Below are 144,179 nucleotides of genomic sequence, written 5' to 3'. Positions count from 1 at the left end.
ATGAATAATAAAAATTTATCATGATATAAGGAAATAAACAATAACTTTATTATTGCCTCTAGGGCATATTTCCTTCAGTCTCCCACTTGCACTAGAGTCAATAATCTAGATTACACAGTAATGATTCTAACACCCATGGGGCCTTGGTGCTGATCGTGTTTTGCTCGTGGAAGAGGCTTAGTCAACGGGTCTGCAACATTCAGATCCGTATGTATCTTGCAAATCTCTATGTCTCCCACCTGGACTTGATCCCGGATGGAGTTGAAGCGTCTCTTGATGTGCTTGGTTCTCTTGTGAAATCTGGATTCTTTTGCCAAGGCAATTGCACCAGTATTGTCACAAAAGATTTTCATTGGACCCGATGCACTAGGTATGACACCTAGATCGGATATGAACTCCTTCATCCAGACTCCTTCATTTGCTGCTTCCGAAGCAGCAATGTACTCTGCTTCACATGTAGATCCCGCCACGACGCTCTGTTTGGAACTGCTCCAACTGACAGCCCCACCGTTCAATATAAACACGTATCCGGTTTGCGATTTAGAATCGTCCGGATCAGTGTCAAAGCTTGCATCAATGTAACCATTTACGATGAGCTCTTTGTCACCTCCATAAATGAGAAGCATATCCTTAGTCCTTTTCAGGTACTTCAGGATGTTCTTGACCGATGTCCAGTTATCCACTCCTGGATTACTTTGGTACCTCCCTGCTAAACTAATAGCAAGGCACACATCAGGTCTGGTACACAACATTGAATACATGATAGAGCCTATAGCTGAAGCATAAGGAACATCTTTCATTTTCTCTCTATCTTCTGCAGTGGTCGGGCATTGAGTCTTACTCAACTTCACACCTTGTAATACAAGCAAGAACCCTTTCTTTGCCTGATCCATTTTGAACTTCTTCAAAACTTTGTCAAGGTATGTGCTTTGTGAAAGTCCAATTAAGCATCTTGATCTATCTCTATAGATCTTGATGCCCAATATGTAAGCAGCTTCACCGAGGTCCTTCATTGAAAAACTCTTATTCAAGTATCCTTTTATGCTATCCAGAAATTCTATATCATTTCCAATCAATAATATGTCATCCACATATAATATTAGAAATGCTACACAGCTCCCACTCACTTTCTTGTAAATACAGGCTTCTCCAAAAGTCTGTATAAAACCATATGCTTTGATCACACTATCAAAGCGTTTATTCCAACTCCGAGAAGTTTGGACCAGTCCATAAATGGATCGCTGGAGCTTGCACACTTTGTTAGTACCTTTTGGATCGATAAAACCTTCAGGTTGCATCATATACAACTCTTCTTCCAGAAATCCATTCAGGAATGCAGTCTTTACATCCATTTGCCAAATTTCATAATCATGAAATGCGGCAATAGCTAACATGATTCGGACGGACTTAAGCATCGCTACGGGTGAGAAGGTCTCATCGTAGTCAACTCCTTGAACTTGTCGAAAACCTTTCGCAACAAGTCGAGCTTTGTAGACAGTAACATTACCATCAGCATCTGTCTTCTTCTTGAAGATCCATTTATTCTCGATGGCTTGCCGATCATCGGGCAAGTCAACCAAAGTCCACACTTTGTTCTCATACATGGATCCCATCTCAGATTTCATGGCCTCAAGCCATTTTGCGGAATCTGGGCTCATCATCGCTTCCTCATAGTTCGTAGGTTCGTCATGGTCTAGCAACATGACCTCCAGAACAGGATTACCGTACCACTCTGGTGCGGATCTTACTCTGGTTAACCTACGAGGTTTGGTAGTAACTTGATCTGAAGTTTCATGATCATCATCATTAGCTTCCCCACTAATTGGTGTAGGTGTCACAGGAACCGGTTTCTGTGATCAGCTACTTTCCAATGAGGGAGCAGGTACAGTTACCTCATCAAGTTCTACTTTCCTCCCACTCACTTCTTTCGAGAGAAACTCCTTCTCTAGAAAGGATCTATTCTTAGCAAAGAATGTCTTGCCTTCGGATCTGTGATAGAAGGTGTACCCAACAGTTTCCTTTGGGTATCCTATGAAGACACATTTCTCCCATTTGGGTTCGAGCTTTCAGGTTGAAGCTTTTTCACATAAGCATCGCAGCCCCAAACTTTAAGAAATGACAACTTTGGTTTCTTGCCAAACCACAGTTCATAAGGAGTCGTCTCAACGGATTTAGATGGTGCCCTATTTAACGTGAATGCAGCCGTCACTAAAGCATAACCCCAAAACGATAGCGGTAAATCAGTAAGAGACATCATAGATTGCACCATATCTAGTAAAGTACGATTACGACGTTCGGACACACCATTACGCTGTGGTGTTCCGGGTGGCGTGAGTTGCGAAACTATTCCGCATTGTTTCAAATATAGACCAAACTCGTAACTCAAATATTCTCCTCCACGATCAGATCATAGAAACTTTATTTTCTTGTTACGATGATTTTCCACTTCACTCTGAAATTCTTTGAACTTTTCAAATGTTTCAGACTTATGTTTCATTAAGTAGATATACCCATATCTGCTCAAATCATCTGTGAAGGAGACAAAATAACGATACCTGCCATGAGCCTCAATATTCATTGGACCACATACATCAGTATGTATGATTTCCAACAAATCCGTTGCTCGCCCCTTTGTTCCGGAGAATGGCATTTTAGTCATCTTGCCCATGAGGCATGGTTCGCAAGTACCAAGTGATTCATAATCAAGTGATTCCAAAAGTCCATCAGTATGGAGTTTCTTCATGCGCTTTACATCAATATGACCCAAACGGCAGTGCCACAAATAAGTTGCACTATCATTATCAACTCTGCATCTTTTGGCTTCAATATTATGAATATGTGTGTCACTACTATCAAGATTTAACACAAATAGACCACTCTTCAAGGGTGCATGACCATAAAAGATATTACTCATATAAATAGAACAACCATTATTCTCAGATTTAAATGAATAACCGTCTCGCATCAAACAAGATCCAGATATAATGTTCATGCTCAACGCTGGCACCAAATAACAATTATTTAGGTCTAAAACTAATCCCGAAGGTAGATGTAGAGGTAACGTGCCGACGGCGATCACATCGACTTTGGAACCATTTCCCACACGCATCATCACCTCTCCTTAGCCAGTCTTCGCTTAATCCGTAGTCCCTTTTTCGAGTTGCAAATATTAGCAACAGAACCAGTATCAAATACTCAGGTGCTACTGCGAGCTCCGGTAACATATACCTTTGTTCACCTTGCCATCCTTCTTATCCGCCAAATACTTGGGGCAGTTCCGCTTCCAGTGACTAGTCCCTTTGTAGTAGAAGCACTCAGTCTCAGGTTTAGGTCCAGATTTGGGTTTCTTCTCTTGAGCAGCAACTTGCTTGCCGTTCTTTTTGAAGTTCCCTTTCTTCTTCCCTTTACCTTTTTTCTTGAAACTGGTGGTTTTGTTAACCATCAGCACTTGATGCTCCTTTTTGATTTCTACCTCCGCAGCCTTTAGCATTGCGAAGAGCTCGGGAATTGTCTTATCCATCCCTTGCATATTATAGTTCATCACAAAGCTCTTGTAGCTTGGTGGCAGTGATTGAAGAATTCTGTCAATAACACTATCATCCAGAAGATTAACTCCCAGTTGAATCAAGTGATTGCAGTACCCGGGCATTCTGAGTATATGCTCACTGACAGAACTATTCTCCTCCATCTTGCAGCTGTAGAACTTATTGGAGACTTCATATCTCTCAATCCGAGCATTTGCTTGAAATATTAACTTCAACTCCTGGAATATCTCATATGCTCCATGACGTTCAAAATGTCGTTGAAGTCCCGGTTCTAAGCCGTAAATCATGGCACATTGAACTATCGAGTAGTCATCAACACGCGACTGCCAGGCATTCACAATGTCTGCAGTTGCCGACGCGGGTGATACACCTAGAGGTGCTTCCAGGACGTAATTCTTCTGTGCAGCAATGAGGATAATCCTCAAGTTACGAACCCAGTCCGTGTAATTGCTACCATCATCTTTCAACTTTGCTTTCTCAAGGAACGCATTAAAATTCAACAGAATAACAACACGGGCCATCTATCTACAATAACATAGACAAGCAAAATACTATTAGGTACTAAGTTCATGATAAATTTAAGTTCAATTAATCATATTACTTAAGAACTCCCACTTAGATAGACATCCCTCTAATCATCTAAGTGATCACGTGATCCATATCAACTAAACCATAACTGATCATCACGTGAAATGGAGTAGTTTTCAATGGTGAACATCACTATGTTGATCATATCTACTATATGATTCACGCTTGACCTTTCGGTCTCCGTGTTCCGAGGCCATATCTGCATATGCTAGGCTCATCAAGTTTAACCCTAGTATTCTGCATGTGTAAAACCGTCTTACACCCGTTGTAGATGAACGTTGAGCTTATCACACCCGATCATCACGTGGTGTCTCGGCACGACGAACTTTGGCAACGGTGCATACTCAGGGAGAACAGTTTTACCTTGAAATTTAGTGAGAGATCATCTTATAATGCTACCGTCAAACAAAGCAGAATAAGATGCATAAAGGATAACCATCACACGCAATCAATATAAGTGATATGATATGGGCATCATCATCTTGTGCCTTTGATCTCCATCTCCAAAGCACCGTCATGATCACCATCGTCACCGGCGCGACACCTTGATCTCCATCGTAGCATCATTGTCATCTCACCAACTATTGCTTCTACGACTATCGCTACCGCTTAGTGATAAAGTAAAGCAATTACAGGGCGATTGCGTTGCATACAATAAAGCGACAACCATATGGCTCCTGCCAGTTGCCGATAACTCCGTTACAAAACATGATCATCTCATACAATAAATATAGCATCAAGTCTTGACCATATCACATCACAACATGTCCTGCAAAAACAAGTTAGACGTCCTCTACTTTGTTGTTGCAAGTTTTACGTGGCTACTGCGGGCTGAGCAAGAACCGTTCGTACCTACGCATCAAAACCACAACGATAGTTCGTCAAGTTAGTGATGTTTTAACCTTCGCAAGGACCGGGCATAGCCACACTTGGTTCAACTAAAGTTGGAGAAACTGACACCCGCCAGCCACCTATGTGCAAAGCACGTCGGTAGAACCAGTCTCGCGTAAGCGTACGCGTAATGTCGGTCCGGGCCGCTTCATCCAACAATACCACCGAACCAAAGTATGACATGTTGGTAAGCAGTATGACTTGTATCGCCCACAACTCACTTGTGTTCTACTCGTGCATATAACATCTACGCAATAACCTGGCTCTGATACCACTGTTGGGGAACGTAGTAATTTCAAAAAAAATCCAACGCACACACATGATCATGGTGATGCACAGCAACAAGAGAGAAGAGTGTGTCCACGTACCCTCGTAGACCAAATGTGGAAGCGTTAGCACAACGCAGTTGATGTAGTCGTACGTCTTCACGATCCGACCGATCCAAGTACCGAATGCACGGCACCTCCGAGTTATGCACACGTTCAACTCGATGACGTCCCGCGAGCTCTGATCCAGCAAAGCTTCACAAGAGAGTTTCGTCAGCACGACGGCATGGTGACGGTGATGATGATGCTACCGACGTAGGGCTTCGCATAAGCACCACTATGATATGATCGACGTGGATTATGGTGGAGGGGGGCACCGCACACGGCTAAAAGATCAATGATCAATTGTTGTGTCTATGGGGTGCCCCCTGCCCCCGTATATAAAGGAGCAAGGGGAGGAGGCGACCGGCCAGGGAGAGGCGCGCCAAGAGGGGGAGTCCTACTCCCAGTAGGAGTAGGACTCCTTGCTATCTCTTGAGCACTGCGTTGGATTTCCCCGAAGAGGAGAGGATGATGCAGCAACGTAGCGTAAGTATTTCCCTCAGTTTTTGAGGACCAAGTTATCAATCCAGTAGGAGCCTACGCGCGAGTCCCTCATACCAACACAAAAACAATAGCTCAACGCAACCAACGCGCTTAGGGGTTGTCAATCCCTTCACGGTCACTTACGAAAGTGAGATCTGATAGAGATGATAAATAATATTTTTGGTATTTTTGGTATAGAGATGCAAAGTAAAAAGTAAAAGCAAAGTAAAAGCAAAGCAATAATAAAGTGATGGATATTGATATAATGAGAAACAGACCCGGGGCCATAGGTTTCACTAGTGGCTTCTCTCAAGAGCATAAGTATTGTACGGTGGGTGAACAAATTATTGTTGAGCAATTGATAGAATTGAGCATAGTTATGAGAATATCTAGGTATGATCATGTATATAGGCATCACGTCCGAGACAAGTAGACCGACTCCTGCTTGCATCTACTACTATTACTCCACTCATCGACCGCTATCCAGCATGCATCTAGAGTATTAAGTTAAAAACAGAGTAACGCCTTAAGCAAGATGACATGATGTAGAGGGATAATTTCATGCAATATGATAAAAACCCCATCTTGTTATCCTCGATGGCAACAATACAATATGTGCCTTGCTGCCCCTTCTGTCACTGAGAAAGGACACCGCAAGATCGAACCCAAAGCTAAGCACTTCTCCCATGGCAAGAACAAACAATCTAGTAGGCCAAACCAAACTGATAATTCGAAGAGACTTGCAAAGATAACCAATCATACATAAAAGAATTCAGAGAAGATTCAAATATTATTCATAGATAGACTTGATCATAAACCCACAATTCATCGGTCTCAACAAACACACCGCAAAAAGAAGATTACATCAAATAGATCTCCACAAGAGAGGGGGAGAACATTGTATTGAGATCCAAAAAGAGAGAAGAAGCCATCTAGCTACTAACTATGGACCCGTAGGTCTGAAGTAAACTACTCACACTTCATCGGAGGGGCTGGGATGATGATGTAGAAGCCCTCCGTGATCGATGCCCCCTCCGGCGGAGCTCCGGAATAGGCCCCAAGATGGGATCTTGTGGATACAGAAAGTTGCGGCAGTGGAATTGGGTTTTTGGCTCCGTCCCCGATCATTTGGGGGTACATAGGTATATATAGGAGGAAGAAGTACGTCGGTGGAGCTTCGAGGGGCCCACGAGGCAGGGGCGCGCCCTAGGGGGGGCGCGCCCTCCACCCTCGTGACCGCCTCATGGCTTTCTTGATGGAGGGTCCAAGTCTCATGGATCTTATCTGATGAGAAAATCACGTTTCCGAAGGTTTCATTCCGTTTGGACTCCGTTGATATTCTGTTTCTCCGAAACACTGAAATAGGCAAAAAATAGCAATTCTAGGCTGGGCCTCCGGTTAATAGGTTAGTCCCAAAAATAATATAAAAGTGGAAAATAAAGCCCAATATAGTCCAAAACAGTAGATAATATAGCATGGAGCAATCAAAAATTATAGATACGTTGGAGACGTATCAAGCATCCCTAAGCTTAATTCCTGCTCGTCCTCGAGTAGGTAAATGATAAAAAGAGAATTTTTGATGCGGAGTGCTACTTGGCATAATTTTAATGTAATTCTTCTTAATTGTGGTATGAATATTCAAATCTGAAAGATTCAAGACAAAAGTTCATATTAACATAAAAATGATAATACTTCAAGCATACTAACTAAGCAATTATGTCTTCTCAAAATAACATGGCCAAAGAAAGTTCATCCCTACAAAATCATATAGTTTAGTCATGTTTCATTTTCGTCACACAAGAATGCTCTCATCATGCACAACCCCGATGACAAGCCAAGCAATTGTTTCATACTTTAGTAATCTCAAACCTATAAACTTTCACGCAATATATGAGCGCGAGCCATGGACATAGCACTATGGGTGGAATAGAATATAATGAGGGGGGTTATGTGGAGAAAACAAAAAAAGAGAAAGTCTCACATCAACGAGACTAATCAATGGGCTATGGAGATGCCCACCGATTGATGTTAATGCAAGGAGTAGGGATTGCCATGCAACAAATGCACTAGAGCTATAAATGTATGAAAGCTCAACAAAAGAAACTAGTGGGTGTGCATCCAACTTGCTTGCTCACGAAGACATAGGGCACTTGAGGAGGCCCATTGTTGGAATATACAAGCCAAGTTCTATAATGAAAAATTCCCACTAGTATATGAAAGTGATAACATGAGAGACTCTCTACTATGAAGATCATGGTGCTACTTTGAACCACAAGTGTGGTAAAAGGATAGTAACATTGTCCCTTCTCTCTTTTTCTCTCATTTTTTTGGGCCTTTCCTTTTTTATGGCCTTTCTCTTTTTTTTGGGCCTTCTCTTTTTTTATGGCCTTTCTCCCTTTTATTTATTTATTACTCACTTGGGACAATGCTCTAATAATGATGATCATCACACTTCTATTTATTTACAACTCAATGTTTACAACTCGATACTAGAACAAAAATGACTCTATATGAATGCCTCCGGTGATGTACCGGGATATGCAATGAACCAAGAGTGACATGTATGAAAGAATTATGAATGGTGGCTTTGCCACAAATACTATGTCAACTACATGATCATGCTAAGCAATATGACAATGATGAATGTGTCATGATGACGGAATGATGGAAAGTTACATGGCAATATATCTCGGAATGGCTATGGAAATGCCATAATAGGTAGGTATGGTGGCTATTTTTAGCAAGATATAAGGAGGTTTATGTGTGAAAGAGCGTATCATATCACGGGGTTTGGATGCACCGGCGAAGTTTGCGCCAACTCTCAATGTGAGAAAGGGCAATGCACGGTACCGAAGAGGCTAGCAAGGATGGAAGGGTGAGAGTGCGTATAATCCATGGACTCAACATTAGTCATAAAGCACTCACATACTTATTGCAAAAATCTACAAGTCATCAAAAACCTTGGCACTACGCGCATGCTCCTAGGGGGATAGATTGGTAGGAAAAGACCATCGCTCGTCCCCGACCGCCACTCATAAGGAAGACAATCAAATAACACCTCATGTTTCAAATTTGTTGCATAACGTTTACCATACGTGCATGCTATGGGACTTGCAAACTTCAACACAAGTATTTCTCAATTTCACAACTACTCAACTAGCATGACTTTGATATTATTACCTCCATATCTCAAAACAATCATCAAGCATCAAACTTTCTCTTAGTATTCAACACACTCATAAGAAAGTTTTATTATTAATCTTGCATACCAAGCATATTAGGATTTTAAGAAAATTACCATGCTATTAAGACTCTCAAAATAATCTAAGTGAAACATGAGAGATCAATAGTTTCTATAAAACAAATGCACCGGCGTGCTCTAAAAGATATAAGTGAAGCACTAGAGCAAAACTATAAAGCTCAAAAGATATAAGTGAAGCACATAGAGTATTCTATCAAATTCCAAATCATGTATGGCTCTATCAAAAGGTGTGTATAGCAACGATGATTGTGGTAGACTAACAAGCAAAGACTCAAATCATAAAAGACGCTCCAAGCAAAACACATATCATGTGGTGAATAAAAATATAGCTCCAAGTAAAGTTACCGATAGAAGTAGACGAAAGAGGGGATGCCTTCCGGGGCATCCCCAAGCTTTGGCTTTTAGGTGTCCTTAGATTATCTTGGGGGTGCCATGGGCATCCCCAATCTTAGGCTCTTGCCACTCCTTGTTCCATAATCCATCAAATCTTTACCCAAAACTTGAAAACTTCACAACACAAAACTTAAAGTAGAAAATCTCGTGAGCTCCGTTAGCGAAAGAAAACAAAAGACCACTTCAAGGTACTGTAATTAACTCATTCTTTATTTATATTGGTGTTAAACCTACTGTATTCCAACTTATCTATGGATTATAAACTATTTTACTAGCCATAGATTCATCAAAATAAACAAACAACACATGAAAAACAGAATCTGTCAAAAACAGAACAGTCTGTAGTAATCTGTAGCTAGCACAAGATATGGAACCCCAAAAATTCTAAAATAAATTGCTGGACGTGAGGAATTTATCTATTAATCATATTCAAAAATAATTAACTAAATATCACTTTCCAAATAAAAATGACAGCAGTTCTCGTGAGCACTAAAGTTTATGTTTTTTACAGCAAGTTCAACAAGACTTTCCCCAAGTCTTCCCAACGGTTCTACTTGGCACAAACACTAATTAAACACAACCAAAACAGAGGGTAAATAATTTATTTATTACTAAACAGGAGCAAAAAGCAAGGAATAAAAATAAAATTGGGTTGCCTCCCAACAAGCGCTATCATTTAACGCCCCTAGCTAGGCATAACAAGCAAGAATAGACCTAGGTATTGCCATAATAGTAAGATAGATTATTAAAACTCATTTCATATTCTCTACATTTGGCAGCAAGTTTTCTTTGAGTCAAGCAAAATTAATCAAAAGGGCTAAATTTAACGGGACAAAAGTCCTCAAGATCAACCTTGGGAGGTATAGGTTCCTCCTTTGGTCCTTCATAATGCACAACCAATTCATCATTATAAGCATTCTTTTGACAGAACTTTGTGAGCCTATATTCAAGAGAATATCCTAGTTCATTATTTCGAATAGCCAAATAATCATTAAGTTTAGAAATTCTATCAACTAAAACATTGGTAGGAACCCTTTTTCTAAGATTTTCATTGAAAGCAACATAGTCTAGAGATTGAAAACGCACTATTTCTTCTTGATCAAAGAGGATAGCCTCTATGGGAGGACGGCAAGCATCCACCCTATAATGCGCAAAGATTTCTTTGGCTTCTTTTGTTATGAATCTAAACTCATGAGCCAAAAAGATAGTAGCGACACACTTAACAGAAGAATGCTCAATATTAGAAAAATCCAGAAAAATCCTTTGTATGGAAGGATGCATGTGCATGAATTGTCTTTCAAGTTCAACTACAAGCATGGCAATAGCGTCCACAAGACTACTAGTTCTGTGAAGGATAGAACTACCCATAGAAGGTAAAGCACCAGCACAAGTAAAGAAATCTTGAATAACTCCTTTTCCAATAATATTACCACTACCAACACGGAATTTTTTTGTATGAAAGATGGTAGGTTCTTTAGCAGGAGCATCGGAATTTTTCATGATATTATTATTGTCCATATCGACAATAATTTCCCCAATTTCAGACATAGAGGCAGAAGGTAAAGGACTTGACATAACGACAAGCTAGCAAACTAACACATGAGCAAACAAAAGGCAAACGGGCAAAAAGAGGCAAATAGAGAAAGAGAGGGAGGAAGGAGAGAGAGAGGGAGAATAAAACGGCAAGGGTGAAGTGGGGGAGAGGAAAACGAGAGGCAAATGGCAAATAATGTAATGCGGGAGATAGGGATTGTGATGGGTACTTGGTATGTTGACTTTTGCGTAGACCTCCCCGGCAACGGCGCCAGAAATTCTTCTTGCTACCTCTTGAGCACTGTGTTGGATTTCTCCGAAGAGGAGAGGATGATGCAGCAAAGTAGCTAAGTATTTCCCTCAGTTTTTAAGAACCAAGGTATCAATCCAGTAGAAGGCTACGCGCAAGTCCCTCATACCAACACAAAAACAATAGCTCAACGCAACCAACGCACTTAGGGGTTGTCAATCCCTTCACGGTCACTTACGAAAGTGAGATATGATAGAGATGATAAATAATATTTTTGGTATTTTTGGTATAGAGATGCAAAGTAAAAAAAGTAAAAGCAAAGCAATAATAAAGTGATGGAGATTGATATGATGAGAAAGAGACCCGGGGCCATAGGTTTCACTAGTGGCTTCTCTCAAGAGAATAAGTATTCTACGGTGGGTGAACAAATTACTGTTGAGCAATTGACAGAATTGAGCATAGTTATGAGAATATCTAGGTATGATCATGTATATAGGCATCACGTCCGAGACAAGTAGACCGACTCCTGCCTGCATTTACTACTACTACTCCACTCATCGACCGCTATCCAGCATGCATCTAGAGTATTAAGTTAAAAACAGAGTAACACCTTAAGCAAGATGTGTTGGAAATATGCCCTAGAGGCAATAATAAAAGATTTATTATTATATTTCCTTGTTCATGATAATTGTCTTTATTCATGCTATAATTGTGTTATCCGGAAATCGTAATACATGTGTGAATAATAGACACCAACATGTCCCTAGTAAGCCTCTAGTTGACTAGCTCGTTGATCAACAGATAGTCATGGTTTCCTGACTATGGACATTGGATGTCATTGATAACGAGATCACATCATTAGGAGAATGATGTGATGGACAAGACCCAATCCTAAACATAGCACAAGATCGTATAGTTCGTTTGCTAGAGTTTTCCAATGTCAAGTATCTTTTCCTTAGACCATGAGATCGTGTAACTCCCGGATACCGTAGGAGTGCTTTGGGTATACCAAACGTCACAACGTAACTGGGTGACTATAAAGGTATACTACGGGTATCTCCGAAAGTGTCTGTTGGGTTGACATGGATCAAGACTGGGATTTGTCACTCCGTATGACGGAGAGGTATCACTGGGCCCACTCGGTAATGCATCATCATAATGAGCTCAAAGTGACCAAGTGTCTAGTCACGGTATCATGCATTATGGTACGAGTAAAGTGACTTGCCGGTAACGAGATTGAACGAGGTATTGGGATACCGACGACCGAATCTCGGGCAAGTAACATACCGATTGACAAAGGGAATTGTATACGGGATTGCTTGAATCCTCGACATCGTGGTTCATCCGATGAGATCATCGAGGAGTATGTGGGAGCCAACATGGGTATCCAGATCCCGCTGTTGGTTATTGGCCGGAGAGCGATCTCGGTCATGTCTACATGTCTCCCGAACCCGTAGGGTCTACACACTTAAGGTTCGGTGACGCTAGGGTTGTAGGGATATGTATATGCAGTAACCCGAATGTTGTTCGGAGTCCCGGATGAGATCCCGGACATCACGAGGAATTCCGGAATGGTCCGGAGGTAAAGATTTATATATGGGAAGTCATGTTTCGGCCATCGGGACAAGTTTCGGGGTCATCGGTATTGTACCGGGACCATCGGAAGGGTCCCGGGGGTCCACCGGCTGGGGCCACCTGTCCTGGGGGGCCACATGGGCTGTAGGGGGTGCGCCTTGGCCTACATGGGCCAAGGGCACCAGCCCCAAGAGGCCCATGCGCCTAGGGTTTCAAGGAGGAAGAGTCCTAGGAGGGGAAGGCACCTCCTAGGTGCCTTGGGGAGGAGGGATTCCTCCCCTTGGCCGCACCACCCTAGGAGATTAGATCTCCTAGGGCCAGCGCCCCCCCCCCTTGGCCCTCCTATATATAGTGGGGAGATGGAGGACTTCTCACCCCTGCCTTTGGTGCCTCCCTCTCCCTCTCCAACACCTCCTCCTCCTCCATAGTGCTTGGCGAAGCCCTGCCGGAGTACTGCAGCTCCATCACCACCACGCCGTCGTGCTGCTGCTGGAGCCATCTTCCTCAACCTCTCCTTCCCTCTTGCTGGATCAAGAAGAAGGAGAAGTCACGCTGACCGTACGTGTGTTGAACGCGGAGGTGCCGTCCGTTCGGTGCTAGGATCTTCGGTGATTCGAATCACGTCGAGTACGACTCCCTCATCCCCGTTCTTTGAACGCTTCCACTCGCGATCTACAAGGTACGTAGATGCATCCAATCACTCATTGGTAGATGAACTCATAGATGAATCTTGGTGAAACCGTAGGAAAATTTTTGTTTTCTGCAACCTTCCCCAACAGTGGCATCATGAGCTAGGTCTATGCGTAGTTCTCTTGCACGAGTAGAACACAATTTGTTGTGGGCGTTGATGTTGTCAACTTTCTTGCCGCTACTAGTCTTATCTTGCTTCAACGGTATTGTGGGATGAAGCGGCCCGGACCAACCTTACACGTACGCTTACGTGAGACCGGTTCCACCGACTAACATGCACAAGTTGCATAAAGGTGGCTGGCGGGTGTCTGTCTCTCCCACTTTAGTTGGAGCGGATTCGATGAAAAGGGTCCTTATGAAGGGTAAATAGAAGTTGACAAATCACGTTGTGGCTTTCACGTAGGTAAGAAAACGTTCTTGCTAGAACCCTACTTCAGCCACGTAAAACTTGCAACAACAATTAGAGGACGTCTAACTTGTTTTTGCGGCAAGTGTTTTGTGATATGATATGGCCAAAGTTGTGATGAATGATGAATGATCTATATGTGATGTATGAGATGTTCATGCTATTGTAATAGGAATCACGACTTGCATGTCGATGAGTATGACAACCGGCAGGAGCCATAGGAGTTGTCTTTATTTTTTTGTATGACCTGCGTGTCATTGAGAAACGCCATGTAAATTACTTTACTGCTAAACGTGTTAGCCATAGTAGTAGAAGTAATAGTTGGCGAGCAACTTCATGGAGACACAATGATGGAGATCATGATGATGGAGATCATGGTGTCATGCCGGTGACAAGATGATCATGGAGCCCCAAGATGGAGATCAAAGGAGCTATGTGATATTGGCCATATCATGTCACTATTATTATTTGATTGCATGTGATGTTTATCATGTTTTTCATCTTGTTTGCTTAGAACGATGGTAGTAAATAAGATGATCCCTCATAATAATTTCAAGAAAGTGTTCCCCCTAACTGTGCACCGTTGCGACAGTTCGTTGTTTCGAAGCACCACGTGATGATCGGGTATGATAGATTCTAACGTTCACATACAACAGGTGTAAGACAGATTTACACATGCAAACACTTAGGTTGACTTGATGAGCCTAGCATGTGTACAGACATGGCCTCAGAACACAGAAGACCGAAAGGTCGAGCATGAGTCGTATAGAAGATACGATCAACATGAAGATGTTCACCGACGTTGACTAGTCCGTCTCACGTGATGATCGGACACGGCCTAGCTAACTCGGATCATGTTATACTTAGATGACTGGAAGAGGGATGTCTATCTAAGTGGGAGTTCATTATAATTTGATTAGATGAACTTATTTATCATGAACTTAGTCTAAAATATTTACAATATGTCTTGTAGATCAAATGGCCAACGTAGTCCTCAACTTCAACGCGTTCCTAGAGAAAACCAAGCTGAAAGACGATGGCAGCAACTATACGGACTGGGTCCGGAACCTGAGGATCATCCTCATAGCTGCCAAGAAAGATTATGTCCTACAAGCACCGCTGGGTGACGCACCTGTTCTCCCTGCAGAACAAGATGTTATGAACGCTTGGCAGGCACGTACCGATGACTACTCCCTCATTCAGTGCGGCATGCTTTACAGCTTAGAGCCGGGGCTCCAAAAGCGTTTTGAGAGACATGGAGCATATGAGATGTTCGAAGAGCTGAAAATGGTTTTTCAAGCTCATGCCCGGGTCGAGAGATATGAAGTCTCCGACAAATTCTTCAGCTGTAAGATGGAGGAAAATAGTTCTGTCAGTGAGCACATACTCACTATGTCTGGGTTACATAACCGCTTGACTCAGCTGGGAGTTAATCTCCCGGATGACGCGGTCATTGAAAGAATCCTTCAGTCGCTTCCACCGAGCTACAAGAGCTTTGTGATGAACTTCAATATGCAGGGGATGGAAAAGACCATTCCTGAAGTATTTGCTATGCTGAAATCAGCAGAGGTAGAAGTCAAGAAGGAACATCAAGTGTTGATGGTCAATAAAACCACTAAGTTCAAGAAGGGCAAGGGTAAAAAGAACTTCAAGAACGACGGCAAGGGAGTTGCCGCGCCCGGCAAGCAAGCTGCCGGGAAGAAGCCAAAGAATGGACCCAAGCCCGAGACTGAGTGCTTTTATTGCAAGGAGAGTGGTCACTGGAAGCGGAACTGCCCCAAATACTTAGCGGACAAGAAGGCCGGCAAAGCAAAAGGTATATGTGATATACATGTAATTGATGTGTACCTTACCAGTACTCGTAGTAGCTCCTGGGTATTTGATACCGGTGCGGTTGCTCACATTTGTAACTCAAAACAGGAGCTGCGGAATAAACGGAGACTGGCGAAGGACGAGGTGACGATGCGCGTCGGGAATGGTTCCAAGGTCGATGTGATCGCCATCGGCACGCTGCCTCTTCATTTACCTACGGGATTAGTTTTAAACTTCAATAATTGTTATTTAGTGCCAAGTTTGAGCATGAACATTGTATCAGGATCTCGTTTAATACGAGATGGCTACTCATTTAAATCCGAGAATAATGGTTGTTCTATTTATATGAGAGATATGTTTTATGGTCATGCTCCGATGGTGAATGGTTTATTCTTAATGAATCTCGAGCGTAATGCTACACATGTTCATAGTGTGAGTACCAAAAGATGCAAGGTTGATAATGATAGTCCCACATACTTGTGGCACTGCCGCCTTGGTCACATAGGTGTCAAACGCATGAAGAAGCTCCATGTTGATGGACTTTTAGAGTCTCTTGATTACGAATCATTTGACACGTGCGAACCATGCCTCATGGGTAAAATGACCAAGACTCCGTTCTCAGGAACAATGGAGCGAGCAACGAACTTATTGGAAATCATACATACTGATGTGTGCGGTCCAATGAGTGTTGAGGCTCGCGGTGGCTATCGTTATGTTCTCACCCTCACTGATGACTTGAGTAGATATGGATATGTCTACTTAATGAAACACAAGTCTGAGACCTTTGAAAAGTTCAAGGAATTTCAGAGTGAGGTTGAGAATCAACGTGACAGGAAAATCAAGTTTCTATGATCAGATCGTGGAGGAGAATACTTGAGTCACGAGTTTGGCACACACTTAAGAAAATGTGGAATAGTTTCACAACTCACGCCGCCTGGAACACCTCAGCGTAATGGTGTGTCCGAACGTCGTAATCGCACTCTATTAGATATGGTGCGATCTATGATGTCTCTTGCCAATTTACCGTTATCTTTTTGGGGGTATGCTTTAGAGACTGCCGCATTCACTTTAAATAGGGCTCCGTCGAAATCCGTTGAGACGACACCGTTTGAATTATGGTTTGGGAAGAAACCTAAGCTGTCGTTTCTAAAAGTTTGGGGATGCGATGCTTATGTCAGGAAACTTCAACCTGAAAAGCTCGAACCCAAGTCGGAAAAATGCGTCTTCATAGGATACCCTAAAGAAACTATTGGGTATACCTTCTACCTCAGATCCGAAGGCAAGATCTTTGTTGCCAAGAATGGGTCCTTTCTAGAGAAAGAGTTTCTCTCGAAAGAAGTAAGTGGGAGGAAAGTAGACCTTGATGAAGTATTACCTCTTGAACCGGAAAATGGCGCAACTCAAGAAAATGTTTCTGAGGTGCCTGCAACGACAAGAGAGGAAGTTAATGATGATGATCAAGATACTTCTGATCAAGCTCCTACTGAAATTCGAAGGTCCACAAGGACACGTTCCGCACCAGAGTGGTACGGCAACCCTGTCTTGGAAATCATGTTGTTAGACAACGGTGAACCTTCGAACTATGAAGAAGCGATGGCGGGCCCGGATTCCGACAAATGGCTAGAAGCCATGAAATCCGAGATAGGATCCATGTATGAAAACGAAGTATGGACTTTGACTGACTTGCCCGTTGAGCGGCGAGCCATAGAAAACAAATGGATCTTTAAGAAGAAGACAGACGCGGATGGTAATGTGACCATCTATAAAGCTCGGCTTGTCGCTAAGGGTTATCGACAAGTTCAAGGGGTTGACTACGATGAGACTTTCTCACCGGTAGCGAAGCTAAAGTCCGTTCGAATCATGTTAGCAATTACCGCATTCTATGATTATGAAATATGGCAAATGGACGTCAAAACGGCATTCCTTAATGGTTTCCTTAAGGAAGAATTGTATATGATGCAGCCGGAAGGTTTTGTCGATCCTAAGAATGCTGACAAGGTGTGCAAGCTCCAACGCTCGATTTATGGGCTGGTGCAAGCATCTCGGAGTTGGAACATTCGCTTCAATGAGATGATCAAAGCGTTTGGGTTTACACAGACTTATGGAGAAGCCTGTGTTTACAAGAAAGTGAGTGGGAGCTCTGTAGCATTTCTCATATTATATGTAGATGACATACTTTTGATGGGAAATGATATAGAACTCTTGGACAGCATTAAGGCCTACTTGAATAAAAGTTTTTCAATGAAGGACCTTGGAGAAGCTGCTTATATATTAGGCATCAAGATCTATAGAGATAGATCGAGACGCCTCATAGGTCTTTCACAAAGCACATACCTAGATAAGATATTGAAGAAATTCAATATGGATCATTCTAAGAAGGGGTTCTTGCCTGTGTTACGAGGTGTGAAATTGAGCTCGGCTCAATGTCCGACCACGGCAGAAGATATAGAAGAGATGAGTGTCATCCCCTATGCCTCAGCCATAGGTTCTATTATGTATGCCATGCTGTGTACCAGACCTGATGTTAACCTTGCCGTAAGTTTGGTAGGAAGGTACCAAAGTAATCCCGGCAAGGAACACTGGACAGCAGTCAAGAATATCCTGAAGTACCTGAAAAGGACTAAGGAAATGTTTCTCGTTTATGGAGGTGACGAAGAGCTCGTCGTAAAGGGTTATGTCGACGCTAGCTTCGACACAGATCTGGATGACTCAAAGTCACAAACCGGATACGTGTATATTTTGAATGGTGGGGCAGTAAGCTGGTGCAGTTGCAAGCAGAGCGTCGTGGCGGGATCTACATGTGAAGCGGAGTACATGGCAGCCTCGGAGGCAGCACATGAAGCAATTTGGGTGAAGGAGTTCATCACCGACCTAGGAGTCATACCCAATGCGTCGGGGCCGATCAAGCTCTTCTGTGACAACACTGGAGCTATTACACTTGCCAAGGAGCCCAGGTTTCACAAGAAGACAAGGCACATCAAGCGTCGCTTCAACTCCATTCGTAAAAATGTTCAAGATGGAGACATAGATATTTGTAAAGTACATACGGACCTGAATGTAGCAGATCCGTTGACTAAACCTCTCCCTAGAGCAAAACATGATCAACACCAGTATTCCATGAGTGTTCGATTTATCACAATGTAACTAGATTATTGACTCTAGTGCAAGTGGGAGACTGTTGGAAATATGCCCTAGAGGCAATAATAAAAGCTTTATTATTATATTTCCTTGTTCATGATAATTGTCTTTATTCATGCTATAATTGTGTTATCCGGAAATCGTAATACATGTGTGAATAATAGACACCAACATGTCCCTAGTAAGCCTCTAGTTGACTAGCTCGTTGATCAACAGATAGTCATGGTTTCCTGACTATGGACATTGGATGTCATTGATAACGAGATCACATCATTAGGAGAATGATGTGATGGACAAGACCCAATCCTAAACATAGCACAAGATCGTATAGTTCGTTTGCTAGAGTTTTCCAATGTCAAGTATCTTTTCCTTAGACCATGAGATCGTGTAACTCCCGGATACCGTAGGAGTGCTTTGGGTATACCAAACGTCACAACGTAACTGGGTGACTATAAAGGTATACTACGGGTATCTCCGAAAGTGTCTGTTGGGTTGACATGGATCAAGACTGGGATTTGTCACTCCGTATGACGGAGAGGTATCACTGGGCCCACTCGGTAATGCATCATCATAATGAGCTCAAAGTGACCAAGTGTCTGGTCATGGGATCATGCATTATGGTACGAGTAAAGTGACTTGCCGGTAACGAGATTGAACGAGGTATTGGGATACCGACGATCGAATCTCGGGCAAGTAACATACCGATTGACAAAGGGAATTGTATACGGGATTGCTTGAATCCTCGACATCGTGGTTCATCCGATGAGATCATCGAGGAGTATGTGGGAGCCAACATGGGTATCCAGATCCCGCTGTTGGTTATTGGCCGGAGAGCGATCTCGGTCATGTCTACATGTCTCCCGAACCCGTAGGGTCTACACACTTAAGGTTCGGTGACGCTAGGGTTGTAGGGATATGTATATGCAGTAACCCGAATGTTGTTCAGAGTCCCGGATGAGATCCCGGACGTCACGAGGAGTTCCGGAATGGTCCGGAGGTAAAGATTTATATATGGGAAGTCATGTTTCGGCCATCGGGACAAGTTTCGGGGTCATCGGTATTGTACCGGGACCACCGGAAGGGTCCCGGGGGTCCACCGGGTGGGCCCACCTGTCCTGGGGGGCCACATGGGCTGTAGGGGGTGCGCCTTGGCCTACATGGGCCAAGGGCACCATCCCCAAGAGGCCCATGTGCCTAGGGTTTCAAGGAGGAAGAGTCCTAGGAGGGGAAGGCACCTCCTAGGTGCCTTTGGGGAGGAGGGATTCCTCCCCTTGGCCGCACCAGCCTAGGAGATTAGATCTCCTAGGGCTGGCGCCCCCCCCCCCTTGGCCCTCCTATATATAGTGGGGAGATGGACGACTTCTCACCCCTGCCTTTGGTGCCTCCCTCTCCCTCTCCAACACCTCCTCCTCCTCCATAGTGCTTGGCGAAGCCCTGCCGGAGTACTGCAGCTCCATCACCACCACGCCGTCGTGCTGCTGCTGGAGCCATCTTCCTCAACCTCTCCTTCCCTCTTGCTGGATCAAGAAGAAGGAGAAGTCACGCTGACTGTACGTGTGTTGAACGCGGAGGTGCCGTCCGTTCGGTGCTAGGATCTTCGGTGATTCGAATCACGTCGAGTACGACTCCCTCATCCCCGTTCTTTGAACGCTTCCGCTCGCGATCTACAAGGTACGTAGATGCATCCAATCACTCGTTGCTACATGAACTCATAGATGAATCTTGGTGAAACCGTAGGAAAATTTTTGTTTTCTGCAACGTTCCCCAACAAGATGACATGATGTAGAGGGATAATTTCATGCAATATGATAAAAAACCATCTTGTTATCCTCGATGGCAACAATACAATATGTGCCTTTCTGCCCCTTCTGTCATTGGGAAAGGACACCGCAAGATCGAACCCAAAGCTAAGCACTTCTCCCATGGCAAGAACAACCAATCTAGTAGGCCAAACCAAACTGATAATTCGAAGATACTTGCAAAGGTAACCAATCATACATAAAAGAATTCAGAGAAGATTCAAATATTATTCATAGATAGACTTGATCATAAACCCACAATTCATCGGTCTCAACAAACACACCGCAAAAAGAAGATTACATCAAATAGATCTCCACAAGAGAGGGGGAGAACATTGTATTGAGATCCAAAAAGAGAGAAGAAGCCATCTAGCTACTAACTATGGACCCGTAGGTCTGAAGTAAACTAATCACACTTCATCGGAGGGGCTTGGATGATGATGTAGAAGCCCTCCGTGATCGATGCCCCCTCCGGCGGAGCTCCGGACAGGCCCCAAGATGGGATCTCGTGGATACAGAAAGTTGCGGCGGTGGAATTAGGTTTTTGGCTCCATCCCCGGTCGTTCGGGGGTACGTAGGTATATATAGGAGGAAGAAGTACGTCGGTGGAGCTTCGAGGGGCCCACGAGGCAGGGGGGCACGCCCTAGGGAGGGCGCGCCCTCCACCCTCGTGACCGCCTCATGGCTTTCTTGACGGAGGGTCCAAGTCTTCTGGATCTTATCTGATGAGAAAATCACGTTTCCGAAGGTTTCATTCCGTTTGGACTCCGTTTGATATTTTGTTTCTCCGAAACACTGAAATAGGCAAAAAAACAGCAATTCTGGGCTGGGCCTCCGGTTAATAGGTTAGTCCCAAAAATAATATAAAAGTGGAAAATAAAGCCCAATATAGTCCAAAACAGTAGATAATATAGCATGGAGCAATCCAAAATTATAGATACGTCGGAGACGTATCACTCCTCCCTTTCCTGGTAGGAGTAGGAGAGGGGGAAGGAAAGAGGGGGCCGGCCCCCCTTGCCCTAAACCAATTCGGTTTGGGTCTTGGGGGGCGCGCCTCACACTTCCCTTGCTGCCCTCTATTTCCACTAAGGCCCGTGTAGGCCCATTAAGCCCCCCGGGGGGTTCCGGTAACCCCCGGTACTCCGGTATATGTCTGAAACCTTCCGGAACCTTTCCGGTGTCCGAACATAGTCATCCAATATATCAATATTTACGTCTTGACCCTTTCGAGACTCCTCGTCATGTTCGTGATCATATCCGGGACTCCTAACTACCTTCGGTACATCAAAACACAAAAACTCATAATACCGATCGTCACTGAACTTTAAGCATGCGGACCCTATGGGTTCGAGAACTATGCAGACATGACCGAGACACGTCTCCGGTCAATAACCAATAGCGGAACCTGGATGCTCATATTGGCTCCCACATATTCTATGAAGATCTTTATCGGTCAAACCGCATAACAACATATGTTGTTCCCTTTGTCATCGGTATGTTACTTGCCCGAGATTCGATCATCGGTATCTCAATACCTAGTTCAATCTCATTACTGGCAAGTCTCTTTACTCATTTCGTAATACATCATCCCGCAACTAACTTATTAGTTACAATGCTTGCAAGGCTTATAGTGATGTGCATTACCGAGTGGGCCCAGAGACACCTCACCGACAATCGGAGTGACTAATCCTAATCTCGAAATACGCCAACTCAACAAGTACCTTCGGAGACACCTATAAAGCACCTTTATAATCACCCAGTTACGTTGTGACGTTTGGTAGCACACAAAGTGCTCCTCCGGTAAACGGGAGTTGCATAATCTCATAGTCATAGGAACATGTATAAGTCATGAAGAAAGCAATAGCAACATACTAAATGATCAAGTGCTAAGCTAATGGAATGGGTCAAGTCAATCACATCATTCTCCTAATGATGTGATCCCGTTAATCAAATGACAACTCATGTCTATGGCTAGGAAACATAACCATCTTTGATCAATGAGCTAGTCAAGTAGAGGCATACTAGTGACACTCTGTTTGTCTATGTATTCACACATGTATCATGTTTCCGGTTAATACAATTCTAGCATGAATAATAAACATTTATCATGATATAAGGAAATAAATAATAACTTTATTATTGCCTCTAGGGCATATTTCCTTCAATTTGTTCTGAGGCGGATTCAGACGGAGCTGACCACTCCTATTTACCCCCCCCCCCCCACCGAGGTGTTTGCTCTAACTTGGCATGATGATGTTGGTCATATCATGCATATGTTGCCTTGCGGTGCCTACTTTTGACATCATATATGTCATTTACTTAGTTTAGACATGTTTTGTAATGCCACTTGTTAGTTTATATATCATATATGTGAATTATGCAATCTCGTCTCTTTTAGCCAGCCATAATATATGTGAAATGTGCAATGTCATCCTGTTTAACCAGGCATCATATATTTGAATGATATCTTGCCAATCCTTTTCTTCATTACATTTCCATTTGTTGACAATGTTTGTACATTCAACTACTCTTCCTGTGAATCAGCCATTTGAGTGGATGATGGAAAAATCTGGAGTGAAAACAAGGTCTTCAGAGCAGACAGTGCTACCTGTCGAAGCAGATCTCTTGCTGGGTCTCGATAGCTCCTCAGAGATGGATTCAGAGGCAGATGACCAGTCCTATTCCCCCACCGAGGTGTATGCTCTAACTTGGCACGGTTATACTGCTCAGATCATGCATATGGTGTCTTGCATTGCATAGTTTAGACATCATATACACAATATTCAACACCATATTCTTAGTTCAGACATCATATATGCAAAGGCCCTCTGCTTAGTATATAAATCACATATGTGAATTAAATCATGTGATCCTGATTACTTAGATAACATGTATGTGAATTATGTCATGCGAACATGTTTACTAAAGACATCATATAATTATCTCATGCCATCATATTTAGTTAGTCATCATATCTTTGAATTATGTCATGCTATGCTATCCAGTTTAGATAAACATCATATATGTGAAATTATGTCATGTTATCCTTTTTAGTTAAATAATATACATATAAACTATTTCATGCCCTCTCTTTTTTCCACACTATCTATTGCATCTGTCTCTCATACAAGCTCTCTATATTCAACTATGTTTCCTGTTTATCAGCCATTTGAATTGGAGTGGGTGATGGCAGTATCTAGCAGAGTAAAACCACGGTCTTCAAATAAAACAGTGCTACCTCTTGGTGGAGATAGAACCCCGGTTGTACATGCACGAGAACCATCCCTACCACACATAACTCAGACTCTCACAGATTGTACCCCTACTGCGATGGACAGAGAACCAGCTTCAACAAATCTAACCCCAACCCCGGTAGATAGTAACCCAGTTCCAGTTGACACAGCACCATCTCCACCACAGAGCTTCCAAACAAGAGCGGTTAGTAAGGCAGCTCCAGTGCCCAAAGTGCCAGTACTACCACGGCGAACCCCAAATCCACCAGTTAGTACACCTATTCTTGTGGGCAAAGCACAACCAGCCATTCGTAGTTTAGCATCTATCGCATTTGATGTTGTTAAATCCTATGTGCGTACATATCTTCCCATCATGGAAATATTATACTGAAGATGAAGGAAAATTCCAGTTGTAGGTGTTCGTCCAGGAGTTATGTGTAAGTAATGTTATTCATGGTAATTACTTTGCTTTGTCACATACATTCTACCTCCATGTTGGTTATAATACAGCAAATGTTCCCATTTTTCTCTATAGAGAAGGACCGATTTGGAAACTCAGGATGAGGTAACATGTGCTAATACATTTGCTATCTTTAAGAATGCTTGGTGGCAGTATCAAAATTACCTAAAGAAAATGTACTTCACTGGCAAAGAAACTCATCAAACTCACCTCAGCGTTACACTGTTCATTATGGGCCAGTTTCACCACGGGCCTTTAATGGGCTCAGAATTACAAAGGGCCTTGTATGGGCCGAAAGACGTCATGGGCCATACATGCGCCGAAAGTTACAATGGGCTGGAATCATATTGGACGGCCCAGATGACGCTACTGGGCCTGATTCAGATAGGCCATAACGGGTCATGAGTTAGCGGGCTGTAAATGTGCTATATGTGAACATGCCGTTAATAGGATTTCCGTGGGCCGGCCCGCTACCTTTTGACAAGTCAAACGGGTCGGGCTTCTCACCTGAATGGGACTTTGTTGGGCCGTGCCACGTGTTGACGTATCATAGGTGCCTCCTGTCCAATGAGTGGATGACATCTGTCCCAACGCTGAGCCGACACATGGTTCCTCTGGCCATTGAGAATTTTACATGTGGAAAATCCCCATTAGTCCGGGTTGTTAACGGGTTATCGAATCCAAACCGGAACCCGGTAGCTTAACGGTGACCCGTTATGGTGGATGCCACGTGTCAGTTACCCTTGATGAAAGCACTTCATGATGCGCCATTTATCGTCATGGAAGTGGACACTTCCGTGATGATAATTTTGGTATTGTCATGGAACACTTCTACGACAGCACATGTATGACTATCTTGATTCTGTCATAAAATCGTTATGGATGTATATGCATGATAGAAAACGTGACCTACTATGACAAACACGTATCATCACAGAAGTGGTATTTTTTAGTGAAAAGGATTAATTCGAAGAACGGGGTGTGGAGAAAAGAGTCAATATTTGGGTTGATCCTTGGTTTCTAAGATAAATATACAAATAGATCTCAAACAACAAGACAACAAACAAAACAAATAATTATACAGATTGCACAAATGTATCCAGGGCCGACCCTAGCATTATGGAGGCTCTAGTACGAAAGTTATGAGCCTAACAACTATAATAGAGTAATATAAATACTTTCATTGGAAAATATCGCATCATGAAAATCATTATAAAGGCATAAAACATCAAACATAAAGTCTTAATACAACATGTATATGTGATTGTATGATACAAATGATGATTACAAGTTACTTGGGTGGGGGGGCAAATGCCCCCTGCACCTTCTGTCATGGCCTAGGGCCCTCAGTGTGGTAGTGAGCTGGTATGAGTGCAAGATAACAATTAATGAAATCCATGATGGAAAATTTGGAGAGCCATGAGATAACCATCAAGTCATGATTGATAGAAATACGAACAATTTTGTAGGTCTGAACATAAGCGGGTGATCGGTCAAACGATGGCTAATCCAACTCACAAACCACAACAAATATTTGCACAAATGTCAGTATATTCAAAAGAAGATCAGCATAGTAAGAAACTTATTATCTAGGACACATTGAGTTTTAGAGATAAAAATGTACCTTGACAAAGCCAACGGCAACAATTACCACAACCCACGAAAGCAAGTAGATTTGAAAAAAATCATCATATGCATAAGTGCCATATACAACTGCATACTTACTGATATACAAAGAAAGTGTAAAGAGAGAAATGCTTCAATAATTCTAGAACTCGACGCCGAGTGACATAGATATACATTCTCAACAATCCACCACGTTCTCAGCTCTTTTCTGGCTGCACTTCTATGCCCCCTTGGTTCATCATCTGCTTATTCCATTTTGCCTAATCATCAACATTTTTTGGCCAACTGAAACCGGAGTGACTAAAAAATGAAGGAACAAACATCCAAGTCGTCGCCATAAACCATGTTGAAGCAACCATCAAATGTAGAGCCAAAATTTTAAATTTGGGTGTATATAGCTCCAATTTTATTTTATTTTTCAAGTCACCAACGCGCCTATCGACTGCTGTTGGAAATATGCCCTAGAGGCAATAATAAATTAGTTATTATTATATTTCCTTGTTCATGATAATCGTTTATTATCCATGCTAGAATTGTATTGATAGAAAACTCAGATATATGTGTGGATACATAGACAACACCATGTCCCTAGTAAGCCTCTAGTTGACTAGCTTGTTGATCAATAGATGGTTACGGTTTCCTGACCATGGACATTGGATGTCGTTGATAACGGGATCACATCATTAGGAGAATGATGTGATGGACAAGATCCAATCCTAAGCCTAGCACAAGATCGTGTAGTTCGTATGCTAAAGCTTTTCTAATGTCAAGTATCATTTCCTTAGACCATAAGATTGTGCAACTCCCGGATACCGTAGGAATGCTTTGGGTGTACCAAACGTCACAACGTAACTGGGTGGCTATAAAGGTGCACTGCGGGTATCTCCGAAAGTGTCTGTTGGGTTGGCACGAATCGAGACTGGGATTTGTCACTCCTTGTGACGGAGAGGTATCAGACATCATCATAATGTGCACAATGTGAACAAGGAGTTGATCACGGGGTGATGTGTTACGGAACGAGTAAAGAGACTTTCCGGTAACGAGATTGAACAAGGTATCGGGATACCGACGATCGAATCTCGGGCAAGTACTATACCGGTAGACAAATGGAATTGTATACGGGATTGATTGAATCCTTGACATCGTGGTTCATCCGATGAGATCATCGTGGAACATGTGGGAGCCAACATGGGTATCCAGATCCCGTTGTTGGTTATTGACCAGAGAGATGTCTCGGTCATGTCTGCATGATTCCCGAGCCCGTAGGGTCTACACACTTAAGGTTCGATGACGCTAGGGTTATAGGGAAAGTATGTACGCGGTTACCGAATGTTGTTCGGAGTCCCGGATGAGATCCCGGACGTCGCGAGGAGTTCCGGAATTGTCCGAAGGTCAATATTGATATATATGAAGTGAGGATTTGGCCACCGGAAGTGTTCCGGGCATCACTGGTAATGTACAGGGACCACCGAAAGGGTCCGGGGGTCCACCGGGAGGGGCCACCAGCCCCAGAGGCTTGCGTGGGCCAATAGTGGGAAGGGACCAGCCCCTAGGTGGGCTGGGGCGCCCCCCACCAAGGCCCAAGGCATCTCAAGAGAAGAGGGGGGGCAAACCCTAGGGCAGATGGGCCCTAAGGCCCACCCCAGGTGCGCCACCCCCTCTTCCCCCTTTGGCCGCCACCCTAGATGGGATATAGGGCTGCCGCACCCCTTGGGGTGGGAACCCTAGAGGGGGCGCAGCCCCCCCCCCTATATATAGTTGAGGTCTAGGGGCTGCCCAATAGATGAGTTATTCTCTCCTAGGCGCAGCCATACCTCTCTCCCTCCTCGTCTCTCGTAGTGCTTGGCGAAGCCCTGCTGGAGTTCCGCGCTCCTCCACCACCACCACGCCGTCGTGCTGCTGCTGGACGGAGTCTTCCCCAACCTCTCCCTCTCTCCTTGTTGGATCAAGGCATGGGAGACGTCACCGGGCTGTACGTGTGTTGAACGCGGAGGCGCCGTTGTTCGGCGCTTAGATCGGAATCGACCGCGATCTGAATCGCTGCGTGTACAACACCATCAACCCCGTTCTCTTGAACGCTTCCTCTTAGCGATCTACAAGGGTATGTAGATGCAACTCCCCTTCCCCTCGTTGCTAGTCTCTCCATAGATTGATCTTGGTGACACGTAGGAAAATTTTGAATTTCTGCTAAGATCCCCGACACCTGCTTCTCTTGAAATATACATATTTATACTAAAATTTTATACTTACCATACTACCATGTTAAGAATTATAATTTTCCATTACTTATTTGGCATACTTAACAAGATAACAAAGTTAAATATTAATTGTATTAATTGTATTATTTATTATATATTGTTAATGCATATCATTGGAAAATACTCATACATTGCGCTGAATTCAATTTGTACTTTGTAAAAAATGTTTTTATTATTATTTTATGATACTTGTGTAAATCATATAGTTTATACATATCTATATATGTTAGATATCTCTAAAACATTTAGTTTAACAAATATCGTACTAGTGGTTATGCTCTTTGATTAGGAAAGGATATATGTAGAAAATTCTAGAATACAAGTTTAACCATATGTGAGGGGTTGCCTAGATATACTCGTTCTTGGAACACCCATGTACAAATTTAATCATATATTTGTTAAATCCATATGGTTTAACAAATGTACTACTCTTTTTTAAACAGAAATTATGGGTGTACATCCGTACACCCATGTACTCATCTAGCTCATCCATGTATACTGAGCACTCGTGATCTCATCAAGACATACTAAACTGTCAGAAGAAACACCAACTTAAACCCTTTGACAAAGTGACTTTGAGAGTATAGCTGATAATTATCGATGAAGCTTGCATGAAAAGCAAAAAAACTACGTCCTGTCGACTGATATTTAGAGCCCCTATGAAGAAGGGTTTGTCCATAGGAGTGCACTTTTATTCCAAGCGAGAATGTGAAAAAAAGTAGCTTGCAGTTGCATTAGGACGAACTCACCGATGGTTGCTCGAAAACCTTTTTCAAGGCCGAGTTCTATCACCATAGGAAATATTGTAAGCAATCCAAGTTGAAGAAAAGATTGGGATGCAAGGGATCTTTCTAACAACTTCATATTCTTAGCCGTTGTTTAAGTAGGACAACTTCATGTAGACCACTAAGAACCAAATTAAGCTCACCGCGGAGAAAAATATAAACACATATTGTTCATAATCGTACAAAATATGGACTCGTTAGAATAATATGACTCGTCGTTGGTGATATACTAATCCACATAAAAGATTGGATTTGACTAATGTGGAGTTACAATGCAATGGACAAGAGAAGGAGGGAGGGAGAGAACATACTAGGTTGTTGAAGTTGAACCCCACTATGATGAAATAAAATGAAAGCATCCGGGGAAGGTAAAATCCTTGCCTTAACATCTATATTTCACGGCTAATTGTATGTTCACCATCGCCATGTGCAACTTTGGCTTCAAATATTAATATCTAATTAAGGCCAACATCACGCCCTTTGCCACCTTGAATGCACTCATTATAAGTTATATTTCCGCAACGCGATATGGAATTATAACCTATAAAGTTAATTTGAGGTGCAATTTCTTTTAAAATGGCATGAAGTTATTGTTTTCAACAAATAGATACTTAAATTATATGAGCAAATACATCCTCACTTAAGTTTATTATTTTAGAGGTTTTGCTTATACAACCTTTTGTAAAAAAATACCCAATCAAAAATATCCGGATGATCATAGTGAAATCATACCCTGCAACCATTTTTATTTTTTTGGTACAGAAACATATTGTCGGTTCTTCAGTAATAATATGCATGGTATTTAATATGACACCGTAACATTCATAAAAAGTGAGAACACTAGAGCATAGGAAATTAGCTTGTGTAATCATAGCAAACACTATAAGATGAGGAGCATGATTTCACCTCAAGGGATTAGCGAGGAATCTCTATCCAATTGTAACAAATGATGTTTCTTGGTATGATATGAATCCGACAACTAATGAAATATTGCACATACAATAATGTCATGTTATTCAACTATACAGACAACAATAATTATGAGCACATTCTCGAAACATAACAGACCTTCAAGTGAAGATATGTTCTCCAAGCCCAAGGATTGTTGGAGATTGATCTCTAGGGTGCTTAACAAACTCTTCGAGGATATTTCTCATTTCGTAAGCTCTTTGCAGATAATTTTCTTGATAGCATTGTATGTAAATGAACATAGAGTTTATACAGAAAACATAAACTATAGAAGATGTCTAATTCATTACTTGATCATATTAATGGTTTGAAGGGCCTCTCCTCGGGTAAATCCGACCGCAAGGCTTTGATTTTTAGGCTTCTCTTCTCCAATAATGGATGGGTCAGGCAGATTTATACGGCAAGTCTCCTATATAAACAATTAATAGTACAAGTATTTGAGGAATTCAACATAAAACAGTTCGTAAGTTGTCACAATCAAGTGCATCAATCATAATAACACATTGTATTTAATGTGATATAGTTGCATTAACAAAATAGAGAAGGGGCTCAGAAGAAATTATTCGTAGACTTACGCTAAAGTACAAGATTTTCACTTTAAGCTTCAGCTAAGATCATTATCTGGTCTAAATAATTTTCTGCTTTTATTAAGTCTAAGGAATAAGTTGTATGAATTATGTTTCCTGTTATAATTTCCTTCTCTTCATTGTAGGCAACACACAAAGATGGATACCTTCGTTGAGCACATAACAAGTGAAAATTATTAGCAAAGTTCTAGTGGAATCATTGTAGGAAATATGCCCTAGATGCAATAATAAATGCTATTACTTATCTCCATGTTCATAATTATGTTTATGTTCCATGTTATAACTACTATGGTTCTCAAGTCTGCAATAACACGAGGCTCGGAGGAAGACTCATATGCACGTGTGGAATAATAAACGGTAAGAAGTATTCCTAGTCTGGCCTCTAAGACTAGCTCAAGTGTTGCATGATGATTCTGTTTTCCTGGTCATGGGCATGTCTATGCCAGCAACTTTGAGGGCACAATGTTAAGAGAACATTTGTGTTGAATCGACCCGGGTTGATGTTATGCTATGAGATTCGTTCGTCACAAGTTAATGGTACATAACACAGAGATGGTTAACGTTTGCATAATTCCTTAGACCATGAGAGTATCGAGTTTCTTCATACTTGCTTCATGAACTTTGGGGTTTGTTAAACGACTTGCATCCCCGAATACCCAATAGTTAACGTTTGCATAGTGGACAAGTCGTTGATCCAGGAATAGCACACGGCAACTGGACGTTCACTCGAATATTCATTCGTGTGGGTATAGGGGTCAATATGGGTGTCCATGGTTCCGATGTTGATCATTGATCGGAAGGGGTTCCAGGTCATGTCTATACTTCGCCGAACCTATAAGGTCACATGCTTAAGGGTCATCTATCTTCTGAATACTAGATAGGGAGTCTGAGAGAAAGTCACCGGAAAAGTTTCGGAGACAACAGAAGAGTTCCGGAGAGAGAACATCGAAAGATTTCGGTAAAACCAAAAAGTTGTTTCGGAATATATTATTAGGTCAAAATGGTTTCGGCACTCGCCTGAAAATTCTTAGAGGGCCCCAGAATTGGTCTTGGAACTTTTGAGAATTTTCGGAGAGAACAAACGAAAATGTTCCGGAGCTGCCGTAACCGCCGTTGTTGCTTTTCGCTGATAAAAATCACCACACCAGAAATGTTTCGGATCATGCCCAGAAGAATTTTAGAGGGTGCCGAAAATGTTCTGGGACCTTCCGGAATTTTTCAGAAAAAATGTTTCGCGGAAAACATCTTGTCTCGGCACGAGGGGACAAGATCCCACGAATCGGGGGTTACATGTTTGGTGGCTTTTTGTCTAGGAGCACCCATGTTTCTAGGAGGCATGTTGGTGGCTTGTTGGGGGCCCCCATGGGAGGGGGCAAGGTTGTGGCTGGCCAAGGGGGTGCCTCCATGGTGTCCCCTTGGTGCCCCACTTGAGTTATCATTTCACCCTTCATGCGGGACATGTAGCATGGGTGTTTTTGTATTTCCTCCACCACCCCACCCCTTGCCTTGGCCTATAAAAGGAGAAGGGGCTGCCATTCTCCTCATCCCTTCTCACATGCAAGTGCCATGCAATGATCTGGCTTCTCTCTCCCTCCCCGCGAAATAGTTTCGTAGAGCCGAAAGGCTATCTGGGTTCCGGCAGGAACTAGTTCTGGATGGCAAAGCCCTGCCGGATAGATGACACCGTATGTGTGCAACTCTGTAGAGAGATCGTAGTTTCGGTCTTAGTTCATGAGTGCCTCCCGGAGGGCTGTCCGTGTGACCGTCCGAGTTTCGAAGGTCCTCCCGAAGGGCTGTCCGAGTGACCGTTCGAGTTTCGAAGGTCCTCCTGAAGGGCTGTCCGTGACACCGTCCGGGGGGCTATTCGACCGCCTCCCAAAGGGCTGTCTGAGGAGCAGATGAGGGTATACATCCTCGCGGTTGGGAGGTTGTAAATCCTAGCTGCGGGGATCTGCACCGCCGATCGTCATCGACTCTACTTCCCGCTGCGCTACAAGTCGGTAACGAAAAAGATCAAACCATGTATGCAGTCTCCATAGTGGTCCTGGGCTGGTGCGTAGGTCGGAAATTTTTTGTTTTCTACTGCGTTACCCTACAATCATTATTATGTAGGTCCATATTTTATAAAGCATACCTTGACATCAAATCTATAATGCCTTGAGCACGAGGGTTATCATTAGATTTGTGTTCCCAGACTTTGACATAAGATGACTTATGAAAATTTTATATCTGCAAGCGCGTCTTATTCAGCTGACAATGACTGGTCGTCATTGCTCTTATTTTGTCCTCCATCGATCGCTATAAGTCCTTCATATAATCTCATGTAAGGTTTTCAAAATGAGGTTACTTTACTAGCTTGCGAAAAATATGAAGGTCGGAACTACCAAATCATCATAACGGCAAACTAATGCAATATTTCCGTACAACATAAACTAGTTGGTATATTCAACTTAATATTCAAACCATTTCAGATATGGAAATATTTCCAAATTTCTTGATGAGGAAAGGTAGTACTATGCGCACCTTGGCCATTTGTCCTGTCTAAGAAAGCTTGTAGTCTCAATTCTGTTCTGTAATACATCATTCCGCGAACTAGACATTACATAAGGTAGCCAATCAGATAATTGTTAGTCAGGGGCTTGAATGATATATAGAACTTGCAAGAAATGAAATAATTCCTTATTATCGGTTCGACTTAGCGTTTGACCTCGAAAAGAAGCCCGATATCTGATCTCTTCATTGGTCACCTCAGAACCAAGACGTTCCAAAAAAAGATATTCATCTAATAAAGGAGAGAACAAAGTTTTAGTAATAAAATGAAATCCATGCCAGCATTTGGAATAAAAGAAAATTGAAGTTACGAAACATAACTGACCTACATATATCTTCTGCATGTAAGGGCATCTCCAATGCTGACTCTGAAACTGTCTGCATTCGTTCGGATTAAGCGGACAAATCTGAACGTTCGTTCTTCCACAAACCGTAAGCAAACCGAGGGGAGGGGGAGTGCTTTGCAGCCGCCCGAACCATTACCACGCACGCGTCCGACACTCTGGTCCCACCCAAAACTTTCTCACGCTCGAAGCGGTTGCCGCACATTCATGCCGCTCCAGAGCGTTAGCGCCACATTCATGCCGACTCAGAGCGGCATGTGACCTCTCACTGATGCCGGCATGAAAGTGGCGCGCCGGCTAAGAGCATCGGCCACGTCGCGTCCTGTATCTGCGGACAGATGTCGTGTCCGTTTTAAGAGTCGGCGTTGGAGATGCTCTAAAATAATAGGCCGCTGCTTGAAAATGGAATGCATAGAGATCTTCGCAGCCCCATTGGTGGTACATTCTTTCTTGTTTCGAGGGAAGCACGATGTGACAAGGGTACATTCCCCAGACTAGAAACCTTTGTGTTAGGATTAAATTATTTATGTAATTGAGGTTAATCCTCGCTTGTACATAGCACACGTAGGGTTACCGATTCGGCAGCCGTCACGGCGTTTCCACACATCCCACTCTTGGGCGCGTCCCTTGCATGCGTTTTCTCCCCTTGTATATAAGATGTGACTATTAATGGAATTGATGCGGTTCATTCATTCTTACTTCCGTCTCTAGACACGTTATCAGCACTTCGCTCTCCGCTGAGAGAATAAATTACCGCGGTTACGCACGAAGAACGACTCGGCGGTCCCGGCGGGGAAGCCCTCGGCGGCTCGGCGCCAACGTGGAACGGGACGACGACCATTGCCGTGCCTGGAAACCGCAACGGCCATGGCGCGAGGGCAGCCGATGCGTCACAGGGACGACGCTGGGTGGCGGTGTTGGTGCACGGCCGGCACGCAGCGACATGGCACAGGCAACGGAGAGAATAAAAGAGAAGATCAGCGGCAATTGCGACGACGAGGAAACGCAGGAGAACTGCGATCTCGTCGTTTCAAATTGCGACGACGAGGATGACCACGTCCGGCGCATGGCGGCGTGATACAGCGCGGGGCGGCGCAGTCTCGCTCTTCCCGGTGCCGCCGCGGCGCAGCCATGGGCGGCAACAACGCGAGACGCCTGGCGAGACGCGGCTGCCTGCTGCAGGAAGAGAGGCGCCAGATAAGGCATGCATGTACCAGTACAGGAATTCAATCAGGAGCGAGAATCACTTCATCGAAGATCGAATCCGGCACATGCACCTGAAGAATGGATGAAGCGTACTACAAGTAAGAACTACTACTCACGATTGATTTGTGCTTTCATGTACATGGGACGACAGGAGCCGCAGGATCCATGGTACTTCGGCGTCGACGACCACGACGGTCTCCGTAGCAACGTAGGCGGAGGCAGACCGTGCGCCCTCAACCATGGAGACGGCAGATGACGCGGCCCGGCTCGCATCCTAGTGGTGTGGCAGACTGTGAACGGCGACAGGGCCGGCCGCGGCGTCTCTGCATCAACCAACAGCGACTGCGCACGGTTTCTGGTGTCGAGACGTGGTTCTAAGACAACACAGCACGGCGTGGTCGGCCACCGGAGCGTGGCGGCAAGTTGCGTCGGCGAAGACGATTGGCACACGGCTAAGGCCTTCTGGCCAACGCACGGGCCGGTCCACGCGCAAGGCGAGGATGGGGCCACGAGTCCACGACCTCCTGGTCCGGCTCTCCAGATCGCAGGTGGTGACTGCCAACAGCGGCGCACGCCGCAGCGGTAGTTCTGCCCGGCACAGGGCGGTGCCGTGGTGTAGCACGACGCTACGCGGTGTCGGGAGGGAAAGTGGGCTATAGCCCCATCCCTCGTTTCCGGCAGGAAATAAAGAAAAAAAATAGAAAACAAAGTGGGCTATGCCACTGGTTTGGGCTGTGCAGACTCAGCCCATGGTCTGTTTTTCTTTTCTGTTTAGCTTTTAGCTATGCAGTTTTTCTTTATACTATGTGTGTTTACAATAATTATGGTATGTTACTGTATTATAAAGCACATTCATGCATCCACATGTTTGATTAGGCAATTTTATGATTGCTACATGTTAATGATGCTTAAAAGATAATTTACTACATAGTAAATTAATTATGCATGATGATTTCATGTTGGATATGCTAGAAACATCCAAGAGAGTTTTGCTGAGTTTGCCGTAGATGGCAACAATTATCAAACATCGAACCTGATCGATGTAAAGATTAACTTGGCAACCCGGGATCTCAGTGCACACATAACCACACCTACTCAGGGGCTCCGGCTATAGTCGCTATAGCAAAGTATGTTGCATTGCACTTCACTACACCATGATCTAAAAAAAAGAGAGTATCCGGTACTCTAGAGCTCTTTTGAGGAGCAATATGATCAATATAGGGTGATGATGATGCGTGAAGTGCACAGGAAATGGACACTCGTCCAATTCCGTGACTTGGAGTCTATGGTAGCATGCAACTCTTATGTGCATCAGATCAAATAGTAGTTGAGATTCTGCAATATTGCAGTTCTGGATGTTGATCTCATCGTGTAATGCTCTTTACTTGCAAATCCTTCTATGAGGATTTGCGCTGAATAGTGTCGTCAGCGGTAAAGGAATTTTGAGTTGTGATGAGAGGCAAAATAAGAGTGGATCTGAAAAAGGGCAAAAGTCATTTCAAGGAGAATGACAAGGCCAACAACTCTGATGGTTGCTATAGGTGTGGTTGTATAACTCGGTCAATTGCAAGAAAATGTGATACCTCCAAGCATTTGGTGGATAAATACATGCAATGAATTGCAAGGGCAATTGGCTCATGGAAACCAGTGTGAAGCTTGCTTCACTGGACATAACAATAATTTCCCGATGGTTGAAAGTTCCTAGACGTACCTCGGGATGTGGGAACCAAGAGCATGCTCGGCAAAAGGAAGGTCCACTACTTAGTATCGATGACATGCTAATGGACTTCACTACCAGTGATATACAATGTGTGTATTTCTATATGAGTTCAATCATATCTTGAAATTGGTTTCTTTCTCTATAGAAGCCTAATGGAATAATCCAGTTGAGAAGAAAATGTGTTAGTAGAAACTAGGTCTACTAACATGATACTAAGGGAGATTAAGTATTTCCATACTCTTGAGAAGAGTAGTGGAAGTGTCATGACAATTGCTTGTCATGATGTGGTAATTGTTGGTTTTGGTCAAGTCGCAATTGCACTCCCTATATGGGTACTGCATGGTAATCATGGATGTTATCTAGATTCTACTCGTACCTGGCTGAGTTCTAAGGATATCTGCATTGGTTTCTATGTTGAAACTCGTGAAGTGAGTGAGGTTGGAAGCCTACTCATGGCTCGGCTAAAGGGATCTGAATGAAATCCTAGAGTAAATGCTTCTCTATATTGTGGATTGTATTATACATACATTAAATTGGATACGCATTGGCGTATAAGATAATTCTCTAGAATCTTGAGAAGTTCAAAATATGGCATGATTGCCTGGGTCATCCTATTATTGGAAGGATGAGAAAATTATCGACGATTCAATTGGACGCAGTCTAATGGTGTGAATTTTCCAAATTCATTTAATTGTGTATACACAATGTGTGCAAACTGGAAACTGATCGCAAGGCCATCTTATCTCATGAAAAGAGGATGAGCCACTAGATTTCCTTGGATAGGAGATATATATGTGATCCAATTCAACCGTTATATGGAATATTCACATATTTCATAGTGCTTTTGGATGCATTAGTGAGATGGTCCAATGTGTGTCTTACTCCCATAAGGAACCCTGCTTTTACAAAGCTTATTGCTCAAATCATTAATTTGAGAGCAAATCATCCTGCGCACGGGACAAAATCCATCAGAATGGATAATGCTGTGAAATTTAGTTCATGAGCATTTCATGATTACTGCCTAGACTGGGGCATAACTGGGGAGCATATTGGTACTTTGTGTACATACCCAGATTGGTTTTGTGGAATCACTTGTCAAGACGACAAGTTGATATCAAGATTGCTCCTACAGAATTGTAATCTCCCAACATCTAGTTGGGGACATTGCAGTTTTATGTACTGCATATACAAATTGGATGAACTGCATATTATATGGTCCCCCGTTGCAGTTAGTACGTGGAAATGAGTAAGTATTTCCCATCTGCGATAAATCGGTTGTGTTGGATACATACCGATTTCACCACCACGGCGTACATATATGAGTCCTCATAGAGAAATGGGGATCTATGTGAGGTACAATTCTCCGTCAATCGTAAAGTACCTGAAGTCCTTAGAAGGGGACTTGTTTATGGCCCGATACGCTGGATGTATTTTGATGAGGACATTTTCCCGGCATTAGGGGGAGATAATAACCACATTGAATGCCGGGAAATAGAATGAGATGTGAATAGACATCTTGTCCTTAGTTCCACGTACGAATGAGTCTGGACTGGAGGTTCAGAAGATTATCAATTTGCAAAGTATCGCAAATAATCTGCCAATTGCATTTACTAAGTATATAGGTGTCACAAAGTAAAATGTTCCCATAGTGAATGTGTCAGAGAGAGTGGATGTGACCCATAGGTCCACTCGGCCACCGACGAGGGGGAGGAATCTGGACACAAGAGGACAAGGCTTCATGGAAGCGTCCAAGGGGAATGAGGAATCCTCAAACAGTAAATGTAGGTCAACATCATGTTGATATTCAACCAAGGGTTGAAGGACACCTGAAGGATGTTGGACACATCCAGGACCCAACATGAGTGTGCACACAATTTTTTGTGTTGGGTCATCGGAAGACCTTGACTCAACTGTTGTCGGAAATCACAAAGAGTCAAAAGGTAATGATAAAATCTCCACTATGGATATGGATTCGGGAGAATCATATAATAAAAACTACATTGTGTCGACATTTTTTTATCCTCATGAATTGCAGAAGACCTTGGATTGGATCTAGAATCTAAGTCCATGCATGGCTGAGTGTCTAAAACGCTCTAGTTGATCCAAAGGAAGGCAACAATTGAGGATGCACTCGCTCTCAAGAAGAGGGGGTATTGACCTGATTAGTAATACCCACTCCTCTGAATTTGTTCCCTGGGGGAGCAAATGGGTTTTTGTTCATGTGAGGAACAAAAACAATGAGGTGGTGAGACATGAAGCGAGGCTTGTAGCACATGGGTTCACGTAGAGACCCTTCATCGTTTAAGATGAAACATGTTCTCTTGTTATGAGTGGATTAACGTTCCGATATTTCACATCACTGGTAAATAATGAATTTGTATATCCAACTAATGAATGTTGTGACTGAATAATTGTATGAGTCACTTGATTCAGATATCTCTACGATAATTCCAAAGGAATGAAAATTCTGAATTTAATCGCAACATGTGTTGTGTAAAGCTTCAGAAGTCATTATGACTTGAAGTAGTCGGAAATGATGTGGTAGAACCGACTGAGTGAGTTCCTTTATTAGAAGGTTACTCAAACATTGATGATTGTTCATGTATGTTCATCATGAAATCCAAAGAGGGATTTTGTACTATTTCTGTGTATGTTGATGATCTAGTATCATTGGAGCTACACGAGAGGTACATGATACAATCATATCATCTTAAGACGGAGTGTAAGATGTAAGATTTGGTTGAGACCAAACTTTGCTTGAATTTGGAACTTGAGTGTATTCCTTCGGGAATACTTGTTCACTAGTCTACATATATCCAAAAGATTGTTGAAAGCTCAATATGGATAAGTCATATCCATTAAAGAACTATGGTTTGAGATCTCTGAATTACTAGAGATAAGGACCCATTAAGTCCTAACGACAGTGATGAAGAGATATTTGGACGTGAGTTTCCATATCACGGTGCAATGAGAGCACTGATGTATCTAGCAAACTGCACCAGGCCTGACATGTCATTGGCAGTGAATTTATTGGCTAGATACAATGTATCACTGATTAAAAGGCATTGGGTTGGTGTGAAGAATATTTTTGGATATCTTCTAGACACTAAAATCTTGGTTTGTTTTATGAGAAAACTCAAGATATGACCATGGTTGGATATCGTGATGCTGGGCATATATCATATCCCCATAATCCAAGATCACAAACTGGTTTTGTCTTCTCGAATGGAGGTACGACCTTCTCTTGGAAGTCGAGAAGAAAAACTTTAGTGGCTGCATCCACTAATTATTCTGAATGTATGAAGCAACATCTGAATCTATTTGGCTTCACAGAATGATGAACTTTGTTGAAAGTTCGGGCGAGTTTGATTGATAGGACTCACCCACCATTATCCATGGAGATAATGTTATTTGTATTACATATATGCAGACAGGTTATAAGGAGCAATATTGCAAAGTATATTACTCTGAAAGTATTTTTCTTCCTCGTGAGTTGAAAAGTGGGAAGATAAATATTTTGAAAGCAAAGTCATATGTGATGTGTGATATGTTCACAAAGTCTTTACCAAGTTCTTCATTCCAGAAATATGTTGTTGGAATTGGTATGAGATGACTTTGTTATTTGCAAGTTTCAGGGGGGAGTGTACTCCTGAACAATAACCTGTTCGAGATCTCTGGATTTTTGATATTGCACTCTTTTCCTTTATGAGTTTTTCCTATATGGTTTCTCATAGAAGGTTTTTAATGAGGCAATAGTAATACAAACATTGTAATGTGCCATTTTCTCCTTATTTTCCCACTGGGTTTTTGGAAGGAGTTTTTCATGGCATATTGTATATTTTTTCTTAATTTTTTCTGCAGGGTTTTTGAAGGGGATAATTCCAAGGATGATCAGTCACAAGGACAAACAAGGATTAGGGAAAGTGTTAGGATTAAATTATTTATATAATTGAGGTTAATCCTCGCTTGTACATAGCGCACGTACGGTTACCGATTCGGCAGCCGTCACGGCGTTTCCACACATCCCACTCTCGGGCGCGTCCCTTGCATGCGTCCTCTCCCCTTGTATATAAGATGTGACTATCAATGGAATTGATGCGGTTCATTCATTCTTACTTCTGTCTCTAAACACTTTGCATGTTGATCAATCAATAAAACAATACCCCCAACTTGACAAGTGGTGGTAGTAAACGAAGAACTATTTGATCAACGGTGGCTCCTGATCGTGAGCTTGATCCCATAAACGGCAAAAGGGTATGTGGAAAACCAAAACCCACGTAAACCATTTTGTGCATCAACTAGTAGAGACTACTCCCTCCGTTTCAAAATAAATGATTCAACTTTGTATTAACATAAAGTTGGGTCATCTATTTGAAACGGAGGGAATAGATAGCCCCAAAGTCCAAAGTAAACGCCTCCTTCCCCCTGGTTTCGTTTCGTCTCACTCTCACATGCAGCCATGCAGGATGGATGCAGCGTACCGGCCAAAGCACGCGCCGCGCACGTGACCGCGTCGACGTAATTGGCGCCCTTTTCCCCCCTTCGGACAATAACGGCCTTTATTAGGAGTACTACGTCGGAAAAACAAAGAAAAAATCAAAATCAAATCCCTAGTGCGGCGGCGTCGGCGGCGCCTCCAAATGGCATGGCAATGGCAGGGCCGTAATTAGCGCCCTCCGCCCTGGCCGTTTCCGTTTCCGCGCGTATCCCACTACGCTACGCGCCTCGCGTCGTCGCCGTCGCCCTCACGCGTCCTCCTCCCCGCCTTCCTCACTGCCCCATTCACTTCCCAACCGAGCTCCATTAATGGCGCCTCCCCTCATCTAGCCATATTATATCATATCATGGTACCGGGACGACCAGCTGGGGCACCACTCGGAACCCAGCGCCACTAGTTCGTCCAGGTCGAGGTCCTCGGACCGGGACTTGGACTGCTCGAGCCCCCCGCGCCACATGGGCTACCAACCAAAGCACGGCGGCGCCGCCTCCGGGGCCGCGGGCGGTGGTGGTGGAGCTGCCGGTTCCGGTGACCACCTCCCGCGCCTGCACAGCCCCCGCGTCGCCGGAGGCGGGTACATGACCCGCCGCGCCAACTCCTTCAAGCGCTGCCCCGGCGGCGAGATCGAGCTCCAGATCAGCGGCTCCCCGCGCTCGCCGCGGACCGACGGCCTGGGCAGCCCGCCCAAGGACGCGGCGGAGGCCTCCTCCTCCTCCAGCGCCTCCCCCGGCGGCCTCCACCACCAGCAGCAGCTCCGGTTCCGCCTCTTCAAGCGCCCGGGCGCCGGCGGGGGCGCCGGCGACGTCGTGCTGGGGCTGGGGATCCGGGAGAGGAGGAAGCTCGGCAACCTGCTCTTCTTCGCCTTCTGCGGCGTTTGCCTGCTTCTCGGCGTCGTCAAGATCTGGGCCGGCGGCCGGTCAGCGCTACCAGCTGGCGATGATTTGCAGGTATGTATGGAAGCTACAAATTGCATTCTTGTTTGGACTTCTCGCTGCCACTCGGGAATGTTCCTTCCGTGGGATCAATCAACGGACCTGGTGTTCGAACAAGTCTACATTTTTCTTCTTCTTTTGCACTGAGAATGTGTTTCCTTGCTACTTCTTAGTTCTTATCACGAACACATTTTTTTACGAAGAGTTGCGAAGATATAACGTTTCCCGTCTTGTAGTAATGATCTTGATTATGAAGTATGAACTGAGATGTTACGAGGACTAGCTAGAGTAATGGAAATCATGTTAAATTGTTAACTGTCTAGATTCACCGGTCACTCTTACATAATAACCTTTTTTTTTTCATGATCAATCATTGGCATTCTAAATTTAACATGCAATTTTGCCCAGTTCTCTACCATTTTTGTTGTTGTTCTGGACAAGTCAAACAAGAATTGAAAAAGAAATCTGATGGAATCTGATTCTCATTGTTAAAAGTAGTAAGAATCTGGGCATGTTTTAGCATAATGTAATGTGATGCTTATGCAATTGGTCTGCTTGAAAACTGCTAGGCTGGGTTTATTGTATTCTGTTGGACCTGGACAGCTAGAGTTTAATGTCCGGCCATCTTTCCTCGGCTTAAGTGTTGGATGAACTGGTCGGTGCATGCAATCAATGTGTTCTAGGCTTTGTAGCTCTATTTGGAACTTCTTAAGCAAGGATCTTTTAGCAGAAGCTTAGCATTTTTAGGACGTTTCCTCGTTTGTTGGAGGTTTTTTAGTCCCTTTCCAGTTCGTTTACTATTAAAGCACTTGTTACTTTTGGCGCTTGTAGCTGTTGGCAGTTGGTTGTTATAGGCTTTATGATCTTGTGGTCTATCCAAGTTGGGCAGAATATTCTTTATGTCCATAAGAACTTTGGAAGTATGTCTTACTGTCGTCTTCCATGGAGTATATTGTACTAGTAGGTATCCTTAGTTGGGCTTTTTCAGATCAATAGTCATCTTTAATTCAGGACTTCATTGGTGAAAATAAAATCTTCCGACTTCAACATTTCCTTCTAACAAATAGCCCTTGTTCTATATAGTGAGTGCTTTGGCGATGCAAATTTTAGGAAAACTAGTTTGATAAGTTATCTTTTAGCGTCCGTAACTCCGTACCCTAGACGCCTCGACAAAATTAGCTTCTAACTTGTTATATATAGTATCTATTCAAAGTGCAGATATACTGCATGGATGATTAAGGTGTCACAACATTTAAATATTCCATTACCACTATATAAAGATAGCATTGAAACTAATGCTAATAGCATGAAATTGCGCACAACCACAGCTGGGCAATTTTTTAAATTGGTAGAATCAAGGAATATCGAGTTGAAAATTGCATCAGGTTTCTTAACGCTAATAATCTTCTCATCCAGGTCTCTAACCAACCAGAACTAGATGGACAGATAACTCCTTTATTGTTCATAGAAAAACGTTGTACAGCTGATCTTTTACACTAAATGTCCGTCTTTATGTCAAAAGTTGGCAATTCGTCACCTAGTCTTGATTACATTCATATTAGTAGTACCTGAGATGTTGCAAGCTGATGACAAATTCAGTATGTGCACAAATTGAAAGTACTGATTGTACACTTACATGGCTTCGCTGTAGTTCAAAATCTGCATCATAGTATTAGCTGGGCATAGTTATAGTTATGAATATGATGAGCTTATTTGATTGTCTCAACATCACATGAAGTTTATGTTAATGAACGAAACTCTCTGGTATCCCAAGTTATTGATTTGATCAACAACTCTACGCCATAACATTTAGAGAAGAAAATATTTGGTATTACGATCTAAATTGTCATCATCTGTACATGTTTCTAGGATCTCTCTGTCTCCTTCTCCAGTGATAAAGGGCATCAAGTTAATCACTTTGGATATATGGGAGGGAAAGAGAGTGACAGGATGTTGATGACGGTGGAATCTAGCATTGGTGAAAGACAAAGCAGTGTGGTTGAGGCTAGTAATATATCGCTGCTAAACCTGTTCCTTTGTTCGATACATTAATTAGTGAAAGTAACCTTTTTTTTGCTTGTTTGTGCTTCATATAGGCTTCTGATGTCTGGTCTCAGCCAAGCAATGAAAATTTCAGACAATGCATTGTTTCAAACTCTCATAAAAGTAAGTTGGTTTATATCTCATAAACACATTTTTTTCTCTTCCTTATATGCATTTCTTAACATGATATGGTCACATGTTCTTAATTTGTAGAGCAAGATTCTCGCAGTAATGGCTACATTCTCATAAACGCAAATGGTGGTCTGAATCAAATGCGATTTGGGGTGTGATTACTATCATTTACAATAATTTTTGTGCAGCCATTAGTATTCTTTGCCATGGTATCTGAGTCTCTTTTACATCTCAGATATGTGACATGGTTGCTGTTGCTAAGATTTTGAAGGCAACACTGGTTCTACCTTCACTTGATCATACATCCTACTGGGCAGATGACAGGTTGGCCCCTTTAACCTTAACTGTTCATTCCTAATCGGCTAATCCCCTATATCTTGTTAATCAATGCACTCATATATCCCTTTCATCCATTTTTTAGTGAATTTAAGGATCTTTTCAATTGGAGACACTTCATTGAATCACTGAAAGAAGACATTGATATTGTTGAAACACTACCTCCTGCATACAAGCATATAGAGCCTCTGGCCAAAGCTCCGATATCCTGGTCAAAGGTTAAAAACTAGACTTTTTTTAATCTACATTTACATCGATATATGGTGGAAAGGCTCACTAAGTATTTTATCCTGGCAGGTGAATTATTACAGAGATGAAATACTCCCTCTCTTGAAGAAACACAGAGTCATTTACTTCACACATACAGATTCTCGCTTAGCAAATAACGACCTTCCTAGTTATATTCAGAAGCTAAGATGCCGAGTTAACTACAGATCTTTGAAGTATTCTCATACGATCGAAGATCTTGGTGCTACCTTAGTTTCGAGGATGCGCCAGGATGGAAGCCCATATCTTGCTCTTCATCTAAGGCAAGCTCTATGCTCCTACATTCATCTCAGGATGCTTCTGTCTGCACAATTTTTTTCCTCACTTTGTATACTTACCAACATTCTTCTAGTATTTTGGCATCTTGATTACCGCAATTTGTGTTGTAGCTTTGATTTATCATTTCCATCAGACCATGAAATGAAATCTTGGTTTACCTGTCTCCAAAATATACATGCAGCTGGAATTGGCTTGAACATATTAGTTTTCTGTCGGCATATTATGCAAGTCAACTGTTATGTCCGTGCTAGCACAGGTGAATCTATTAGGGCCTGTCTGTTGATCTTGCCAGTAAAGATAGGTGATTTCATGAACCCTGAATTGAAGTGAGTCTCATTTTAGTGATGTTTTATTGATAAATAGAGTGCCTATGTACATCACTGGTGAATGATCTAGGTGTGCTAGTTGGCACACATTTCACAAAATCATCTTGTGAAGAAGTTCTGGATTGCTTCAAATCATTAGGTTTATTGAGAAGTTCTACTATTGAGTTTTTGGAACTACAGCAGCAAACAATGCCACAGAACTGTGGCGCCAACATTCCAGAAGTTGTTGAGCTATGTTGTAGCCCAGCAGACCCTTTCTTGGAATCTTTTATAACATTTTAATGATTTACTGAACTCTCTCTAGATGCACCAGCTAAAACACTTAGAAGTGAGAAGCCATGTAGTACATACTGTGACATTTACTTCCACGAAAATAAAATGGGCTAACATTTATGTTGTTAGTTGTTCTTTTATGTACTTGAAACATGAGGGGGCTTTCTTTAACAAATTAACAACTATGTTTTGCAGGTATGAGAAGGATATGCTAGCTTTTACTGGTTGCAGCCATGGCTTGACATCGGATGAGGAAGAGGAGTTACGTAAGATGCGTTATGAGGTCAGTCATTGGAAAGAGAAAGACATTAACGGAACCGAGAGAAGAAGTATTGGTGGCTGTCCTTTGACTCCACGGGAAACTTCACTCCTGTTGAAAGGATTGGGTTTCACACAGAACACCAGAATTTACTTAGTTGCAGGAGAAGCCTTTGGCAATGGAAGCATGCAAGCGCTGCTGGACGATTTTCCCTATATCTATTCTCATTCTACCCTTGCAACAGAAGAGGAACTTGAGCCCTTCAAAAATCATCAAAACATGCTTGCTGGTCTTGACTATATTGTAGCTCTCCAGAGTGATGTCTTCATGTACACATACGATGGAAATATGGCTAAAGCTGTGCAAGGCCATAGGCGTTTCGAGGACTTCAGGAAGACAATTAACCCAGATAGGTAACACCTTTCCCTTGTTAGAAGTACTATATGTGTATGGTCATTTTACTTCTACACCCAATGACCCAAGAGGCAGTAACCCAATTTACAAGTACATATGTTCTCCTTTTTCTTTCTGAATGTGAAAGTTCTCCTGCAGGATGGATTTTGTGAACCTGGTAGATGAATTTGATGAAGGAAGGATCCCTTGGGAGGAATTCAGTTCAGAAGTGAAAAGGTTGCACAAAGATAGAACAGGAGCTCCATATTTCAGGGAGCCTGGAGAGTTTCCGAAGCTGGAGGAGTCTTTCTTTGCAAACCCCTTGCCTGGCTGTATATGTGAGAAACATGGTGACCAATGAACAAGTACCCAGCCCAATTGATGCTTCTTTGACAAGCTGTGCTAGCAGAGGATATAGGCCCTCTGCTTTCCTGCCAGCTGCAGCATGCACAGTTTGTTCGTCCCTGATCATTTGTAGTCGAGACACGGGCGTTTGCGCCTACATTTTCAAGGGCATCCCCTGAAGTTCAGTGCAAGAAAATTTTGACAGGCGATCAACATATTCAAGCGATTGGCGGTGGTAAACTAATTTTCATACGACCAAAGCACGTGGGGGTGAGGCATGTCGCAGCGATCTGAAGCAGTATATAAGAAGTAACTACGAGTTGGCGGAGTACGTGTAGGTATCCCTGGTATATGTTCTTTTCTTTGTTGCACTTATATTGTGCCGATTACTGCTGTTGCTGCTAAGTACGAGTAGTATTTTGTGTAGACAACATTGGATGTACGCGGTTGTTCAAAATGTGGGTAACCTTTTGCCCCTACCTGTACAACTGGAAATTTTGCCACTTGTATTTTGTTCAGTATATGAAGAAATATACAATGGAGAGGCTCACATCGAATACTACTTATCCTGTTTCTGTACCGATTCTTCAAGAACTCATGCTCATTAGCAGCTGTACATTATGGATCTCCTGGAGGCTAGAATTGCCTTTATGCAACCGTAATTCACCCCTGAACTTATGCTCCTCGCGCCGATTTCAGTTGCTCACTAACTTCAGCATGATGGGTATTTCTTCACAGAGGCTGTGGAAGAAACATTGAGGTTCCAGAATTATGTGCTGTGAGCTTGTGAAGCGGTCTGCCTAAGTCACATGATGTAAAGCAAATTTACATCAAGTACATATGATGGTCCGCTCCTCTCCCACCTGGTTGGTGTAGTTACCGAGGTGCATAACCTGAGTTGAATTGGAAGGTGCATAACCTGAGTTTATGTTTTGTGACTTCACAGTGTCTACGTGAAAATCTAAATTTCATTCCTCAAAAAGGAAACAAAAAAACATTCATAAAGGCAAAGATCTTCACTCCAACTTGAGTTTTCACATGAGGCATGTTTTGTAATACCTTAGGTGATTCAGATTTGGCTAAACATACACACGTTGGTGACTGTCTGAGAACATGATTAGATTTTGTGGTGATTTTACCTCCTTCATTTTCTAGTGTTCGCAAAGCATAACTAAAACTTGAGAGAGAGAGCTTTACTAATCTATCTTCTCTTAAAGGATTAAGACCTCCCAAGGAAGAACCCTATGGATTTCATGACCTCTATCTATCCTTGAGATTTGAGGACGAATACCACCAAGACCTCCATCACTCCTAGAGATTTGGGCAAGAATTACCTGCTATTTACCTTTATTTCCTTTGTTGTTTTTGGATCTAAGACGCACCTCTTAGATTGAATTGGGTTTTGAGGAGTAATTGGTATGGATCTTGTTCTTGAGTGATTTACTCTTATATTTTCCCTTTGATTGCCCTTGATCCTTGTGTTTCTTCTCAAAACACCTCCAATTCATGAAGATTGGACCACCTTTGCGGCTTGCCCCTTATCAGTGTGCCAACAAGAGAGACTTGGCAGAGGGTTTTCAGTGAACTTCAGATCAATGTTATCTGCACCACACCGATTGACACGCTCGAGAAATGGTGGCTTACTGCTCACAAGAATTTTCAATAAAAGGACAAAAGGAGCTTCAACTCATTGGTGATTCTCATCCCTTGGCACCTTTGGAAATAAAGAAACGATCGAGTCTTCACCGACCACAGGCACTCTACTGAGTGGGCATATTGGAATTAGGCAGATTTGTTATAAGATGGTTATAGTTTAGAGTGTTGGTGGGGTCTGTGTTGTGCTAAACGCGCACATTTCAGCGTAAGGGTGTTGTAAAACTATTTCTGCCTACGGTACACCTTTGGCGTACTCTCTAAAGCTGTGTTCAGTTGACAGGTATTTGAAGGGGGATTGGCCGGGATTGAGTGGATTTAATCCCCTACAACTTACAAATTAATGAAATGGTGCATATTCTCAAGCTAGAAAAACGTGAGTGAACATATAAATATGCTAGTCATTCTCCAAACAAGAAAGAAAAACATGCATATTTTCCATGATTTATTCACGTCTTCACTAACATACATAATCTGACATTACTAATTATTCATTGTAGCTGTGATTGTAGAAGTACAGGTTCTGCTGACCCAATATGGTTGCCTACTACACCTCAGCAGTCTACTTTGACTTTGTTGTCCAATTCAGTGAATTCTTCAAAATATGCCTTGAGGTGTTCATATGAGTAGTTGACGTCGTCAACGGCGCACATCTCCCTGATGCTGTGCATAGACAATTGTGGTGCTCCAATATCCACAGTACGAATACCAACACCGCTGGCGAGTATTGGCCCGATTGTTGACCCACAAGCCATGTCGTTGCGAACAACAAAATCCTGCAAAAATAAAGTCGTTTTCATAGATGAAAAAAGTAAGATGTAATCAGGTACCAAGATCGGCGATTGGCTAATGATCTGGAACCACCCACCAGTCCAAGAGCTTATCTAATAAGTTGTATTTTTACTTCTTTCTCTAGATGTCGATGCAGCCTAATATCTTTGACTATTGCTTATTCTAAATATGCTACAGAAATTATTTGTATAGTCATATGGGATAGAGGTACTTCTAATACACAAATCAAAGTATTATGTAAATTAGGTTAAAGTTTTAAAACATAGACAATATGATTGCTAAAATGATACGTGTCTTCGTGGAGCTGCCCAGGATATATGTTTGGTGGAGCTAAAACGACATGTATCTTGGTGGAGCTGCCTAGTATATATGTTTGGTGGAGCTCAAAGCAATGCTTTACTGGGCAAACTTGTTCATACGAATTGGCTCTCCTAATAAGTAGAAAACATTTTATTATTCCTCCTTTTTTTCCACGTGGTCCACTAGATAGTACTCCCATTGTTCCAAATTAATTGAAATTCTAGCTTTGTCCTAAGTCACATTTCTTTAAGTTTGACCAGGCCTATAGAGAAATATATCAGCATCTACAATGCCAATTAACTTAATTAGACTCATCATAAAATATACTCCTCCCAAAATAAGTGTCTCAACTTTGTACTAACTCTAGTACAAAGTTGTACTAAGTTTGAGACACTTATTTTGGGGCGGAGGAAGTATATTGTTGTTGTTGTTGTCGGCATGAAAACAACATAAGAGTAGGGGGTATCTTGTCGTTAGTACTCTTATTTTGCAATCACAAAATCAAGTATAAGTTGAGAAGGGCAATTATGGCAAGCTAATCCACAATTGTAATAGGGGTTCCTCCTTTTTATATGTACTAACCTGGATAGGTAACTGGTGCCTCTCAGCAATTTCTCGGAAAATAAAAGCTGTCACGGCATTTGTAGCATATCGTTGATTAGCATTGTGCTTAATCACAAGTCCACCATGCAACTTTGGCTGGTGGTTCTCCTCGTGCTTTTCCTGGAAAGATAGATCATTTTCTATCAGAATATTACTGCATACCTGTGAACCCATAAACTGATCCAAAAATACTATTATTACCATATAATTGGGGTGCAAGGCATGAGCCATATCTGCAGATACAAGGAAACTCCTTTGAATAGCCTTTTCTAGCAACTAAAAAAAATGAAAGCAGATAGTCAGAATATGGAACTCAACTTGGAGCAATAAACTACACACAATCTGGCATAAATCATTTAAAGTGAAGTTGAATCATAAAAGAAATGTGTATACCTGAGCAGGGAAGGTACTTTTTTTACGAATGAAGAGTTATGGACAAATTAACTTAAAATTGAATTCCATTAAGGGTGTGCAATAACTGTTATAATAATTTTAAATAAATGAATATTATAGGTCGTGCCATGGATGGTTAGCAGATAAGCAGAAACAAAATGATGACATAAAATCAGGTAATGTGAAAAATCAAATCCAATAGCCAGCTGAAATAAAGTCAGTGGATTGGGTGCTGGGTGAAGGAAATTAGTTTTGTACCTTGGAATTTGAATGGTTAAAGCAGCATGTGATTCTTGTTAAAGCATCCAGCATTGCAGGCGAACCAGCTCCCTGAGCCGAATCAGAACCAACCTCCTCATGATCAAATAGAGCCACCATCCTGACGCCAGATTCATGATCAAGAGAGTGGTCGGTAGAAGTTGACTCCACCAGGGCCTGAAAAAGTATTGGACAACTCGTTATATCGGGACTTTGTTGCAAAATAAGGACAGTAATACGTATTTGTTAGAAACTGAAGTGTGTTAGCTTCATTGACCAACTACACTTTGTATATTATTAGAATCATAGGGATCATACGCATGTCGTGGAACAATTAATATCATAAAGAACAACCAAATTATGATATCAAAATTATAATTAGTAGTAATCAACTCTTATCACAACCAGGATTGCAATTCTTGACAAGGGGGTTTCTGTGTGGTCAAATCAAGAACAAATCAAAGGTGGTATATGAGGGAATGTAGAAGCAATGGGTACAATCATCCATGAGAAAATGAGCTATTGTAGGGAGTACGAGTATCCAAATCCAGCAACACTATAAGCTTCATAAAGTGTTGTTTGGGCCTTTGAGGCGTTTTCCCCATTTTCTCCTAAATTGCAGAATCCACACATTTTTGTGTTGTAACATCCTAGGTTTGGGTGTGTGTGACCATCACCTATAAGCAAGATAAAGACTTGGTGTGTTTCAACATGGATCTTTTGCTTCTTATTTGGATTTTGTTGCCTAAACAAGTAAAATTCTGCAAAGGCAAACTTGGTAACTTAAAAATCTTTAAAAATCACCTGAGTTCATAAAAGGGCATCTTGGACCATGTAATATTTTTTCTGAGATAATTGGTGGCCCAAGACTAACTCAAAATGTTATTAGCACATAAACCCTAAAAACAAGGGTATGTTATTAGCACAAAAATCCTAGAAAATAAATCTTAGCTTAGTTTGGATTCCCCAAAGCCATCTAGGCCAAAAACTCACCAAGTCCCTTCTCAAAAAGTTTGAAATCTGGTCAAACCAGTTTGGCTCGAACTTTGACCAAATCTTCTGAAAAATACCAGTATGAACCAGGAACCTCCTAGACATCAAGTTCAAGCCAGTAACTTAGCCCGCAACCCCCTACACAAGTTCAAACCAGGAAGTTGCCAACCATGCACTTCCCAGATTCATACCTTATGTTTGAATTTGAACTCAAACCCATTCGACCAAACCAGCAACAAATTAGCTTCTAGAAGCTTGGCTCTGGCAAGTATGGGACCCGCATCTAATAGTGAATCGAGCCACAGGGCCACACCAAATGCTCCACGGCGCAGGCGGAGCTCACGCATGCCGAGGCCACGAGCAGGCGCTCGACCCAATTCACGTGCCTGCAGCACCAGAGGAGGCCGTTGAAGCCCCCTGTCCCCATCCTAACACACAGAGGACCAGCCAAACGACGAGGAGCTTTTTCCCCTGGCACCAGCCCATGTGGTAACTGTCCAACCAGAGCGCTCTGTCGCATGTTGCAGTCGGTGCAAAATCGCACCCGCCAGCCGAGAGGATCTCTCCCTCATGTCGTCCTTATTTCCCCCTGCGTCAGCCAAGCCTCAGCTCGCTCCCCTCTCTTCTCTCCCCTACAAACCCACGGAGAGAGCCTTGCCAACGAGCTGGCTGGAATTCATGAGGCCCCGCTCGACAGACTCTCTTTCACTTCTACCTGCACAAGAGCACCCCCTACTCTTATAAAAGCTAACCCCCCCCCCCCCTGCACGCTCGTCTCTCCAGGATCTCCCGTGATGCCGATCTCCTAGCTATCGTGCCCCGTGCCCTCATAGATGTCGTGATCTCTGAAAATCCCTAATGCTTTGATCGTCATAGCTTTCATTGGACTTTTGTATGCCTTTGTTGGCTTTTGGGTTAGGTTTTTTGTTTTGGCATTTGTTTGCCTGATACTACTGGTACCTGTTCTCGCTGTATGGACCTGCTGGCAGGCTTCGTTTCTGAGTAAATGGAGCATGGGAGCTCTTTCCCTGTTGGTCTAAAAATAAGGTAGCCCTGCTCACCCCCCAAACTAGGGCACCCAAATTATAGCCTCCCCGTCGCCCCTCGCACAACAACCAGACATCATCCATGGAGAGCTACCTCCAACCACTCAGAGCGCCACCCAAGCACCCCCCACCACCTTTGCACACCCCCAATTGACTCCCAGCCGAAGGACAACCCCTGGGAGCCCGTCTTCCTTGACTCGGGCAGCACACTCCGTCGCACTGCTGGGAGGTTGCTCCGCCCGATACGGTAAGCCCGCATCTGATTCCTTCCGAGTCCTAGCCCCTTCAACCCTTTCTAAACCAACGTCATACTCTTTTCCAGCAGTCGCGAGGCAGAGCGAGGCCAGCAACTCCACATCTAGGTCAGTCACATGGGCTGGGCCTTATGGGACAAGTGGAGATGGGCCAGGCCCATACCGGTTCAACAGAGAGAGACATGTATGCAAAAATATTTGAAATAGTGTGAGATGAAAAGAATTTTAGTACTTTCAAAACATGTGGAATATGCAAATATGGTCTCCATAGTCTACATGCAAAAACTTAAATGGAGAAACAAACCTTCAGTGAACAAAATGACATGCAAAGGTTGTCAAGCCTTCCCGAAAAGATGAATTCTTTCATGGCACCTGCTACAACGCTTGGTTGGGTGTCACACAGCTGCAGCTCGAAATCACAGATCTCATCAACTTCACAATTAGCCTCTTTAGCAATCAACTGCAAAAAAATGAAAGCAACATACATTAAGTAAAAATTAAAACATACTTTCAAATCCAAGGGCTCTTGATATTTAATAAGTGAGAATGTTTGGCTCCACGTAATGTTAGAAATACATAACCTGCAACAATAGTGGATGGTGCTTTGTGTTTTCGCCACCGGATGACTCCCCTGGAACATTTCCTTCCACTAATTTCTGCATTTCATGCTGCAAAGAAAAAAAAGTTTGAATCAAGATTCGAATTTTCAAAGCAAACAAAAGAAGATAAGCGTTCTATGGTTCTTTTATCGTAATAGTTTAATTCTAAATAATTAAAGGACAATAATGGCATTCTTATGAACATATTAATTTCAAAATTTAACATTTTCTGGATAAACTAGGTGGAGCATTCTAAGATAACGAAAGAGGCCTGAAGTTTTGCACTATTAATCATTTGAAGAAATTGATACTACACAGTTTTGTTCAGAACGTGTGAACATGAAGAAGAGTAGAAGACATGTACACAATGTGCAAGCAAGTGTTGCTTCTTACATAAAGAATACAACATCACAAGGTGTATCAATATCCTAGCGGAACAACTGACATTGATGTTATACAGAGGCTATGCCTCTTCAAACTGAAAATTATGGTGAAATAACAAAAAATTCATGCTAGTTAATTCCTTGGCTCAAAGATATTATGCCCATCATCAAGTACAATAAATAACAAAGAAGCTGACTGAAAACACGAAGATCAGATTCTGATCAATGCAGTCAAATCACCTTAATCAATGTGCCCAGCACTGGGACAAGATGATTCTGATTGTTAATCTTGAGACCTTCCGAGGAGATAGTCCTGCGCAAAATATGAATAAGACACATGAGAAGTATTATTGTAAGTATGTAATAGACTAAGCGTCCAAAACACCAGGGTTAAATCCAAACATAGGTTGCATTATACTCCCCCTGTCCCAAAATAAGTGTCTCAACTTTATACTAACTTTAGTACAAAGTTGTACTAGAGTTGAGACACTTATTTTGGGACGGAGGGAGTAGTGCGTAATTCCATAATGAGGCTACGATTATTTAGTACTGGCACCGTGACATAGCAAATTAAGTACTCCCTCCGATCCAAAATAAGTGTCTATGGTTTTAGCTTAAAGGTAACCACGACACTTATTTTGGATCAGAGGGAGTATATAATATTTTCAGAACTTCCATTCAAGCAATATATGAAAGCTGAATTGGAAGTTTCACATACCCCTTAGGTGAGGCACTAAAAGATAATCTTTAATTCTACATCTAGCACTGCAATCTGTAAACAACTAGTGATAATACTTCACAAATACATAAGTTCAAAAAGTGGAGAACAATGATACCGAATTTACATTGCAGTACGGACCAGATATCAAAACCAATGTTTAGCTATTTCTCTTCGTGCAAAAGAACAGGATGAAACTTCCAGAATAGTGTTCTAAACTATAGGCCCAAAATGCTCTTCTACTATATTGGATAATATGATCCAACTGGATGAACTACCGAGTAACAAGGCACGATAATGAAAGCCCTTCAGTTTAAGGAAACACACGATAACTAGTTTTTCCAAGTTTTATACGAGAGTATGAAACTTATGTGGTTGTACAAAGGATAATTCAAGGTTGTCTTTTAGATGATGCATGAGATACAAGGGTTAACACAAGAAACTGAATGGAGATACAGAAGTGCAATATTTGCAATCTAAAGATCATTTCCTTTGACTGTTTTCATAGGCTTCATTCATTATAACAATCTTAGGATTCATTCATTGCATAATAAAAAGCTCTCAAATGCAAGAACTGCTCCAAAATGAAGGAGTAATTTTCAAAGGCTTCACAATACTGAAATATCTGTACTAAAAAAGAGTTTTTATCACCAACCTGTCTAGGTGAATAGCCAAAGTGGGGATTCTCATGATAGGCTCTTGCACTCTTACAAGCTTATGTCCATAAGAGACCACACCGTCCTTCTTCTCTCGCACAAGCACCCTACCAGCAATGGTAAGATCACGGTCAAACCATGTATACCACAATCCACCTCCATAGGTTTGGACTCCAACCTCAAGATAACCTCCCTTGGTTATCTGTGAAAGAAGAAGCAAGATTCTGTTAGTAAATCATCAAAATCTAGCACCTAATAAGTAAGACTAAACAGCAAACTAGGATATCTGATTGATAAATGAACCGCTGTTCCTGCAAAGCATTGTCAGTCGATGTTTCAGGACACAACTGCTCTGAAATCAATAACTAAGAGCTCACCTTGGTGACAGGCTTGAGCTTCAGGCATGGACTGTCCGTATGTGCGCCAATGATGTGGAACCCATTACCGGCAACGTACCTACCAAACATCGACACCAGATTGTATTGGATTAGATTCATTTTTCCATTTACAAAAGAGTGTGCATTTTGTGTCGGGAAACCGAAGGAGAGGAAGTGGATAGAGCGGGCTCACTTGGCGCCGATAGCGAAGGCGACGATGGCGGAGTGGTTGCGTGTGAAGAAGTACTTCCGGCCGGGCTGAAGCCCCGTCCACTCCTCCCGCTCCGAAAGCTGCTCGAACCCCGCCGCCTTCAGCAGTCGCTTCGCCTCATCTTCTCCCGCCGGAAGCAGCAGCAGGAGATAGATCCAGTCCAGATCAGTTCAGTTCAGTTCACGTCACGTCAGTCACGAACAAGCGAGAAGGAAGCGGGACAGGACGCGTACCGACGGCGTGGAAAGCGGTGGGCGAGGCGTTGAGAAAGTCGACGAGGTCGGAGACGACGGCGGCCATGGGCGGCGGGATGCGCTAGGGGCGGAACCGCGGAGGTGGGAACTGAAGGAAACACGATCGGTCGGAACGTTGCTCCGCCGTATCTCGTATTATTATGTGTAGCACGACTTCGAATACGAGCAATTTGATAAAATGACACATTTTTCCTTGTACTTTGATCCAATGACACGACTTTTTTTTATTAGATTAAATAGCACACTTTTCATTCATAGCTGGATAAAATGGCACAAACTGAGTTTTTTCTCCTTTTCCAAGTCTGAGCCCACACGTCATAATACTTTGGACGAATTTGCCCTTCTGTCTGGTCAACCGGTTCCATTGAAACAGAGGAAAGGAGACTATGCCAAAAAAGATCAGAGGAGACGAATGACCCAGAGAAACGATCAAAACAGAGACGAACGATCCCGAGGAGACTCACAGGTTCCCTCCCATCCCGTCTCTCCCTTCATCTCTCTCTCTATTATATCTCTCTCTCTCCTTCTAATTCGATTCAATAAGCATGTAAATTAAAGCTAAATTTCTTCAGGACCGGGCATCAATACAAGCTGAATTTCTTCACAGGAAAAAGCATCTGTAGCTTTTAGACAGCTGAACGGGCAATCAAAATTAAAAGCTAAATTCAGGCCAGCGGCATGAGTTTCATCAGGTAGACTGCTAAAGCTAGCACTACAGCGGCGAGCAGCTACAGCCAACTACAATTGCAAGCAGCTACGAACACGTGCTACAGTCAGGACTCGAACATGTCCAGCGAGGGACCTGGACTACGACGCGCTGCAGGGAACTTGAAGTGGCGGCACCCTTCTTCTCCTGCATGGGTGAGGGAGCGGCCGGAGCGTGGTGGACGGCGGCGCCCTTCTTCTCCGACACGCCAAGGGAGCGGTCGGAGTGCGGCGGACAGCAGAGCGTCCTCCACAGGAACGGGCGCGGCGCGGTGAGGTGGTGGCGCCGGGGAGTAGCGGCGAGGATTCATAGTTGTGGGGAAGAAGCACACCGAACCAGTAGCGGCGAGGATTCATAGCTGTGCTTGGCTCCGAACCAGTTGACCAAGAAGAAAGGACAAAATAGTCCAAAATATTATGACTTGTGTGCCCAGACTTGAAAAAGGAAAAAAGACTCAGTTTGTGTCATTTTATCCAGCTATGAATCAAAAGTGTGTTGTTTAATCCAATAAAAAAAGATGTGCCATTGGATCAAAGTACGAGGAAAAGTGTGCCATTTTATCAAATTGCTCCTTCAAATACGGAGCGTATTACAATGTGTATCCCCGAGGTCTTCAAAGCGGATACGGACCTGCGAATCAACCTGTGGTTGAGTTGGTTAGGGCATCTCCAGCCGCGCTCCAGGAAGGCCTCATCAGGCGATTTTTTCGTGCCGACGTTAAAAAAACGGCCCAGCCACGCCTCTAGGAGCCCGATTTTCGCCGGCCTGGGCCGAAAATAGCGTCGGCGGATTCAGGCCGAACCCGGCGTGCTGGGGGCGCCCGGGGCGCCGGGGCGAACTGTTTTGGCGCGAAACAGCCGCGGGCCCGCCGCGTCAGCGACATGGCGCCTCGTCTTCCCCCAACGGCCTCGGTTCCCGCGGGGAATCAATGCCAAGGCTGCCGCCGGTCAGCCTTGCCATTGATTCCTCACGGACGGCGCGTCACGGGACGGCGCGCCGACGCCTCCCCTCCCTCGCACGCGTACACACGGATGCCGCGCGGCTATATAGCCGGTGGCCTGCACTCGCCTGTGCCCACACCAGCCTCGCCCCTCGCTGCCGCCCAGCTCCTCCCTCTCCCTACCTCTCTCGAGCGCCGCCGCCCAGCCCCTCCCTTTATCTCTCTACCTCTCCCGAGCCCGTCGCCATGGAGGAACGCTTCCCCGGAGACGAGGCGGCGGCCAACGGCTTCGGCCGCCGTTCGCTCCGCGAACAGGAGTCCTGGCTCCTGTTCCAGGCGAACTTCCCGGCGCCGCCGGACATGCGTGCCGGGCCGACGGGGTGGAGGCTCAGCGCCGGGGGAGTGCCCATTCCCCCGTTGCCCGACGCCGTGGCGAAGCCAAAGTACTTCGCCGAGGAAGTTGAGGTCGTGCGCGCCTCCCTCACCGACGCCCAACTCTCACTTCCCCAGTACGCCGCCGACAACCACGCGGCTTGGGCGGCGTATTTCGAGCGCCGCCAGCAGCAGCGCTTGGCGTCCATCAACGGCGCGCCGGTGGTTGGCGGTCGGCAGAACAGCAAGGGGCGCCACCTGTGGTGGGGCGTCCCCGGCCGCACACTCGAGGGCGTGCTGACGTACCTCGAGGGCGGCAACGACTCGCCGTTGGCGTACCCGGCGAGGGCGGCCGCCCCGGCGCAGCACCGACGCGCCGGGCCATGGGCGCCAAGGAGGTTCGGGTCCTCCTCCTCTTCTTCCTCCCCCCGATCTTCATCGCACTCCTCCGGCACTCCGGCCCTGCTCGGCGTCAAGGCCGAGCCCGCGGCGGAGACGCCGCTCGGCCGGCGCACTCGCAGCGCCGGCATCGTCATCAACGAGGGCGGCTGGCGCGCCTACTCGTCGGCTCCTCCTCCGCGCTTCGTCAAGCCAAAGACGGAGCCGGGGCTCGCGCCGGTGAAGAAGGAGCCGGCCACGCCGGTGACGACGGAGCTCGACGATGACGACGCGGCCCTGGAATGGGCGCGCAGGGACTCCACAGCGATGGAGAAGGAGCGCCTGGAGAAGGCGATGGAGCGCCAGCGCGCCGCCCTGCTTCGCTTCGCGGAGCGTCGACGCGGCCGCAACGAAGGCGGAGTCGTCGTCATCTGCGACAGCGACGACGACGACGACGCGCCGCCACCAGTCCGCCATGGCGACACCGGGCAGGGGTCCAGCAGGGGCGCCCGCGTCAAGGAGGAGAAGGCCGACGACGACGATGGCGGCGACTTCAGCCAGTTTTTTCTTTAGATTAGTTTATGTATATGTGCTATGTAATGAAAATCCGCGAACTTCGCCGAAATGTGCCGAAATTTATCGTGTTTGGCCGAATTTTATCGTGTTTAAGCCGAACTTCACTGAACTTCTTTTATTTTAAAACGTGCCTGGGGCGGCCCTGGGGCCGGCGGCTGGGGACCAACTCGCCCCCAGGCCCAATTTTTGCGCCGGCTCACCCCCAGGCGGCGATTTTAGGCACCCCCTGGGGGGCCAACGGCTGGAGATGCCCTTAGGTGGACAGTGATATCCCCAACCCACCAGGGTTCAAATCCTGGTGCTCGCATTATTCCTAAATTTATTTTAGCATTTCTGGCGATACGCTTTTAGCGGGAGGAGACGTTCCCGTCGACGACGAGGCGCCTACGGTGACTTTGTAAATCTCAAGATGATATGCCGGCTCAGTCTCTCGAAGGTGCTCATAGGGGTAGGATGTGCGTGTGTGCGTTCATAGGGATGAGTGTATGCGCGTGTATATGAGCGCTTGTGTCTGTATTGATGCTAAAAAAGCGGATACGGACCTCAACCCATGTCCGGACGTGTCTATGTGGATAACCAAAGGAGCAAAGGTCTTCCAACCAGTCACCAAAATATTCAAGTCCAGTCCTTCACTGTACGCGACTTTTTTCTATCCTAGCCGTCGCCACCACCAGGCGACTAGGGAGGCGCTCTCTTTCCTCCGATCTCCACCGGCCGAGGCGCTGGCCCCCTTTCCCTTCGGCTGCTCCGACGGCAGAAGGGAGTGGGGACCCCGTTCCTCTACTCTATAGTTAGGTTTTGGATTTGTAGGTCATGGTGCGTCGTTAAAGTGGTGGGAGGGGTGCCCGGACGAATAAATCTGCCTCAACTCTACTCCCACGCTGGCGGTGCCCTTCATGGCGGCGTCTCGGAGTTGATGGCATCGTGTCTCTGTCGATCTCACAGATCGGCAGCGTTGGGGGTTCATGGATGGTGTTGGCGAGGCGGCAGCAGCGACTCCATCAGGCGTGTCTCTCCTTCTGCTTTGTTTCCGTTGCTGTGACGTTGTCTCCGACGTCATGGTGGAGCGGGGAGGTTTTGTCGTTCAGGAGTACGCGTAGGCGGTTGTCTGTGCAAGTGACAACTGGAAGATGGAGTATCTTGTGTTGGGTCTGTGGTCGAAGGCTGGCAGTTCTGGTTTTCTCCTCCGACATAGTCGTCATGCGGGGGTGCCAGTTCTGAAGTTTGATGGCGTGTCTGGGGATGTTGCCCCGGTCTGATTCTTTCAACGGCTATGGTTTTGCTTCTGGAAAACTACTTTGAAGGTCCCTAAAGCTGTTGATCAGCGATGGAGCAGCTTGAGCTTGGCTGAAGAAGTTATCTATCTTTCTACCCTTTGGTGGCCGCTTTGATGGTGTCGAAGGAAAAGGACAGGCGCTGGTATTTTGTATAGGATTTCCTATCTTTTCAGTCATGTATGGTCGGTGCTTACGTGCCTTGTAACATGATCTTTATTCTATATAAATGAGACGTGTATTACCATAAAAAACAGTCACTAAATGCTTATAAAGCAGACATCACATTTTCAATGATTTTTAATTAACTTTTACACATCAGAATAACCTAAAAAACACTGAAAGGGAACCGAAAATTCCTACTCTACTATTCACGTTGGAGGTGAGGTCAAGGAACCCTATGTCGGACGTTCCGGCCTCAGCGTCATTGGCGGCTAGCATGAACGAGGTCGAAGAGCCAAGCGCATTATGCGTCATTGATGCGAAGCTACCACACTCACGGGCGAAGCGTGCGAACGGTCTCCACATACGCCGGGCACCACCTGGTTGATGTTGATGTCCGGGTCCGCCTAAACGATGGGCGTGACGGCAGCGGCGGATGTGCGGTCGACCTCCAATGGCGCCATCGCCGCGAGGTGCTCCTCCCGGAGCTCCAAATTGTACTATTGTTCCGCCTGCAGCAGAGTAAACTCAGACGCCGATGTGACGTCGATGGACATCTCCTCCTCCTCTGATGGTCTAAGATATGTATCTTTTTATGGAACATAATCTGAATAAGGCTTGAAACCTAAAGCTCTTAGTTTGTTTGAGCAAATTTCAAGCCTTAAGATTAATTTTCATAATGGTGAATTGTTCTTGTTTGGAGAAGTTTGTGAGGCGATGGCTGATTATATTGACATGTTTGGTTGTGCGCAAGGTCAATTCCTAATTAAATACATGGCAATTTTGATTCATAATCAATGTCTCAGAAATGCAAAGTGGAAACACGTGAAGGAGCACTTAGAGAAACAGTTGAGCAGTTGAAAAGGCAAGTTGCTTGAAGGGCGTCTAATCTTGGTCAATTATGTCACCACAAATATGGTTTCTATATGCTTAACTACAAAATGTGGTCTTGTAAGGGTTGGATTATTTTCAGGTCTTGACTGTTTTGGCAAGGAGAGTGGAAAAAAATATAGATTGACCAAATGAAGCGCGATGTGTAGGTTAAAAGACCGGGGTGACCTTGGCATTCATGACTGAAAGCACAGGTTTACTCCCAGAGGGAGGGTGAATGAGAGATTTTTAGAAATTCATCAAACTTTGATGATTTTTACGAAAATCAAAGTGAGGAAATAAAAATACGAACGGAACTAAGTCATCATAGAACAGAAAACATGCATACGAGATACATACAAGTGAAGAACATATAGTCATACAAGCATTCAAGCATGATGAACTGAAGAAATGAAAACAGTATGATGAAAGTCTTGAGTTCAAATTCTTTATAAAGTATATCACAAATTTTCAGCAGCGGAATAACTTAAAGTAAGGGGGTGATAAATTTGAAACCAGTTGGGCTCGATGATGACACGATGATTTGGTAGACCAATTTCAGTTATTGTATCAGTTGTACGTCTGGTTGAGGTGGCTGAGTTGAACTCCGAAGACACTTAGTCTTAACCATATTCCTCTTGAACTAAGGTCACAGCAGACCTCGTCCAATCACTCGTGGTAAGTCTTCAAGGTAGAATTTCAAAACCTTCACAGACTTAGTCACCGACACGTCACAATTACTCTTGGGTGCTCAAAACATGACGTCTAACCGTCAGAAGAACGATAGTCTTCAAAAGTAACATGCGTTGGACCACACAGATCAATCTCTTCAGTAATGATCAATCACTTTGGCTCCGGTTGGTTTTTCCTCACTTGGATTTCTCTCGAAGTCGTCTGAGGAAGGGTTGCTCGTAAATGACAAGTGTTAACTTTTCTCTAGAGAAGCAAATCAACAAGTGGTTGTGGGGGCGGCTATTTCTAGCTAGGAGGCAACCCGATATGAATTGGCATAAATGTCCCTTTGTACATGACCGTTGTCAGGATAAGAATCTACTCGACAACTGGCACGCGGCGCAGCAACGGTCGGAAAAATTAAACTCTCAATTTCGTCAGGGCACTTAATTTCCACACGGTAGGCAGATCGTATTGGCGAAATCCTAACTCCTCAGTCTGATCAAATTCGTCAGTGACCGGAAGAACTACGTCTCTGTTGCTAGCAAATTCGTCACTCTTCCGGAGATTTCCAAATGCTTCACTCGAAGCAGCAAGAGTGTGTATAGATTTGAGTATCACTTTGAAAAATATGATATACCTAGACCCCCTTTAATAGTACGATTTTTTCTATGAAAAGAAACTACGAAAACAAAGTCTTCAAGCTTCCAAGTCTTCACATCAATTTCTTCACAGGGCCGCACCAATTTCTTCACTTGAAGAAATACATTTTTAGGGCTCGTCTTCGTCGGTTAAACCAAATCTCCAGGGACTATAATATCTGTGTAAACTCACAAACGCATTAGTCTCTTAACAGATTTGCCTTCAATACTCGAAAACACTAAGGAGACACTTGATGCACTTACAATGACTTGCAAGTCGAATGATGTCTCACTTAGTAAATGGTTGTTTAAAGTACTTAATGATGGTCGTGTTTGAAAAAACCTGCTATGTGATCAATATTTAGGCCAAAAAATTGTGTCTGGGGCCTATTGAAAGCATGTGACTCACATTTTTTGGTTGGTCTAATGACGGCAAAAAGACATCATTTGGATCATTTGTGATAAAAGATGGGTCGGTGATTCGTTTATGGGAGGACATCTGGCCAGGTAATGCTAGCCTTTGAACACATTATTCAGATTTGTATTGCATTATTCGCGATAAGAATGATACTCTTGCGCAAGTGCTATGTTCATCCCCGCCAGATATTTCTTTCAGGCAAAAATTTATTGACCCCATCTTATCATGGCAAAATCTTTTATCACAATTGGGGTTGATTAATCTGACACAAGGAAGAGATGTGTTTCACTGAAACCTCACTACATATGGGTCCTTTACAGTCGACTTCTATGTACCATGCACTCCAGCATTCAGAGGCCCTAATGGATAATAATAAGAAGATTTAAAAGTCAAAATTTCACTAAAAATAAATCTTCATCCGGTATCTATGGAGGGGAGTCGTGCTAAACAAAGGAAACATCGTCCATCGCAATTGGCAAGAACTAAGAAGTTTAGCTTTTGCACTTATTCAATCAAACATCTCTTTTCCCGTGCAAATTTGCGCGTTCTATGTAGTCAGTTATTCAAATAGCATCCAATATGTATCCGTTCATAAGCTTTGCCAATATTTTTTATCATCGGTTGGAAGGTATATTCCAAATAGGTTCAGAACGGTAATAACGGTGGGAGCGTATGTCTTATTATGGTCGCTTTGTCTATAAATGATTTGTTGTTTAATTGCAAAAACTCTTCTCATTTGCAGGTTATTTTCTGCTATACGCACTCGCTTTATATGTAGTCTAAGCTACATCGAACGTAATACCAACATGTTGTTCAAGGTGGTGTGAATGCAGTTGGGGCAGGTGGCCAGAGGGTTTTATCCTACATGTGTGACGACATAATCTCCGGATTGGCCCACCACCTCCTTCGACATAGGCATAGTGTCGGGCATGCATGACTATATTGTTGCCAATATGTCGATTTTTTATTATTTTTTGTCAGACCATCGGTGTTTGGTTATGTGCATCTTAATTATACATAAGGTCGAATGTTGCTCATCATGATTTGTGTGCATTTGTTGCTAGAATTTTAAGTGAATAAAAACGCTCTTTATTAACTAAAGTGAGTTGAAAAAAGTGGTTCACGTCTGAACCCTCAAACTTAACTCCTAAAAATAGTAACACAAATTATTATTTTTGTAGACCATACTACTCAATTACTTCAATTAAACGACATATTGGGCACACACACTTCACCACTTTCTCACTAGGAGTACCGATCAAAAGAAAACGATAAGGAAATTATACTCTTCATTAGAAACATAACTTACTTGACTGCATCTATAAGTCCAATCAATACATTCTCCATCTCCTTATGTTCATTGCCAACATTTTTGCTCTTCCTGTTAACTTCTCTAGATAGTATGCTCGTTTCTTTTCTGCATCATCAAACTTGTACATTCCGTCCTTTGTAATCTTATCTCTAGCAAATAGTGCACCAACATTCAATAGACCTCTCTTGATCAATAGATCAATGTGCTCTTCTTCCCAAAACCAAAAGTTGCAACATTTTCTACATACAATAAGCGAACAATGAGCAAAACTTGCTTTAAACCGAAAAATAATCACACAAAAATGCACTCACTTGGTCCAGTTCACACTGGATGAAAAACCGTACAGGATGTTCTAACATCTTCGAGACCTGACGCAACACCAGCCGCAACAGTCATCACACTTGATGATCGATAGGGGTACGCCGACGAGTTGTTGGACAAGGGTCAAGCCCGACCGACCAGCGGACAAGCATGCGACGGTGATCGGACGACGAGCGAGATGTGAGTAGCGAAAGGAGGAAGGCATGCCGCGATGTGGCGGGGAACGCTCAGGGTGGCTGCGATGTTCGGTTTCCCATGACTCCTAGCAAAATGCAACGGTGCTGGGGCCTAGGTGCATTGATTTCAGTATCGGGGGCCGAATCAATGTCGGAGCAAATGAGCGGCGGGTGGTAGAAGGTGTCTGTGATGGTGTGTATTGGCCAAAGGAGACAAGGACGGTCGCGCTGGAGTGGATGCGGTCGAGCGGGGGAGAGCGGCAGCCGCGGGGATGGGAAAATTATCCTGAGAAGTGCCGCTAATCGAGTAAATACAAGCGATGGCTGACGCGAGGAGTACAATTTCTGAGGAGTTAAAGAGGACAAGGGATAGGATATGTTGAGAAAGCGGCAGGTTTTTTTAATTCCGAATGACCTTATTTTGATAATCAACTAACCGAATATTTCTAACACAGGTGATTCACTGTCTCCCCGTCATGTCTAGAAATACGGCGAAGAGCTCGGCATTTCTCTTTCAAATTCAAAATGATGAATTGAGGTAGAGTAGACCGATGATCCGGTAATCATTTGTCGGCCTTATGAGGAATGGCCCAGCGTAATAGGGACACGTTCGAGCCCTACCAAGACCATTTGACCTGCTTAATTAATGACTCCGGTATGTGATAGCCTACAACCTCTCTTCTAAATGCAAAAGAAGATTCAATCAACGTACCAGGCTAGCCTTCTTGAACTCCTCATAACGAAAATTTTAGGGAGGGATTGGCTAGAGATGCTTTTACGCTTCTCACTTAAATTTCAGTGGCTCACTAAATTTAGCATAATGGGTATTTTGTTAACAAAAGAGAGTGGGATAATACTTCAGCTAGCAGCATGCATTGTTCCATCACGTATATCCTTAGAAATGTAAGTATTCTTCAATCTCTCGATTCCCTCCTACTTTAACTGCTAGCAGCAGTTAGGACGGTTGAGCCGATGGAGTGAAGAACTAAGCGAGGAGCCAGAAGTCCCTGTGGCGCCTGCTGGAGACGAGGTACCCGCCGGAGTTCCGGCGGCGCACGCCCAGCGCCTCGCACGGCGCGTGCTCGATGCAGTACTCCACCAGGCCCCTCTGCCACCGCCGGCCGCACCGACGCTCCGCCGCCGGCCACAGGCCCAGGATCCACCGCGCCGTGGCCGCCCGCCGGCGCTGGCCGAGCACGAGCAGCGACGCGCCGTGCCGCCTCGCGGCGTCCACCACCGCCGGCGCGCGCTCATCCGCCTCCGTCACGCACACCTCCACCTTCACCTGCACAAGCGTTGATGATTCTTTTGTCATCATAGGCCAATCAATCAATCATGGGCGCAAGGCGCAATGTTGATCCACTACCACCATTTACTATTGCGGAATTGCTTTATCGTCTTGGAAAGGCATGGAAGGTGCCAAAAGCAAATAAATTCATTCCTACAGCCTACTGGCAGCTTAGCTCAATTATTGAGCACCTTTACGCGTTCGGCCGAAATTTGGCGCGAAATGCGCTAAATGGGTCGCTGCCTTTTAGAACTAGCTTCCAGTTTGATATTCTCTCGCTTTATACTAGCAGTGAAATAAAGTATGTATATACCTCTGGCCTGGTCGACTCACACAAGCTCCTCATGGCATTAAGGTTTTCATAGCATCTCGTCCTTGACATCTTCACGCAGGATGAATCATCCGCTGTAGCAATCATATCAGAATTATTTTACGTCAATTTCAACAAACTCCCACAACAGAAAATACAGTGCTAGTGTGTAGTAATAAATTTTCGCTCATGTACATCACTGGCTACCGCGGTACGGTGACTCACCATCTGCCGGGGCCGGCTTGACGACGGCGAGGAGGACGACGGCGTCATTGCTCCGGACGGTCTGCGACAGCGCCCACTCGAGCGCGCCCACCGCCTCCGCCCGCCCGTCGGCGACAACCATCACCCGCCGCCCGCCGCCGTCCTTCTTGCCGCCCACGACGTCAACCATGGACGCGCCATTGCCGCCGCCGTAGCAGCGTCCGTTTCCTGCCCCAGCGTCACTCCTCACCTTGCTGGTCACCGAAGGCGGCAGCTTGGAGGAGGAGGACGACGAGGAGGGGGAGCAGTAGCTCACGCGCTGCACTCGCTTCCTGACCCGCGTCGCCGCCCGGCCGCGGCACAACGCCGGCAGCCTCCGCCCCATTAGTAAATCCGCTGCTCAGCTAACTCCGGCCAAAGAATGTGGCCTGCGGGGCAAGGAAAAGCTGTGGAGTATTATACATGGAGGGCTAAGATTAGTGCGCATACGGGGATGCTTATATATACGCATCTTGCGTATCGCCAATCGCTGCGAAACTGGCGGCGAACTTGCGAGACGTGCAGCGCATCACATCAAGGGGCGGGACGTGCACTTGTTTGGTTTGGCCGACTTCGCCTGCAGCCTGCGGTGGAGATGATAATATCTTGGGTGTCTTATGATTCACGTGGTACGTATTGCTGTAATACGATTGGTAGAAACTACTGGTCATCAACCTATGGGAGACAGCTGCATGGACTTTCTCTTCCAGAAGACACATTTGTATTTAAACATTTTACCTTTTGGGCAGTAGCTTTAAGAAGTTGCAAACGTATGTTGTATACAAAATGTTCATGGTAAGTCAGAAAAAGTTCAGTTTGTTACTTGATCAGACACCTAACATTTTTCCTCGTCTTAGAGCAACTCTAACAGACCCCGCATCTCACTGGCCCGTAAAACGCGTTTGCAGTTCGCGCAAAACCGCTTTTGCGGGCCGGCGCGGACGGCAACAGATGTAGATCCCTTAAATAGACCTGCATAAAAGTTTATTCGCGGAATATGTTTTTTTACGCGTTAGCTTCTGCGGGTTCTGCTCGGGCACCACCGTGACGACCCGCAAACAGAAAAACTGCAAATCTCGCATTTGACATAGGGTTTCACAAACAAGTTCAAATTCAAACGACATAACACAGTTTTATGCGCAAATAAAAGCCAAGTTCATTACGGCAAACGCAAAAGAGGACCCTGCAAAAGTTTGCGCCCATGTCCGACATCATCTTGGTCGATCTTTACTCCGCGCCATCGAGTCCATCTTGAAGTTCATCGCCACCACCGAATCCATCTCCTGTGCTTGTTCCAACTCCCGCACCAAAATCATCAACATTGTCACCATATGGAGCGGAGAAAACATCTCCGAAACTGTAGCACGCATCGGTCGACGCAACCATTCTCCTCTTCAAGATTTCTCTCCTTGCCATATCATGCCATGTTTGGTGAGATCATCCATGTCATTGCGGTTCATTGACATGATCTTGTTCTCTTCGGCGAACAGCTTGGACATGGCTTTGTTTTCTGCAGCGCATGCTCTTCTCTCCTCAATGGCAGCTTTGCGCAGGCCCTCTTCTTTGAGCAATTGCCACTTTTCTTGCTTCTCCTTTGCCTTCTTCTCGGTCAACACTTTCTTGATCTTCAACAACATCGACTCGTTTGATTGCACCATGGCATCAATCTTCTCCCTCAAGCTCGATGCTTCTTGCTCTCTCTTCATCTTCTCCTTGGTTTTCTTGTCGCCAATGGGCTTGTGCAAATTTCTTGGGCCATCTTCATCCATGTTTGTAAGTGAGCCTCTCTTTGGTGGGGATTCTTTGTCGATCAACTTCTACTTCTCGCACTTTTGGAGCAACTCCCAACAATGCTCTAGTTTGAAGAATTTGCCTTCCGAAGCTTCCATGTCCTTGTATCTATGTTGAGCAATCTTATCCTACAAAATGTGAACAAAGTGATGCAATCATTTCCCATGATGCAAATATGATGATGCACAACTTGAACAAAGGCAAAACAAACTTACATAGTCGGACTCAACGGTGCCACTTGGAGGTGCATTGCGTACTTGCTCCATGCAAGCTGCCCAACGCTGCACATTGGTTTGATATTCTCCCAACGCCCTTGAAGCGACCGAAATGTGCGTAGAGTCCTATTGGGATGCTTTGCCATAATGCGGAAGTATTGACCTTCGATCCTTTGCCAATATCTCTTGGCGGTTTGAGAAGTTTCCGTGCATGCATCAAGAGACACCACACTCCATACTTTGATCAAAGCTTGATCTTCCAAGATCATGTAGTTCTTCGATCTTATGCTTTTTCCAGTTTTTGTTTGTGATTGCTCATCCGCTTCCGCTTCGATCTCTGCTACCTCTTGAGCACTTGCGTTGGTTTTCCCTTGAAGAGGAAAGGGTGGTGCAACAAAGTAGCGTAAGTATTTCCCTCAGTTTTTGAGAATCAAGGTATCAATCCAGTAGAAGGCTACGCGTGAGTCCCTCGCACCTACACACAACAAATAAACCCTCGCAACCAACGCGATAAGGGGTTGACAATCCCTACACGATCACTTACAAGAGTGAGATCTGATAGATATGATAAGATAATATTTTTGGTATTTTTATGATAAAGATGCAAAGTAAAATAAAAACAAAGTATTGGAAGATTAATATGATGAAGATAGACCCGGAGACCATAGGTTTCACTAGTGGCTTCTCTCAAGAGCATAAGTATTTTACAGTGGGTGAACAAATTACTGTTGAGCAATTGACAGAATTGAACATAGTTATGAGAATATCTAGGTATGATCATGTATATAGGCATCACATCCGAGACAAGTAGACCGACTCCTGCCTGCATCTACTACTATTACTCCACACATCGACCGCTATCCAGCATGCATCTAGAGTATTAAGTTCATAAGAACAGAGTAACACCTTAAGCAAGATGACATGATGTAGATGGATAAACTCATGCAATATGATGAAAACCCCATCTTGATATCCTCGATGGCAACAATACAATATGTGCCTTGCTGCCCCTACTGTCACTGGGAAAGGACACCGCAAGATTGAACCCAAAGCTAAGCACTTCTCCCATTGCAAGAAAGATCAATCTAGTAGGCCAAACCAAACTGATAATTCGAAAAGACTTGCAAAGATAACCAATCATACATAAAAGAATTCAGAGAAGATTCAAATATTGTTCATAGATAAACTTGATCATAAACCCATAATTCATCGGTCTCAACAAACACACCGCAAAAAGAAGATTACATCGAATAGATCTCCACAAGAGAGGGGGAGAACTTTGTATTGAGATCCAAAAAGAGAGAAGAAGCCATCTAGCTAATAACTATGGACCGGAAGGTCTGAGGTAAACTACTCACACTTTATCAGAGAGGCTATGGTGTTGATGTAGAAGCCCTCCGTGATCGATGCCCCCTCTGGCGGAGCTCCGGAACAGGCCCCAAGATGGGATCTTGTGGATACAGAAAGTTACGATGGTGGAATTAGGATTTTGGCTCCGTATCTGATCGTTTGGGGGTACGTAGGTATATATAGGAGGGAGAAGTACGTCGTTGGAGCAACAGGGGGGCACAAGGGTGGAGGGCGCGCCTGGGGGGTAGGCGCGCCCCCTACCTCGTGGCCTCCTGTTGGTTGCTTGACGTAGGGTCCAACTCTCCTGGATCTTGTTCGTTCCAAAAATCACGTTCCCGAAGGTTTCATTCCGTTTGGACTCGGTTTGATATTCCTTTTCTTCGAAACACTAAAATAGGCAAAAAAACAGCAATTCTAGGCTAGGCCTCCGGTTAATAGGTTAGTCCCAAAAATAATATAAAAGTGGATAATAAAGCCCAATAATGTCCAAAACAGAAGATAATATAGCATGGAGCAATCAAAAATTATAGATACGTTGGAGACGTATCAAGCATCCCCAAACTTAATTCCGGCTTGTTCTCGAGTGGGTAAATGATAAAAACAGAATTTTTGATGTGGAATGCTACTTGACATAATTTCAATGTAATTCTTCTTAATTGTGGTGTGAATATTTAGATCTGAAAGATTCAAGACAAAAGTTCAATATTGACATAGAAAATAATAATACTTCAAGCATACTAATTAAGCAATTATGTCTTCTCAAAATAACATGGCCAAAGAAAGTTATACCTATAAAATCATATAGTCTGGCTATGCTCTATCTTCACCACACAAAGTATTTAAATCATGCACAACCCCGATGACAAGCCAAGCAATTGTTGCATACTTTTGACATTCTCAAACTTTTTCAATCTTCACGGAATACATGAGCGTGAGCCATGGACATAGCACTTTAGGTGGAATAGAATGGTGGTTGTGGAGGAGACGAAAGGGAGAAGATAGTCTCACATCAACTAGGCGTATCAACGGGCTATGGAGATGCCCATCAATAGATATCAATGTGAGTGAGTAGGGATTGCCATGCAACGGATGCACTAGAGCTATAAGTATATGAAAGCTCAAAAAGAAACTAAGTGGGTGTGCATCCAACTCGCTTGCTCACGAAGAACTAGAGCATTTTGAGGAAGCCCATCATTGGAATATGCAAGCCAAGTTCTATAACGAAAAATTTCCACTAGTATATGAAAGTGATAACATAGGAGACTCACTAATATGAGGATCACGGTGCTACTTTGAAGCACAAGTGTGGTAAAAGGATAGTAGTATTGTCCCTTCTCTTTTTTTCTTTTTTTTATTTGGGTCTTTTCTCTTTTTTATGGCCTCTTTTTTTATTTTTATTTTTTTTATTTTTCGTCCGGAGTCTCATCCCGACTTGTGGGGGAATCATAGTCTCCATCATCCTTTCCTCACTGGGACAATGCTCTAATAATGATGATCATCACACTTTTATTTTCTTACAACTCAAGAATTACAACTCGATACTTAGAACAAGATATGACTCTATATGAATGCCTCCGGTGGTGTACCAGGATATGCAATGACTCAAGAGTGACATGTATGAAAGAATTATGAATGGTGGCTTTGCCACAAATGCAATGTCAACTACATGATCATGCAAAGCAATATGACAATGATGGAGCGTGTCATAGTAAACGGAACGGTGGAAAGTTGCATGGCAATACATCTCGGAATGGCTATGAAAATGCCATGATAGATAGGTATGGTGGCTATTTTGAGGAAGGTATATGGTGGGTGTATGATACCGGCAAAAGGTGCGCGGTATTAGAGAGGCTAGCAATGGTGGAAGGGTGAGAGTGCGTATAATCCATGGACTCGACATTAGTCATAAAGAACTCATATACTTATTGCAAAAATCTACAAGTTATCAAAGTAAAGTATTATGTGCATGCTCCTAGGGGGATAGATTGGTAGGAAAAGACCATCGCTCGTCCCTGACCGCCACTCATAAGGAAGACGATCAATAAATAAATCATGCTCCGACTTCATCACATAACGGTTCACCATACGTGTATGCTACGAGAATCACAAACTTTAACACAAGTATTTCTCAAATTCACAACTACTCAACTAGCATGACTCTAATATCACCATCTTCATATCGCAAAACAATTATCAAGTATCAAACTTCTCATAGTATTCAACACACTCATAAGAGAATTTTATTATTAATCTTGTATACCTAGCATATTAGGATTATTTAAGCAAATTACCATGCTATTTAAGACTCTCAAAATAATCTAAGTGAAACATGAGAGATCAATAGTTTCTATAAAACAAATCCACCACCGTGCTCTAAAAGATATAAGTGAAGTACTAGAGAAAAACTATATAACTCAAAAGATATAAGTGAAGCACATAGAGTATTCTAATAATTTCCGAATCATGTGTGTCTCTCTCAAAAGATGTGTACAGCAAAGATGATTGTGGTAAACTAAAAATCAAAGACTCAAATCATACAAGACGCTCCAAGCAAAACACATATCATGTGGTGAATAAAAATATAGCTTCAAGTAAAGTTACCGATAGAAGTAGACGAAAGAGGGGATGCCTTCCGGGGCATCCCCAAGCTTAGGCTTTTAGGTGTCCTTAGATTATCTTCAGGGTGCCATGGGCATCCCCAAGCTTAGGCTCTTGCCACTCCTTGTTTCATAATCCATCAAATCTTTACCCAAAACTTGAAAACTTCACAAGATAAAACTTAAAGTAGAAAATCTCGTGAGCTCCATTAGCGAAAGAAAACAAAGGACCACTTCAAGGTACTGTAATGAACTCATTCTCTATTTATATTGATGTTAAACCTACTGTATTCCAACTTCTCTATGGTTTATAAACTATTTTACTAGCCATAGACTCATCAAAATAAGTAAACAACACACGAAAAACATAATCTGTCAAAAACAGAACAGTCTGTAGTAATCTGTAGCTAGCGCAAGATCTGGAACCCCAAAAATTCTAAAATAAATTGCTGCACATGAGGAATTTATCTATTAATCATCTGAAAAAATAATTATCTATTAATCATCTGAAAAAATAATTAAGTAAATAGAACTTTCCAAATAAAAATGGCAGCAGTTCTCGTGAGCGCTAAAGTTTTTGTTTTTTTACAGCAAGATTAACAAGACTTTCCCCAAGTCTTACCAACGGTTCTACTTGGCACAAACATAAATTAAACACAAAAAACACAACCAAAACAGAGGTTAGATAAATTATTTATTACTAAATAGGAGAAAAAAAATCAAGGAATAAAAATAAAATAAGGTTGCCTGCCAACAAGCGCTATCGTTTAACGCCCATAGCTAGGCATAAAAGTAAGGATAGATCTAGGTATTGCCATCTTTGGTAGGCAATCCATAGGTGGCTCTTATAATAGATTCATAAGATAATTTAATTTTCTTTCTAGGAAAGTGTTCCATGCCTTTCCTTAACGGAAATTGGAATCTAATATTTTCTTCCTTCATATCAATAATTGCACCAATCGTTCTAAGGAAAGGTCTATCAAGAATAATAGGACATGAATGATTGCAATCTATATCAAGAACGATAAAATCTACGGGCACATAATTCCTATTTGCAACAATAAGAACATCATTAATTCTTCCCATAGGTTTCTTAATAGTGGAATCCGCAAGGTGCAAGTTTAAAGAGAAATCATCAAAATCACGGAAACCTAACAAAACACACAAAGTCTTTGGAATCGTGGAAACACTAGCACCCAAATCACACAAAGCATAACATTCATGATTTTTAATTTTAATTTTAATAGTTGGTTCCCACCCATCATAAAGTTTTCTAGGGATAGAAACTTCCAACTCAAGTTTTTCTTCATAAGATTGCATCAAAGTATCAACGATATGTTTGGTAAAAGCTTTATTTTGACTATAAGCATGAGGAGAATTTAGCACGGATTGCAACAAGGAAATACAATCTATCAAAGAGCAATTATCATAATTAAATTCTTTGAAATCCAAAATAGTAGGTTCATCAACATCTAGAGTTTTGATCTCTTCAATCCCACTTTTATCAAATTTAGCATCAAGATCTAAAAACTCCGAATTTTTGGAACGCCTTCTAGGTAAAGATGGATCATATTCAGTCCCATCATTATCAAGATTCATATTACAAAACAAAAATTTAATAGGGGAAACATCAATAACTTTTAGATCTTCATCTTTATTATCATGGAAACTAGAAGAACACGCTCTTATAAAGGAGTCTTTCTTAGCACGCATCCTAGCGGTTCTTTCTTTGCACTCATCAATGGAAATTCTCATGGATGTGAGAGACTCATTAATATCATGCTTAGGAGAAATAGATCTAAGTTTCAAAAAATCAACATCAAGAGAAATTCTATCAACGTTCCTAGCCAACTCATCAATCTTAAGCAATTTTTCTTCAATCAAAGCATTGAAATTCTTTTGTGAAGTAATAAATTCTTTAATATCAGATTCAAAATCAGAGGGCATCTTATTAAAATTTTCATAAGAATTGTTGTAGGAATTACCATAATTATTGGAGGAATTACTAGGATAAGGCCTAGGATTAAAGTTTCCTCTATACGTGTTGTTACCAAAATTGTTCCTACCAAAAAAATTCACATCCATAGATTCATTATTATTCTCAATCAAAATAGACAAAGACATATCATTAGGATCAGAATAAACACTTTTATTAGCAAATAATTTCATAAGTTCATCCATCTTTCCACTCAAAACATTAATTTCTTCTATCGCATGCACTTTTTTATTAGTAGATCTTTCAGTGTGCCATTGAGAATAATTAACCATAATATTATCTAGGAGTTTAGTAGCTTCTCCTAAAGTGATTTCCATAAAAATTCCTCCTGCGGCTGAATCTAAAAGATTTCTAGAAGCAAAATTTAATCCAGCATAAAAATTTTGTATAATCATCCACAAATTCAAACCATGTGTTGGGCAATTACATATCATTAATTTCATCCTCTTCCAAGCTTGTGCAACATGTTCATGATCAAGTTGCTTAAAATTCATAATATCGTTTCTAAAAGAGATGATCTTAGTGGGAGGAAAATACTTAGAGATAAAAGCATCTTTGCACTTATTCCACAAATCAATACTATTTTTAGGTAAAGACGAAAACCAAGCTTTAGCACGATCTCTAAGCGAAAAAGGAAATAGCTTTAATTTAACAATATCATTGTCCACATCTTTCTTATTTTGCATATCACACAAATCAACGAAGCTATTTAGATGGGTAGCGGCATCTTCACTAGAAAGGTCGAAAAACGGATCTTTCATGACAAGATTCAGCAAGGCAGCATTAATTTCACAAGATTCAACATCGGTAAGAGGAGCAATCGGAGTGCTAATAAAATCATTATTGTTGGTATTGGTAAAGTCACATAATTTAGTGTTATCTTGAGCCATCATGACAAGCAAGCAATCCAACACACAAGCAAACGAGGAACGAACGAAAAAGAGGCAAATAGAGAAAGAGAAGGAGGATAGAGAGAGAGAGGGCGAATAAAATGGCAAGGGTGAAGTGGGGGAGAGGAAAAGGAGAGCAAATGGCAAATAATGTAATTCGGGAGATAAGGGTTTGTGATGGGTACTTGGTATGTTGGCTTTTGCGTAGACCTCACCGGCAACGGCGCCAAAAATCCTTCTCGCTACCTCTTGAGCACTTGCGTTGGTTTTCCCTTGAAGAGGAAAGGGTGGTGCAGCAAAGTAGCGTAAGTATTTCCCTCAGTTTTTGAGAACCAAGGTATCAATCCAGTAGGAGGCTACGCGCGAGTCCCTCGCACCTACACAAAACAAATAAATCCTCGCAACCAACGCGATAAGGGGTTGTCAATCCCTACACGGTCACTTACGAGAGTGAGATCTGATAGATATGATAAGATAATATTTTTGGTATTTTTATGATAAAGATGCAAAGTAAAATAAAATCAAAGTGTTGGAAGATTAATATGATGAAGATAGACCCGGGGGGCATAGGTTTCACTAGTGGCTTCTCTCAAGAGCATAAGTATTTTACGGTGGGTGAACAAATTACTCTTGAGCAATTGACAGAATTGAGCATAGTTATGAGAATATCTAGCTAGGTATGATCATGTATATAGGCATCACGTCCGAGACAAGTAGACCGACTCCTACCTGCATCTACTACTATTACTCCACACATCGACCGCTATCCAACATGCATCTAGAGTATTAAGTTCATAAGAACAGAGTAACGCCTTAAGCAAGATGACATGATGTAGAAGGATAAACTCATGCAATATGATGAAAACCCCATCTTGTTATCCTCGATGGCAACAATATAATACGTGCCTTGCTGCCCCTATTGTCACTGGGAAAGAACACCGCAAGATTGAACCCAAAGCTAAGCACTTCTCCCATTGCAAGAAAGATCAATCTAGTAGGCCAAACCAAACTGATAATTCGAAGAGACTTGCAAAGATAACTAATCATACATAAAAGAATTCAGAGAAAATTCAAATATTGTTCATAGATAAACTTGATCATAAACCCATAATTCATCGGTCTCAACAAACACACCGCAAAAAGAAGATTACATCGAATAGATCTCCACAAGAGAGGGGGAGAACTTTGTATTGAGATCCAAAAAGAGAGAAGAAGCCATCTAGCTAATAACTATGGACCCGAAGGTCTGAGGTGAACTACTCACACTTCATCGGAGAGGCTATGGTGTTGATGTAGAAGCCCTCCATGATCGATGCCCCCTCCGGCGGAGCTCCGGAACAGGCCCCAAGATGGGATCTCGTGGATACAGAAAGTTACGGCGGTGGAATTAGGGTTTTGGCTCCGTATCTGATCGTTTGGGGGTACGTAGGTATATATAGGAGGAATTAGTACGTCGTTGGAGCAAAGGGGGCCCACGAGGGTGGAGGGCGCGTCCCCTACCTCGTGGCCTCCCTGTTGGTTGCTTGACGTAGGGTCCAAGTCTCTTGGATCTTGTTCGTTCCAAAAATCACGTTCCCGAAGGTTTCATTCCATTTGGACTCCGTTTGATATTCCTTTTCTTTGAAACCCTAAAATAGGCAAAAAAAACAACAATTCTGGGCTGGGCCTCCAGTTAATAGGTTAGTCCCAAAAATAATATAAAAGTGAATAATAAAGCCCAATAATGTCCAAAACAGAAGATAATATAGCATGGAGCAATCAAAAAATATAGATACGTTGGAGACGTATCAATCTCCTTCAATTCATCCTCAGAACCATGATCATCCATGCCGCCCTCCGTTTCATTGTAGTCGAATGCGGCGAACGAGGCTTGATCAATGTCAACCGCGTTCGTGTCCAACAAGTTCACGAACTCGGTTGTTGCATTGTTTGAACCACCGCTATAGCGAACAATAACAAGTCACGAGCTATCGAGGATAATGGCGAAAAATGAAAGGAAATGGCCATGACCGAAGACGCATACCTTCCGGCCATTTCGTCAAACACCTCACTTGCGGGGGAGCGGCACCGTTGAACGGCATCGCCGGAGCACGTCCTTGCGGGGGGGGATGGAGTGAGACGATGAAGAAGGTGGCTTCTTTGTAGCCGGAATCTTCCTCCGCTTTACGCACGCGACCTTGCCGACCTTCTCCACCGCCGGCCAGGATCGCGCTGCCGCGTTGGCGCCCGGAGCGCGGACCATCGCGGTGGGGGCAGCCGGATTCTGGCCCTGCACGACCATGTTGCCCTGCCGCTTGCGGGCAGGCGCGGCGTTTTCTTGGGCGACGGCGGCAGGGCCAACATGGCCGGCAACGAGATCCGCCCCTGGGGAAGGAGCATGCGCGACCTCGACGGGGGACAGCATGGGGTCGTCCATGGCGGCGAGGGACGGTCGGGGAGGAAGCACCGGAGCGTGCGGAGGCGGGGCAATGGTGATGGAGGGTGGGGGTAGCGGGAAAGGGCGCGCGAAAATGTCCCTCCCACCAAATCTCGTTGCGGATAGGGGTTCAGCTCGGGTCGGGCTTCCAACCCATGAAGATAGAGGTTGAGGGAGAAGATTTGCCGCGCCCCGCAAAAATTTTTACGGGCTGGGGCGGGATGCGGGATCTGATCGGGCATGTTTTCCCACCCGACCCGTAATTTGGCGGTTATTTTGCGGGCCGGGACGGGATGCGGGTGTGCTAAAGTTGCTCTTAGTCAATTATGTGGAGAAGGCAGCAAGGCTGAGAAGGGCAGCGTCGCGACCAGCCGTGGCATCCTTCGCAATGCCAAGCCAGGACCTCGCCGAATACTAAGACTGACACGGCTGGTCGTGGTGTCACCGACCCAGGTGAGGCCTAGGGTTTGTAGGCACAAGCGAGAGGCCTTTTCGTTTTGAGTGTCGCTCGGATTAGACACTGCATGGGGACACCATGGACAACCTCAGCGTCACTAGTGAGGGGGATGACGCGGCTCTGCTGGAGGACGAAGAAGGCTACGAGTTGTTGGGTGCATATCGTAAGGTGGTTGGGTGCATATCGTAAGGTGCACAAGAGTAACAAGGGAAAAAACGAATATTCAAATCTGAACCCAGGCTCATCTGCTCCCGGTGAAGAGCAAATTCAAAAACAAATACTCCATGCCAAATTTCATCGTGTTTGAACAAATTTCATCGTGTTTGAACATCTGAGTAGCTCTCGGCAGAAAAAACCTGATCTAGTTGTGCAGTTTGTCGTATGGTAGCCCTCCGCCAACCACCATCTACGCGTATGGCACGCACGATTCCTGGATATCAATGATGGATAGGCGACTTAAAAACTGATATGTACTCTGTGTGAGCGTACACTTATCCACGAATCAACGATTCAGCTGAGCGTAGGTCAACACGGACTATGCTATTCTAGCACACGTACTCTTATCAATTAATTGCCACTCACAAAGTCGCTATGGTGCCGATGAGACATGAGAGCCAACCTCCATGGATCAGCTCATGCCGGGGATTGTTCAATTCCGTGAAGCCACGGTTGGTGCACCTGCCTTCCCGGCAGTGTCATTTCACTTGTGCCCCTGGGAACCATTGTTCTCCTTAACATTAGCTACATTTAAAAGGAACATTAGCTACCTCCCTGCGAGTCCGGAATGCTGGTAACTGAACATGACCCGATATTTCTGTTCTCTTCAAGTGACCCGAATGATGGAGATGAAAATGACAACATCTTAAACAGGCGAAGCAACATGAATGTCGTCTGCACATGCCCAGAAATGCACCCTATTTGCCTGCAAAAGGAGAGCAAACGGTCACTTTGTGGCCTTATCCAAATAATTACAAGATGTAAATCATATGATATCGAATGCAAGGCATCACTACAAAACCACAAAACTATATTAGAAACAATAATAATAACAATGTAGCAGCATGAGTAACACATTTTGTGAAGCATGAAGCATGAAGCTTTAACACTCAATCTGAACTCTAGCCAACCAGATGTTGGATCACTACCAAGTTTTCTTTATTTTTTGTATGCAATACACCCACATGACTTCAGAACAATGCTTTCACTGCCTATCTGTGTGTCTTGTATTCGAAATGCATGTCAAGGCACAAAAACATCACCCCAGCATAAAAGAGAGGCACAGAGACATCTAGTCCACTGTGTTCTCGTGTCATTAACAATTCCAGTTCTCTTGTAAAGAAAAAAAAAGGGAGCATGATCTGCAAAGAAAACCTTGGACAGAATATCCAGAAATCACTACAATTAACATGTAGTTTCCCTTGTTCATATCCCTTCAACTTTCAACCACAATCCTCACACTACTATCCTCATTACCCTGATCTTGTAATCTCTCCCTCCCTCCTAAGTATCAATACCATCCTCTCAGGTATAGAAAAGGGTAGTACTCCCTCCGATACAAAATAAGTGTCGTTGTTTTAGGAAAAAATTGAACTAAAACCACAACACTTATTTTGGATCGGAGGGAGTAGCATCTAATGTAAAGTGCCACAAGGGCTAACTGAAATATGAATTTAGGCCCTGATTGGATTGGCCTTTCACAGCGCCATACCCCTGTAAAATATACATACCTGATACCTCCATCGGTCGTTTCTCTTTCCAGTTGAAAATCAAGTGTGGCCGGTATTATACACCTGTAAAATAAATACAGGTGTATAAAAATACACCGATGCCAAGCGGGGCCTTACTAGGTACTCCCTCCGTAAAGAAATATAAGTAGTGATCTAAACGCTCTTATATTTCTTTACAGAGGGAGTACTCCACAAATTATCCAATAATAATACATGGTACGTACATTTGATAGCTGAAGTTTAAGGCTCCTTGTCGAAGAAAATTTGAGCATGGGGTGAAGCTCTTCTATATGTTATCAGTTCGCGCAGTGCATCCTCACTAGACTTTAAGCTTCCGTAACCAAGAGTAATAGACATCATGCGAAGAGCTGTAGCTTTAGATAAAAGAAGCTGTATAAAACACATTTCATTTGACGAACAGAGAACACCCATCAATCGCACAACTTGAAGGTTGGGACACATGTCGTCGGTCCATTGTGCATTCTGAAACTCCCCATTTGCTTCATTTTCCTCATCCGAAAAAACATCAATCTTGAAAAACAAACCAAACGTATAAATCACACGAGTAGCATGCCAACCTCCAAAACAACATATGTAGGATAAACATACAAGGCAGTGTGTTTAGTTTGTACCATTATATCAAGTTCTTCAAGGTTAGGAGCATTCCTCAACATGCAAAAGGTTGACAAAATGGTAGGCATTTCCTCAAAGTGAGTCCAGAGGGTTAAACTCTTTAAGTTGTCAAAGGTGCATGGAAGTGTTTCCAGGATATGATCCTCTGTGAACTGTACAAAACAAATGTTAAGATACAAAACTTAATGCAAATGCAAATGATAACTATTCCACCATTGATATAATTTATGCATTGCTCGTAATGCTAAAATTGCAAGAACATTTTGAACAAATTGGAAGCACTGAGTATCTCTGTTTAGAACAAAAGAATTCACACCCCTGCGGAAAATGAGCAGGCTACAAATGTTAGAAACGCTACAGTGCCTTAATAATCCGAACGTCACTATTTGATTAGAATATTATTCGGATCGCCACTTAACACGAACAACAACACAATAGAGAGTTTATTTTTACTCATCTCGTTGTGCGGAGCAGAGAAAGCATTTAAAACTATTACAAATGCTTGCTGGAAAAGGCATTTCGCACATAACGTTACAGTATGTTCTGAATGTAAGTGCACAGTCCTAGAAACACTGGGAAACAGTCACACATAAGCCAGATTAATCCCAACTCTACAGGCTCCCTAACCCTAAGAAGTGTAAAACACCACCCAGTACCCAGATTTACATATTCAACTTCTGTTGCCTGATGTTATATAAAGTTTATTTTTTACATTTATTTTTGTGTGGACCAAAATAAACATTTGAAACGGTTACAAATGATTCCCAGAAAAGGCATTTCGTACATAACATTAAAGTACTATCTTATGAATAAGTGCACAGTTATTGAATAAATGAATAGGAAGGGGAACATAGTTGCATATAAGCCAGATTCATCCCAACTCCACAGGATCCCTGCCCCCTTCGATGTGTGAAACAACTTACGAGGCACAAACCCAGGACCCAGATTTACAGATTATACCCCCTATTGCCTAGTATCTATCAGCTCGGTTAGTTATCTATTTCGAGTGACAGCAATTACCGACAATCGATATAAGAGGTAGAAAGAAAAGTACAGATGGGTAGCACTTATTTAGAGTGAGCTTCCGAGCTTGAGCAAGCCCAGCAAGAAGTCCTCCGAAATCACTAAAGTTATCACAGTATTCCAAATTGATGGTGGCTTCGTGGAGATTTGGTAGCTCGGCGACTTGCCAGCCATGATTATCATTGGAAACGATAGTTAGGCTCCGGAGATTGGCCCCCCCCCAATCACCCAACCGGGCAAGGCCTCGCTGCGTGTATCGACATAGGAAAGAGTCAGGGTATCAAGCAAGGGTGACGCGTTGATAATTGCCTCCAGTTGGATCTCCCCATTCGGAGGGAATTTGACGACCATGAGTTTGAGCTGCTTGAGCACGGGGAAGCCAGTGAATTCCACGGGGAGAGGAGGTATCGAGCACAAGTGCAGCTCCAGGCACACGAGACTCGTGCATAAGAAGACAGAAGAATGAATGGCCAAGCCTTGGGCCTGGAGGTCGATGGACCTGACGCCGCGGTTGCACAGGGCGATGAGCCAGTCGTCGACGCGGCGGACGGAGTGCTTGTCGAGGGAATGGATGGAGAAATTCGAGATGTTGCCGGGGTAGCGAAGGAGAACGCTGTCGACGGCCACCGCGGGTATGCCACCCTTGCCGATGAGGCCGAGGGAGAGGCAGGGGAGGTCCACCCAACGGCGGCGCCAGGCGCGAGAGAGCGCGGAGGTGCGGACGGCGTCGCGGAGGCCGAGGCGGGTGAGGATGCTGTCGAGCAGGGGCGGCGGCAGGGAGGTCAGCAGGTCCGCCGCCGGCTCGCTCGACCGCGCGCGGCGGCGCGAGGGCGCCATGTCAGTTTTGGGCTCTGGGGTTATGATTTCCCCTCACACTTCACACGATGGGGGAGAATCTCTACTTCTAATGGAGCAGTGGGTAGTCTTCGCCGGTCAATTTTTGTCCCATCACTTTTGTTTGATTTTTTTCGTAGGTTATTTCTACTTCTAATGGAGCAGTTGGTAGTCTCCGCCGGTCAATTTTCGTCCCATCACTTTCGTCCGGGTTTTTTCGTAGGTTAATCTTGGTAGATTTTTTTCGGTACCGTCCACCAACTCCTCTCCGTTGGTTTTACGAAAATTAGCCAGGCGTTCGCACCCTCGTGCCCTCGATGCAATTGCCCGCACGAGTCGTCGCCGAAAAAAGACGCAGTCGATCCCTTCTCCCACCTTCCTGCCAGGACCTGCCGCCGCCGCCCTGCCCCGCCCCCGCCTCCGATTCCAACCGACGCCATCCGCCCCTCGCGTCGGCCGCCACCAGCGCGGCTCCACCCTGTCTCCCCCATTGATCCCCAGCACCTCCTCGCCGTCCCCCCCTGCGCGCGCCCCTGTGGCTAACCCTAGCCACCAACTCGTGTTGCGGGCACCGAGGATGGGAGAGGGGCGATCGCGTCGTTGATGGGGTGGACCTGCTGGGGCATCGCGGATCCGACCAATCTCTCGATCCTATCCTTCCCCGATCTTTTTCCTAGGTCGTGGCTGTGGGATGACGCCGTCGCCACCGCCACCAACGCGGAACCAGGCTTCCCAGCCTCCAGCATCCAACCTCAGAGGCCGCCATCGCTGAACCACAGGTCAGCGAGTGGTTGTGGGTCGACACCGCCACTGCCGCTGCCGACGCGGAACCCCGGGGCAGGGCGTGGTCGCGTTGTGGGCAGCATGAGCGGCCTTGCCTCTCCCCCGTCAGTATGTCCTCAGCAGCAATTCGTGACCTCCTCCTGACAGATCCAAGGCCGTGGCCTTTGGGGTCCAAGTCACTGTGCGCCATGAGCCCTCAAGCAGCGCGTGTGTGGCCACTGCATCAAGCAACGACCTCCATCACTATCGTAAGTTTGTTTTTTCTTCACGTGCTTAAGTCTGAAAGCATTCTACTATATTTAGGGCATGTACGGTTGTACGAGTAAAGCTATTGTATATATGCCACCATAGAACTATCGGCCTTTTCATGTCAATACGAAAGGGCTTTGCACTATGTGTGTTCTTGTTGTACATCAACGAGAATAGCAAGTATAGCAGCGAAAACAATGGCAAAAATAAGGAGCGACATTCTTCTTATTTCAAAGAAAGGCATCGAGTTGATTCATGTGAGTTTTTGGAACTAAAGCATCATACAATGATAGGTAGCAGTAAGATACTTGACCCATGTGAAGCTGAAAGTGTTTTCTTATATCGAACGTATGATAATCTAATTATATTCACAAGTAATTTCTTTATGACCAGGAAGAATTACTATGAGGATTATGTTTTGAGGTAGTATTTGCTAAGCTTATTCACGTACTTTTGTGCTAAGAAGTTTGCATAATGGCATGTTTTCTTCCAATTGTAGGGAAATCCTCTTGATGAATGAAACAAATGGTGAAGAAAGTTGTAATTTCAATCAAAGGACCAGGTTGTGCTGAGGTAGTGGTGTGGTCCCGATGATGACGGCGAGGTTGACCTAATGATAAGCTTGGGAGTTATTATTCTGTTTAGCGTCTATTGCGGCGTCGGTGAGAATCCATTAGCCTTCCTCCTCTCCTCGCTGCCCCATCTAACTATCATTCTTAGTCCTTTTACAGTTGTTGTCATAAATAAAATTGGTTGGCTCTCTTAGCTGAAAACTGAACCACACTCAATAGATGGATGAATGAATGAAACTGCCCCTTACTATGCTAGCGCTCATTTCTCACGGACGCCAATTTGAGCTTTTCTTTCTCCGCAGCTTGCAACGACCATCCAGGACGTGCACCCTTGAATCCGACGATGAAGCCATATGCGTAAGTTGACTGCATCCATGAATCAAATATCTACAGTGCATGGTACTGCATTATTGTCCCTGGACACCGTATAAGTAATAATTCTCTAGGATTGTTGCCCTGGCCAACAATGGGTGACACTTCTAGGTTAGATGACCTACTCGTGTCTTGAGTTAAGGCCTCATGTATTTAGTTACTATCATGGTTGAACCAACTAAAAGGCCTCCCAAATGCAAAGAGAATGCACCTCCTCTTGATTAGCTCAAGAAAACCTGCATCGACTTCATGTATTTCTTGATGTATTTATATACTTGCCGAATGGGCAAATGCTCCAACGACCAAGTCCCTGGACAGATCAATTTTAATGATTCACATTGGAGATTAGCTTCTTTGTTCCTAAGTTTTGTTTAGGATTTTTTCCTGAATAATTAAAAGCATTTTTAAGACTTCAATTGACTCGCTGAAAATTGTGGTGAATCTAAGATTTCATTCAGAAGTATTATTCTTGCAAGCTTTGCTAATTCTTACTCTGTATATGGCGCCTGAGATTCTTTGTAGCTGGCCATGTAGGAAAAATGTGAAGGCTGTCAAGAAGGTATGTCTCCCCTTCAGAAGACATGGTCCTCTTCAAAAAAATATTGTATTACTATGTAAATGAAGTTATCTTAAACGCTTTGTGTGGAGTAAGGTGCCATTGCACTTCAGAATTTTTAATTTATTTAACATTGTCAGGCAAGTAAATATGTCATGATCACAGGTCGTAGGCTATGTGCTATACATATGCCATTCCTTGAAACTGAAAATTGGATCAGCACAATTTGGAATCTTTTCATAAACTACATTATGCATTTAATTGTTTTCAGGAACAATAAATTTACTCAGTCAATGTGAAAATGAACATTGATTTTTTTTGTCCCTCGAAGGAGATGAGGTTTAATATTTGCTTACATGACCAGGAACATTAGGAGATGTTTAAATGAGTAATTAAATAAGAAGAGTTTATCCGGAAAGATGATACCTATCTTACCTGTATAAAAATGATGGCTATATCCACAGTATTGCTCTTATTCCCTTCTTTTGATGTAGACATCAGCTCATTTTCTTATCAAGATTAGAAGCTTATCAATCAATGAAAATTCTGAATTGTTCCTGAAGCACATGCTTGTTTGGCCAATCAGGAAATTAAGAACTTTGCTTCCTCCCCGTACAAACCCTAGCCCTCTGATCTAATCTGAATGGCCCCTTCTCCGTCGCTGCCACCGGCAAGCAGTGCGTACTGCACGCACCAGTTGTAGCTCACCGGCAGCCAAACGTGCATATAAATCACCTAGCCTCCAGACGTTAACCTTATTTGTTCATGCTTGTAAGTCAGGCCATCAGTGTTCGTGCATATAAATCAGGATCCCAGATTTTCCAGTGACTGCTCTCTCATGTATTGCTATTTCCATATGGCAGAGTAATTAGCATTTCTATCTCCCTCCTTAACTGAGTTTGTGAGTGATTTCAGCTCCATGAAGAACATAAGAACTCATTGGTATATATGGGCCCCCAGTCTACTTATTGTAGATGTCTGATCCTCTGCATTTCCTTCGTTGGCTTTGAATTCTTAATGCAGATGTTTTGCTTCTTCTTCAGTCATACATACCTCAAGTTTGATATTGCTTACTTATTTAACAAATATCTAAGCATGTCCATATCTTCAGACGCAAGCTATATACTCTAATTGCGGAGATTTTCTTTCTTTCTTAATCTCTTAAATAAGTTGGACCAGCTGTATATCTCTTTTTACATCACGATTTGTTTTTCATGTTGGAGTAGATATTGGCCCACTGATAATACTAATATTGGTCCATTGAAGGTACTAATTTCAGAAAGATCATATGGATGCATACCAGTATCAACTATTAAGGGAGCAAAGTAATTACTTGTCATTCCTTATTGTTGTGAAAGTTCATATTTGTTTGCTATATAGATGCTCTTCATAGACTAATTGTGGTTTAAAAATTCAAAATCCTTTGTATCTCTTTGTTATTATTTGGTTCAGTACCTGCTATGTTCCTATGGCTGGCTGCCCTTAAGTAGTTAAAAATAACGATGGCTCTTCTACATTATTGATTGTCTGATGTCTTTGCAGGTGAGAAATAGATGATGGGAGAACGGGGAAGATATAAATGCCTTGATTGAATAAATAAATGGAGCATTCATGGAGCTTCACTAACGGATAACATCACACTGTCGCCTGAAATTGCAGTAGTGTATACACCCAGGGTATGTATATGGAACTAGCTACGTGAGTCATGTACTCATGTTTGAAATATATTATTTCCTGATGAAGGTGCCATAGCTTTGGCTGGACGTAAGAACATGCTTGGAGGTGATTGGTAATTTAAAATTAATCTTTGTTGCAACATAGCTTCTGGCCAGGAATTATTGGGACATTTTTACCAAGTAATTAATTTTTTTTCTTTGAGCTGCAGTTTGTTAACCAACTAGATGCACCATTTTTAACAAACCCCTTACTGACCATTTTCTTTGCATTCTCGTGCGGATTTTTACACGCCCGTTTTCTGTAGCAGGCGCTTACATGCCCATGTCAGAGTTAATGGAGGATGAAGTGTGACCGTACTAACTCCTTGTGTGTACAATGACGTGTGTCAGTACTGTCTCCCTGACCGGCTCCTTTGGCTCTCCCTGTGCGGCAGCGGCTCAATCTCCGCGGTGCCGTCGGGGAGGAGGGGCTGGGGAGGCCGTGTCTGATGCGCTCTCGCTACTCATCGACCTTGCTGTTACTACCTCATCGTTGAAGCCATGGGTGCCCTCTAATTTTCCCTTTGGAGTGTTCAATGCAAACTGCAAAAGTAGAGCTGGTTGGCTGGCTAATCAGCTTAGCTGTTGATTTGATCAGGGGATAGCATATGAAGTGAGTAAACGGAAAGAACGTGAGCGTCCAAGGAGGAACTGCAAATGCTCTATTTTAGTCAAAGCATGGGAATGTGCCCAAGGGAAAGGTCAGCTCTTGCAATATCATTTTCATGATACAGTGATCAAGTTTCTAAACAATCCTTGCAGACATGCCTTCCAATAGTATTTTATTCCATGGTCCATATTTGTATGTCATTTCCATGATACAATGATTTACTTTTTAGTTGTATATGCCTCCAAATTTGCTTCACATGTAACCATTGTAGAGGATAGTATAATGTGATATTCTGATGCCCTCACTAGCAGTATGTGATTTCTTGACATTTTTCTAGCAATTTCACTTTAGTTTTATTCTTTACTTTTAGGTATTTGTGTGATTGATCAGAACTACATACATAACAATGCAATGACACAATATAATTGGGCATTTTCAAGGCTAGCACATGGAGCGGCAAAAGGGAGGAGGAGCTACCACGGAGGCTAGGTAACTCGAGGATGTTCTAGAATTAGTGTAGAATAAGCCTGACTCTACAAGAAAATACATCGGATAATTAGGAAACAAGGCACTGACAAAAAACAAAAAAATACAGAGACCAAATACTTGAGGGGCTGCAACTCTGCAAGATTGAAATTAACGAAAAGCTAAGCCTTTTATTGTTTAGATAAACAAACAGCTAAGTCAGTTGAGGAGTGATCTCCGCAGCTCCCAGGTCACTAGAGGAGTCAAAGATTGTCCGCTGAAAGACGGACAAGTGATCATGTTTTATCATTGTTTGAAAGGAGTAGTGGACGCGGATGTATGTATATTTTTCGTTCAAAGTAATGGAAGTGCAAATTTGTATATACTTTACTGGCATTATTTAGTGGATTTTATCATATTTAATAAATTGGATTTTATACTGTGTTCTAATGGTGCTTCAGATATATTGTTACAAAAGAAATAAGAAAGTACCAGGAAAAAATTAGCAAACAATATGCATGTCTAGCATAGTAACCGAGGTGTAGCATATCTGCATGTGTTGTATATGTGGTGCAGTTTGGTCATGTAGAGAGAAAGGAAGACATGAGGAAAAGTACCGTCTTTCTTGCAAGATGCAAATGGACGAGGAGAATGCAAGCACGTTTGCTATTCGTTAGTTGCTTGAAATCAATTGTAGCGCAAGTCAATTTCTAGAGATAAATAGATGAGGGGTAGAGTACCGAGCTTGAGATGGGAAGGCCACGGTTGGCCCCGACACATCCTGATGAGGGATCATCAAGAACGAGCTGGAGCAGGCGATGAAGTGGCTGACCACAACGTCACAAGTGGAGACGAGGTGGAGGCCTGATTGTTTCGGGTGTCGGGTGGGTTGTTGGCGTCGGAGAAGAAGTGTGTGTGTGTGTGTGTGTGTGTGTGTGTGTGAGTGTTGGCGGGGGGGGGGGGGGGGGAGGGAGGGTAGATGGATGTGCTCTGGTGTGGCATCAACAAGACGGAGTTGTCGGCTAGGGCGGGGCAGCACATGGTTTGGGTGGGTTTGAGGAGGGTTCACGTGAGCAAGGAAGAAAGAAAGAAAGAAGAAGATTGCTTCAAAATCAAGTGACGATTTAGAAATTATCACATAACTTCATCGATGAAATTATTATGCTGGAACCGTGTTTGGTGGTTGCTACGACCCGTGAACACGAGAGGCCTGATGGTGACCACAACTGGGCAATGTTGTGAATGGTGAAGCGGATGCTGGAACCAACAAACGATTTTGCTAGAACCGGCTACTACTTGAGCCAGGTTGTGGAATGTTGGAACCTTCGCCGATGAAATTGCCAGCGTAGACATTTCTGGATGCTCGAACTGGCAAAGGATTTTGCTGCATCCACGTCGCGACCGCGGGTGAAGGAGCTGCCACCACTACCGACGGTGTTGCGACAATGGAACAGAGCTACAATCATCATCGACAATTCTATGGCGGCGAGGGGAGGGAGCGTTTTCTCATGTGCGTGCTGCAACAACTTCATTGGCATTTTTCATATCTGAAATGGCCAACATGACGTAACCGGAAGGGAGGAAGAGGGAAGAGTTGCGGCAGCGATGAGGGTGGCAAGGTGCGACCTACGACGAGGTCGGTGGCTGGTGAGGGTGGCTCATGAGGGGCCATGACCCACACTGGACGCGTGCATGAGAGGAGCGTTGTTGACGTTGTGTGGGAGACGTCTCGCGATGGGAGGAGAGGGTGAAAAAGGGTGGATCGCAACCGTTTGGATGTGCTTGATCTAACGGCTAGTATGCGTGCTTGAACAATAGTACTCCCTCTGTTTCTAAATATAAGTCCTTTTTAGAGATTTCAATACAAACTACATACAGATGTATATAGACATATTTTAGAGTGTAGATTCACTCATTTTGTTCCGTATCTAATCCCTTATTGGAATATTTAAAAAGACTTATATTTAGGAATACGGAGGAAGTACTTATGGGAGTAATGTAGGATGAAGTGAAACATGAAGGACATGGCATCGTGGCAGAGCTAGCTGAGGGATGTGAGAGGCGATGTTGAGGCCGACGGCGGAATAAATGGCCAAATGGGGTTCCTTAGCGCTAGCAAGGCTAATGGATTCCGTGGAGCAATGCAATGCTGCAGTAACAACGTATTGGGTTTCATTTTCTGATGGAGAAGAACTGAACGGCGTGTGCATAATTTGTTTGCTCATTCATTTAATCCTTCCTTATTCCACTCAACTCAGATTCATTTACTTTTGCACTTACTCATAGTTTGATGGATCGAGAAATTTAATGAAATTAATTGCAATGAGGAATATCATATATCCGTAAATCACATTTTTTTTTCAGTAAAACATGATCATGATGAACCAAAATGATTTTTAAAATGCCCGTGACAACGCACTGGCATTCTACTAGTATCAGCAGTTCAGCACTTTCGGGCGTAGTTTAAAAAGCCGAACCCATAATATAAGGCCGTCCATTCAGGTTTTTGCCGGTTGGACCGCAGGTTCATCGATTTGATTGTCGGTTTTAAGTAATAAGATAATATATAATATCAATAAATGCACCAATCAATCAATACATAAAAAATGTTTAATCGGAGATGGCCGTCGGGCATCCTCGTCCTCCTGCTCGGCTGCTCCTAGTCCGGACTCTGGAATGGAGGGAGGCAACCAGAGTGAAGACTAGTCGATTTGACTGGAGCGGAGCGAGATTGAAGTTGACGGATCAGGCCGGACATGGAGCTGCGGTTCATGTCGGTGTGGAAGAATCGACCTGTGCACAACGTGGAACTCGTGAGCCAGAAGATCCAGGAGCGCGCCTGTCACCTCTTCGTCGTGGGGCGAGAATTCTCTGAACCCGCCGCCGCCAGCTTGGTGGCATGTGCGGGCAGCCCAGTTGCATAACCCAAACGATCACCTTTCAGTCTGTGATCTGTATTTCTTGTCTAAACTTTAAGGTGGATTTCAGTGCATCGCCAACGAGGCCGCTTTGGCTTGCGAGCTGCTGACACGTGGGGCTGAAGCCACCGACGTGGAGATCAAACTATGCAACTGCATCCGCCAGTGCGCGCTGAGTCTTATGTACATGACAGGGCCGCGTTCCGATGCCTCCGCTGCTGCTATGGTGGTATGTGCGTGCCCTGCCAATTTGCCAACAAAAAGATTTAAACTTGTACTAGCATTCAATCTTTTGTGCTAACCATCAGGATGGTTTCAAGGGTGTTGCCAAGGAGGCCAGAAGGATGTGTGAGTGGATGAGGAATGCAAACCAACTGTATGCTTTCCAAGGTTACTCTGAAATCCACAAGATGGGTCACTGCGATGAGATCCGGATTCCCACCTTTCATCTTTTCAAGTATATACTTACAGGGTATGAGATACATCATTTTCTTGTTGGGTTATCATTATGTCATGATTTTTTTAGGCAATTCACAAGTTCTTCAATGGTCACAAACATAGTGAAGTGATTAATATGATCATTGTGTTGTAACATCCCCAGGGAAAAAGAACCGTTTGTGCTTATGGATTTTGTAAAGAAGAGGGACAAGACACAAGCATAAGAGTCTGCAGGAACATCAAAGAACTATTTGTCACAGGTAACATAGCTCAATTATTGTTCTTTCTCTCATAGAACTCATCAGTCCTCGCTGAGTACCTATTATTGTTTATTAAACTCGAACCTGGCGAATGCCAACTTGAGAAACGAAGACCCCAAGGCCGTTGTAGTCAAGATTTTCAAAAGCGTAGCTGGGAGGATCATGAGGTTTATTTTATATGTAGGTAACTTGTTTTCTCCGAAACTTTTCTTAGCTAGTATTATCTCCATTTGGTTGGAAGCTCAGGACAAAATTCATACAAGAGATACATTGGCAAAAGAGGCAGCACCTTCTGATGTGTTGTATGTATGTGGTACTTCAAATTCAGAGATGAAAGGCTTCCCCCCTCTCTCTTGCTACTTGATCTATCCGAGCCATACTGCACTATGGTCCCAGTTTCCTTCCGATTCTTTTGAATGGTTCCAAGTCATAGTGCTAAGTAATTGCCTGTGTTATACGCCTTGTGGATGGAGGTTTCCCTTTTAAGATCATATCCTTGATGTGGCTGGCCTTGTGATCATCCCAGCAGTCCAGCACTGTAATGAACTTCCCGATGATATATGTGATTTCTTTTTAGATCACTTGATTCAGAAAAAACGAAGGGCGTAGGCCGATCACTTGATTCAGAAAAGACAGAGAAAAACAGAAGGATGACAAGGCAGATATTTTTAGATCCCATCGCTATTATGTTCTTCGCAATTGTGTAGCATTTAATCTGCATTAGAGATCAAACGTGTCAGTAAACCACAAGGAACATTGTTACGGCCTAAATAGAACATATACAGGTATTAACAGCAGCAACTTGCTATGTACAGCGGGCCTAAGTATAACTAAGGGCGTTATATTCTTAACAAGAACGAGAGAGGGATTTGAATAAAGTGACAAACTCACCTTGGATATGATTCCTTCCTTGCAGTTAGTACAAACGTGCCGTAGCTGACATTCTTACTTGGATTCAAAATCACAAGGAGAATGAAATGGCCGCCCGGTGGCTCGAGAGAAGAAGATGAAGCCCACAGTCACAAAAGCACACAACAATGTTCTACCACGCAGAAGTAATGTTACAGAAAATGATTGTACAAACCAAATCTACAAACTTTTCATGCAACACTAGTTGCAAAGTGGCTGGGTTTTTTCTCACAGACCATGGTAACGGCATATAAAGGAAAATAAAATGGAAAACCTTGCGTTCCCTGGGACCCAAACCCAGGCCCTTAGGGGATGTGTCCTTTCCCTGTAGTGAGACAACTCGAAAATTTTAGAGTCATCTTCTTCTTTTGTGTGTCTTCAAACCTTTGAAAAGCAAAATAAAAATAAAGTGAGGAACCTAAAAAAGTCAAAAAGAAAAGTGAAAGTGAGAAAGATGAGCATCATGGGGCAAGTATCCTGCCTACACTGGAGCATCAACCGGTTTGATATGCTAGAATGCATCCCATCCATCTTTTACCACCACTGACCACTACTAGAACGTTCACTCATTTACCATCCATCCACATCCCCGTTGTCTTGCAGTTTTCGGGGTCTTGCATATCTCTTAAAATACTATGATGCGATATCCTGAAATATTGTGCCGCAAACCATGAAAACTAATGTGTTGTGATCTCTTCTAATATCTTGTATCTTCTAGTAATTCACATCATTTTTCTACGATTGCCTGCTGGATTGGTGTCGGTGATGAAATGATAGATAACCTGTGTAAATTCTTGGATACAATCTTGCGTGGTTTGTCATTGGCACATGTTATTATTAAGTCATTGGTGTGTCGTTGCTGTTGTGAGTACACGTGCAATGATATGGTATCTAAAAGGTTGTCACAGATTTTTGCTAGAATTTTACTATTTCTTGTGAATTCGTTGCGTTGAAAAGTCACCTTTGGGCGCGCCATGTTGCATTGCTATTGCTTGGTGCGGGCCCATTCTTGAGCGGTAAATATGTTTTTATTTGCAACGTCAAAGGCTTGGTAATTATGATCGTCCTTCGTCGATGACCATGTTTTACGGTGGCTTGAGCAACACTTTCTTCCGCTGCATCGAGGGTGGCACTCGGTGCGCCGATGAATTTAGCTTTCTCTTGTTCGTGATGATCGGGTTGACGTGGGAGATCGAGACAATGGGCTCGTTTGCAACACAGCCGACGGGAGGGGACAATCACCACTGCTGTCGCGGAACCGACCGGACGCGACGACCGGGATCTACCAGGCCCCTACTGACCCGGCCGGACCCAAAAGGATCCAGACAGCCCCTGCCTCCACGCTGCAACTCGCCGGCCGACGAAGCTGCCACCGCCAGCAGATCCCTGCCTCCTTGCCACCACCACCAGGGAGCAGCACCACGCGAGTCGACCTGCCCCAACCCAGATGGAGCCCGAAAGGGCCCAAATATGGGCCGCGCGGGCGCCGTTGGCTACTAGTACCACTGCGCAGCCGCATCAAGGACATCCGAGGCCCGCGGGATCTCCGCCACCGGCCGAGAAGCACCGCCGCCAACAGGAGGCCCCCGCGCCCCCTACCGCGCGCAGGGAAAGACTACCCTATAATCGCCAGCATCACGGGCAAGGGCCCGGCGGACCACGCCGGCGGTGGTGGCAGGGGAGAATGGCCGGGAGGGGATGGAGGAGAGGGAGCCGGGGATGTTCGCCCATCGCTCCCGCGGGTGTGTGTGTGTGTGTGTGCGTGTGTGTGTGGTGGGGGTGGGGGTGGGGGTTACGTGTGTGTGGTGTTTGGGGGCGGATTTTTTTTTGAAATTATGATGATTTTTGTAGCAAATTCGGAAACTATACACCCTAATATAGAAAAATCAAAAGTATCACCCTGTCGGTCTCTTGTTGGCCGAAGAGATACTTTTCGGCCTACCATTGGCCGAAGAGGGACTTTTCGGCCAACCGCCGGCCAAAAAGGACTTTTCGGCCAACAGTTGGCCAAAGAGTCCCTCTTCGGCCAACATCGGCTCTACTGTTTTAGAAAATTCATATCAATTAGGATTTTTAGTATTTTAATTTGATTATTTTTGCTTTAGATTAGAAATTTTATGAAGTTTCTGTAGATATCAAGTTTGACTAGATTTGAAAATTTGAATTTGAATTTTTATGAATTTGCTCAAATCACTAGATTGCGTATAATTTGAGCTAGGAGTATTCTTTTTAGATTATTCTTTTTGCTACTGGTTCTACGTGACTTTGTTTATCAGTAGTAATTAATTTGATGAATTTTAGGATTATTTAAAATTAGGTTTTCATGAAAACAGTCCCGTTTTAGTGTTTTATAGGTTTTGTGCTATTTATTTTAATTTTAATTTCACAAAAACAATTCTTTGCCTCAATTTTCTCCTGCCATTTTCTTTCCCGTCATTTTATTTGCCGCCATTCTTTCCTTCTATTTTCTCCCGCCATTTTATTTCCTGCCATTCTCTCCCGCTTTCCTGCTATTTTCTTTCCCGCCATTCTCTCCCGCCATCTTCTTTCCCGCCATCTTCTTTCTCGCCATCTTCACTTCTCAACTTATAAAATGAGCCTCATGTTGTCCACGACCGTAGATAACATCGTCTGACACGGTCTGTGTCTCCTGCGTCGGTGCTGTTGGTAGAGTCTGAAACACAGTCTGAGAGAAGTCATAGGTGTTTGCAGCTTCGTTATCATCACCGGAGAGTGTTTCACACTTATGACTTCTCTCACACAGTGTTTTACACTCCACATGAAGGCATCATAGTCATCCTCCGTCCATGCAGCACTCCTTAGTGTGGCGGGAGAGAATGGCAGAAAAGAAAATGGCGGCAAAGAAGATGGCGGGAAAGAAAATGGAGGGAAAAACATTGCGGAAAAGTATTTTTTTCATGTATAAAACGGCAATGGTTGTATAGGATTTATAAGGAACTTTCAAATATAAACTCCTATGAAGCTCAAAACAAGTTTTCTAGGAGGATAAAAGAAATAAAATACAAAAAAATATTACAAATAAAATAGCTACTGATAACTAAACAGAAACAAAAAGAATATGTCAAAAAAACTAAAGAAAACAATTAAAATTAAAAGAAATGACATAAAACACTAAAACATAACAGTTTTCATAAAAACCTAATTTTAAATAATTATAAAATTCACCAATGAATTACTACTGGTAAACAAAGTCACAAAGAACCAGTAGCAAAAAGAATCATCTGAAAAAATACTCCTAGCTCAAATTATAGGCAATCTAGTGATTTGAGCAAATTCACAAAAATTCAAATTCAAATTTTCAAATCTAGTCAAACTTGATATGTATAGAAACTTCATAAAATTTCTAATCTAATGCAAAAAGAATCAAATTAAAATACTAAAAAGCCTAATTGATATGAATTTTCTAAAACAGTAGAGCAGGTGTTGGCCGAAGAGGGACTCTTTGGCCAACTGTTGGCCGAAAAGTCCTTTTTGCCAGCAGTTGGCCAAAAAGTGTCTCTTCGGCCAACATGAGGCCGACATGGTAATACTTTTGATTTTTCTGCATTAGGGTGTATAGTTTTTGAATTTGCTATAAAAATCATCATAGTTTCAAAAAAAAAAAATCCTTAGAGGCGAGCGAGCAAACGGGGGTGACGTGTTCCTCCCTCGCGAACAAAAAGATCCAACGCTGTGGTCGGCCACCCCGCGCGCAGCCGCGTGGCCGTCGCGTGCTGACCGGCCGCCGCAGCCGCACGGGCCGTCGCGGCGTGCTGGCCATGGCCTCGCGGGCATGCTGGCCGGCCGCCGCAACCACGGGCGTCGCGGGGGTGCTGGCCGCAGCCGCAGCTGAGCGGGCGTGCTGGCGGCCTGCGGCCGCGCTGGCTGCGTGTGGGCCGCCGGGCGCGCTTGACGCAGCCGCGGGCAGGCGTGCGCAGCCGGAGCCGTGGGCGTGCATGATGTGCCGCGTGCCCGGAGCTCGCGCGCTGGCCACCGCAGTCACCGCCGCAGCCGCATGCATGTGTGCTGGCAGCCGCGTGCGTGCACAGCAGCAGTCGCATGCGCGCGAGCTGGGCTGCTGACCGTCGTGTGAGTGCGCAGCAGCAGCCGCCGCAGCCGCAGGCTCACTGCCCTCGCTTCCACTGCAGCGCCCACGACTCCCTGATATGTATGCACAGAAGGTGTTCGATGAAATGTCGCATAAGAAGAGAGAAAATGAGAGCTGAAAATGAGGGCTGCGGTTAGGATGAAAGCGGACGCGCCCGGGCACCAACCAGGTACGTCCGCGGACGCATGCGGCTGTAGATGCTCTTAGATTTTCCTAAGCATAGTTGCCATACTGCTTACTAGTCAGTGGCCACCTCATTTTTTATGCGAACAGTCTAGCAACAGGGTAAGTGGAGTCAAGCAAAGTTTTACAATAATGTTATTGTACCATGACAAAACAAACATTTTCATGACAAATTATGTCGTCGCAAGGATGGCAGATTTCTTCAGGAAGTATTTTGGCAAAAACTGAAGTGGGCGGATTTGCCATCCTCGCGAAAGAAAATTGCCATCCGCAGACAACACATATTGCCATGCAAATCATTCGCATTTGCCATGCTCCACAACGAACGTTCGCTGGTTAAGCCGGTCCAGGTTTTAAGACCAAGTTGAATCTCATAAGAGAGTTAACCCGCAACAGCAGAAGTACCAAGAAGACAAGCTCAGTTCGGAAAAACAAAACAAACAAAACAGACAAGACAAGCTACTGCACTGAAGTATATCACAATTTTTGCGCCAGTGACAAGCAAGTTTCTTTCAGGACACAGAACTATGCCAGGGCTTTGGGAAAGCGATTTTCTGGATGCATTCCGGCGAGACAGCTCCACATACACGCAGGCTTCAGCTGCGAAAAAATGTGACACTGGCTTTCCCTGCAAGAGGAACACACTGTTTAGTGTTTACGCATAAAGCGAGAAATCGGGTTAAGACTATATAAGAAGATGACACACAAGCATCGACAAATGTGCGGTTGTGTAGACACATGTGATACGTTATCTTCTTGCCAACTTCTATGTACTGACACCATTCCTGTTGGTATTACGAATTATTATGGTATGCACGTTGTAAAACTTCTCAAGATTAATCCAATAAAAATAACAGTGTCAGATTGTTAACCAAGACTGACTTCAAAAGGTGTGTGGGTATTGTTTTAAAATTTTAAGAAATAATGTTCAAAGTTGCATATTGAAGCCTTGAACAGGTAAAGAAAAATGGACTGGAATGGGAGTGGAGCACTCAAATTTAATTTAACCTATATAATAGTCCAGTTTCTTCAACAGAGGCAATGCAAAGCCTCATCAGAACATGGCACTGTAAGTTAACTAACTCATAAGATAAAAGAAAAATGAAATCTGATGTGAAACAGACCAGGACCTTCTGGAAAAATGAATTAGGTTACAAAGTAAAATAGGATAAGACTGAAGAGTGTTTACCTTTAAACAGAATCTCGGCACAAGTCGAAGCTCTTCTGTAACTTAGTATCTTGTTCATTGCATCCTCATTCGACATTGAGCAATTCTCACCATGAGTAATAAATAATGTGCGAAAAAGCCTTGCTTTAGAGAGAATAAGCTCTATAAAAGTCATCTCATTTGGAAGCCAATGAATACCAGTCATCTGCACGAACTGAAGGTTAGCACACATGCCACCGGTCCACTGTGAATTTTGAAACTCTTCATGTGCCTCAAATTTCTGCTCGGCACTGTTGTCGATCTTCATGAAAACAAGTAGAAGTCATTCATTGAAAGTAGTAATGATGGCCTTCACATAATATAAATATAGATGACTTGTAACATAGCATTCAACATTACCAGTATTTTGAGTCTTTCAAGGTTTGGGGCATTCCTTAGTAAGCAATAGGTTGATAGAATGGAGGGAAGCTCACAAAATTGTGTATATAGTGTCAAGCTCTTTAAGTTGCCAAATTTGCATTGAAGCCTCTCTAGTATTATAGCCCCATTTAACTGAAAAAGATAAAAGACATAATGTCAGAAGTTTGGAACTCCATGTAAACCTAGAATCATTGAGCAACATTTTGCATTCTTTACTCCTGTAAGCAAAGCCATTCTATTGTGCTAGAGCTATAAGACAACTTTGGGCCACATGCATCCAAAACTCACAAAGGCGTTAACCCAGTTTCAGAAAATTATAGAAGTGTAGGAGAGTGGGATGTTACAATTTTGAAAGGCTCTCAAGTCTCAACACCCAAAACAAGAAGGACAGCTCAAGTAGTAAAGATAAATGAGAAATAATATATTAGCTCTTGTACATAAACTTGGAATATCAGTAGTGGCGGCCGGCAAAGGCTAAAAATTTATCTGTAAATACATATTAAACAGGTCTGTACAACAAAAGAATTGCAGTACTTTTGAAACACAAATATTTCTAGGATCACGACAGGGTTATTAAATATATACAACTTTGTGACTAACAAGCAACACAACAACTACTTCCTCTGTAAACAAATATTAGTGATCTAAAACATCTTATATTTGTTTACAGAGGGAGTAGGAAGCAATTTTGAATTTACTTTGCAAACAAGGTGGCTCGCATTAAGTTAGGATGAATCCTGATTGTCCCCAGCAGACAAATACTTGACAACAACCGCATCACTTTCGCAATATCTTGCATTCACAAACTTATGAGATTGGCAAAGTCTGCCGAGAGGATATACTAGGAAGATTAGGCACACCAAAAATAAAAAGAACCTTTACATGGCTGAGTCCCTAATGATATATGCAAGGAAAATTTAAAAAGGCGTGCCTAGGTGTGTGCTTAGGCGCACCTAGGCTCTAGGCGATAGTGCATAGCGCACTTAGACTCTAGGCGATAGCAAAACGCCTAGCGCTCAATTTGTGCATAGTGCACTTAGACTAGCCACAATGGAGAGTAACATACACATATCTCTAGACTATGTTACTACCTTCATAGTGGGTAGTAACTTAAGTGTGGTAACATGCAAAGATTCATTTATTAGGTTATAGACTCATATTGCATTGGGGCATGTGATGTTACAGTAACTAGCTAAGTTACTATAACTATCTCCCTCCTCATTAACTCATTGTCACATAAGCAAATTTGCTGAGTTGGACTCGATGTTACTGCTGAAGTTACTACCACTGTGGCTAGTCTTAAGCGTGTGTGTTAGTCAGAAAAGCCCAAGACGGTGGCAAAACACACAACTACTCCGTCTCATAATATAAGAGTGTTTTTGACACTACTACGGAGGGAGCAGTAAGACAGACTAAACTGAGAGAATATGCACGTACCGGTGAATGACGAGTACAAATCACAAGCCTCGTAATGTTCGAAAAGCCGGCGAGGAATTTGGCGAAATCGCGGCCCCCTAAATAGTCCAGTATATCAATGTTGGCAGAGTGCAGGGACGGAAGCTCCCCAAGGATCCAGCCCAAATCTTTGGACGAACTGATCTGTATCTCCTGGATATTGGGCCCCTGAATCACCCACTCCTTGAAGTCGCCCACGATTTTTACCTCCCAGAACACCAGCTTCTCAAGCGAGGGCGACGTGGCGATGATCTCCTCCAGTTGGTACTCCCCGTTCTCCCGGAACCGGACGCAGGTGAGAGCAAGTTTCCTCAGCTCCGGGAACCCCTCGAAGCCCGCGGGCAGGGGCGGGATGGCGCAGGCGTGGAGGCGGAGGTTGGTGAGCCGGCGGCAGGCGAAGACGGAGGCGGGGAGCGCGAGGACGGCGTCGAAGGAGATGGGCCTGAGGTTGAGGGTGTCGACGCCCCGGCGGGAGAGGACGAGGAGCCAGTCGTGGATGCGCGCCTCGGAGGGCTCGTCGAGGTGCGCCCAGAAGCGCCGGACGCGGCCGGGGCAGCGGAGGAGCACGCTGTCGACGGACCTCAGGTGCTTGGCCTCGTCGGGGCGGGGGAAGTAGAAGTCGATGGACGGGAGGTCCTCCCACCGGCGTCGCCAGGCGCGGGAGAGCGCCGACGTGCGGACGGCGTCCAGGAGGCCGACGCGGTCGAGGATGTCGTCGAGGACGCCCGTCGGCAGCGAGATCAGGGCATCCGCCTCCGCCACGGCGACCTCTGCCGACCGGCGCGGCATCGACATTTCTCACGTGAGGGTCAGGGGACCCCGCGGTGACGCGGTCCGAGGTTTCTCCTCTGGGAAATGTGTGGAACGCATGGGTTTTGACGAACGCCGCCGCTTTGGTGGTGTCCAGCACTCCACAGCTACGGCTTTCCTTTCGGCTCCACTCCGCACTCCGCAGAGCCGAACACGACACCGACCCGAGCGGGTCGGACTGTCTACCACCCACTCACTGACTTTGAGACCACCTCACACGGTCCTTCCTCAGTTAGTAGCATATCCAATATTCATGCCAGCGCAATCAATAAATTATTTTCTGTATCTAATATTAATGTACAATTATACATTACCTAATACTAACGTTCATGCCACAACGATCAATGTAAATTATTTCCTGTATCTAATATTAATGTGCAACCAATATATTACCTAATACTAGCACTCATGTCAGCGTATCTTTTTTTAGAGATTTCAATATAAGCTATATACGGAGCAAAATAAGTGAATCTACATTTTAAAATATGTCTATATACATCTGTATGTATTTCGTATTGAAATATTTGAAAAACTTATGTTTAGAAATCGATGGAGTATCTAACATTAATGTATGATTAAGATAGTATCTAATACTAACGTCCATTGCACACGATTACCTAATACTGCATCCGTCTTAAATTATTTGTCGTGAAAATGAATGTAACTTTTATTTCTGTGACAACTAATTTCGGACGGAGGCAACACTAGTTTCATAAATATGAGGCATCTTTTGCCCATCCCAAAACTCAAACGTGGAGAGAAAATTTTAATTTGTGAAAGGGAAATACTAGGCACAGATCGACCGGCAAAACGCCCCAATCGGTCCCCTCGTGATCCGTCTAATTTGCATGCAACTAACCGCCTGATTCATACGCAACTCGTCGTCCTTCTTCATGATCCCGTAACAACATGTCCATTCTTCTTGTGTGTGTGTGTTGTGTTCTATCTCCTTCCACACATGTCCTCGCCCCATCCACGACGGACGCACAAAAACTTGCACGCTTCCGTTGGTCTAACATGAGCCACGATGACGACTATTACACTAGCCCGCGCCTTGTCCTGTCCCACATGCAGCACCACCCCACACGCGCTCAACAACCGTCGGCCGTCATCGCAGCAGCGTCGGTAGGCTCGCGTGGTCACATATTGTGGTCGTCGCATGTCACATCGCAACATCGAGTCGGTTCTCCATTGCAGTAGGCGGCGCAACCCCACGGTCACCACTCGCCGCGGCACGCAGACACCGTCGTCGCACCTGGCCGTTGCGGTCACACGGGGTTATCGCCGTCGTAGCACCCGGCCGTTGCTGACACACGGGGTTATTGCCGAAGCCAACGCATGCCACCGTCACAGCTCGCCTCTCTAACGGTTCCAGCATGCGGCACGGTTACCCTCACAGCTCGTCACCCAGCCGGTTCCACAGGATGGCGAGACAACTATAGCAGCTTGTCGCTCTGCCGGTTACAGCATGGCGTGATCACCGTCGTGGCTCGCGGCCATGCCGGTTTCAGCTGGGCACCGTGGCGGTTGTAGCCTAGCACGATGATTGCGGCCTGAACTATAACGGTATTTTCCCAAAGAGGAAGGGGTGATGCAGTATAGCTATGGTAGGTATTTCCCTCAGTGATGAGATCAAGATTATTGAACCCGTAGACGAACCATGCAGCACCACGTAAACAGTTCCTCCACACAAACAACAAATACTTGCAACTCGGCGTAAGAGAGGGGTTGTCAATCCCTCACAGTAAAAAAGATAGGTAAAATTGTAGTAGATTCGATAAATAGATCTGGCGCGAATGTAAGATAAAATAAATAATAATAAATTACAGCAAGGTATTTTTGTATTTTTAGATTAATAGATCTGAAAATAAAAGCAAATAAAAATTGATCGCGAAGGCAAATATAATAAAGAAGAGACCCGGGGGTCGTAGATTTCACTAGTGCCTTCTCTCGATAAAAATAGCATACAGTGGGTAACAAACTACTGCTGGGCAATTGATAAAACTTCAAATAATCATGACGATATCCAGGCAATGATCATTATATAGGCATCACGTCCAAGATTAGTAGACCAATTCCTACCTGCATCTACTACTATTACTCCACACATCGACCGCTATCCAGCATGCATCTAGTGTATTAAGTTCATGAAGAAACAGAGTAATGCAATAAGAACCATGACATGATGTAGACAAGATCTATTTATGTAGAAATAGACCCCATCTTGTTATCCTTAATAGCAACGATACATACGTGTCGGTTTCCTTTCTGTCACTGGGATCAAGCACTGTAAGATCGAACCCATCACAAAGCACCTCTTCCCGTGGCAAGAAAAAATGATCTAGTCACCCTAACTAAACCAGATTCGAAGAAGAAATATGATGCTATAAGTAATCATGCATATAAGAGATCAAAAGGACTCAAATGACTTTCATGGATAAAAACATAATTTGATCATAAACTCAAGGTTCATCGGATCCCAACAAACACACCGCAAAAAGAGTTACATCAAATAGATCTCCAAGAGACCATTGTATTGAGAATTAAAAGAGAGAGAGGAAGTCATCTAGCTACTAACTACGGACCCGTAGGTCTACAATGAACTACTCACGCATCATCGGAGAGGCACCAATGAGGATGATGAACCCCTCCGTGATGGTGCCTAGATTGGATTTGTGGTTTCTGGAACGTGGCGGCTGGAATTAATTTTCATTGACTCCCCTAGGGTTTCTGGAATATTGGGGTATTTATAGAGCAAAGAGGCGGTGCGGGAGGCCAACGAGGTGGGCACAACCACCTGGGCGCGGCTGGGCCCCCAGGCGCGCCCTGGTGGGTTGTGCTCCCCTCGGAGCCCCCTCTGGTACTTCTTTGGCCCAAGAGGTGTCTTCTGGTTTAGAAAAAATCTCCAAAAAATTTCGCTGCATTTGGACTCTGTTTGGTATTGATTTTCTGCGAAGTAAAAAACAAGCAAAAAAACAGCAACTGGCACTGGGCATTGATGTCTACTATGCAACTTTATCCTTGTAGACGTTGTTGGGCCTCCAAGTGCAGAGTTTTGTAGGACAACAAGAAATTTCCCTCAAGTGGATGATTTAGGGTTTATCAATCTGTGAGAGGTGTAGGATGAAGATGGTCTCTCTCAAACAACCCCACAACCAAATAACAAAGAGTCTCTTGTGTCCCCAACACACCCAATACAATGGTAAATTGTATAGGTGCACTAGTTCGGCGAAGAGATGGTGATACAAGTGCAATATGGATGGTAGATATAGGTTTTTGTGATCTGAAAATGTAAAAACAGCAAGGTAACTAAAGACAAAAGTGAGTGAAAACGGTATTGCAATGCTTAGAAATAAGGCCTAGGGTTCATACTTTCACTAGTGCAAGTTCTCGCAACAATGATAACATAATTAGATCATATAACAACCCCTCACCAACAAAGTCACTCCAAAGTCACTAATAGCGGAGAACAAACGAAGAGATTATTGTAGGGTACGAAACCACCTCAAAGTTATTCTTTCTGATCGATCTATTGGGCTATTTCTATAAGTGTCACAAACAACCCTAGAGTTCGTACTAAAATAACACCTTAAGACACACATGAACCAAAACCCTACTGTCACCTAGATACTCCAATGTCACCACAAGTATCCGCGGGTTTGATTATACGATATGCATCACACAATCTCAGATTCATCTATTCAAACCAAGACAAAGAACTTCAAAGAGTTCCCCAAAGTTTCTACCGGAGAGTCAAGACGAAAATGTGTGCCAACCCCTATGCATAAGTTCACAAGGTCACAGAACCCGCAAGTTGATCACCAAAACATACATCAAGTAGATCACGTGAATATCCCATTGTCACCACAGATAAACACATGCAAGACATACATCAAGTGTTCTCAAATCCTTAAAGACTCAATCTGATAAGATAACTCCAAAGGGAAAACTCAATACATTACAAGAGGGTAGAGGGGGAGAAACATCATAAGATTGATGGCCCACAAGTATAGGGGATCTATCGTAATCCTTTCGATAAGTAAGAGTGTCGAACCCAACGAGGAACAGAAGGAAATGAAAAGCGGTTTTCAGTAAGGTATTCTCTGCAAGCACTGAAATTATCGGTAAGAGATAGTTTTGTGATAAGGTAATTCGTAACGTGTAACAAGTAATAAAAGTAAACAAGGTGCAACAAGGTGGCCCAATCCTTTTTGTAGCAAAGGACAAGGCTGGACAAACTCTTATATAAAGGAAAGCGCACCCGAGGACACATGGGAATTATCGTCAAGCTAGTTTTCATCATGCTCGTATGATTCGCGTTTATTACTTTGATAATTTGATATGTGGGTGGACCGGTGCTTGGGTACTGCCCTTACTTGGAAAAGTATCCCACTTATGATTAACCCCTCTTGCAAGCATCCGCAACTACGAAATAAGAATTAAGGTAAACCTAACCATAGCATGAAACATATGGATCTAAATCAGCCCCTTAAGAAGCAACGCTTAAACTAGGGTTTAAGCTTCTATCACTCTAGCAACCCATCGTCTACTTATTACTTCCCAATGCCTTCCCCTAGGCCCAAACAATGGTGAAGTGTCATGTAGTCGACGTTCACATGACACCACTAGAGGAAAGACAACATACATCTCATCAAAATATCAAACGAATACCAAATTCACATGACTACTTATAGCAAGACTTCTCCCATGTCCTCAGGAACAAACGTAACTACTCACAACTCATATTCATATTCATAATTAGAGGGGTATTAATATGCATAAAGGATATGAACATATAATCTTCCACCGAATAAACCAACTAGCATCAACTACAAGGAGTAATCAACACTACTAGCAACCCACATGTACCAATCTGAGGTTTTGAGACAAAGATCGGATACAAGAGATGAACTAGAGTTTGAGAGGAGATGGTGCTGGTGAAGATGTTGATGGAGGTTGACCCCCTCCCGATGAGAGGATCGAAGGTGATGACGATGGTGACGATTCCCCCCGGAGGGATGTTTCCCCGGCAGAACAGCTCTGCCGGAGCCCTAGATTGGTTCCACCTCGAGACAGCGGCGCTTCGTCCCGAAAGCTTCCTCCTTATTTTTTTCCAGGGCAAAAGACACCTTATACCAAAATATGGGCATCGGGGGCCTGCCAGGTGGCCCACGAGGTAGGGGGGCGCGCCCCCCACCCTCGTGGACAGTGGCTGGCTCCCCTCTGGTGCTTTCTTCGCCCAATATTTTTAATATATTCCAAAACTGACTTTTGTGGAGTTTCAGGACTTTTGGAGTTGTGCAGAATAGGTCTCTAATATTTGCTCCTTTTCCAGCCCAGAATTCTAGCTGCCGGCATTCTCCCTCTTCATGTAAATCTTGTAAAATAAGAGAGAAAAGGCACAAGTATTGTGACATAATGTGTAATAACAACCCATAATAAAATAAATATTGATATAAAAGCATGATGCAAAATGGAGGTATCAACTCCCCTAAGCTTAGACCTCGCTTGTCCTCAAGCGGAAGCCGATATCGAAAAATATGTTCACATGTTTATAGATAGAGGTGTCGATAAAATAAAATACGGACACGAGGGCATCATGATCATTCTTAGAACAAACAACATATATATAGTCATATGATTTCTTATGCTAAAGTATGAATCAGAAACTTCATTGACAGCTAGCAAACTATAATCTCAGTCATTGAAGCAATTGCAATTTATCATAACATCGGAAAGAGTCAATATAAGAGCTTTTCAGCAAGTCCACATACTCAACTATCATTTAGTCTTTCACAATTGCTAACACTCATGCAATACTTATGGGTATGAAGTTTTAATCGAACACAGAGAAAGATAGGGGCTTATAGTTTCGCCTCCCAACCTTTTACCTCAAGGGTAACGTCAACAATAATAGTTTATGAAAACCCACATCCAATTAGCTATATATATCAGGATCTTTCCATCACACAGTGTGTCGGGGGTTTGGTGCGACATATGCCAACGGATGGCTTATCATGGTGGGGGCGAGTAGAACGTCGCCGGTGCCTGGAAATGGGATGAGGCGAAGACATGCACGCCGGCGAATCTTACCTAGCTTCGGGGCTCTCCGGGGAGATAATACCCCTACTGCTGCTCTGTGGGGTCTCCGCATGATCACTATGGTGAAAGTGTTTACACAGTTGCTCCTTGAGCTGTTTTCTGGTGGTAGGAGAGGGCAAGGCTAGCTCTCTCCCTTCTATACGATCTGGTCTAGAGATAATGGGTTCCAACCCTTTGCATGGGTGCCCTGGGGGGTTTATATAGGCCTACCCCCAGGGGTACAATGGTAATCCGGCTGGACGCGGGCCCAGCCGTCAGTGCCTCTGGCCTTCGTCTTCTCTGCCGACCGCTGGGGCCCGCCGACTGGCGGACCCCACCGACCGGCCTGGTACGGAGCCGACAGGCCGTGTCCGCCGCGGGCGGGTCTTGCCGGCTACTGATAAGCGGGTCTTGCCGGCTACTGATACCGCCGAACCAAAGTATGACATGCTGGTAAGCAGTATGACTTATATCGCCCACAACTCACTTGTGTTCTACTCGTGCACAACATCAACGCATAAAACCTAGGCTCGGATGCCACTGTTGGGAAATGTAGTAATTTCCAAAATTTTCCTACGCACCCGCAAGATCATGGTGATGCATAGCAGCGAGAGGGGAGAGTGTTGTCCATGTACCCTCATAGACCGAAAGTGGAAGCGTTAGCACAACGCGGTTGATGTAGTCGTACGTCTTCACGATTCGACCGATCCAAGTACCGAACGCACGGCACCTTCGAGTTCAGCACACGTTCAGCTCGATGACGTCCCGCGAACTCCGATCCAGCAGAGCTTCACGGGAGAGTTCCTGAAGGAAATATGCCCTAGAGGCAATAATAAAGTTATTATTTATTTCCTTATATCATGATAAATGTTTATTATTCATGCTAGAATTGTATTAACTGGAAACATAATACTTGTGTGAATACATAAACAAATAAAGTGTCACTAGTATGCCTCTACTTGACTAGCTCGTTAATCGAAGATGGTTATGTTTCCTAACCATAGACATGAGTTGTCATTTGATTAACGAGATCACATCATTAGGAGAATGATGTGATTGACATGACCCATTCCATTAGCTTAGCACCCGATCGTTTAGTATGTTGCTATTGCTTTCTTCATGACTTATACATGTTCCTATGACTATGAGATTATGCAACTCCCGTTTACCGGAGGAACACTTTGTGTGCTACCAAACGTCACAATGTAACTGGGTGATTATAAAGGTGCTCTACAGGTGTCTCCAAAGGTACATGTTGGGTTGGCGTATTCGAGATTAGGATTTGTCACTCCGATTGTCGGAGAGGTATCTCTGGGCCCTCTCGGTAATGCACATCACTTAAGCCTTGCAAGCAATGCAACTAATAAGTTAGTTGCAAGATGATGTATTATAGAATGAGTAAAGAGACTTGCCGGTAACGAGATTGAACTAGGTATTGAGATACCGACGATCGAATCTCAGGCAAGTAACTTACCGATGACAAAGGGAACAAACGTATGTTGTTATGCGGTCTGACCGATAAAGATCTTCGTAGAATATGTAGGAGCCAATATGAGCATCCAGGTTCCACTATTGGTTATTGACCATAGACGTGTCTCGGTCATGTCTACATTGTTCTCGAATCCGTAGGGTCCGCACGCTTAACGTTACGATGACATTTTCATTATGAGTTTATATATTTTGATGTACCGAAGGTTGTTCGGAGTCCCGGATGTGATCACAGACTTGACGAGGAGTCTCGAAATGGTCGAGACATAAAGATCGATATATTGTACGACTATATTTGGACACCGGAAAGGTTCCGCGTGAGATTGGGACAATACCGAATCACCGGGAGGTTATCGGAACCTCCCGGGAGGTATATGGGCCTTATTGGGCCTTAGTGGAAAGGAGGGGAAAGGAGCAAGGGAGGGGGCGCGCCCCCCAAGCCCAATCCAAATTGGGAAGGGGGCCGCCCCCCTTTCCTTCCTCCCTCCTTCCTCTTCCTTCCCTCTCCTACTCCTAATAGGAAAAAGGGGAGTCCTACTCCCTGTGGGAGTTGGACTCCCCCTTAGGGCGCGCCACCCTCCTTTGCCGGCCCCCTCCTCCACTCCTTTATATACAGGGGCAGGGGGGCACCCCATAGACACAACAATTGATCATTGATCTCTTAGCCGTGTGCGGTGCCCCCTCCACCATAATCCTCGATAATATTGTAGCGGTGCTTAGGCGAAGCCCTGCGATGGTAGAACATCAAGATCGTCACCACGCCGTCGTGCTGACGGAACTCATCCCCGACATTTTGCTGGATCGGAGTCCGGGGATCGTCATCGAGCTGAACATGTGCTAGAACTCGGAGGTGCCGTAGTTTCGGTGCTTGATCGGTCGGGCCGTGAAGACGTACGACTACATCAACCGCGTTGTGCTAACGCTTCCGCTTCCGGTCTACGAGGGTACGTAGACAACACTCTTCCCTCTCGTAGCTATGCATCACATGATCTTGCGTGTGTGTAGGAAAATTTTGAAATTACTACGTTTCCCAACAGTGGCATCCGAGCCTAGGTTTTATGCGTTGATGTTATGCACGAGTAGAACACAAGTGAGTTGTGGGCGATATAAGTCATACTGCTTACCAGCATGTCATACTTTGGTTCGGCGGTATTGTTGGATGAAGCGGCCCGGACCGACATTACGCGTACGCTTACGCGAGACTGGTTCTACCGACGTGCTTTGCACACAAGTGGCTGGCGGGTGTCAGTTTCTCCAACTTTAGTTGAACCGAGTGTGGCTACGCCCGGTCCTTGTGAAGGTTAAAACATCACCAACTTGACAAACTATCGTTGTGGTTTTGATGCATAGGTGAACGGTTCTTGCTAAGCCCGTAGCAGCCATGTAAAACTTGCAACATCAGAGTAGAGGACGTCTAACTTGTTTTTGCAGGGCATGTTGTGATGTGATATGGTCAAGACATGATGCTAAATTTTATTGTATGAGATGATCATGTTTTGTAACCGAGTTATCGGCAACTGGCAGGAGCCATATGGTTGTCGCTTTATTGTATGCAATGCAATCGCGCTGTAATGCTTTACTTTATCACTAAGCGGTAGCGATAGTCGTGGAAACATAAGATTGGCGAGACGACAATGATGCTACGATGGAGATCAAGGTGTCGCGCTGGTGACGATGGTGATCATGACGATGCTTCGGAGATGGAGATCACAAGCACAAGATGATGATGGCCATATCATATCACTTATATTGATTGCATGTGATGTTTATCTTTTATGCATCTTATCTTGCTTTGATTGACGGTAGCATTATAAGATGATCTCTCACTAAATTTCAAGATAAAAGTGTTCTCCCTGAGTATGCACCTTTGCCAAAGTTCGTCGTGCCCAGACACCACGTGATGATCGGGTGTGATAAGCTCTACTTCCATCTACAATGGGTGCAAGCCAGTTTTGCACACGCAGAATACTCAGGTTAAACTTGACGAGCCTAGCATATGCAGATATGGCCTCGGAACACTGAGACCGAAAGGTCGAGCATGAATCATATAGTAGATATGTTCAACATAGTGATGTTCACCATTGAAAACTACTCCATTTCACGTGATGATCGGTTATGGTTTAGTTGATTTGGATCACGTGATCACTTAGAAGATTAGAGGGATGTCTTTCTAAGTGGGAGTTCTTAAGTAATATGATTAATTGAACTTAAATTTATCATGAACTTAGTACCTGATAGTATCTTGCTTGTTTATGTTTGATTGTAGATAGATGGCCCGTGCTGTTGTTCCGTTGAATTTTAATGCGTTCCTTGAGAAAGAAAAGTTGAAAGATGATGGTAGCAATTATACGGACTGGGTCCGTAACTTGAGGATTATCCTCATTACTGCACAGAAGAATTACGTCCTGGAAGCACCGCTGGGTGCCAGGCCTGCTGCTGGAGCAACACCAGATGTTATGAACGTCTGGCAGAGCAAAGTTGATGACTACTCGATAGTTCAGTGTGCCATGCTTTACGGCTTAGAATCGGGACTTCAATGATGTTTTGAACATCATGGAGCATATGAGATGTTCCAGGAGTTGAAGTTAATATTTCAAGCAAATGTCCGGATTGAGAGATATGAAGTCTCCAATAAGTTCTATAGCTGCAAGATGGAGGAGAACAGTTCTGTCAGTGAGCATATACTCAAAATGTCTGGGTATAATAATCACTTAATTCAACTGGGAGTTAATCTTCCGGATGATTGCGTCATTGACAGAATTCTCCAATCACTTCCACCTAGCTACAAGAGCTTCATGATGAACTATAATATGCAAGGGATGAATAAGACAATTCCCGAGCTATTCGCAATGCTAAAAGCTGCGGAGGTAGAAATCAAGAAGGAGCATCAAGTGTTTATGGTCAACAAGACCACTAGTTTCAAGAAAAAAGGCAAGGGGAAGAAGAAGGGGAACTTCAAGAAGAACAGCAAGAAAGTTGCTGCTCAGGAGAAGAAACCCAAGTCTGGACCTAAGCCTGAAATTGAGTGCTTCTACTGCAAGCAGACTGGTCACTGGAAGCGGAACTGCCCCAAGTATTTGGCGGATAAGAAGGATGGCAAGGTGAACAAAGGTATATGTGATATACATGTTATTGATGTGTACCTTACTAGAGCTCGCAGTAGCACCTGGGTATTTGATACTGGTTCTGTTCCTATTATTTGCAACTCGAAATAGGGACTACGGATTAAGCGAACACTGGCGAAGGACGAGGTGACGATGTGCGTGGGAAATGGTTCCAAAGTTGATGTGATCGCGGTCGGCACGCTACCTCTACATCTACCATCGGGATTAGTATTAGACCTAAATAATTGTTATTTGGTGCCAACATTGAGCATGAACATTATATCTGGATCTTGTTTGATGCGAGACGGTTATTCATTTAAATCAGAGAATAATGGTTGTTCTATTTATATGAGTAATATCTTTTATGGTCATGCACCTTTGAAGAGTGGTCTATTTTTTATTAATCTCGATAGTAGTGATACACATATTCATAATGTTGAAGCCAAAAGATGCAGAGTTGATAATGATAGTGCAACTTATTTGTGGCACTGCCGTTTAGGTCATATCGGTGTAAAGCGCATGGAGAAACTCCATACTGATGGACTTTTGGAACCACTTGATTATGAATCACTTGGTACTTGCGAACCATGCCCCATGGGCAAGATGACTAAAACGCCGTTCACCGGTACTATGGAGAGAGCAACAGATTTGTTGGAAATCATACATACAAATGTATGTGGTCCAATAAATGTTGAATCTCGTGGTGGATATCGTTATTTTCTCACCTTCACAGATGATTTAAGCAGATATGGGTATATCTACTTAATGAAAGATAAGTCTGAAACATTTGAGAAGTTCAAAGAATTTCAGAGTGAAGTTGAAAATCCTCGTAACAAGAAAATAAAGTTTCTACGATCTGATCGTGGAGGAGAATATTTGAGTTACGAGTTTGGCTTACATTTGAAACAATGCGGAATAGTTTCGCAACTCATGCCACCCGGAACACCACAGCGTAATGGTGTGTCCGAACGTCGTAATCGTACTTTACTTGATATGGTGCGATCTATGATGTCTCTTACAGATTTACCGCTATCGTGTTGGGGTTATGCTTTAGAGACGGCCGCATTCACGTTAAATAGGGCACCATAAAAATCCGTTGAGACGACACCTTATAAACTATGGTTTGGCAAGAAACCAAAGTTGTCATTCTGAAGGTTTGGGGCTGCGATGCTTATGTGAAAAAACTTCAACCTGATAAGCTCGAACCCAAATCGGAGAAATGTGTCTTCATAGGATACCCGAAGGAGACTGTTGGGTACACCTTCTATCACAGATCCGAAGGCAAGACATTTGTTGCTAAGAATGGATCCTTGGAGGAAAGTAGAACTTGATGAGGTAACTGTACCTGCTCCCTTATTGGAAAGTAGTACATCACAGAAACCGGTTTCTGTGACACCTACACCAATTAGTGAGGAAGCTAATGATGATGATCATGAAACTTCAGAACAAGTTACTACTGAACCTCGTAGATCAACTAGAGTAAGATCCGCACCAGAGTGGTACGGTAATCCTGTTCTGGAAGTCAAGCTACTAGATCATGATGAACCTACAAACTATGAAGAAGCGATGATGAGCCCAGATTCCGCAAGATGGCTTGAAGCCATGAAATCTGAGATGGGATCCATGTATGAGAATAAAGTGTGGACTTTGGTTGACTTGCCCAATGATCGGCAAGAAATTGAGAATAAATGGATCTTCAAGAAGAAGACTGACGCTGACGGTAATGTTACTGTCTACAAAGCTTGACTTATCGCAAAAGGTTTTTGACAAGTTCAAGGGATTGACTACGATGAGACCTTCTCACCCGTAGTGATGCTTAAGTCTGTCCGAATCATGTTAGCAATTGCCGCATTTTATGATTATGAATTTTGGCAGATGGATGTCAAAACTGCATTCCTAAATGGATTTCTGGAAGAAGAGTTGTATATGATGCAGCGGGAAGGTTTTGTCGATCCAAAGGGAGCTAACAAAGTGTGCAAGCTCCAACGATCCATTTATGGACTGGTGCAAGCATCTCGGAGTTGGACTAAACACTTTGATAGTGTGATCAAAGCATTTGGTTTTATACAGACTTTTGGAGAAGCCTGTATTTACAAGAAAGTGAGTGGGAGCTCTGTAGCATTTCTGATATTATATGTGGATGACATATTACTAATCGGAAATGATATAGAATTTCTGGATAGCATAAAGGGATACTTGAATAAGAGTTTTTCAATGAAAGACCTCGGTGAAGCTGCTTACATATTGGGCATTAAGATCTATAGAGATAGATCAAGGCGCTTAATTGGACTTTCACAAAGCACATACCTTGACAAAGTTTTGAAGAAGTTCAAAATGGATCAAGCAAAGAAAGGATTCTTGCCTTTGTTACAAGGTGTAAAGTTGAGTAAGACTCAATGCCCGACCACTGCAGAAGATAGAGAGAAAATGAAAGATGTTCCCTATGCTTCAGCCATAGGCTCTATCATGTATGCAATGCTGTGCACCAGACCTGATGTGTGCCTTTCTATAAGTCTAGCAAGGAGGTACCAAAGTAATCCAGGAGTGAATCACTGGACAGCGGTCAAGAACATCCTGAAATACCTGAAAAGGACTAAGGATATGTTTCTCGTATGTGGAGGTGACAAAGAGCTCATCATAAATGGTTACGTTGATGCAAGCTTTGCCACTGATCCGGACGATTCTAAATCGCAAACCGGATACGTATTTACATTAAACGGTGGAGCTGTCAGTTGGTGCAGTTCTAAACAAAGCATCGTAGCAGGATCTACATGTGAAGTGGAGTACATAGCTACTTCGGAAGCAGCAAACGAAGGAGTCTAGATGAACGAGTTCATATCCGATCTAGGTGTCATACCTAGTGCATCGGGTCCAATGAAAATCTTTTGTGACAATACTGGTGCAATTGCCTTGGCAAAGGAATCCAGATTTCACAAGAGAACCAAGCACATCAAGAGACGCTTCAATTCCATCTGGGATCTAGTCCAGGTGGGAGACATAGAGATTTCCAAGATACATACGGATCTGAATGTAGCAGACCCATTGACTAAGCCTCTTCCACGAGCAAAACATGATCAGCACCAAGGCTCCATGGGTGTTAGAATCATTACTGTGTAATCTAGATTATTGACTCTAGTGCAAGAAGGAGACTGAAGGAAATATGCTCTAGAGGCAATAATAAAGTTATTATTTATTTCCTTATATCATGATAAATGTTTATTATTCATGCTAGAATTGTATTAACCGGAAACATAATACTTGTGTGAATACATAAACAAATAAAGTGTCACTAGTATGCCTCTACTTGACTAGCTCTTTAATCGAAGATGGTTATGTTTCCTAACCATAGACATGAGTTGTCATTTGATTAACGCGATCACATCATTAGGAGAATGATGTGATTGACATGACCCATTCCATTAGCTTAGCACCCGATCGTTTAGTATGTTGCTATTGCTTTCTTCATGACTTATACATGTTCCTATGACTATGAGATTATGCAACTCCTGTTTACCGGAGGAACAATTTCTGTGCTACCAAACGTCACAACGTAACTGGGTGATTATAACGGTGCTCTACAAGTGTCTCCAAAGGTACATGTTGGGTTGGCGTATTTCGAGATTAGGATTTGTCACTCCGATTGTCGGAGAGGTATCTCTGGGCCCTCTCGGTAATGCACATCACTTAAGCCTTGCAAGCATTGCAACTAATGAGTTAGTTGCGGGATGATGTATTACGGAACGAGTAAAGAGACTTGCCGGTAACGATATTGAACTAGGTATTGAGATACCGACGATCGAATCTCGGGCAAGTAACATACCGATGACAAAGGGAACAACGTATGTTGTTATGCGGTCTGATCGATAAAGATCTTCGTAGAATATGTAGGAGCCTATATGAGCATCCAGGTTTCGCTATTGGTTATTGATCGGAGACATGTCTCGGTCATGTCTACATAGTTATCGAACCCGTAGGGTCCTCACGCTTAACGTTACGATGATAGTTATATTATGAGTTTATATGTTTTGATGTACCGAAGGTTGTTCGGAGTCCCGGATGTGATCACGGACATGACGAGGAGTCTCGAAATGGTCGAGACATGAAGATTGATATATTGGAAGCCTATGTTTGGACACCGGAAAGGTTCCGGGTGAGATTGGGACAAACCGGATCACCGGGAGGTTATCGGAACCCCCCGGGAGGTATATGGGCCTTATTGGGCCTTAGTGGAAAGGAGGGGAAAGGAGCAAGGGAGGCCCCCCCCAAGCCCAGTCCGAATTGGGAAGGGGGCCGGCCCCCCCTTTCCTTCCTCCCTCCTTCCTCTTCCTTCCCTCTCCTACTCCTAATAGGAAAAATGGGAGTCCTACTCCCTGTGGGAGTTGGACTCCCCCTTAGGGCGCGCCACCCTCCTTGGCCGGCCCCCTCCTCCACTCCTTTATATACGGGGGCAGGGGGGCACCCCATAGACACAACAATTGATCATTGATCTCTTAGCCGTGTGCGGTGCCCCCCTCCACCACAATCCTCGATAATATTGTAGCGGTGCTTAGGCGAAGCCCTGCGATGGTAGAACATCAAGATCGCCACCACGCCGTCGTGCTGACGGAACTCATCCCCGGCACTTTGCTGGATCGGAGTCCGGGGATCGTCATCGAGCTGAACGTGTGCTAGAAATCGGAGGTGTCGTAGTTTCGGTGCTTGATCGGTCGGGCCATGAAGACGTACGACTACATCAACCACGTTGTGCTAACGCTTCCGCTTCCGGACTACGAGGGTACGTAGACAACACTCTTCCCTCTTGTTGCTATGCATCACCATGATCTTGCGTGTGTGTAGGAAAATTTTGAAATTACTACGTTTCCCAACAGTTCCGTCAGCACGACGGCGTGGTGACGGTGGTGATGTTGCTACCGACGCAGGGCTTCGCGTAAGCACCGCTACGATATGACCGAGGTGGAATATGGTGGAGGGGGGCAACGCACACGGCTGGGAGAGATCAACTGATCAACTTGTGTGTCTAGAGGTGCCCCCCTGCCCCTGTATATAAAGGAGCAAGGGGGGAGGCCGGCCGGCCCTCTATGGGCGCTCTAGGAGTAGTCCTCCTCCTAGTAGGAGTAGGACTCCGCTTTCCTACTCCTACTAGGAGGAGGAAAGGAAGGAGGAGAAGGAGAAGGAAGGAGAAGTAGGAAAAGGAGGAAAGGGGGGCCGGCCCCCTAGTCCAATTCGGTTTGGGCTAGGGGGCCACGCGCCCTGCCTCCTCTCTTCCACCACTTGGCCCATGAGGCCCATTACTTCTTCCTCGTATTCCCGTAACTCCCCGGTACCCCCGAAAATACCCGAATCTCTCGGAACCTTTCCGATGTCCGAATATAGTCGTCCAATATATCGATCTTTATGTCTCGACCATTTCGAGACTCCTCGTCATGTCCCCTATCTCATCCGGGACTCCGAACTACCTTCGGTACATAAAATCACATAAACTCATAATACAATCGTCACCGAAACTTTAAGCGTGCGGACCCTACGGGTTCGAGAACTATGTAGACATGACCGAGACATGTCTCTAGTCAATAACCAATAGCGGAACCTGGATGCTCATATTAGCTCCCACATATTCTACGAAGATCTTTATCGCTCAGACCGCATAACAACATACGTTGTTCCCTTTGTCATCGGTATGTTACTTGCCCGAGATTCGATCGTCGGTATCTCAATACGTAGTTCAATCTTGTTACCGGCAAGTCTCTTTACTCATTACGTAATACATCATCCCGCAACTAACTTATTATTGCAATGCTTGCAAGGCTTAAGTGATGTGCATTACCAAGAGGGTCCAGAGATACCTCTTCGACAATCGGAGTGACAAATCCTAATCTCGAAATACGCCAACCGAACAAGTACCTTCGGAGACACCTGTAGAGCACCTTTATAATCACCCAGTTACGTTGTGACGTTTGGTAGCACACAAAGTGTTCCTCCGGTAAACGGGAGTTGCATAATCACATAGTCATAGGAACATGTATAAGTTATGAAGAAAGAAATAGCAACAAACTAAACGATCAAGTGCTAAGCTAATGGAATGGGTCAAGTCAATCACATCATTCTCCTAATGATGTGATCCCGTTAATCAAATGACAACTCATGTCTATGGCTAGGAAACATAACCATCTTCGATTAACGTGCTAGTCAAGTAGAGGCATACTAGTGACACTCTGTTTGTCTATGTATTCACACATGTATTATGTTTCCGGGTAATACAATTCTAGCATGACAAAAAAACATTTATCATGATATAAGGAAATAAATAATAACTTTATTATTGCCTCTAGGGCATATTTCCTTCAAGAACAGCTCCGCCAGAGCCCTAGATTGGTTCCGCCAAGGTTCCGCCTCGTGGCGGCAGAGTTTCGTCTGAGGAGATGGCTTATGATTTTTTTCCTCATCGAAAGACTCCATATAGCAGAAGATGGACATCGAAGGGCCACCAGGGGGCCCACGAGGTAGGGGGCACGCCTAGGGGGGTAGGGCGCGCCCCCCACCCTTGTGGGCAGGGTGTGGCCCCCCTGGTGAACTTCTTGCGCTCAGTATTTTTTATATATTCTGAAAACGTCTTCCATGAAGTTTCAGGACTTTTGGAGCTGTGCAGAATAGGTCTCTAATATTTGCTCCTTTTCCAGCCCAGAATCCCAGCTGCCGGCATTCTCCCTCTTTATGTAAACCTTGTAAAATAAGAGAGAATAAGCATAAGTATTGTGACATAATGTGTAATAACAGCCCATAATGCAATAAATATCGATATAAAAGCATGATGCAAAATGGACGTATCAACTCACCCAAGCTTAGACCTCGCTTGTCCTCAAGCGAAAGCCGAAATCGAAAATATGTCCACATGTTTGGAGATAGAGGTGTCGATAAAAGTAAAATACGGACATGAGGGCATCATGATCATTCTTAGAACAACAACTTGCATAATTCTTGTCATATGATTTCTTATGCTAGAGTGTTAATTCAATCACAATTTCAAGTATGAATCATAAACTTCATTGAAAACTAACAAACTATAATCTCAGTCATTGGAGCAATTGCAATTTATCATAACATAGGAAAGAGTCAATATATAAGAGCTTTTCAGCAAGTCCACATACTCAACTATCATATAGTCTTTCACAATTGCTGACACTCACGCAATACCTATGGGTATGGAGTTTTAATCAGACACAGAGAAACATAGGGGCTTAGTTTTGCCTCCCAACGTTTTACCTGAAGGGTAATGTCAACAATAATAGTTCATGAAAACTCACATCCAATTAGCCATATATACCAGGATCTTTCCAACATACTGTGTTTGCCAAAGGATAAAATGTAAAAAGGAAGGGTGAAGATCACCATGACTCTTATGCAAGGTAGGAGATAAAAGTAAAAGATAGGCCCTTCACAGAGGGAAGCAGAGGTTGTCATGTGCTATTATGGTTGGATGCACAAAATCTTAATGCGAAAGAACGTCACTTTATATTGCCACTTGTGATATGGACCTTTATTATGCAGTCTGTCGCTTTTATTTCTTCCATATCACACGATCATATAAAGCTTATTTTCTCCCACACTAATAAGTCATACATATTTAGAGAGCAATTTTTATTGCTTTCACCGATGACAACTTACTTGGAGGATCTTACTCAATCCATAGGTAGGTGTGGTGGACTCTCATGGAAAAACTGGTTTTAAGGGTATTTGGAAGCACAAGTAGTATCTCTACTTGGTGCGATGAATTTGGCTAGCATGAGGGGGAAATGCAAGATCAACCATGTTGGATGATCCATGACAATATAATTTATCTCAGATGTAAGAAAACATAACCCATTATGTTGTCTTCCTTGTCCAACTTCAACTCTTTAGCATGTCATATTTTAATGAGTGCTCACAATCATAAAAGATGTCCAAGATAGTATATTTATATGTCAAGACTTGTCTTTCTTTATTACTTCCTATTAATTGCAACGATGACCAAAACTATGTTTGTCAACTCTCAACAACTATTATTCATCATACTTTTTCTATGTGAGCTCATTACTCTCCATAAGATCCATATGATCTCTTTGTTTCCTTTTTTATTCTTTCTCTTTTCTTTTATTCACTTAGGATCATGGCAAAATAATCAAGCCCTTGACTCAACACTAATGTTTATTATATATAGCTCACGGACTCGATTACATAGAAGGATCATAAAGCAAAACTCAAAACTAGATCATTGTGACGCCCCCGATTTGACCGTACACTAATCATGCACGCAAATGTGTACGATCAAGATCAAGGACTCACGGGAAGATATCACAACACAACTCTACAAATAAAATAAGTCATACAAGCATCATATTACAAGCCAGGGGCCTCGAGGGCTCGAATACAAGAGCTTGATCATAGACGAGTCAGCGGAAGCAAAAATATCTGAGTACAGACATAAGTTAAACAATTTTGCCTTAAGAAGGCTAGCACAAACTGGGATACAGATCGAAAGAGGCGCAGGCCTCCTGCCTGGGATCCTCCTAACTACTCCTGGTCGTCGTCAGCGGGCATCACGTAGTAGTAGGCACCTCCGGTGTAGTAGGAGTCGTCGTCGAAGGTGGCGTCTGGCTCCTGGGCTCCAACATCTGGTTGCGACAACCAGGTAGAAGGGATAGGGGGAAAAGAGGGAGAAAGCAACCGTGAGTACTCATCCAAAGTACTCGCAAGCAAGGAGCTATACTACATATGTATGCATTGGTATCAACTGGAATAAGGCTATTATATGTGGAATAAACTGCAGAAAGCCGGGATAAGGGGGGATAGCTAGTCCTTTCGAAGACTACGCTTCTGGCAGCCTCCGTCTTGCAGCATGTAGAAGAGAGTAGACTGAAGTCCTTCAAGTAGCATCGCATAGCATAATCCTACCCGGCGATCCTCTCCTCGTCGCCCTGTTAGAGAGCGATCACCGGTTGTATCTGGCACTTGGAAGTGTGTGTTTTATTAAGTATCCGGTTCTAGTTGTCATAAGGTCAAGGTACAACTCCAAGTCGTCCTGTTACCGAAGATCACGGCTATTCGAATAGATTAACTTTCCTGCAGGAGTGCACCACATAACCCAACACGCTCGATCCCATTTGGCCGGACACACTTTCCTGGGTCATGCTCGGCCTCGGAAGATCAACACGTCGCAGCCCCACCTAGACCAACAGAGAGGTCAGCACGCCGGTCTAAACCTAAGCGCCCAGGGGTCTGGGCCCATCACCCTTAGCACACCTGCACGTTGCGTGGGCGGCCGGAAGCAGACCTAGCCTAGTAGGCGTTCCAGTCCAATCCAGCGCGCGCCGCTCCGTTGCTGACGTCACGAAGGCTTCGGCTGATACCATGACGTCGAGTGCCCATAACTGTCCCCGCGTAGATGGTTAGTGCGTATAGGCCAGTAGCCAGACTCAGATCAAATACCAAGATCTCGTTAAACGTGTTAAGTATTTGCGAACGCCGACCAGGGCCAGGCCCACCTCTCTCCTAGGTGGTCTCAACCTGCCCTGTCGCTCCGCCTCAAAGTAACAGTCGGGGGCCGTCGGGAACCCAGGCCCACCTCTACCGGGATGGAGCCACTTGCCCCTTCAGCCCCCATCTCCGAACAGCATCATAAGTAATGTAATAGTATAAAGTGTATAGTATATGCCCATGATCACTTCCCGAAGTGATCACGACCCAGTAGTATAGCATGGCAGACGGACAAGAGTGTAAGGCCATTGATGGAACACTAGCATCCTATACTAAGCAGTAGGATAGCAGGTAATGGTATCAACAGTAGTAGCAAGGATAGGCTATGCATCAGAATAGGATTAACGGAAAGCAGTAACATGCTACACTACTCTAATGCAAGCAATATAGAGAAGAGTAGGCGATATCTGGTGATCAAGGTGGGGGCTTGCCTGGTTGCTCTGGCAAGTAGGGGTCGTCAACACCGTAGTCGATCAGGAGTACCGGCAGCGGTCTCGGGGTCTACCAGAAAGAAGTAATGGAGGGGGAACACAATAAATAACGGAGCAAACAAAGCAACACAAAGCATAACATGGCAATGCGCGGTGCTAGGGGTGACCTAACGCCGTATGAGGTGATACCGGTGAAGGGGGGAAACATCCGGGAAAATATCCCCGGTGTTTCGTGTTTTCGGACAAATGAATCGGAGGGGGAAAGTTGCATGTTTGCTATGCTAGGGGCGTGTGACGGACGAACGGGCTGCGTATACGGATTCGTCTCGTCGTTCTGAGCAACTTTCATGTACAAAGTTTTTCCATCCGAGCTACGGTTAAAAATATATGATTTTCTAAAGATTTAGTTATTTTTAGAATTTATTTAATTATTTTAAAACAACATTATCCAGAATAGTGCATGCTGACATCATCATGACGTCAGCATGACGTCAACAGGGCGTTGACTGGGTCAACTGACATGTGGGTCCCGCATGTCATTCACTGTTAGTTAATTAATCAAAGCTAATTAGGTGAAACTAGTTAATTAGGCTAATCTAATTAGGATTAATTAAGTTAATTAATTAATTAATTAATTAATATTTTTATTTTTATTTAGTTTTTTAAAATCCTTTTTTAAACGTTTTGGGGCTGGGCCCCATGTGTCATTGGCCCTGGGGGCCGTTGCGGGTTAGCGGGCGCTACGGGCGAGCAACGCGGTGGGGCGCCCGAACGAGCGTGAGCCCGAGAGGCGCTGGGCGCGTGGGGGCACGCCGGCGGCCAGGGCCAGGGGAGACGGGGCTCCGGCGAGCCTCCGGAGCGGCGGCTGCTGGCGTGTAGCGGCAGCGACGGCGCTGCAGAAAGTCGGGTCAGAGGGGGGGTAGGCGCGGGCGGCTCCGGGGAGCCACGTCCAGGGAGGGAGTGGAGCTGAGCGGCGGCGCCGGTGAGCGCAGCAGTGGGCGGATGCATGAGCAGGAGCGGCGACGGGGAGTGTCAGCGCGAGCGCGCGTTGCCAACCGCGGCCGGACATGGTAAGGAACGGGCAGGGAGGCACAACGAGGCGAAGCAGAGGCCGCGGTGTATGGCGGTGTGGCCGCGGGCACCAGGCCGTGGGGAAGGCTACGGGGCAAGGGTCGGGCGGAGCTGCGGGAGCACGCGGGCGAGCGAGTCCCGTCGAGGACGATCCCGGTGCGGGGTCAGAGAGGGAGATGGAGGTGGCGCTCACAAGGGGTTGCAGGGGACTGGGCAGCGGGGCGCGAGGAGGAAGACGGGGACGCCGGCGTCGTAGGGGAGGCAGTCCGGCGAGGTGGTCTCCGGCGTCGGCGTCGAGCGAAGAGGACAGCGGCGTCGGGCGCGTGGAGGTCGTTCGGGGAGGATTGGTGGAGCGAGGCGGCGGCGATGGCGTTCCGGCGACGGAGTGGTGGGGCGGGGCAGCCCGGTGATGATGGGGCGGCGTCGGGCCCCGGCGTCGGGCTCGGGGGCAAGGGGATCGGGGCGATGTGCGTTGGGGCGCCCCCGATCCAGATCACGCGCGGGGGGGGGGGAGGAGAGTGGGGATCATGGGGAAGGGGGTTAGGGTTTCGGGGAGAGGCAGGGGGTTAAGCAAGGGTTAGGTGGGCCGGCCTAGTTGGATGGCCAGCTGGGCCGAGGCCCAGTGAGGGGGGGGGGCTTTTAATTTCTTTTGTTTTTTTTCTGTTATTATTATTTTTCCCTTTTCTATTTTATTTATTTTAGTTAGCAAAACAACTTTACAAAAATATAACTCCTACTCCTAAATTAGCATAACAACATAGGCCACCTACTCCAAAAAGTTTGGTGATTATATAAACTAGATTAACATTTGTTTAGTATTTAAAAGCATTTAAAATAATTGTTTTGCTGCTGTTTTACCCATCTCATATTATTTAAACATTTTATGCATGTGTGGTTTTTCCCCCATAATTATCTATGCAATATTTGGTTCACTCCGAACATTTTAGTTTTAATATTTGAAAACTTTTATTGTTTGCCTATTTTTTGAATTTGAATTTGAATCGGTTTCGAACTAACTCGAGATTAGCAGCTATAAACGAGGTGACGTGGCATCATTAGCAGAGGGTCACTGTAGCTTAATTACCCGGGCGTCACAATTCTCCTCCACTACAAGAAATCTCGTCCCGAGATTTAAGCGGTGGAGTAAGGGGCGAAGGTGTTGGTAGCGAAAAACCTAACGAGTCTTCTCGGTCTTGGCTGACCTTTCGAAGAGGTTGATCCCTTTCGTTGATGTCTTCATTTCACTGCTTCAAGTCACCATGATCAATTTGTCATCCTTTCTTCGGGATCTCCATCGTACTTACGAATAGGTAAGGGGCAGCTCTACAATGATAGGATGTTACAAGGGAAAATCTTCTGGGGGTTTCCCAAGTATGAACATATGAGTATCTCTCGAGTTGAACAAATGAAACACATCGAGAGCAAAGTAAGACGGTGCAATAAGAAGTTTCAAGCGGATAGGCAATCGTTCATTGCCTGAAACAGAGTGTGAATGGGGTTCAGAGCAACGGGAATAAGTATTGTGTCCGATACCAGAATTGATCACTAGGAAGGTGGCTCGCAAATTACATACGAAGTCAAGCTCTAGGAATAACTTTGGCAACAGGTTGTATAGGAGAGTCAGGTTTCGATCCTGTAGAACGGTGGGTTATGGGCCCACCATGTGGGTTAAAAGTAGGAAGGGCGGTGACATCTTGCCCGATCATGTAAGCAAGGCCTGTCAGAGGATAATCTGTCTGTTATGTCGGCAACAACATCGGTACCAAGGGCTAGGGACGAAGAGAACCCTTTTCCTGCTCGTTGAACGAGGCGGGCCAATAGGCAAGGTTCTCGTCCATCGGCGGTTACCGGAATGTCAACAACAATAGTAACAGGGTCTTACTGACAGAATTGTACACCGAGGTGTTTACCTAAGTAGGAGAAAACTACTGCTTAGATTATATGGATCACAAGAGAGGTCAAACAAACCAATGAAAAAGGAAAACGTGATCATCAGGTTAAACAGAACAATGGAAAGGGAAATGTGTTTAAACACATATTCCACGGGTATATCTTTCCCAAGGACGAGGAGAGCATGATATCCATGACATGATAGAAAGCAGAAAACCCTTTAGGTAAGGGGAGAGAAATTTCATGACATTACCCATACAGTGGTGTTTGGATAACTGAGCAAGAAACATTTAGTATTGGGCTTCAAACGTTCTTGTTGAAAATCGGAGTGCCACAGACATGCTTCGAGATAGCATTGACTTGGTCTTCAAACAAAGATCGAACTTGGATACACAAATGATTCATCAAGAACAACATATAGAATAAGTCTTACGATTTCCTCATGGAAGAATGGTTAACCTTGCTAAAAAGGAAAACTATAACAATGGGTCCTCCGGCCCGGTGCGCTAGGCATGACATCACCTTACCTGTCACATAAAGACCATTGTTATAACTCTTGGAAATATATCCCAACCATCATATCTGACCGAGATTCAGATCTGATTGGTGTTAGGATATGTCAGACTCAGGATGTCTGAGAAGAAAAGGTGTAACACAATTGACGGGATGACAATGTAAGATTCTCGGGAAATGAACTATAGAAGCAAGTTTCAAAACAATAGTTCATCATTAACCAAGGAGAAGATGAGGATGTGGATGATGGACTCAGCGACCATTCATCGAGAATTACAAAAAGATGGATTTCCACAATTATGTGAACAAGGAGATAATCATTTGGCGGATCAAATGATATAATGATGTATGCTCAAGGGAAACATACACAACTGAACAATGATAGAAGGGTGCACCCAGGAATCTGGACTAGGTAGCACGATCAATGTTCGAATGATGATTCAATAAGCAATAAACTTAGAATGAAACTGTAGACCAATAACTTCAAAGCAATAGGGTTGCTAGAAGTTTAGAATTTACACCTCACAGACCATTTGTCGGTTTTCCGGTTAGAAACAACACGAGGACCAAGGAAAGAATGGTGATGTTAATAAGTATCACTTGTGTCAAGAATTCTTAAGGGTGGTGAATTTCTTACCACACTCTTGACATATAAAGGGTAATACTCCAAGGTAAAGAAGAACAGATGTTGGATAGCAAGGAACTCAAGGTATAACACAAAACACGACAAGTTTGTGTTGGAGGGAAGTCAATAAAGTGGTCGATGATAATACAGATCATCGAGGGCAAGGATGGTATTTCTCATCATGAACTCAATTGACATCCTGGAAGAGCTCAGAATGCCGATGATGATCACGACACAATTGTTGAGAGATTTCATGAAGATGTAATCGGACGGCGATGACATCAAGCCAAAGGAATGATGAAGCGAAAGGTTACTGAAACCAAGGGTATGACACAAACTCGAAACAAGCTCGTAGTTCAAGGCGAAGTGTTATGACGAGGAAGATCAACGTAAGCTTAGCTCATCATCGAAAATTTTGCTCCGGGAAGAAGGACTAGGTAGCACAGTTAAATTTTTGCACGATAATGATATGGCCAATCAGGCTAGGAATGACTTGAAGGGTTATTAAACTCGTAAGCAATGAAAATTACTTAGGAGTTATTGAATCGGAGTACAGACTCGATTCACTATTCGGTGTTCTCGGTTGATGACAACCCAGAACCCAAGAAAAATTGGATTAGGGGAGAAATAACATTTGATGAAGAACCCATAAGAAGTTATGTAGTACCATGACATTATCAAGATATCATAGTGTAATACTCGACGGTAGATCAAAGTAAAGGTTGGACAAGTGCAATGATCTGCACAATACAAGTACTTCAACTTGTCCGAGAAATGGTATTAAGGAGAAAATATGGTCGGAACCATGATTGTAAAGGACCAAACATAGATACAGGACGAACTTATAACAAGGGGATTATTATCATTTACAAGAAGCTTCAAAGAAAAGTTCCACATTGGGTCCATGGGCATGAACGCAAGGGCTCAAGGTCGACTCCCACTTCTTCAATGCATAACCTTTCATTTTACTTCTCGCTTTTGATGAGGCTGTAGTGTAGAAATTCTATCTGGCGGAGCAACAGAAGAGTATGACTCGCGAAAACTTTCGGGTTCATACCGTTTGGGGAAGGCATAGGTTCAACCCATCAGGGCATCTTAGGAGTATTTACCACAAATTTCAAGAATAAATAACACAAGCTCGATAGTAGAGCATGCTTGAGAAAGCAGAGGATACAATTTACCAAAGGCATTATGTATCCGAGGAAAGGCTCACAGACTTATTGAATATGAAGGACGCTGTCGGATAAAATCCAACAAAGGATCTGGTGGTCCTCAAGGGATCGGGTGTGAGCATCGGTACTCAACCAGAGGGAGAAACAATGCAAGGAGATCAGACTTTAGAAACAACTGACTAATTCAAGGCTCAAATGCAAAGGAATTATCAATTCCAAGACAAGGGATCAGAAGCAATGCTCTAATCAGGGATGGATAAGTTGAATAGCCTTAGAGGTACGATCGATGGTCAATTGATTGGTCGAGATCCAGCTCAGGTTTAAACTGGCGTCTGAGGCGGAAGGATGAATTCTAGGATCTGACTGATGATTGCGTGCAATCGCACTCATGTTGAATCAATAGGATCAAAATGACGGTGGCAAAGAATGCCAATAAGATTACTATACTTATGGGATTAACCATAATGCAAGCAAGCAAAGAATTTCAAAAGCAATAAGTTGCTGAGGATTTTCGGAAGATCTAATAGTATTTCGAAGACCATTATGAAACACATGAACAACTGGGGGGGTGAGCGGATACTCGATAAGTGCGAGAATTATCCATAGGGGTATTCAGGTGACAAGGAACAGCAAGGCAGTAAGCTCAAAGGATTATCGAAACAACGAAAAGTATTACGGGGTATCTTGTAATAACAAGACCAACTGGGGATGAATGTAAGAATAACAACTGCAAGTAGTTATCCATAAGGGTTGACGGTGGAAGGGGAATTGCAAACGCGATGAACACAAGTTCTCGGGTTAACAGCGGAGAGTATATTCAGAGTCTTCATGTACAGCAGACGATCATCAGTAATAAGGGGCTCTCCGGGTGAAAGTGATAACGAGATCCTAATGTTAGATTTAGCAAAATTCATTTAACCCGAATAGAAGAGAGTTCAGAGTCCCAGAGTAAGGATCGAGGAGTAAAAGATCCTAATACCACCCGGATGGCGACATGGGCCCGTAAGGCACACAACCATGTTAGTAAAAGTTTTGCAATGTCTAGACTCGACTTCGGCCAAGGAGTGTGGAAGGGGGATTCCTACAGGCAGTCGGCTCTGATACCAACTTGTGACGCCCCCGATTTGACCATACACTAATCATGCACGCAAATGTGTACGATCAAGATCAAGGACTCACGGGAAGATATCACAACACAACTCTACAAATAAAATAAGTCATACAAGCATCATATTACAAGCCAGGGGCCTCGAGGGCTCGAATACAAGAGCTCGATCATAGACGAGTCAGCGGAAGCAACAATATCTGAGTACAGACATAAGTTAAACAAGTTTGCCTTAAGAAGGCTAGCACAAACTGGGATACAGATCGAAAGAGGCGCAGGCCTCCTGCCTGGGATCCTCCTAACTACTCCTGGTCGTCGTCAGCGGGCATCACGTAGTAGTAGGCACCTCCGGTGTAGTAGGAGTCGTCGTCGAAGGTGGCGTCTGGCTCCTGGGCTCCAACATCTGGTTGCGACAACCAGGTAGAAGGGATAGGGGGAAAAGAGGGAGAAAGCAACCGTGAGTACTCATCCAAAGTACTCGCAAGCAAGGAGCTATACTACATATGTATGCATTGGTATCAACTGGAATAAGGCTATTATATGTGGACTGAACTGCAGAAAGCCGGGATAAGGGGGGATAGCTAGTCCTTTCGAAGACTACGCTTCTGGCAGCCTCCGTCTTGCAGCATGTAGAAGAGAGTAGACTGAAGTCCTCCAAGTAGCATCGCATAGCATAATCCTACCCGGCGATCCTCTCCTCGTCGCCCTGTTAGAGAGCGATCACCGGTTGTATCTGGCACTTGGAAGTGTGTGTTTTATTAAGTATCCGGTTCTAGTTGTCATAAGGTCAAGGTACAACTCCAAGTCGTCTTGTTACCGAAGATCATGGCTATTCGAATAGATTAACTTCCCTGCAGGGGTGCACCACATAACCCAACACGCTCGATCCCATTTGGCCGGACACACTTTTCTGGGTCATGCCCGGCCTCGGAAGATCAACACGTCGTAGCCCCACCTAGACCAACAGAGAGGTCAGCACGCCGGTCTAAACCTAAGCGCCCAGGGGTCTGGGCCCATCGCCCTTAGCACACCTGCACGTTGCGTGGGCGGCCGGAAGCAGACCTAGCCTAGTAGGCGTTCCAGTCCAATCCAGCGCGCGCCGCTCCGTTGCTGACGTCACGAAGGCTTCGGCTGATACCACGACGTCGAGTGCCCATAACTGTCCCCGCGCAGATGGTTAGTGCGTATAGGCCAGTAGCCAGACTCAGATCAAATACCAAGATCTCGTTAAACGTGTTAAGTATTTGCGAACGCCGACCAGGGACAGGCCCACCTCTCTCCTAGGTGGTCTCAACCTGCCCTGTCGCTCCGCCTCAAAGTAAGAGTCGGGGGCCGTCGGGAACCCAGGCCCACCTCTACCGGGATGGAGCCACCTGCCCCTTCAGCCCCCATCTCCGAACAGCATCACAAGTAATGTAATAGTATAAAGTGAATAGTATATGCCCATGATCACTTCCCGTAGTGATCATGGCCCAGCAGTATAGCATGGCAGACGGACAAGAGTGTAAGGCCACTGATGGAACACTAGCATCCTATACTAAGCAGTAGGATAGCAGGTAATGGTATCAACAGTAGTAGCAAGGATAGGCTATGCATCAGAATAGGATTAACGGAAAGCAGTAACATGCTACACTACTCTAATGCAAGCAATATAGAGAAGAGTAGGCGATATCTGGTGATCAAGGTGGGGGCTTGCCTGGTTGCTCTGGCAAGTAGGGGTCGTCAACATCGTAGTTGATCAGGAGTACCGGCAGCGGTCTCGGGGTCTACCGGAAAGAAGTAATGGAGGGGGAACACAATAAATAACAGAGCAAACAAAGCAACACAAAGCATAACATGGCAATGCGCGGTGCTAGGGGTGACCTAACGCCGTATGAGGTGATACCGGTGAAGGGGGGAAACATCCGGGAAAATATCCCCGGTGTTTCGTGTTTTCGGACAAATGAATCGGAGGGGGAAAGTTGCATGTTTGCTATGCTAGGGGCGTGTGACGGACGAACGGGCTGCGTATCCGGATTCGTCTCGTCGTTCTGAGCAACTTTCATGTACAAAGTTTTTCCAACCGAGCTACGGTTTAAAATATATGATTTTCTAAAGATTTAGTTATTTTTAGAATTTATTTAATTATTTTAAAACAACATTATCTAGAATAGTGCATGCTGACGTCATCATGATGTCAGCATGATGTCAGCATGACGCCAGCAGTCAACAGGGCGTTGACTAGGTCAACTAACGTGTGGGTCCCGCATGTCATTCACTGTTAGTTAATTAATCAAAGCTAATTAGGTGAAACTAGCTAATTAGGTAAAGCTAAGCCGTTGCGGGTTAGCGGGCGCTACGGGCGAGCAACGCGGCGGGGCGCCCGAACGGGCGTGAGCCCGAGAGGCGCTGGGCGCGCGGGGGCACGCCGGCGGCCAGGGCCAAGGGAGACGGGGCTCCCGCGAGCCTCTGGAGCGGCGGCGGCGTGTAGCGGTAGCGACAGCGCTGCAGAAAGTCGGGTCAGAGGGGGGGTAGGCGCGGGCGGCTCCGGGGAGCCACGTCCAGGGAGGGAGTGGAGCTGAGCGGCGGCGCTGGTGAGCGCAGCAGCGGGCGGATGCACGAGCAGGAGAGGCGACGGGGAGTGTCAGCGCGAGCGCGCGTTGCCAACCGCGGTCGGACACGGCAAGGAACGGGCAGGGGCGCAGCGAGGCGAAGCAGAGGCCGCGGTGTACGGCGGGGTGGCCGCGGGCACCAGGCCGCGGGGAAGGCTACGGGGCAAGGGTCGGGCGGAGCTGCGGGAGCACGCGGGCGAGCGAGTCCCGTCGAGGACGATCCCGGTGCGGGGTCAGAGAGGGAGATGGGGGTGGCGCTCACAAGGGGTTGCAGGGGACTGGGCAGCGGGGCGCGAGGAGGAAGACGGGGACGCCGGCGTCGTAGGGGAGGCAGTCCGGCGAGGTGGTCTCCGGCGATGGCGTCGAGCGAAGAGGGCGGCGGCGATGGCGTTCCGGCGACGGAGTGGTGGGGCGGGGCAGCCCAGTGACGATGGGGCGGCGTCGGGCTCGGTGGCAAGGGGATCGGGGCGAGGTGCGTTGGGGCGGCCCCGATCTAGATCGCGCGGGGGGGGGGGGGGGAGGAGAGTGGGGATCGTGGGGAAGGGGGTTAGGGTTTCGGGGAGAGGCAGGGGGTTAAGCAAGGGTTAGGTGGGCCGGCCTAGTTGGATGGCCAGCTGGGCCGAGGCCCAGTGAGGGGGGGGGGGCTTTTAATTTCTTTTGTTTTTTTTTCTGTTTTTATTATTTTTCCCTTTTCTATTTTATTTATTTTAGTTAGCAAAATAGCTTTACAAAAATATAACCCCTACTCCTAAATTAGCATAACAACATAGGCCACCTACTCCAAAAAGTTTGGTGATTATATAAACTAGATTAACATTTGTTTAGTATTTAAAAGCATTTAAAATAATTGTTTTGCTGCTGTTTTACCCATCTCATATTATTTAAACATTTTATGCATGTGTGGTTTTTCCCCCATAATTATCTATGCAATATTTGGTTCACTCCGAACATTTTAGTTTTAATATTTGAAAACTTTTTTTGTTTGCCTATTTTTTGAATTTGAATTTGAATCGGTTTCAAACTAACTCGAGATTAGCAACTATAAACGAGGTGACGTGGCATCATTAGCAGAGGGTCACTGTAGCTTAATTACCCGGGCGTCACAATCATGCCATAAACTTTATTCTACTAGATCAAGATATTACCAAAAGGATCGAACTAAGAAAAACAGTAAAGATAAAAGTGATGGTGATACGATACCGGGGCACTCCCCCAAGCTTGGCAGTTGCCAAGGGGAGTGCCCATACTAGTGTGATTATGTCTCTCTTTTCGGGAATGGTGATGTGATATTATTGGCGATGATGCCCCTGAGGATACGATTCTCCTCCTCGAGCTTATTGACTTGCTGCTTGAGGTCCATTATTTCCTTTCGGAGTTTTCCTGTAAAAGCCAAAGCTCCCTGCACCCGAGGGTGCTGCATAGCTGCGGGAGAACCAGTGACACTCTTTTTCATATTCTCATAAGAAAGAAATCTGACATTGGAAGGGATAAACGAGTTTGGAATAGCCGAGCTCTGCAGTTCTCCCATTGTGAATCCAGCTCGGAAGCGGGAAGTGACTTCTTGATCCTCTTCCATGGCATCTATCTTCTTCAAATCAGCCTCCATATCTTCCTCCGTTGCTGGCCAAAGCTCCCTGCACATTGTTGTTTGTCATTGGTCTCGATGCCGGATGAGACACCCGGCTCTTCCCGACTGATTCTTGCGAAGACATCTTGCTCTAATCTGCAGCAGCAACAGCTCGAAACACAAACAGAGGATAATTGCATGACACGGGAGTCAAAACCCCCGGGAGATTATATAATGAATTTTTATCGACCAAAATACGTGTCGTGTACGAAAACGGAGTCTGGAGAGCGCATGAGGTGCCCACGAGGTAGGGGGCGCACCCAGTAGGGTAGGGCGCGCCCTCCACCCTCGTGGAGGCCTCGTGTCCTTCCCGGGCTGCTTCTTATTTTTCTATTTTTTTAAATATTCCAAAACGGAGAAATATTGCCTTAAAAACTGTTTTGGAGTCGGTTTACTTACCGTACCACATACCTATTCCTTTTCGGAGTCTGAAACGTTCCGGAAAGAGTCCCTTATGTATTCCTCTGGGGTTACGGTTTCAATAACATTGGTTTCAACATTTATGGGATTACCTGAGATATAATGTTTGATTCTTTGATCATTCACCACCTTCGGATTTGTGCCTTCGAAGTTGTTGATTTTTATGGCACCGGAACGATAGACCTCCTCGATAACGTAAGGACCTTCCCATTTAGAGAGAAGTTTTCCTGCGAAAATTTTTAAACGAGAGTTGTATAGCAATACATAATCACCTACATTAAACTCACACTTTTGTATGCTTTTATCATGCCATCTTTTAACTTTTTCTTTAAACAACTTGGCATTTTTGTAGGCTTGGGTTCTCCATTCATCGAGTGAGCTCATATCAAATAACCTCTTCTCACCGGCAAGTTTAAAATCATAATTGAGCTCTTTTATAGCCCAATATGCCTTGTGTTCTAGTTCGAGAGGTAAGTGACATGCTTTTCCATAAACCATTTTATACAGAGACATACCCATTGGATTTTTATATGCAGTTCTATAGGCCCATAATGCATCATCAAGTTTCTTGGACCAATTCTTTCTAGATCTATTGACAGTCTTTTGCAAAATTAATTTGAGTTCTCTATTACTCAATTCTACCTGACCACTAGACTGAGGGTGATAAGGGGATGCAATTCTACGATTAACATCATACTTAGCAAGCATTTTACGGAAATCACCATGAATAAAATGTGAACCACCATCAGTCATTAAATATCTAGGGACTCCAAATCTTGGAAAAATAACTTCTTTAAGCATTTTAATAGAAGTGTTATGATCAGCACTACTAGTTGGAATAGCTTCTACCCACTTAGTAACGTAATCAACAACAACTAAAATATGTGTATAACCATTAGAAGCAGGAAAAGGTCCCATATAGTCAAAGCCCCAAACATCAAATGGTTCAATAATGAGTGAATAGTCATAGGCATCTCTTGACGTCTACTAATATTACCAATTCTTTGACATTCATCACAAGATAAGACAAACTTACGGGCATCCTTGAAGAGAGTAGGCCAATAAAAACCAGATTGCACTACCTTATGTGCAGTTCTATCTCCAGCATGGTGTCCTCCATAAGCCTCAGAGTGACACTTGCGTAGGATCTGTTCCTGTTCATGCTCAGGCACACAACGTCTAATAACACTATCTACTCCTTCTTTATAAAGATGTGGGTCATCCCAAAAGTAATGCCTCAAATCATAGAAGAACTTTTTCTTTTGCTGGTATGTGAAACTAGGTGGTATAAACTTAGCAACAATGTAATTAGCATAATCAGCATACCATGGAGCAGTATGAGAAGCATTTATGACATTTAATTGCTCATCAGGAAAGCTATCATCAATAGGTAGTGGGTCATCAAGAACATTTTCTAACCTAGACAAGTTGTCTGCAACGGGGTTCTCAGCTCCCTTTCTATCAACAATATGTATGTGAAATTCTTGTAGCAAGAGAACCCATCTAATAAGTCTAGGTTTAGCATCTTTCTTTTCCATAAGATATTTAATAGCAGCGTGATCAGTGTGAATAGTTACTTTAGAATCAACAATATAAGGTCTAAATTTGTCACAAGCAAATACAACTGCTAAGAATTCTTTTTCAGTAGTAGCATACTTTCTTTGAGCATTGTCTAGGGCTTTACTAGCATATTGAATAACATTTAATTTCTTATCAACTCTTTGCCCTAGAACAACACCTACAACATAATCACTAGCATCACACATAATTTCAAAGGGTAAATTCCAATCAGGTGGCTGAACAATAGGTGCAGAGATCTGATGTCTACTACACAACCTTCTTCTTGTAGACGTTGTTGGGCCTCCAAGTTCAGAGGTTTGTAGGACAATAGCAAATTTCCCTCAAGTGGATGACCTAAGGTTTATCAATCCGTAGGAGGCGTAGGATGAAAATGGTCTCTCTCAAGCAACCCTGCAACCAAATAACAAAGAGTCTCTTGTGTCCCCAACACACCCAATACAATGGTAAATTGTATAGGTGCACTAGTTCGGCGAAGAGATGGTGATACAAGTGGTATATGGATAGTAGATATGAGTATTTGTAATCTGAAATAATAAAAACAGCAAGGTAGCAAGTGATAAAAGTGAGCGTAAACGGTATTGGAATGATAGGAAATAGGGCCTAGGGTCCATACTTTCGCTAGTGTAAGTTCCCTCAACAATACTAACATAATTGGATCACATAACTATCCCTCAACATGCAACAAAGAGTCACTCCAAAGTCACTAATAGCGGAGAACGAACGAAGTGATTATGGTAGGGTACGAAACCACCTCAAAGTTATTCTTTCCAATCAATCCGTTGGGCTATTCCTATAAGTGTCACAAATAGCCCTAGAGTTCGTACTAGAATAACACCTTAAGACACAAATCAACCAAAACCCTAATGTCACCTAGATACTCCAATGTCACCTCAAGTATCCGTGGGTATGATTATACGATATGCATCACACAATCTCAGATTCATCTATTCAACCAACACAAAGGACATCAAAGAGTGCCCCAAAGTTCTACCGGAGAATCACGACGAAAACATGTGCCAACCCCTATGCATAGGTTCATGGGCGGAACCCGCAAGTTGGTCACCAAAACATACATCAAGTGGCACGTGGTATCCCATTGTCACCACAGATATCCACGGCAAGACATACATCAAGTGTTCTCAAATATTTAAAGACTCAATCCAATAATATTACTTCAAAGGGGAAACTCAATTCATTACAAGAGAGAAGAGGGGGGAAGAAACATCATAGGATCCAAATATAATAGCAAAGCTCACGATACATCAAGATCGTATCATCTCAATAACATGAGAGAGAGAGAGAGAGATCAAACACATAGCTACTGGTACATACCCTCAGCCCCGAGGGAGAACTACTCCCTCCTCGTCATGGAGAGCACCGGGATGATGAAGATGGCCACTGGAGAAGGATTGCCCCCTCCGGCAGGGTGCCGGAATGGGTCTAGATTGGTTTTCAGTGGCTACGGAGGCTTCTGGCGGCGGAACTCCCGATCTATGTTGCATTCTGGAAGTTTTAGGGTATATGGACTTATATAGGCAGAAGAAGCACGTTAGGGGAGCCACGGGGGCCCCACGAGGCAGGGGGCACGCCCTAGGGGAGTGGGCGCGCCCCCACCCTCGTGGGCAGCCCGTGTCTCCCCTGACGCGGGGTCCAAGTTCATCAGGTGTGTTTCCTTCCAAAAATAACTTCTCTAGTTGATTTCGTTTCGTTTCGACTCCGTCTGATATTCCTTTTCTTTGAAACACTGAAATAGGCATAAAACAGCAAATCTGGGCTGGGCCTCCGGTTAATAGGTTAGTACCAAAAGTAATATAAAAGTGGATAATAAAGCCCAATATTTCCCAAAACAGTAGATAATATAGCATGGAGCAATCAAAAATTATAGATACGTTGGAGACGTATCAAGATCAATGCTTTCTTAAGTATTTCAAATGCTTCTACACAATCATCATCAAAGACAAATGGTATATCTTTTTGTAATAAATTAGTCAGAGGCCGAGAAATTTTTGAGAAGTCCTTAATGAACCTCCTATAAAATCTGGCGTGACCAAGGAAACTTCTTATACCTTTGATGTTCTTGGGGCATGACATCTTTTCAATAGCATCAACCTTGGCTTTATCAACTTCAATACCTCTTTCAGAAACTTTATGCCCCAAGACAATACCTTCATTAACCATAAAGTGGCACTTTTCCCAATTCAAGACAAGATTAGTTTCTTCACATCTCTGCAAAACTCGATCAAGGTTGCTCAAGCAATCATCAAAAGAAGATCCATAGACGGAGAAATCGTCCATGAAAACCTCACAAATCCTTTCACAGAAGTCAGAGAATATAGCCATCATGCATCTTTGAAAGGTAGCAGGCGCATTACATAAACCAAAAGGCATACGTCTATAAGCAAAAGTACCAAAAGGGCAAGTAAAAGTAGTCTTTGATTGATCCTTGGCTGACACTAGTATTTGAGAGAAACCAGAATAACCATCTAGAAAGCAAAAATGTGTGTGTTTGGATAATCTTTCTAGCATTTGATCGATAAAAGGTAAGGGGTAATGGTCCTTTTTAGTGGCCTTATATAATTTGCGGAAATCAATTACCATCCTATAACCTATAATAATTCTTTGAGGAATCAATTCATCTTTATCATTAGGAACGATAGTAATATGTCCCTTCTTAGGGACACAATGAACAGGACTTACCCACTGACTATCAACCAACACAAAGGACCTCAAAGAGTGCCCCAAAGTTCTACCGGAGAATCACGACGAAAACGTGTGCCAACCCCTATGCATAGGTTCATGGGCGGAACCCGCAAGTTGGTCACCAAAACATACATCAAGTGTTCTCAAATATTTAAAGACTTAATGCGATAAGGTTACTTCAAAGGGGAAACTCAATTCATTACAAGAGAGAAGAGGGGGGAAGAAACATCATAGGATCCAAATATAATAGCAAAGCTCACGATACATCAAGATCGTATCATCTCAATAACATGAGAGAGAGAGATCAAACACATAGCTGCTGGTACATACCCTCAGCCCCGAGGGAGAACTACTCCCTCCTCATCATGGAGAGCACCGGGATGATGAAGATGGCCACCGGAGAAGGATTGCCCCCTCCGGCAGGGTGCCGGAACGGGTCTAGATTGGTTTTTGGTGGCTACGGAGGCTTCTGGCGGCGGAACTCCCGATCTATGTTGCGTTCTGGAAGTTTTAGGGTATATGGACTTATATAGGCAGAAGAAGCACGTCAGGGGACCCACGGGGGCCCCACGAGGCAGGGGGCGTGCCCTAGGGGAGTGGGCGCGCCCCCCACCCTCGTCGGCAGCCCGTGTCTCCCCTGACGTGGGGTCCAAGTTCATGAGGTGTGTTTCCTTCCAAAAATAACTTCTCTAGTTGATTTCGTTTCGTTTCGTTTCGACTCCGTCTGATATTCCTTTTCTTCGAAACACTGAAATAGGCATAAAACAGCAAATCTGGGCTGGGCCTCCGGTTAATAGGTTAGTCCCAAAAGTAATATAAAAGTGGATAATAAAGCCCAATATTGCCCAAAACAGTAGATAATATAGCATGGAGCAATCAAAAATTATAGATACGTTGGAGATGTATCAAGCATCCCCAAGCTTAATTCCTGCTCGTCCTCGAGTAGGTAAATGATAAAGAAGATAATTTTTGATGTGGAATGCTAGTTGGCATAATTTTAATGTAATTCTTCTTAATTGTGGCATGAATATTCAGATCCATAAGATTCAAGACAAAAGTTCATATTGACATAAAAATAATAGTACTTCAAGCATACTAACAAAGCAATCATGTCTTCTCAAAATAACATGGCCAAAGAAAGTTATCCCTACAAAATCATATAGTCTGGCTATGCTCCATCTTCACCACACAAAATATTTAAATCATGCACAACCCCGATGACAAACCAAGCAATTGTTTCATACTTTTGATGTTCTCAAACTTTTTCAATCTTCATGCAATACATGAGCGTGAGCCATGGACATAGCACTATAGGTGGAATAGAATGGTGGTTGTGGAGAAGACACAAAAGGAGAAGATAGTCTCACATCAACTAGGCATATCAACGGGCTATGGAGATGCCCATCAATAGATATCAATGTGAGTGAGTAGGGATTGCCATGCAACGGATGCACTAGAGCTATACGTGTATGAAAGCTCAAAAAGAAACTAAGTGGGTGTGCATCCAACTTGCTTGCTCACGAAGACCTAGGGAATTTTGAGGAAGCCCATCATTGGAATATACAAGCCAAGTTCTATAATGAAAGATTCCCACTAGTATATGAAAGTGACAACATAGGAGACTCTCTATCATGAAGATCATGGTGCTACTTTGAAGCACAAGTGTGGTAAAAGGATAGTAGCATTGTCCCTTCTCTCTTTTTCTCTCATTTTTTTTATTTTTATATTTTTTTATTTGGGCCTTATCTTTTTTTATGGCCTCTTTTTTATATGGGCTTCTTTGGCCTCTTTTATTTTTTTATTTTCGTCCAGAGTCTCATCCCGACTTATGGGGGAATCATAGTCTCCATCATCCTTTCCTCACTGGGACAATGCTCTAATAATGATGATCATCACACTTTTATTTACTTACAACTCGATACTTAGAACAAGATATGACTCTATATGAATGCCTCCGGCGGTGTACCGGGATGTGCAATGATGCATGAGTGACATGTATGAAAGAATTATGAACGGTGGCTTTGCCACAAATACAATGTCAACTACATGATCATGCTAAGCAATATGACAATGATGGAGCTTGTCATAATAAACGGAACGGTGGAAAGTTGCATGGCAATATATCTCGGAATGGCTATGGAAATGCCATGATAGGTAGGTATGGTGGCTTTTTTGAGGAAGGTATATGGTGGGTTTATGGTACCGGCGAAAGTTGCGTGGTACTAGAGAGGCTAGCAAAGGTGGAAGGGTGAGAGTGCGTATAATCCATGGACTCAACATTAGTCATAAAGAACTCACATACTTATCGCAAAAATCTATTAGTTATCGAAACAAAGTACTACGCGCCTGCTCCTAGGTTGATAGATTGGTAGGAAAAGACCATCGCTCGTCCCCGACCGCCACTCATAAGGAAGGCAATCAATAAATAATTCATGCTCCGACTTCATCACATAACGGTTCACCATACGTGCATGCTACGGGAATCACAAACTTCAACACAAGTATTTCTCAAATTCACAACTACTCAACTAGCATGACTCTAATATTACCATCCTCATATCTCAAAACAATCATCAAGTATCAAACTTCTCTTAGTATTCAACACACTCATAAGAGAAATTTATTATTCTTGAATACCTAGCATATTAGGATTTTAAGCAAATTGCCATGCTATTTAAGACTCTCAGAATAATATAAGTGAAGTATGAGAGTTCATCTATTTCTTCAAAATAAAACTACCACCATGCTCTAAAAGATATAAATGAAGCACTAGAGCGAATGACAAACTACTCCGAAAGATATAAGTGAAGATCAATGAGTAGTCGAATAATTATGCAACTATGTGAAGACTCTCTAACATTGAATAATTTCAGATCTTGGTATTTCATTCAAACAGCAAGCAAAGCAAAATAAAATGACATTCTAAGAATGGCAAACATCATGTGAAGAAGCAAAAACTTAGGATCAACCAAAACTAACCGATAGTTGTTGAAGAAGAAAGGTGGGATGCCAACCGGGACATCCCCAAGCTTAGATGCTTGAGACTTATTGAAATATTATCTTGGGATGCCTTGGGAATCCCCAATCTTGAGATTTTGTGTCTCCTTAATTCCTCTCATATCATGGTTTCCCTAAATCTCAAAAGCTTCATCCACACAAAACTCAACAAGGACTCGTGAGATAAGTTAGTATAAACCATTGCAAAAACCTTATCATACTCTACTGTAGCAAATCGCTAAAATTATTATTCAACATTGCATACTAAATTCCTCTGCATATTTAATAGTCCTATCCTCAAATAGAATCATTAAAGAAGCAAACATATGCAAACAATGCAAACATAACAGCAATCTGCCTAAACAGGATAGTCTGTAAAGAATGCAGCAACATCCATACTTCCCTAGCTCCAAAAATTATGAAAGAAAATTCCCACTGTAGTAAATTTATCAGATCTTAATATGCAAAAGGTTTCAACATTTTATCACATTCTGAATTTTCTAGGGAATTATTGCAACAGCGGTAAACTTTCTGTTTTCAAACAGCAACATGTGGACTTGTAACATAGGCATAGTAAGGGCTATCAATGCCACTTTTATTGAAATAAAAGATGCAAAACATTGTTATAAAAACAGAAAGCAAATTCTAACAAAATAAATTGACGCTCCAAGCAAAACACATATCATGTGGCGAATAAAAATATAGCTCCAAGTAAAGTTACCGATGAACGAAGAAGAAGGAGGGGATGCCTTCCGGGGCATCCCCAAGCTTAGGCTCTTGGTTGTCCTTGAATATTACCTTGGGGTTCCTTGGGAATCCCCAAGCTTAGGCTCTTGCCACTCCTTATTCCATAGTCCATCGAATCCTTACCCCAAACTTGAAAACTTCACAACACAAAACTTAACAGAAAACTCGTAAGCTCCGTTAGTATAAGAAAATAAATCACCACTTCAAGGTACTGTAATGAACTCATTATTTATTTATATTGGTGTTAAACCTACTGTATTCCAACTTATCTATGGTTTATAAACTATTTTACTAGCCATAGATTCATCAAAATAAGCAAACAACACATGAAAAATGGAATCTGTCAAAAACAGAACAGTCTGTAGTAATATGAATCAAACGTATACTTCTGGAACTCATAAAATTATCAAATAAATTTCTGGACCTGAGGAATTTATCTATTAATCATCTCAAAAAATAATTAACTAAATATCACTCTCCAAATAAAAGTGTCAGCAATTCGCGTGAGTGCTAAAGTTTCTGTTTTTTACAGCATGATCAACAAGACTTCCCCCAAGTCTTCCCAAAGGTTCTACTTGGCACAGACACTAATTAAAAGCATAAAACCACATCTAAGCAGAGGCTAGATGGATTATTTATTACTAAACAGGAGAAAAAAATCAATGAACAAAAATAAAGTTGGGTTGCCTCCCAACAAGCGCTATCGTTTAACGCCCCTAGCTAGGCATGATGATTTCAATGATGCTCACATAAAAGATAAGGATTGAAACATAAAGAGAGCATCATGAAGAATATGACTAACACATTTAAGTCTAACCCACTTCCTATGTATAGGGATTTTGTGAGCAAACAGCTTATGGGAACAACAATCAACTTGCATAGGAAGGTAAAGCAAGCAAAACTTCAAAAATTTAAGCACATAGAGAGGAAACTTGATATTATTGCAATTCCTACAAGCATATGTTCCTCCCTCATAATAATTTTCAGTAGCATCATGAATGAATTCAACAATATAACTAGCACCTAAAGCATTCTTTTCATGATCTATAAGCATAGAAATTTTACTACTCTCCACATAAGCAAGATTCTTCTCATTCGGAATAGTGGAAGTATCATAAGAAACTCGAATACTATAAATTGTTTCCACATTAGAAGAGTAATGTTCAGAAAAAGGGTAATCATAATCATGACAAGTTTTATAAATATAATCACTACTTTTTATAGCATAAGTATCATCACAATAATCATCATAAGTAGGAGGCATGCTATCATCATTATAAATTTGCATATCAAAACTTGGGAGACTAAAAATATCATCTTCATTAAATGTAGCATCCCCAAGCTTGGGACAAACATTAATTGCAGCAAATATATTCTCAAAAATATCATCTTCATCAAACATAGCATCCCCAAGCTTGGGCCTTTTCATATTATAAGCATAATCACTCTCATCATTAATAGTATGGATAGCACAAATAGTATAGCAATTATCATATTCTTCCAAGCAAGTGCCAAAAAGGTTTTAAAGATCATAAGAAGTATCATTATCTTCCACAATTGTATTTTCATGAGGCATAATAGTAATATGAGCAGCATTGTTTGGGAGAGATATCTTTTTACCTCTCTTCCTTTTTATTTTCTTCTTCTTCACCACATCATGTATGGGTTCAATCCTCTTTTTGGAGCTCCTTATTAATGAGATTGGTTGAATAGGAGGCTCCTCCTCGTTACCTGATTCATCATAAGAAATAATAGAAGGGTATTGGGAAGTCTCTTCCCTTTCATTAGTATTCTCTTCATCTTCTATTTGTTTTCTTTTCTTTATGTAGTTGGCAATATAAGGATTTTCAATGCAATTTACCGCACAATACATATAAATTTCCTCTAGATCAAAATGAAGAACTCTATCAAGGGCAAATTTTGGAATATCCTTAGTTATACGTTTCATTTCTTCGTAGCCCATAAGCAAACTAAGTTCATTATAATGTGCAAGGGAAATCAAGTCATCACAATTTTTGGACATGATTAGATCATGAAACAATTTGCATCGGATAGTTAAATGACCACGTTCATTACAAAGCTCACAAGTATGGCCAAGAAAATTTAAATCTTCAGCACAAACATCTAGCCTTTCTTGCAACAATTTAGTTTCTAAGTACTTATGCCTCTTGCAATATCTATATTCCCTATTTCGTGTGTACTTGCAAACCCAATGCACTCCACAAAAATTGACATGTTTATAGGAGACATTTTCATCATAACTAGTGCAATCATCATTAGTATCATGGATATTCAAAGAATTCGTACTAATAACATTGCAATCATGCTCATCATTCACATATTTTATGCCAAGCATTCTATGTAATTCTTCTTCTAGCATTTGAGCACAATTTTCCTTTCCATCACACTCACGAAAGATATTAAAAAGATGAAGCGTATGAGGTAGACTAAATTCCATTTTTATATAGTTTTCTTTTATAGACTAAACTAGTGATAAAACAAGAAACTAAAAGACTCGATTGCAAGATCTAAAGATATACCTTCAAGCACTCTCCTCCCCGGCAACGGCGCCAGAAAAAGGTCTTGATAACCCACAAGTATAGGGGATCGCAACAGTTTTCGAGGGTAGAGTATTCAACCCAAATTTGTTGATTCGACACAAGGGGAGCCAAAGAATATTCTCAAGTATTAGCAGCTGAGTTGTCAATTCAACCACACCTGGAAACTTAGTATCTGCAGCAAAGTGTTTAGTAGCAAAGTAATATGATAGTGGTGATAACGGTAACAAAGTAAAGACAACAAAAGTAATGTTTTTGGTATTTTTGTAGTGATTGTAACAGTAGCAACGGAAAAGTAAATAAGCGTAAACCAGTATATGGAAAACTCATAGGCACCGGATCGATGATGGATAATTATGCCGGATGTGGTTCATCATGTAACAGTCATAACATAGGGTGACACAGAACTAGCTCTAGTTCATCAATATAATGTAGGCATGTATTCCGTAAATAGTCATACGTGCTTATGGAAAAGAACTTGCATGGCATCTTTTGTCCTACCCTCCCGTGGCAGCGGGGTCCTATTGGAAACTAAGGGATATTAAGGCCTCCTTTTAATAGAGAACCGGAACAAAGAATTAACACATAGTGAATACATGAACTCCTCAAACTATGGTCATCACCGGGAGTGGTCCCGATTATTGTCACTTCGGGGTTGCCGGATCATAACACATAGTAGGTGACTATAGACTTGCAAGATAGGATCTAGAACTCACATATATTCATGAAAACATAATAGGTTCAGATCTGAAATCATGGCACTCGGGCCCTAGTGACAAGCATTAAGCATAGCAAAGTCATAGCAACATCAATCTCAGAACATAGTGGATACTAGGGATCAAACCCTAACAAAACTAACTCGATTACATGATAAATCTCATCCAACCCATCACCGTCCAGCAAGCCTAAGATGCAATTACTCACGCACGGCGGTGAGCATCATGAAATTGGTGATGGAGGACGGTTGATGATGACGACGGCGACGAATCCCCCTCTCCGGAGCCTCGAACGGACTCTAGATCAGCCCTCCCGAGAGAGATTAGGGCTTGGTGGCGGCTCTGTATCGTAAAATGCGATGAAACTTTCTCTCTGATTTTTTTCTCCTCGAAAGCCAATATATGGAGTTGGAGTTGGCGTCGGAGGGCCACCAGGGGGCCCACGAGGTAGGGGGGCGCGCCCAGGGGGGAGGGGCACGCCCCCACCCTCGTGGACAGGGTGTGGGCCCCCTAGTCTTCATCTTTGGCGAGGATTTTTTATTATTTATTCTAAGATATTCCGTGGAGTTTCAGGTCATTCCGAGAACTTTTGTTTCCTGCACATAAAACAACACCATGGCAATTCTGCT

At 43.8% G+C, this 144,179-nt stretch overlaps 4 protein-coding genes and 2 pseudogenes across 5 annotated transcripts; 1 reads left to right on the top strand and 5 right to left on the bottom strand.

The window, feature by feature from the left end:
• Positions 1–29,484: 29,484 nt before the first annotated feature.
• Positions 29,485–34,414, bottom strand: LOC125507066 (putative callose synthase 8; annotated as a pseudogene).
• A 6,759-nt stretch (positions 34,415–41,173) lies between these two features.
• LOC125509306 (O-fucosyltransferase family protein) lies at positions 41,174–47,116 on the top strand. Its single transcript, XM_048674251.2, has 9 exons — positions 41,174–41,916; positions 43,771–43,905; positions 43,998–44,067; positions 44,158–44,228; positions 44,312–44,400; positions 44,498–44,630; positions 44,710–44,942; positions 45,753–46,229; positions 46,369–47,116. Exons 1-9 carry the CDS (start codon positions 41,425–41,427, stop codon positions 46,568–46,570), a joined length of 1,902 nt encoding a protein of 633 aa, XP_048530208.1. The 5' UTR covers positions 41,174–41,424; the 3' UTR covers positions 46,571–47,116.
• Positions 47,117–48,622: 1,506 nt separating this feature from the next.
• LOC125509307 (Zn-dependent exopeptidases superfamily protein) lies at positions 48,623–56,209 on the bottom strand. The gene is made up of 11 exons (XM_048674252.2): positions 56,024–56,209; positions 55,773–55,911; positions 55,580–55,658; positions 55,202–55,404; positions 54,069–54,141; positions 53,428–53,514; positions 53,151–53,306; positions 50,554–50,730; positions 50,104–50,178; positions 49,882–50,022; positions 48,623–48,983 (listed from the first exon to the last, which is right to left on the bottom strand). The coding sequence occupies exons 1-11, from the start codon at positions 56,088–56,090 to the stop codon at positions 48,762–48,764; spliced, it is 1,419 nt and encodes a 472-aa protein (XP_048530209.2). The 5' UTR covers positions 56,091–56,209; the 3' UTR covers positions 48,623–48,761.
• Positions 56,210–65,708: 9,499 nt separating this feature from the next.
• On the bottom strand, positions 65,709–67,273 carry LOC125556091 (uncharacterized). Its single transcript, XM_048718887.2, has 3 exons — positions 66,686–67,273; positions 66,464–66,555; positions 65,709–66,147 (listed from the first exon to the last, which is right to left on the bottom strand). The coding sequence occupies exons 1-3, from the start codon at positions 67,047–67,049 to the stop codon at positions 65,848–65,850; spliced, it is 756 nt and encodes a 251-aa protein (XP_048574844.2). The 5' UTR covers positions 67,050–67,273; the 3' UTR covers positions 65,709–65,847.
• An 11,410-nt stretch (positions 67,274–78,683) lies between these two features.
• LOC125556090 (F-box/FBD/LRR-repeat protein At1g13570-like) lies at positions 78,684–82,661 on the bottom strand (annotated as a pseudogene). Its single transcript, XR_015604784.1, has 5 exons — positions 81,800–82,661; positions 80,775–80,918; positions 80,367–80,673; positions 80,143–80,205; positions 78,684–79,337 (listed from the first exon to the last, which is right to left on the bottom strand). The product of XR_015604784.1 is annotated as an F-box/FBD/LRR-repeat protein At1g13570-like (transcript).
• Positions 82,662–97,106: 14,445 nt separating this feature from the next.
• On the bottom strand, positions 97,107–100,722 carry LOC125529690 (F-box/FBD/LRR-repeat protein At1g13570). Its single transcript, XM_048694118.2, has 4 exons — positions 99,796–100,722; positions 98,338–98,490; positions 97,960–98,239; positions 97,107–97,398 (listed from the first exon to the last, which is right to left on the bottom strand). The coding sequence occupies exons 1-4, from the start codon at positions 100,606–100,608 to the stop codon at positions 97,367–97,369; spliced, it is 1,278 nt and encodes a 425-aa protein (XP_048550075.2). The 5' UTR covers positions 100,609–100,722; the 3' UTR covers positions 97,107–97,366.
• Between the last annotated feature and the right edge of the window lie 43,457 nt (positions 100,723–144,179).

The sequence above is a fragment of the Triticum urartu genome, chromosome 5A (assembly GCF_056163025.1).
Source record: "Triticum urartu cultivar PI428250 chromosome 5A, HENAU_Tu73, whole genome shotgun sequence".
Lineage (NCBI taxonomy): Eukaryota > Viridiplantae > Streptophyta > Magnoliopsida > Poales > Poaceae > Triticum > Triticum urartu.
Note: the sequence above shows the minus strand (reverse complement) of the source record. Positions and strands in the feature narration are given on the sequence as shown.

Bases quoted from the DNA above. Each gene is read 5' to 3' on its own strand.
- LOC125509306 (XM_048674251.2), top strand. From the start codon at position 41,425: ATGGGCTACCAACCAAAGCACGGCGGCGCCGCCTCCGGGGCCGCGGGC. The intron at 43,906-43,997 runs GCTAGTAATATA...TGCTTCATATAG, and splicing joins GACAAAGCAGTGTGGTTGAG to GCTTCTGATGTCTGGTCTCA. The intron at 44,068-44,157 runs GTAAGTTGGTTT...CTTAATTTGTAG, and splicing joins TGTTTCAAACTCTCATAAAA to AGCAAGATTCTCGCAGTAAT.
- LOC125509307 (XM_048674252.2), bottom strand. From the start codon at position 56,090: ATGGCCGCCGTCGTCTCCGACCTCGTCGACTTTCTCAACGCCTCGCCC. The intron at 55,405-55,579 runs GTGAGCTCTTAG...CTTCTTTCACAG, and splicing joins AGCTCAAGCCTGTCACCAAG to ATAACCAAGGGAGGTTATCT. The intron at 54,142-55,201 runs GTTGGTGATAAA...TATTTTGCGCAG, and splicing joins TTGGCTATTCACCTAGACAG to GACTATCTCCTCGGAAGGTC.
- LOC125556091 (XM_048718887.2), bottom strand. From the start codon at position 67,049: ATGGGGCGGAGGCTGCCGGCGTTGTGCCGCGGCCGGGCGGCGACGCGG. The intron at 66,556-66,685 runs GTGAGTCACCGT...TGATTGCTACAG, and splicing joins CAAGCCGGCCCCGGCAGATG to CGGATGATTCATCCTGCGTG. The intron at 66,148-66,463 runs GTATATACATAC...ACGCTTGTGCAG, and splicing joins GTGAGTCGACCAGGCCAGAG to GTGAAGGTGGAGGTGTGCGT.
- LOC125529690 (XM_048694118.2), bottom strand. From the start codon at position 100,608: ATGTCGATGCCGCGCCGGTCGGCAGAGGTCGCCGTGGCGGAGGCGGAT. The intron at 98,240-98,337 runs GTAATGTTGAAT...GTTTTCATGAAG, and splicing joins TTGAAAGACTCAAAATACTG to ATCGACAACAGTGCCGAGCA. The intron at 97,399-97,959 runs GTAAACACTCTT...TTCCTCTTGCAG, and splicing joins TGCCGAGATTCTGTTTAAAG to GGAAAGCCAGTGTCACATTT.